The sequence below is a fragment of the Tinamus guttatus genome, unplaced genomic scaffold (assembly GCF_059628265.1).
Source record: "Tinamus guttatus ecotype Peru unplaced genomic scaffold, ASM5962826v1 Tinamus_guttatus_pri_ptg000048l, whole genome shotgun sequence".
Lineage (NCBI taxonomy): Eukaryota > Metazoa > Chordata > Aves > Tinamiformes > Tinamidae > Tinamus > Tinamus guttatus.
This window is the reverse complement of record NW_028288582.1, coordinates 13,049,753-13,176,656: the sequence shown is the minus strand read 5'-3', so window position 1 is coordinate 13,176,656 and position 126,904 is coordinate 13,049,753. Positions and strand designations below refer to the sequence as shown.

Here is a 126,904-nt window from a genome sequence, read left to right as displayed (position 1 = left end):
AATGAGGATAACTATGCAGAGTTTCCATGTAAAAGGTAGGGTACACTGCTTGTCTCCTTCAGGTTAGTAGTTTATTTATATATTTAGTCCGTTTCTAGGAAATAGACTGCAGGAAATGCTGCAGACGTTTTAGGGCATCAGCCTTTCTTCTGGGCAAGTGAATTTAACATTTTTGCCCTTGTGTAAGAGATGCATTAACTTTTAGAGACATGTGAACATGTGCACCTACATGCTCAGCAGCCTACTGACGTTACACCAACAGCATCCTATTTATAGAGGATTCTTTCTGAATATTAACTTTGGACAAGAGAACTTAATCCAGTAAGCTTATACTGTCTTTTTTCCAAAACACAGTTTTTAACAGATTTGGTTAAGAAAAATAAAACGTAATAATTTATTTTTCTCTTTCTCTGATGAGTGTTTTTCAATCCCTTCTCCTGTTCCATGCCAAGCTCCTGATTAATCTGACAGCAATGTGCAGCACATCTCTGGCCACAAACGTCCAACCTCTGCTCGACTTGCTTCACAAAATGAAAAGTTCTGAGAGCTGCACTCCTTACATGGCAGCTGGTTCTGCAGACTAATCCTAGCAGTTCCTATGTAGGAAGAATCAATGAAATATTGACTTCAGGTTTAGACAAGCGAAGCCCAAATCCTTCCCTTTCTGGTTAATAGGTTCAATGCTGAGAATTGTAGCAAAATGCTGCACTTTATTACACGTTTCCCTCTTTCAAACTGCTGCAGCTGAGCTAAAGTTGAAACCAGAAATACACCAACTCAGAGAAGTCTTAATCTGTCAGATAACAATTTGATTGCAGTATGGCATGCTCTGCCTTCCAGCTGTCTAATCTAAACAATGTGGATAACAGTAAAAAAGTAAAACACAAACAAGACAACAAATATTTCATCTTAGAACAAACCCTGTGTGTTTCTTACAGCATGTCAGGTCACAGAGCCGAGTAGTTGAAGATGTGGCTCCCTGGGCCAACACAACACGCGAGCCCTGGCATTATGGACCCCTGGCACGGAAAGGCAGAAGAGACTAGGAGAAGGATTAGGAGAAGGGAAAGCTAAGCAGCACTGACAGTCAGAAGAAAAATGCATGTGCAAGGTAATTAATTCAGCATGGTGAGTGGTCTAAGTATAAAGAAATGCATAAAAGAATTAAACAAACCAAATGTTAATCTAAGCAAATCTAATCCCCTCTTGGGAGTGAGGACACGAATCCTTTCTTCAAAAAGAGGGGAGGAGAGGATCTGTAGTTTCTTAAAAGGAATCTGTGGGCCAAAGCCAGAAGAGAGTTACATCAAACACAGGCTGAATAAATATAGGAAGAATGTAATAAAGGCATTATTTATTAAACACACCCCTAATTATATCTAACATTGCACTCTCAAGGGGGCCTCCAGAAAACGCTTAGGACATACGGGCTTTTAAGAATATACTGCCTGATAAACAAGGTTGCAAGGACATCTTTGAGATACCAGATGCAGGTCTGCCTGGAAAACCTCCTGGAAAAAAAGCACCACTATACTGCTGCATGTTATCAATTCTGGGTTGCAGAGAGAGAGAGAGAGGTGTTTCAGGAAGGTCTGAAGGCAGAGAAGAAACAAAATGACAAGGCAATATACAGGAGAGAGGAGGAGAAAGCATGAAGATCAGATGACAAGAAATGGACAGGTTTCTTTAGTTTAATAAACAGAAGTCAGAAACTAGAGAAAGGGCGCTAGCAGAAGCAAGAGGATAGACCTCAATTCCCAGATCTTTAATTGTCATTATCTCTAGTTATTCCTGTATTTTGTTTCTCTTTTCCAAACTAGAAAATACATAGAGCATCCATACATCCATCAACATATTTTTGATACCATATTTACTGAAAAATGACCAGACCCTAAACTATAATAACTATCTGTGTTATCCGTATATATGTATAATTCTATATTCATAGATATATATATAAATCTGAATATACATCCATGAATATGGAATTTAAACTGAATCCATTTAACAGGTTCACTGGGAATGCACTTTTAATTAATTGCTTGCACAGTTTGTGCTGCACAAGATGTATTTGCCAGGACATAATCTCAAATTTTAGCAAGATTTAAAAGAATTCAGATTAAATTTAATTTTGAACACAGTGACTCAAAAAATTGTATGGGTTAAAGGCACCTCAGGAACTACCAACCTCCTGTTCTTTTTGGAGTCCACGGACTGAATGATTTTTTTCTCTGTCAGAGCCTGTTCTTGATAACCTGACCCTCTTGAAGTCAATAGGAGCCTTATGACGAGGTTCAACAGTGTGAGATTTGATCAGCAGTCAACAGCCCAAAGGTCTCAGTGGACAGTGAGGTTCTTGTGCATGCTCTTTCAGGACATCTCGCATTATCCGACTGCTTGTTTTAGCAGGTGGGCTCTGGAAAGGTCTCTGCAGGACTTGAAACAGGCTTGAGGAGGAATATTTTGGAGAGTTACAGAAAAAATGCACAAATGTGATTTTTTTCTTTTAAAAATACTTACGAGGACTTTTTATTTGTTCTGTCTCCAACCTTTTCAACAGATAATGACTGCTTTGAGATTTCTTTTTTCTCTAGCTGTGACAGGCACAAAAAAATAGCAGTTAAAGAGTGTTTCACAGTGCCCCACCGTGATTTATTTCAGTCAAAGTGGTCATGGCCAAAAGTTGAGTGTCAGGAGTACAGTTTCTGAGTTGCGCCATACTGGCAGTAGACAGTGATTGGAACTGAACTCTTAATTTATATTTTCTTCACTATAGTCAAGGCCCAAGCCCCTCCAGGAACTATCTCACTATACTGCATAGCTAATAAGCCTTTGGGAGGTAAAATAGTTGTAATATATGGATAAATCAGGTGTATACACAACACAGTCATACGTGAAGATTTTGGATGAGTATATTTTTGATGAATACTATAGGCTGCCTAAGTTAAGTGTAGAGGAGCCCTTTATTTCAGCAGTATTATGTGATCTTTGCAATAATGCTGGCTCTTGCTCATCTTGTGACTTGTTGGAGGGTTCTGGAGCATTCAGCTGGTAGCTTTCCTTACTTTCAGCCCTTAGGCAGCCTAAACATGTTAAACAGGAGTCTCGCATCTTGGCGAAGTTCTGGTAAGTGCTTTCACTGGAAAAGCAGTACAACATTGGGTCAGCAACACAGTTAAATGTAGTCAACAGGAGAGAGAAATGGTAAATGTTAAATATTTTCTCGGCAAATGAGCAGTCATTCTCAAACAAGCTGCGAACTACAAGTAGGATGTGATACGGTCCAAAGCAAACCAAAAAAATGAAAACGGTGCTGGAAACCAGTCGCTTAATTTGAATTTTCTTCTTCTTTTGAGTGCCATGACTCTTGTGGACAACACGTAAGATTCCGCAGTAAGAGAAGGCCAGCAGGAAGAAGGGGAACAGGAAGCCCGCCGAGAAGCGGTAGTAGTTGACGTTGTGCTCCCAGGCTTTGATGGGGTAATGCTCAAAGCACACCACGTGGCTGTCAGCGTCCATGCTGGTTACCCCATGTGTAAACACAAACCAACATGTCATGATTTCTTTGGCCCAGATAACAGTGCTTACGATCGCAGCAGCCTTCAGCGTCCGAAACTGATGGAACCGAAAAGGGTGCACGACAGCGAGATAGCGATCGATGGAGATGCAGCAGAGGAAGCCCACGCTGATGTAAATATTCTCATATAAAAGAGTGCCACAGATTTTGCACAGTAGTTCGTTATATGTCCAGTTGTCATGCTGCAAAACATACTGGAGCCAGAAAGGCAAAGAAAAAATGTACAAGAGGTCTGCTACAGTCAAGTTGCAAAGATAAATACCCAGTTCATTTTTAGCCTTGATCTGTAGATATCCATAGTACAGTGAGAGGCAGTTTGCTGGGAAACCCACTACAAACACAAAGATGTATACCACAGGGGCTAAAGTCTGGTGGATTTCATGATTAATAGTGCATCTTTCTGTTGCATTCTCTGAGAAATTCATCTTCCACCTCTCACCATCCATTTCTCATTAGGGTCCCAAATTGAGAGTTGTAAAGTTTCATTTCATTCAGTTTCATATATAATTTATTTCTTCCACAAAACCTTTATCTTGAGGTGATAACTTGCTGAAGGATGTTATTAACCTGAGGGTAAAACACATGAAAATCTTAAGGAGGAATACTGTTGTAAAATATTTAGTACAGTTTTCAGTAAGCTGCCTTTTCTTAGTCCTCAATTTTCTTTTGATCTTTCATGGAAGATAAAGCCTGTCGGGGAAGTCATAATTTGTGTCAGTAAGTCCTAGTACTGTACACACATAGTGTATCTTCTGTCAAAGTATTCCAAAGCAGTTTATAAGCATTTATCTATCTAGCTTTATGAGTATCTGCAAGGTGAAAAAAAAAAACCTATACAAATGAGGCACAAAATACACACACAAATGAGGCACAATACAAATGAGGCACAAAAGCAGTAATTTGATTTGTCCAAAATGATGATATTTCTCAGGCAAAATAGTCTATTCAGACGCCTTTAGAGAATGCTGTAGGGTGCACAAAACCAGCTGCTTTTTAATTTCCATTTTTAAAATTTCCCTTGAGATACAAAATACCATGGAACTTGCAGTTCAACCCATCAGGATTTTAAAAACAGCATATTTTAGCAGCATATTTTATACAGCTGGTTGTGTAAGCAGTTCCAAAACTAAGCTGTCTTTATCAGAAAAACTCCTGTAAACATTTGGTAAAATGTATCCATTGTCTCTGTCCTAGAGTATATCATGTTACAGATTCCTTATTTGCCATAGACTCTCCCAACTACCTATTTATTATTTGCTATTATCTATACCTTTGTAGCTTTTATTTTGTTTTATTTATATTACATTTGATTATAATTATGTTCATCTAAAGAATCTATAATCCAAATATCTAACCATATAAACATTGTCGGTGCTATATAATATTACTATTTAAAACACTTGCAAAGCAGTGGGACTGTATTTCTTTCAGTCTCTTCCCAGAAAAATGCTCCGTTGTGATGTGCACTGCTGCGAAGGTCAGCAATTTGTGTGCTCATCCTAGAGCTCCAGTTAATATGGATGATCAATGAAAAGGAGAGAGCATTGTCAGGGGAAAGAAAATGCCTTATTGCTTTTTCCTGTTTACTATCTTAAGTTGTATTTTTGTTTGTCATCTTCGGTCCTGTATAGGAACATACAAATTTTTCCAAGGCAATACTTACAAACACATGACCACATTTACTACGCACTATAACCAACACAGTAAAATTACTGTGAGCTGTAGCATTTAAGGATGTTACCGTAGACTAGTCACTTTTATATAAATGTCCTTTTTTAGATGGTAGTGGGTTTTATTTCTGTCAAAATTACAGAAGGAATTTGATCGCTTCCTTCAGGACAAAAGAGAATTGCCTGGCTGGCTGGAATAAATGACCAGTTCTGCAAAGACATACAGTTTTGTACTTCAATTAGTGTGAAACAGTCCTGGTGAAATCACAGCAAGGTTAGGACTGCACAAATATTTAAGAATTCTCTCCCTTTTTCATTTATTTCTCTTCTTTTTCTAACCAACAGACAGAATATCAGCCCTGATTTTGCAGTAGGTCTTCTTGTGGACCTCAGATAGCTTCAGTCATGAAACATCAGGCTAATGCAAGGTCACCTCTGTCAAAACTTCTAACTTCATTGTCCCAAACCACTTGCGTGAAAGATAGGCTGAGTTTAGCACAGTGCAAGCTCTGCTCTCCTGCAGTTATTTAATGGGATTAGCAGACTCACCTCGGCATCATGGATGGCACATAGTTATTACAGATAAATCAAGCACAACAGGAGAAATGCTGCTGAAGGAACCCAATCACAGACATCATTTCCGCTGGTGAATGGGATGGGCACCCTGGTTAAAAAAAAAAAGGGGGGGGGGGAACAGAGTTGCTGAATGCCTTCTTTGCTTCAGTGTTTACCAAGGGCAGCCCTTTAGAGTCCCAGGCCCTAGGGACAAGAGAAGAAGCCTGGAGAGAGGAGGACATGTGCTCCCTCAGCAATTTTGCTGATGATATCAAACTGGGAAGAGGATACCCCAGAGGGCTGCGCTGCCATCCAGAGGGACCTGGACAGACTGGACAACTGGGTGGTGAAAAACCTCATGAAATTCAACAAGCCAATTGCAAGGTCCTGCACCTGGGGAGGAGTAACCCCAGACACCAGTACAGGCTGGGGATCGACCTTCTGGAGAGCAGCTCTGCAGAGAAGTTGACCATGAGGCAGCAGTGTGCCCTCGTGGCCAAGCAGGCCAATGGGATCCTGGGGTGCATTAAGAAGAGCGTCTCCAGCAGGTCGACGGAGGTGATCCTGCCCCTCTACTCAGCCCTGGTGAGGCCACATCTGGAGTGTTGTGTCCAGTTCTGGGCTCCACAGTACAAGAGGGATGTGGAGCTGCTGGAGAGAGTCCAACGCAGGGCCACAAGGATGATCAGGGGCCTGGAACATCTGCCCTATGAGGAGAGGCTGAGGGAGCTGGGCCTGTTCAGCCTGGAGAAGAGAAGGCTGAGAGGGGATCTGATCAGTGTCTATAAGCACCTCAAGGGAGGGAATTAAGATGATGGGGCCAGCCTCTTTTCAGTGGTGGCCACTGACAGAACTAGAGGAAACGGCCACAAATTGAAAAAAGTTCCGCAGGAACTTAAGGAATAAATTATTAACAGTGAGGGTGACAGAGCACTGGAACAGGCTGCCCAGGGAGGTTGTGGAGTCTCCTTCTCTGGAGATCTTCAAAACCCGCTTGGATGCAGTCCTGTGCCACGTGCTCTAGGTGACCCTGCGTGTGCAGGGGGGTTGGACTAGATGATCTCTAGAGGTCCCTTCCAACCCTAAGCATTCTATGATTCTATGATCAATGGTCCAAGAGATTGCTTACCTAGGGAATAATTATGATAATGTTAGCAGCACAGAAGTGCACAGCAGGAATTAACCACTAAAGTTACAGGCAAATTTCCAGTGTGTTCTTCCTTAGGTGTCATGAGCTCCCTTTTATCATCATCAAGTGCACGAGTCTGGTCTCAGTGTTATGATAAACATTATGCAGTTTTTCTCTCAATAGTACATCTGCTTCACACCCAGAATCCTTCCTGAAAATGGTTCATTAACGTAGTTACCTTACCTTTTCTAATGTGGAGCTCCAAAGCAAATATAATTGCATTTAAATTTGCAATTCTAAATTAAATTTGCAATTTTAAAATGCAATTTCTGCACACAACTTTTCAGCACAGGATGTTTGTCTACACCAAATGATTGATATATCTAGGTGTAGTCTAATAAACCAAAAAATCTGGGATTTATCATCTGATCTACAATTCCCAAATAATAGAAAGAGGAAGAACATTCTACTAAAACTGTCCAGCGTCCAGCTTCTGTTGATGAGGCCAAATTATAGTATTTTAAAAGCTGTCAATAATTTCAAAGTCAGACCTGTCCTTGTATGTCTAGTATGGTTCAAGGGCTCTAAGTTTTGTTCAGTGTTACCAAGTGAACATGGATCACAGTATGAGAAAAAGTAGATGCACTCTACCACTGCACTGCTCTTTTGCAAAATTTGTCTTTTTCTCCATGAACTCAAAATGTTATTAAATTATGTTTATGTCATGGAGAACATGACTGTAAAAATGATATCTGTTTAGCTTTAAAAGTCCTGCCAGAATACAGAATATGAAGGACACAGCAAAAGTCTTATTGGTATGACATTGTTCTAATGCAATATCCACTTATGATTAGAGCAGTGTTTCCTGCTCCTGGAGGAAGTGCTGGCGTGTGCTGTTCCAGTGAGCTGGGAGAGAAGACTGGCTTTTATGAACCTCTGTGCCTTGTGGTAATAAAACCACCCTTATCCTTTCATTGTTTTACAATAGCTTTCAAAGATGGGAGTGAAAAACAAAAGCCCATATTCTTGTTTGCACAATGGCTGTTTTATATCACTCTTCTGGTCGGCAGCAGCAGCTGGCTTGGAAAATTCTTCCTTTGTTTCAGCCTCCTCAGTGTCTGGGCTCTAGGACGCCTCTGTGCTCTCTGGTCCCCTCTTGCCTGACCAAGTGCAGTCTCAGTAGCCAAATGTGACGTGGACAAGGGTGGTATAAAGGTTGTTTGCCTTTCCTTTCCTTCCACAACAGGTATGCTAAGGCATGAAACCTTGTGCTTTTTCAAATAAGACTGATATCAAAGTACTCTAATGACAGCTCTTCAACAGAGAGGTGCTTTTGAAGACCACCCTGTTAATAAGAACTTGATACATAACACCTTACAAGCTCTGTGGAGAAGCTGGAACTGAAGGAAATGTGACACAAAGGTAGGGGAGAGAAAATATGAATAGCTCCCCTGCTACATACTGCCCTAGCCTGGACAGTTGGAGTAAAAAATGAAAAACTTGCTCTGTGAAAACCATCTGGGGTGCAGATAATCAAAAAGCTGGAGCTAGTTAGGGATGGGAACACCCAGGCATTCCACTTAGCTTTAAAATGGCAATAGTGCAGCTGTGTGATTTTTCGGAGCATGCTTTGTGTAATACCTTTAGCATCACCTTCTGTATCTGCTTCATTGAGCAGACATTTCCAGGCAGGATTTTTTCTCTTATCTCACACATTTGCTTACAGCATTTAGATGATACCCTTCCAAGCCCACCTCTTGGAAACAAATTAGAAGGCTTCTGATATCCAGATGAGCTCCAAACATTCTTCTGGTTCCCAGATGAAAAATAAACCCAAGGATCTCTTAGTTTAAATCTCAAGTTTAAATAAATTTACTTAAAACACTTTCATTAGTTGCTGAATAGGTCACCTACAGGTTCTTTTCTTTCCAAATTTCTTGGTACACCAACTGATAGCAAAAACATTGTTCCCACCCTGCACTAGTTGTGCTAGAAGAAGTCTGTGAATTACGGAGCAGTTTATATGTGTTAAGCACTGTCTGCTCTGTGACAGTGCAGGAAATCACTCGGAGCCACTTACAGCAACAGCCTCTTCAGCTCAGCTTGAGTCACAGTGCAGAGCCTGAGCAGGTTTTTTCCAGTTTCAATGAACATTGCTACAATTTGCCTAAGAAATATGTCTGCAATTAGACCTACATGCTTGCAGCAGAACAAACAGAGACTCTGCCAAAGGACTTTTTTTGTATACACATAAGTAAAAGTTATGCACACAACTTGTCTCATCCACAAAACACTCATTTCCATGGATGGGGAGGATAACACAATGCTGTGCCTTTATGTGACAGTAACTTTCTTGCTGTCTTGCTAATCTGTCCCTGCACCTGCCATATATAAGAGAGACACCTGAGACACTTGGCTTTTATAGCATGGTTTGGATCATGCTGCGTATTTTGGAACCAAAAATCTGCAACTGTTTTAGCAGAAGATTTGCTTGGGATCGTTATCTACATAAACACCAGCCTTTAAATACTCACAGAACTTTCCACAGCGCTTGAGGCTTCATCAGCTTGGATTGATACTGTTTCACAAACCTGGGAAAAATAAAGTGGTGAGAAAACATTCAGCAGCACAGATTTGGGAGTGGTGGGATAATGTGAAATGGGCAGAGAATTGCTGGCCCAAACCTCAGAGGGGATCAGGAGCAAGGGAGAGCAGCTCTGACAGCTGCTTGAGGTGAGCAAAGACTTGAGAGCAGGTAAATGGCAGCTGGTTACTCAGTATTGCTGCTGCAATTATAATCATTTTGCTTTTTTTTATTAAGGTCTGGGTCGTTAAGAGTATGAAGTGTAAGTCACTACAACAGAAAGTGCACAGAAATACTGTTTTCTGTTGAACCTCTATGTGAAGACCAGCTGGCTGCAAGGATGTTTTTTTTTTGTTTTGTTTTCTGACATTTTTGTGGAGGTTTTCTTGGTTTTGTCTGTTTGTTTTTTATGAAGCAGAAAGGCCACCTCAGAGACTCTCCACTGTAGTTATCTTCCAGTTTTTATTTCAGCTTTCTTGGGTTAGAAGGGACAGGTCCATATGTCTTTTACAAGAGAATGTTACTAGCGGCATAAAGTGAAAACTAGACTGTATCTTTTTAAATCTCTGAAACCATCTTATAGAAAATGAAAGATATATATTAAAAAAAAAAACAACCCAAACCCAACTCATTCTCTCTTCTAAACTTAATTTAATACTCAACCCATTTAGCGTTTATTAACTTGCAAAGGGACCTGTCCAACGTGTAGCTCTGTGTAGTTGTTTCGGTGCGAGGAAACCATAGAAGTGTTCTGTAAATCACAAATCACAATATATTTGTCATTACTGTATGACTCCATTTATAAACCCATTGTCAAAGGAGGAAGCCAGCAACATTTTTTGGAGCCCGCATAAACAAAAGACTAATTAGTCATCAAACTCCAATTTTCCCTAGCACAGACATGCAATTATTCACAGTGTTGGCTTAATCGCTTCACTTAAACTTTGATATCCTGGGAATTCATCTCAAATTCTTAATTTCTCTTTTCCATCACATCTCTCCAAAGTTGGAGAAAAAGCTACTTCCCTTAAATATTTCATCCCTGGAATTTCAGATATCACCTGAACCACAAAGATGGGTGAATTCAGCATTTTATGCCCATAAATATGTCATTAAGAATCCATAATGCGGATCTGAGTAACAGATTCATGTTTAAATCTTTGAAACATTATTTTTCCTTTTCTATTTATTTTTTTAATAGCAAGATTATGAAGAATACCGGATTGGACATCAAATGTGTGTGAAAGGCATGTGGTATTAGACCATGGTAGCGGACCGCAATACTACAGTTCCAGGTGAGAACACCGAAATACTGGAACACATTAGCAAAGCTAAGAGTTTACTCCTTGTTCCTCCAGTAGTTAGTCCTACCCTCCTCTACCTCAGGCTCTGCCACAACCCACCTGCTTTCCAAGTACAGTGAGCCACATTTCAATGCCTTAATTTGCTGCCTGGCAGAAGGTCAGGTATGTGGTTAACTGTTCAGCTGCGCTACAAATATTTCCCCTGGTAACCCTCACTGAAAAAATTGACCTGTGCAGCCTAATGTAAGCAGTATAGGCTGCTGAATGCACTGCGGCTAGGAGCTAATGAAGATAGCCCACTTACATTAGAAAATGAATTAATTCCAATCAATGTCATGACCTCTAAATCTAGTTCTGATGTTCATTTCCCATCAGTAATGGAGCTTAACCTTCCACGTGCCCTGCCCCACACATCAGAAAGTTCCTTAAGAAATGGCTGATCATATAGGTAGACATGTTACATTCAGCTCACTTCATACAGCCAAGCAAATGAGCAAACAGACTTTCAATTAAGTCACCTAGAAAAAATAGTAATAAAAAAATAGGCAGCCAAGCAATTCTGAATAGCCTTAGGAGAAATAAGGTACTATATGCCAATAACTTACCATTACAATACAGTGTGCTGGCAGCTACATGGGGAGATGTCACCGGTGGGACTTTGTTTTCAAACAAGTCCTTACATTCCTGGAAAATGTCAATGTTTCAGAGAAAAATTGTCCAGAACATACCTAGAAATCATCATTCTAAGTTTTTTCAGTCAGTACACTGGGAACTCAACTTTTCTTATCCAATGTGCAGACTGTTAATATGACGTATTACATATCATACACCAAAAAAGTTAGTAATGAAGCACACTATATTTTACAGCAGAATGCAGTAGAAGGTGCGGGGGGTCGGCGCGGTCCCATTCGGAGCTCGAGTCCACAGTGCGGATTTGCGCGTCCCCCCACACCGCCCGCGTGGAGGTGCCAAAGGGACGGGGCGCAGCCGGACGCGCTGCCAAGGGGTCCAGCAAGGCCGACCGCCGCCACAGGGCTCGGGGCTGCTGAGGGTAACGCGACCAGACCGAGGGCAAAGCAGGCCACAGCTTTCAAACTGCTGAGGACCGCTGCAGAGCAAGAAGGGATAAATGGTTCTCTGTGCTGCTGTAAATGCCTGATCAAGAGCGGGGTCTGTCACCACAAAAAAACTTTCCACTTGCAAATGGAGCACTGGAATAGGTGATGCAGGGATGTCTTCACAGGAGGTTTCAAGAAAGTTTGACAGAACGTTGTGAGAATGATTCAGCTAACGCCACCTGGAAGCCCAGAGCAGTGTAGGAGCTCGCAGAACTCTGCTGCTCATTTTTTAGTTATTGCTTTTCATGTGACAGGACATCACTCGTCCCTCTCTGCCACGTGCAATAACAGGACAATCAACTGAATAAATCCAACAAAATCATTTCCAATTTAGAATTTAAAGAAATCACCATTTTCCAATGCCCCCCTTTTTAAAGGGTTAAACAACTACCTGAACACAGAGAAGTGCTGAAAGGAATGTACATTTTGGAAAATCCCTATTAACAGTAATAAGATGTTCATACCACATGTATTTTCAGGCAAGGAGTCCAACTGATACTCAGGGAGATGAATCACATAATGGGACTTAGTCACATGGCAGTTGCCTTAAGCAGTCGGCTCACAGTCCTTAAGGAGGACCTTCTTGTGCCCCCTCTCCCTGCTCCTAAGGACCAGGCAGGTGGAGCCTGACCATGTCCTGGGAGGAAATGCCATTCCCTTTCCTCTGCCCATGCGATGGCAGCTGGGACAGCTCAGACCTCCTGAGCTTCCCTGTTGAGGCTCCTGCCCCCAGGATACGTTTCCCTCAGGCTGCCTGGGTGACTTGCTTGCAAAGAGGAAAGCGAGTGGAGAAGAACTGTACAACCCACCACTTTCTGCAGAAATCTTAATTTCTGTATCGATGAGAGAATAATTCCTGACCTACCTTCCCCCACTGGGACCTTCTCCTCTCCCCCTCCACAGCACCAAAGCTAAAACACCATCCAGTGCCTGTTGTGCAGGAAGCAGGCAAATAGGTAAACAAACAGCTACAGATAATAAAACTGCTTATAATCCTGAACCTGTGCACAGACCCTCGTTCATAATGGCAATGGGAGAAAAGCCAAGTCTATGCAGGTCTCACTGATCATAAGCCAGGTATGCCATGAAAAACATGTAAAATTATCAGTAAGAAAAAGTGTTACAGAACAGAACAACTGTGCTGAAGGGATAGGATGGAGAAGCAGGAACTTCTCCCTCCTGCATTAAGTAGGTTCTGATTCATTTTACCATCTACAGTCCTGGAAAAACCATCTCCCGCTTCTGATTCACGTTTCCAAGCTCTGCCTTACTGCCTCTTCTGATACAGCAGCGTGCTCAAACACCAGAACTGTGCTCCATCCAAAGCAGAGACTAAATTCTCTTGCTGCCTGTGTCTTTCATAGCGACCCTGCCCCCAAAACAGAACAAGACATAAGTAAACCCAAACATCAGCACAACATGCCCTCCAAACAGGGTTTCTTCATTAACAGAAAGAAATTTGTAAATCTAATTACATTTTCAAAAGCCAACAGCCATACAATTATTTCTCTTCCTTCACTTTCAGCAGATAAAACTGATTTTCCAGTGCAACTGACAGAGTAACTTGCACCGGTAATAATCCATGTTTAACAAAGAGAAAAGGCTATTTGAGAGAAAAATTCTGGCTTGCCAGGTCTAACTAAAATGCAGTTGAAGCTCTGCTGTGCCTGAGGAGAGTGATCAGATCTCCTGTTCAAGGGGAATGGTAACGTTTTCATTGTTCCACAAATCAGAAAATAATGATACACTCGCAAAAGTCATCTCTCTATTAAATGCTAGTTTTTGCATATATGAATCAGTATATGATTCATTTTGTACAGTAAAATTTCTAAGAGATGGTAAAATGAAAAACTATATAGAATATTTGTTTTTTTTTTCTCTTTCCCTCCCCCCTCCATTTTTGACTTCTTTCTTATTTTTCTGTTTGGATTTAATTGTAGAAACAAAATTCATCACAGAATAGGATCCTATTCAACTCAAACACTTAATGTCATATGCGCTGTAGCCTTTTAAAAACTGAAATAATTCTTTTGTGCTTCTGCACCACGTTTGTGTCTCTGGCCCAGGTTGATTCCCCATTTTGTGCTACAAATCACGTTGTTACCGATTCTTTCTGCTGAAGTTCATGATCCATCCTGTATCTGCAGTGAGATCCGCGCTGGCCGCTGCAGCCCTGGCCGACAGCAGGACGCCCGTATGCAAACACCTTGCATCTGCTTTGCAGTGCATAGCAGCAGCATAGGCTCCAGTGTCCAGGCTCAGAACACTTGTCTATCTTGTCCATTATTATGTTTTTCACAGCTGGAAAAAGCAAAAAACAGGCTCCTTTCTCGTTTGCAAATGCAGTGCCAACAAATTCCAAAACACTGGGGCACAACCTCATCTTTCAAAGGGTCCCTTTGCTTGCAGGGCCCTCCTTGCGCTCTGTCAGCCCTGCCTGCTCCCTTTCAGACTTGGCTGAGTCTTCCCATGGTGTCTGGATTCCTTCCCCAGAGCGGAAGAGGGATGGAGAGAGGGAGGGGGGGTCTTCAAGGAGCCCCTCTACAGTCTACGAGATTTAACTTTTCTAGCTGTCCTTTTTCATTACCTTTTACTAAGCTTCCTCCTTTTTTTTTTTTTTTTTCCCTCCAGTTTCCCCTTTGGAAATTAAGCAAGTTTCCAGTGGATAAGTTTCCAGTCAAAGTCAGTATTCTTATTTAAGGCTTCTTCCCCAATGTTACTCCTCGGACTTCTCCCGTGGTTTTGGAGCAGCAGCATGCTGCAGAGCAGCTTTTCTCTGTGATCCCTGAGGAAAAGGCATTCTGTTCCCAGTGCTCCTTCCCTCATGGTTGCTCTCCTTCCCTAGCCAATTACTGAAAACTGGGTGCCATATATATATATATAATTTTTACTTGAGGATACAGGATTCCAAAGACATAGTCCCCAGTGGACATATCATTCTAAACAGTGCTGACATCTGTATCTGCAGGCTTCCTTACGTTTCATTTCCTGAATTTTCATTTCCTCATTTCCCTTAATTTTCATTTACAAGTTCTTTTAGTACTTTCATGATTTCAAGTGCTAATGTCTTGCTTTCATTAAGATGCAGACAAAGCGCAGTGTTCCTTTGCTCCAGAGCGTCCTCGTTTCCTGATGGATACGAGCCCTTCTTCCCTCCTCCGTGTTCTCAGCCGTACCTTGAAACTACCTCTCTGTACCTGGCCTTGCACGTGCTGCAAGAAGCCCTCTCAGCACCAGGCTGTTGAACTCCTGAACTTCAGCAACTTAAGAGCCTAAAAATGTTGTTCACACTTTCCGACATGCACCTGCCCTGAGAAAAGAGAATCAAATACTTTTATACAGATCAATCCTGATTTAGTTATTGGATCTGAGATGAAAAACCTGATAGCACAGTGAATATAAGATTCCAAAGTTTAGAGTTGTTTAGAAATCTGGTTCTAGTTTTGTTCTATTCTCTATATAGAGGTTTAAGATGATCTCTAAAATTTGGAGACAAGATCAAATTCCAATTAATAATGTTCTGATGTGAGAAGTTAAGGATCTTAAGTTTAAGTCACTTCCTAACTTAAAAGGTAATTCCTATTTTAAAAGGTATGTCTGATCATGCCTTAAAGGCAGAGCATAAAATAGATGCATCCTTGAACTAAATATGTGTACAGATGCTAAATAATTATTCGAAGAGTAAACATTCTGCTTCTGCCTTTAGCAGAGGGAGCACCAAATGTTTCCAAATTGCTGCCCTGATATAAAATCATCAAATCCTAATTGTTACTAAAACAATGAGTTATAAGAAAAGCCAAACCAAAAGAGATCTCTGCAGTGCTTTTCCATTCTCTCCTACCAATGTTGTCCGTCTTTGACAATTTATTCAGATGTCATTTAAAGTGACTTAAATTTGATAGTTAGCTTGTGGTTGTTTCTGTAATATATTCATAACTGATGCTTTCCTCTCTTTGCCCGTGGGCCAGCTCCAAGTCCATGCATCTCTCCAACAGACCCTTTTAGGGCTCTTATTTTGCCTTTTTTTTTCCCCAGACAGATTAGCTACAGGTTCCAGATGAGGTGGCTAAAAAGTTCAGCTTGTGCTACCAAGGAGATCTACAGAGGTCAGAGCATGGTTTCTAGTGGAGAAAATGGAATTACAGGGGATACATCCATCAGAGAGTGAACTGCAATGCTAATTCTTAGCTGCTGCTCATTGCTAATAGTGTTACTTAAAGTTATTGGCCAGTTGTTTTAAAACATTAAAGCTGTTCTGTATCTTTTCAAAACCAAGTGTCATCAACTGTCAGGGACAGCAGGTCTGCAAATGCTTCATCTGGCAGAATAATTCATAACAAGCATTAAAAGCCACTCAAAATAAGCTTTATAGGAAAAACAACCCCCTTGGAGGAAACATCCAGCTAATTGTAAGGTAATCAGCCTCACAAGGTCGCCAACTCTGGAGCTCTATTTTCCACTTAAAATTTTCTCCACTTAAAAATATTTAGCAAAGTTGTGTTAATATTAAGAGCTTATGAGTCCAAAACAACTTTTTGTTCAGTTATCATCACATGACACAAGAATGGTCAGCAGCAGCAAAGAGCCAGCTCGATGCAAACGTGCCCTCAGATTGGATCTAGAAAAGCTGGAAAGGAGAAGACTTTCTTCCCTAGGAACCGTTCAAGATGTTTTAAAACACAAGGAGCGCCTTGAAGGACGGATGAGAAGGAAACCTGCAGTTATGGCATCACCTGGGCGCTCTGAAGGACGAGATCCCACGGTCAGCGGAGCGAACCCTTCGCCTCTGCCTGGCCTTGGCACTGCGCTCAGCCCAGCGGGAGCAGTTGCTGGTCTGACCGCTGGAACAAGCCACCCCCCAGCTCACTGTGTTTCATGCCCTCGTGTATAATGACACCCATATACACCCAGCCCTGGCAGGAACAATTTTCTGACTTTTCCTTCTTTCACCTTTCTTTCTTTGGTCCCTATTTCCACTGTCCAGGATTCCTTACAGGCACAAAGTCCCAGAACAAAGACAGTCAATTTTTTTTTCTGTTTTCACTGCAAAGTGAGCTAAATAAGTCTCAGTACAGATGCCAAGTGAGGTGACTTTTTCGCTACTGAGATATTGGAACTGTAACTTTTTTCTTTTTTAAGAACTGTGATATTCATATCATAACGTTGTGATACGAACATGAGCACCATCAAGGTATGAGTGTCCCCCTATCACAGACTGATGCACTGGCCTGATCCTGTGAAACCAATGCTTTCTCACCACGTACACCCAGACCATGGAAAGTTTCCTAAAACTTGGTGGAGTTTTATCATCTTAGTTGCAACTTTAGCTCTAGACGTAAGATGAGCTGGAATCAGTTACCTTCTGCCTCTTCACTCACGTAGCAGAAAGAGCTTATAAACTGCATGTGTAGAAGCAGCAGCATCTGGGGAAGAGGGGAGAGAGACACAACAAAATACAGAAATAGGATGGGGAGGCAGGGAGGATGGGGTGACAGCAGTGAGGTTATGTGCTTCCGCACAGAGAGCAGGGCTGGTGTTGATTCACAGGGCTGATTCACTTACGGGCTTCTTGGGCAGAGCAAAGTTGAAAGCAGAAGTGGTGGGACGTCGTGCTGCCGGGCCCCTGCGAGCACAGGCTGCCCCAGTGGAAACCGCCGCGCACGGAGCTGATTAATGCGGTCAGCACAGCCGCAGCGCTCCGAATGACACCGGCCTGTCTTGTGAGCCTCTGTGCAGCTGCTCCTCCTCGCCTCACTCTTAAATTTCTGTACGTTTTTATTTGGATGTGCTTTGAGCAGAAAAGCACAGAACAAGGCTGAATATTCTTCTAAAATCTCTATTTCCCAAACCTCCCCAAGAACATGCAAAGTTTCTCTCTCAATGATATACTTTTCTTGTTTCTTTAAAGAGACCGTTAAAAACCCAGAAAAAAATATTTCTAACATAGGCAGCCTAAGGAACAAATGTTTGTAACCCTATAAAAGAAAAAAAAAAAAGGGAAAAAATAGATCAATTTGGGATAGAATAGGTCTCATTTCACTAAGCAAACCTTCACATTTCAAGTTTCCTAAGTAGCACTCAGCATAGCAGTGAGGAAAACTGTTTACTGTTTGGAAAATATGTTGAAGTTCAAAGCCAAATCTCCATCCCTGCACACAGAGCACCTACGCACGCCGGTGTGACGGTTTCCTGTTAGGCATAACTGGGGTTGCGAATCACCTATTAGTCATTCAGAATAGTTTATATCTAGTCTCGCCTTCCTACTAACTGCTCTAAAAATGACCAGAGAATGTATCTGCTGCGACTGCACTGCTTCCATCTGCAAAAACACAAAACAGCCCAGGTTTATTTTAGCAAGTCCATGTCACCAACACGACTCCAACGTCCGACTCTCCTTGTGCCTGAGCGCACCTTGAGACAGTCTAGGGGGAAGAACTTTGGCTCAGATTATTTCCCACTAGCGGGAACTATCCAAGAAACTTACCTTGAAGTGATGAATTTTTGGACACGCAGTTTTGGTTGAGTCTTTGCTGTTTCGCTTTGCCTCATTTTTAACAACTTCACCAGAGCCCAGTCCTGCCACCTTTCTAGAGGTAAAACCTTGGGTATCTGGGCTCACTGACAGAAACTTCACTTGCTTTTAAGAAAAAATAGATAAAAACTCACCTGTGAGGAGAGTTTGCACAGGAGGCTCTCCCTGCTGCGCCAACTTCGGCTGTCCCAGCGCCGGGGCTGCTCTGCTCCCCGCTGCCCGCGGCGGAGCAGCAACGCTGAGGAGGAGGAGGAGGAAAAGGAGGAGGAGGAGATTGCGTTGCAGCTCCTGTGCTCCTCACGGTACAACTGCAAGGGAGCAGCCAGCCCTCTCCTCCCTCACCCACTCATTCATAAACGAGGGAGATGCGTGTGCCAAAAGCCGATGCTAAACCCGGAGCGGCAGCGCCGCGCTCGCCCCTACGGCATGGCTGGGAGCCTGCGGAGGCACCGCGGCGCATGGAGCCGTGCAGGCGGCTGCTGCCCAGCCCGGGCCCTGCTCTGTGGCTCATCTGAAGGCGCACACGTTGGCTCGGGAGAGCGCCCTGCAGACTGTGCACACGGCTGGTCGCTGCCGCTGCTTGTATGGGGCTGTTCCTAGGGCTTGCTGCAGCCAGATCTTGGTTACCTGAAGCAACAGCTCCTCTTGGCACACGCTGTTTCAGCCCTGAGCGCGCCGAAGGCAGGGGTAGGGAGCTGGAGGTTTCCTTCCCCCGGCTCCTCCGGCTTTTCGGCATCCAGGAGAACCCAGGCACGGCAGATTCCAGGGCTGGCCAGGGTCAGTCAGGACAATGGCAGCAGACACTGACCTTCTGCTAACTCACACCGCTACTCAAATTCGCCCTGGACAGCAACCTGCCCCTTGGAGCAAGTAGTGAACTATCTCGCATTCAAACTGAAACGCACACACTCTTAAAATGATTAGAGATAAATGAATTATGCCGCTGAAGCCGAGGAGCCTGGTTTGGGTTCTGAGCCGGGGTAACTCACCTCGCGCAGGCCCCCGCGCAGCGCCGCCGCGCGCTGACTCCCGCTGCTCAGCACCGCGCTTGCAGGGGGAGCCCCCGTCTCCTGCTCACGGTAAGGGCAGGACCGCGCTCTGAAAGTGTCTGGGAAGAGCAGCCTTGTGCTGGGCACTCCGAGACACCGTCTCTGCTTCTGCCTTGGTGGGAAGTGCAGGCTAACATAAGCTGATAAACGATGAAAAAAGCTGAGGGGAGGATACAGTGACATCTACAAAGCCTGGAAATGCGCCAGGAGTACCCATGGGTAACATCAGAACCAGTGTCAAAAATAACTACTCTTTCCAAACACACGCAAAGGGCTCTTCAGGTATTACAGGCTACCAGATGGCAGAAACCTTCCTCTGCCAGGCCTTCTGGTAGACCACAGATCTATTATTTGCTGTGGGGTCAAGGACCTCCAAGCCCTCCAAGAGGAGGGCTACAGCAGAAAAAAAAAATGAAATCCTCACACATTGCGGGAAGAGGCTGCAAAAAGCCAAGAATGAGGCTCATGATGCTCTTTAAGGATGGCAGAGATGCAGACGACATACCTGGCTCAGATTGCGGAGTCCTGGAAGCACGGCCAGAAACTGAACGATCTGATCTTCTGCAGCGGGAAAGGAATATGGAGGGGCTGCATCAAATTTATCATCACTAGTCAGAAATTCCTTCCCCTGCATTAATATTAATTTTTTTTTTTAAAAAAAAAAGACTGGGAACTCACAAGGAAACAAAGTGAAACGGGAATTCCACTTCCTTTTAATCTGCAATTATATGCCCTTATGTGCTCTATAAAGCATGATACTAATAAAATTACTTCCTTGGCAATAGATAAGGCTACACAACTTTTCAATAAAGAGCAACAGAGTATTATATAGAAGCATTTGCCATTCCTGGGAGCCTGCCAAGGGAAGAGACAACTGTGGCAACAAGCTCTTGCTGGTGGGTGTAGGGGCAGCATTTCTACCTCCTGCAGGATCCCGGCTGAACATGCCCTGGCTGAAGCCCAGAGAAGACTCACTGACATCCTGGGGGCCACAGAAAGGGAAGAGCTGCTGTGGGCAGAGTCTCCTTCTGCGGTTCTGCCCCATTTCCCGGAATGCTGAACATGCTCAAAGGTAAGTATTGGGTATATGGGTGCTCAGAATATGCAGAGAGCAGAGCCCATAGACATTTCTTCTCCATTACAGTCTGCTAAAAAGGACAACTTTACCAACCTGGAAAGTAGATCAGGCCCTGGAGGTGAAGGGGAAACCCTCGCTCTGCCAACCTCCTCTTCCAAGAGTCACAGAGCAAAATAATCCCCAGGAAAATCCTTGTTTGCTTTTCTTTCATCCTACTGCTATATCCTGGTCTTCTTCAGTAAAGCAGCTTGTTGAAGTAAAGGGATTTGAGAGGTGCAGGAAGACCAGCTGGTTCCAGGGGGCAGGAGCAGTGTCTGCTGCAGCCTCTGTCACACACAGAGCCATCACATTCTGGGACCCATTTAGAACTCTGAAAACGAAAAGAAATGGCATTTCTTGTAACCTTTTATCTTTATGAATAATACAACAGCTCTTAAAGTTGACAAATAGCTATTGCTTGGTGCAATGTGGCTGAACAGTAACTCCAGACTTGCATGTGTCATGACCAGAAGTGGCGGCTTTCAGAGGGAATGGAACTGAACTGTTAGACGTGGTCATAAATACCCAGACACTGCAGAGATGCAAAGCTGGAAGGAGCAACTCTAGACCATCTTCTGCTCTGATGCCCAACAAATAGAGCTGGACTGTCCCCTCCAGAGCTTTCATTTGTCCTCCTCTTCAGTGGAGATAATTCAATATTTACCCTGTCAGTGTAGCCATTGTATGGTTAGGCTTATACTTGGAAAGGTCTCCCTACTATTAAAATCTTAATCTCCCATGATTTCAAATTCATTTAATTTCTCTTTCTCCTTCTATGTGTGGACATGGAAAAAAGCCTATTGCTGCCTTTTTCTATGTTCATCTTTTAGTGTGAGGATTGACCACGTCATCACTCCTAGATTTTACTTTTCTAGACTAAACAACTGCATTCTTTCAGTCTTCTCCAGGTCTCAGGGTCACTCACGTTGCTGTCATTTCCAGTCCTTCACTGTCCCTCTTTGACTGCAATCCAGGGAGGCCTCTCCATGTAACACTCGGCTCCAGTTAACTGATCAACACTTGTCTTTAAGGGTCAACTTTCCTCTGGAAGTTTGATTTAAAATCTTTCAAGCACCCAGTTCTGTGAGGAAAGGAAGAGAATAACTAACTGGTCTGTCTCTCTTGCTGTGATAATCCATGTGGATGTTCACCCATTTTGTGGAGCTGCGAAACGATGACTGGTCCTAGTCCTTCCTTTCTGTCTCGGTATCATCTCTAGAGGCCTTGAAGGGCCGGCCATGTGGCAAGCTTGACTTGCAGCAGCAGCCTGCCTGTCAGGCGAGAGCTGCCCTCCTCCCTCCGTGTCCAGCTTCCTGAGATGTCCCAGCTTCCCTCCCAAAGCTCACAGGGCTCCCATTCCTCCAAATTCAGTTCGGGCTTAGTTCTGATTTCCCAGTCAGCAGAAAAGCACCAAGCCTGTATCCCCCAGAAATAAAGGAAAGAGAAAAGGCCAAAATATTTGCTGAGCAGAGCAGTGCTCTGCTGGCAGCAAGAGAGGGTTTTGACAAAGCCAGCATCAATGAGAAGCCCTGTCCAGGAGAAGGGAGCTGGCGCCATGACAACAGGTCTGCCCTGCAGTCACCAGCAAGCACCATGTTGGTTGCCCTCCTGAGGCCTCTCATCCGCCATGCTGGCTACTTGAGGGCTTCTGTCTATCAAGTGTGAAAGCTGAAGACACACCAAAACTTTAAGTAATTTAAAGATTTTCATTTCTGCTAAAAATGTCTGTTGACCATTAAACTTGCAAACTGGGGACTCCTGCCTCCCTTTCCCCACAAGACTCTTTCATGCAGTTCGCTATCGTGCTCAGAGAAAAGACAAGGCAGGACACATAGAAGGCTCCTTTCACACCTTCTACTAGAGGCAGGCAGCACCTTTCGGCTGACCCTGCTCTTCTGAATTAGTGCCCCAGTTTTACCACACACGAGCAAGCCAGAGCACTCTGCCTGCCTCTGTTCACAGGACTGGGAAACACAAAGAAACTAACACAACAAAAGCTGAAAGTGCAAGAATTTCTATTGAAAGACTATTAAAATGATTAACAGGAGCAGATTTTGTCAAAGATGAGGTGTACTCAGAGTATTTGCAGTGATCAGAGCTGCTCCACAGTCCAGGCTGGAATATTTCTGTTCTGTGTGTAGAAAACTGGCCGAGTTCATCCTCTCACTCACTACTATGCCGCTAATGAGACACTGGGCTTCACACGTGGCCCTGCAGTTACTACCTGCATTAGAGACTCCAGAACCCACACGTGGTTGATGGTGCATGTGCTGGGAGCGACTAGCTGGACTCACCACAAATGTCCACGTGGGCTTCAATTTAGAGATGGAAAACAAGGCTGGTAACAGGTGAGTACTTAAAGAGGGAGAGACACGTGGACTTGAGTTCCTGTGCCCCTCTTCTTCCTCCTGTTGGTGTGGATCTGGGAATTTTAGATCGAAGAGAACTGTGGTCATAAGGTGGCCCATAGACCAGTGCCTCAATGCAGGGACAAGACAGGGCCTACTTCAAGGGCAAAAAAACTCTTGGTCTCCAGAAAATGCAGTAGGCAGCCAAAGTATAAACTGGGTGACTCTCCGGTTGCTGGCTTTTCCCTCTTTGGGAAACACTGCTACAAAGAGATGATGGTAAGAAAATAGACTGAGGTTACTGACTTAGCTTAACTTTTGCTTTTCTTCTCATTTTCAGGTTTAGATTCTCTTGTACAATATAGTTTCCCTTTCAAAATAAACATTGGCTCTTTAGAAGTTAAATATTCCATCTGTTAGGATTTAACGCATGAAAGGAGTATTTTTCTTGATTTTAGTTACAAAATCTAGCATGGGTCAAATTTCATCCAGGAAAATCTTGTTAGTATCTGTTAGCATTTATTTGCCTGATCACATAAACAAAGGAACAAACAGAAGTTCCCTGGAGCTCCACACATGGAGCAGGGCAGGAGATGGGAGGGAGTCAGGATCTGCCCAAGGGAGCTCTGTTGCCGCTGATATGGCCGCTGTGTAAACAAGGAAGCAGAGTCGTGCTCATGGGAGCCAAATGTGAATAGGGCCGGGCTTCAGGAACACAAGGTTTTCTCAATTAAAGAGGCCAAAATAAGCAAGGAAGGAAATTCTAAAACAAAGAAAATGATGCAGAGGGTCATATTGTTAAAAACACTTAAGACTAAATAGAAGAAATTTGTCTCGATATACAAAAATTGATACCAATATATGGAAAACGATACGGTGTTTCCATCGCCTTATTGTCATTTTCAAGGACTAACAGTTTCTCGCAGAACTTGAGCCAAGGTAAAATATCTAATGAATTGGCTTAAAAATTATGAGATCTTGCATTAATATCCTTCTTCAGTAAGTAGGACTTGTATATTCATTTTGAAAAAGAAATTTTTGAAATATATAAATCTCTGTAAGGATGAATAAAAATGTTTTGAACTCTGAAAATTTAAAAATGGATTTAGATGCCATGCAAGCCTGTACTTTCTGCACCACAAATACCTACAGTGGTTTATAGCACCGGGTATGTTTCCTGCCTCAGCGTCAGCTGTCAGTCATCAGAGATGGCAAAACAGAGCAATTCAGATGAGCTAAAGAGGATATGGGCAAGAGATATGATGATAAGACGGCGACTGTAGTGCACAGCAGGGAGAGGTGTGAGGGAGGAAAGGCCTCTCAAACAGCTGAAACTGCAAATATTGGAGTATCACGGGCTGTTAGAGAAAGCAAGGGAGTTGGGGAAATGTTTGACACAACAGTGGATAGAGAAAGAACTAAGGAAGCCTCGAGAAGCCCTAAGAGCAGATAGTGATAACAGGACTACGTAGTAGGATACCTACCAATATTGAGACTTGAACGTGATTGTGCAAGAAAGATATTGCCTGTCTGTCAAGAAGACAACAGTGAGGAAAGGTGGCAAAAAGATGAGATGATTACATCCTTCAGCAAGAAAGGCAAGCTTGGAAAAGGTAGAGAAAGCCGGAACGAGACCTAGAAGGAAATGGGATATAGAAATTAATTAAGAACAGAACAAAGATAAAGGTAGCAGTCTGGGTTGAATAATATAAAGGTCTGTAGGACTGGAGATAATCATGAAAGTTGCTGGAGACTTGGTGAGCTTGGCAGACTGTGGTGCTGGTTTGTACTACCTCAGCTGTAGGACAGGGCCTAGCAAGAGGCCTCTACTGTTGGCACGTTTCAGTTTCCTGCTAACTCGAATGTGGCTGTTGCTGCTATATGCTGTTAAGACCACATCTACCAACATTGAAAATATACTTTTCCCCATCAAATATACATCTCCTACCTCTTTTAAGCTCTACTATCCAGGAACAACAGAATATTACATGAAAACACAAGCAATAGAAGTATATAGAGAAGTAAATAGAGATCATCTCTTCAAGCCATTGGAGTTACCAAGGCCTCATTCTGGAGTGCTGTACATTACTCCCTCCATCAAATACTGATTGAACTCTTTTATGTGCAAATTGATGTAAAACTACTTGATTTGAGGGAGGGACTCTCTATTACCAACGTTAGCTTAATTTTAGCTCAATCCCAACTAAGCTGATACAAGGTCTATTCTACAGAGTCCATGCCCACCTGCTTTTCTCCATCTGCCTTTCGCATTGCTGTGAGCAAAGCTCTTGCCCACAAAGAACTGCAGTTCTAACAATGTTCAAAGATCTTCTCTTCACAGCAGTTTCCCTGACTCTCAGTCCTTCTTTCACTCACAAATAGCCAAAAGGGTCATGCACAAACACTCTTAAGCTAATTGAGAACTTTTCTTTTGCTGCAGAGTGCTGAGGAGCTGCAGGAAAATGTCCCTGGGTAACCAGTGGCCCTGAAATATATACAACTATGAATTGTTTTATGGGTTCGCAGCGCACACACATGTGTGAATTCCAAGTTTTGGTTAACTAGAGAAAAAGGTCTCTTTCAAAAAGTGCAGGGGGATTTTTTTTATGGGTTTAGCAAGAACTGAATCGTCTTGGTCAGAGATATTTAAAGTAGCAAGGAAACAACCCTCCGAGTTCCACAACCTTCAAAACACTCTGAAGAATGGTAAAATAATCAGCCCAGAAACACTACAAAATGCTCACTCAGTCCTTTGCAGACATTCCTTCCTACTTACTTCTTGCAGAAAACTCCCTCTTCCCTCCAATGCAAGTCTCTGGAGATGCCCAAGCAGTTCACTTGGGAGTTGTGGTTCTCCAGCTGCAATAACCTCCTCAAACTCTCACGTTCCTCCATAGCAAGTGCAATTTTTTTTTTTCCACATAGACTGGCATGCCAACCGCTGAAAAAGCGAGTTAAGTGACCTTTGACTCTCCAAGATTTCAGGGATTGTCACCAGGAGAAGGCTCCTGGACACACAGCCTTGCATTGCACCATCCTGAGGGTGGAGGTGGCCGATGCCTCATATGGATGTGAGCAGAAGCCCTTCAGAATTTACCTAATGATGGGTTTTGAAGCAGAAGATGTTAAGTTCTCCCTACGAACTATGAAGCATGGAACAAAAAAAAAAAAAAAATCAAAGCTCTACGATATTACACCCCTCTCCTTGAGGGGGTCTAGTCAGACCAGAAACACTATTTGAGTCCCTGACTGCCCACAGCACTAAGTCCCACCAAGAGCTTCCCCCCTCCTTCCCAAACACTGCACTTTGGCATATTCACGTCACTACAGGATGTGACTTCACTGAAGAAGGAATTAGAGTCTTCCTGTCTTCCCTTACCTGCTTTTCACCAGCTAATATCAATGCTCAAGTCTGTTATCCCTTCTCATTCTGGCATGTAAAAACACACATTGCTTGCTTTGGCATAGCCTCGGTATCAGAGCCAGGCTTGGTTATGATGAACCTTTGTTAAAATGTGCACGTATTTTAACTGGAGCTCATCAGAACCACATCTAGGAAAGATACAGAGAGCTGATCTTAGTTTCCATGGTATTCTGTGCTTTGTTTTGTATACATTTAATGTTCCTAGTTTCTGTGGAATAATCGCATTCTCATTGTCTTGTCCTCAGTAAAACTCAATTTCCTTTTAATTAATTAAAATAATAATAAAAAAATCAATAAACCAATAAACTGTTCCTTCTAGTGACTCAACGGGGACATGTCCAGGTAGTCTACCATGGTGTTCCTCATTTATCCAAGTTATTGCTTAGCAGGATCCTTAATCCTCCAAATCTGGATTAACTAGAAGCGTATGTCACACTTATCTTACCTTGCACAATTCTTAGGACCCAAATCAGACGTTACAGATTTTCCCTTTCGCACAGAATTTGAACAGCAGCTCTCTATTGTCCAGTTGTTCTATTTATACTTCTGGAGAATTCCTTGCCCCTGTAAAAAACACACTCGTTTTGCACAACTTGCTAGAACTTCACTCACAGTCACTTTAAAGCTACTTCCAGCACTTTCATCAACAGGTGAGAATTTTTACCACCTTTCTCCAGCTGACACCACGCTCTCTTGCAACAGCCTCTAGGATGAGCTTTAACAGCAGGCCTGTAAGACACAGCCCCTCTCTCCAGTCTAACGACTCCTCATAATGATAAATTGATGTCTTATTTTTAGTTACAGAATTATTTCACTCTGCACCATCAGCTCAGGTTAATTCTGCCTAGTTCTGGTGATCTGTGACACAATTTTCAAGTTTTCCACCTTGTCTTGAACATCTCTTTTGCTGGCAGGACCAGATTCCACAACTCCAACCAGCAGAGAGAGACAACTGCAGGATAAAACTTCTTCATGAAGATTACCCACTGCTGACAAGTTTGTTATTTTTCTTTTATGGTTTCATTTACAAATGCAAAACCACAATTCAAATCCTTTAAGTCCAGCTATGTCATTTTTTTCTTTATTTAAAGTTGTGTTAATCTATTGTCCTCTTCATATTCACTGTAATCCAGGGGGTAGATCATTTCATATGAACTATTTCAACAGCATGTTTTCAATGCCTTGTCTTACAGTCATTTACCTTCAACTGAACTTTCAGTATGTCCCCAGGCAACTGGGTGATCAGAAATAATTTCCAAGGGGACCATGTACATTGATGTGTCATTATGCTAAACTAAGTACTTCTCATCTATTTTTACGAAAGACTCATACTTCCAACTTCCCTTATTAAAAATAGCTTCCATTTTTTTCCTCTTTTGGAGATTTTACATTCAATTAGCTGAAAGCAGAAGAGATCTGTTCACTTCATTGCCAGCTCCCCAGTTTGAGGAAGAGCAGGAGAATATCTAATAGGAAGGTTTTTCATGACAAGATTTCTCTGCCAAGGATCTGGGTTTCAGATGTCTTGATAAGGAGATGTTCCCCCACTGCAGAACACGTGTGTCCTTAGAAGTAGCTGACACAGCAGCTGCTTCTTTCTTCTTCTTCTAGAGAATCCCCTGCTGATGTAAAGCATGCAACTTGGAGCAACTCTCTTCTGCATATTTCAGAGTTTGAACATACAGCAGAGAACAGGTATTTACATCAGCACAAACACTTGGCTTCTTAAGAAACCTGTTAGCCTGCGTAATTATCTACTTGGGATAGGATCCCCTTCTAAAATGCAAATATTTGTACTCAGTACAAATGTAAATATTTAATAGAAAAGTCAACCTAAAGATGATAATGAGCCATGTCTGTAAGTTGAGATACTATTACTGAACATGATGGATATCAACTCAAATTACTACATTCAAAGCCACTCACAGCACTGTAGCACACCAACAACCCAGTTGCTAGAGAGCAGGCACTTCCCTCTGCCTCAAAATACCAGCATCCCAGAGGCCATGGCCATGCAAAGGGCGAGGAAAACCTGGTGAAATCCTTGGGCTCCCTCCTTTAGAAAGAGACCCCTTGCCCAAGGCTCAGCTCATGTCAGAGCTACAGCTGAAGGTGCATCATGTTGCTACCGTTTTCTGCCACTTCCACGGCTGGGGCTCAAAGCTTGATCAGACAAGGCTCTATGTTGTGACACGCTGTAGGTTCTAAATTGCACAGATTCAAACAGCTTCACTGCACTTCCCTTTTATTCTTGTAAGGAAGTAGGAAGCCTGAAGCGGTCAGGACACTCCACTGCTTCCACTCTTCCCTCCCAGAAAACCATCTCTCATTAGCTTCCCCCACCTCATGTTACCTGGTGTCCCACAGCACCTTCCTCCCCCAGCTCCGCTCACACGGACTGCACAGTTTGCTTACCACACACTCTCTATAAGGGCAGCTGATTTCCCTCCCAGGCCCAGAAACACCCATTTATCCCGCTGATGGCTGCCATGGGCCCCCCAGCAAGGCAAAGACCAGGAACACTTCCCAACAGGCAGCCCCCCCTCCTCCTCCCTGCCACTGCATCCCTCACCTGGTCACACAGGGCAGGCCCTCCACTCCAAAGCTCTGCCAGCCAACAACTCTATCAAGGAACAGGTGAAAACAACTAATTAATTGAGCAGAACATCTGAATCTGCCCTATAGCAGCAGAGCTTGCAAAACTTTCCTTAAATTCTCACTAAGGCCTTAGTGATCTGCTTCTACAGTGACCTGGAAGCTATTTCATTTGCTTGATTAATCCTCCTGTAGTCCTCAATAAGGAGGTTACAATAAAAATGAAAGATTTCTGATAAAGCTTCTGTGGTTACATTACAAACCAAATGCAACTATGCCAGACAGGAAAATCAATGAGTATTAAAAGCGAGGCTGACGTGAAGTTACTACTGACTCTTTCCAATACCATCAATCTGTTTTGCCCCTTTCCGCCCCAGGGAAAAAAAAAAAAAGTAAAACATTAGTTTATTTCAATCTTTATTATAAACAATTTTGTAGTTTCCAGAATGTGATTTCTACATACTAGATAACAAAAACATCCTTAGTTGAATCAGTTTTATCTTTTACTAGATTAAATCAGAACCAGCAAACCAGAAATATTTATCATCTTTTAGATATTTAGTCTATTGTAAGAAAAAACAAAAAACAAGAACAAAAAAATTTACAAACAAAGAATTAGAGATACACATTTTATCCTATATACATAAGCAGCTGTTGAAACTCTGGACAACAGTTACAAGGAACTTCTTTGCACATAAATAGATTTTTAAAAGTATATTTCTTTCATGTGTATACAAAATTATTTTGCTTTCAATACTGAGTCAAGTTCTCAGAGACATAAACAGGGATTTTCTAAGAGATGGATTCCCACGTATCACTTACAGTGTGGGCAGTCATGCACCAAAAGATGTATTAATAGAATTTACACAGCATTCCTATACAATACTTGGTCTCTTTACATACATACTTACAAGTCACTTTTGTACATGAGATGCCATCTCCGTAATGGAAACGGCATCTCCCCTGAAAAGGCTGCATTAGTTCCAGTGCTTGTATAAAACAAAATAAAGATTCAAAAGGCAGCACCACTTGGCTTTGAGAGTCAGGGATCAGCAGAGCTGCCACTCCAAGGAGGGCAGCTCCACGGGCCCCTGGGCTTGGACAGTCCCAGCAGGGAAAGCTGAAACATGACCCTTGGATACCATGAACTCTAGAGCAGTGCCATGGCATGAGGAGAAGCTGCGTTAGCACATCTGTGATGAAGGCCATGCACTTTTGCTCTTCAGGTTTCTCTTCAAGCTACTGCAGGTGTCTTCTGGGGAGAAGTTTGGCTTTTACATGACCTTTCAGTATGGTTCAAGTTATTTATTGGGGTAGGGAGGGTTGCTGGGGGCAAGACATGACACACATGACCTGTGAAACTCTTCCTTAATGCAGGTAGGAGGGTGTGGAGTGCTGTGATGACAAGGCAGGCCTAATCTTCAGAAGAGCTTGCAGGTGCCTCCTGGAGCAGGGGAAGCTCAGAACATCTGAGAAGCAGGCACAAAGCTGACTGCAGGGTTAGGTCAGGCTTCCACTTTGTTTTAGGCACTGTAGTGTCAAAGGAAGAGCCAGGGTTTTGCTTCTTATTTCTTTAAAACATAGCTTCTTATTTATTTAAAACATAGAAATGACTCTGCTCAGGCAGTAGGAGAACACGGAGATGAGTGTGCGGGTGTCCCCTTCAGGCTCTGGCGTGATGTGGAACGCAAGGCAGGCTGTGCCAAACACACGGAGCGCTGGCTGCCCTGTGCCTCACACGCACCCGTACTCATACCACACCGTCTGCTGCTCCCCCTGAGGCTCCACAGCGTCGGGAGCACCGGCGGAGCCGCTTCCTCTCAGGGGCTCCTCCATTGCCCCAGTGCTGCACTCAGGCAGCTTGCCTGGGCACTTGGCATGCAGGGCATCCCCCTGGCCTTGTCCCAGGGAAGCGCTCCCCTCAGCACTGCTGGGGCTGGCTCTGGCAGGGGTCGCAGCGCCCACCTCCCCAGAACGAGGGGTCGACCTGGGCTTGACTTTAGAAGGAGTGTGCGGAGCAGATGAGTAGTGTGGCCCAGGGTTTGCTCGCTCCTGCTGCTGCGCATTCAGATTGCTGATGGATGCAGTGGGTGAGATGGAGAACTGATGGAAGGAGAGTGGCCGCTCGTCCTTGGGCGGCGCTAGCGACAGGCGCCTCGCATCGAGCTGCCGACAGCGAGAATCAACAGCCTGCACAGAGCCTGCCATGTTCGCAGACTGCGGCCTCTCCCTCAGGGCACCCTGGGAGCTGGCTGGCACAGGAGCCCGGCAGGCCTGGCTGACCGCGTCCCTAGCTCCACGCAGCTCTGCTGCTGGCCTCGGGGGGCTCTCCTGCCTGTAGGCGTCTGGGCCGGTGGCTCGGAGCAGGTCTGCGGAGGCCAAGCTGAACGCCCTGCTCAGGGAGGTGCTCTGGCGGCTCGTGCTTCCAGGCTGTTGGGGCTGGGCCGTCTGCCGCATCCCACTCCCTCCGGAGGGCTGCTGCTGCTGCGACGCGTGGGGAGACCTGAGGGAGCCCTGGGAGCCCGTGGGAGGCTCAGGTTCTGCCTGCCTGGGGTTTGGCTTCCCGTAACTCCCAGCCTTCGGCATTCTTCCTTCCTCACTGGCGGGGGCCATCTTGACGGTTGGAGCAACGTGACTAGTGGGCATCCTAGCAGCCTCCTTTCTGGATGAGGCAACCAGCAGGTTTCCAGTAGCTGAATGCTCATTTGGCTTCCTAAAATAATCACTCAGCAAATCATCCTGGCTACAGGAGGTGTCCTGGTGTGAGAAAATATGCAAATGAAATTAATGACAATTTTGTGTAAAGAAACCCACAGAGCTTAGTGGTCAAACAATTTTTTCTTCCACTCATTTACCCTAAAAAGACCCAAATACAACCATGGATTTTATATCTAGGAGTTGGAAACAGCAGATAAAAAACACTTAAAATGGATATATATCCAAATCAAAGAGTTATATGCTCATCATAATTAGTTTGTGACAGGCTTGTTTGCCTGATTAATTGTCATAAACTAAAAGAACTCATCTCAGTAGCAACCTGGACAGCAGCTCTTTTGCTTCCCTTGACATCTGCCATTGTCACCATGGCACCGATGTCATATTAATGACACTAGTCATTAATATCAGCAAGTATCAATGATGGCCTGTCATTTTCAAGGATGCAGTTCCTCTGGATAACACACTACTGTGGCATCAGGGATGTAACAGAACACCCCTTAATGTGCTAGTACTGCAAGAAAGATTAATTGACTCTCTGTTCCTTCCTCCCACTGCCAACATACTACATCTATTAAAGGCTGCATGTACAATACACCGAAATACACAAAAAGTAATTACAAAAAATGGGAGAAATAATTGCTTGACCAGAATTAACTTGAAAATTTCCAAGTCAGATGGTTATCCTGGCTGTGAAAGAAACATACAGTGAAAGTATCATGGGGATGGTCCATGCAACTCATCAGCTGTCACTATTAGTATGTTCATGCTGGGTACTGTTAAAGGGCATGCTGTCTGTATGAACAATGTGCTGAAACAAGCTCATGAGGTTTATTTCTCTCCTATTCTCTAGGCAGCATGCTAAGGCTTAAAATATTAATTTCACTGAAGTTCCAAAAGTTTATTCCAGTTACAAAACTCAATTCCCTAGAAGTGGACACTATCAGTGGCAACAGCGGTTAAAGCACAGCTAGAAGATTTCTATGCTCATCTAAACGTTAAAGGGTTAGGGTTATATTTAAACTGTTGTTGTGCCCATTAGCATTACAGAATTACTAAACCTCAAAAAAAATATTATGTTTCTGAATGAGCACTGCAAACTATAAGCAATTAATGCAAGTGATCTGGCAGCATTAATTTTTCGAGTAACAGCCAAGAGCTGCAACACACTTTTGATAGGTATTAATTATGCTAAAAAAAGCTGTGGTAAGTTGGGAGCTGTTGCCTTTGTAGCAAGAAGGACGGATACCCTGGGGATATACAGTGAAGTAGATCTCCTGTTTCCCCTGCCTGTTCTGTGCCTCACGCTGTCAGGACATGAATGACTGAGGATTGATTCCAGTGACTGTGAAGCCTCCTGATGGAAGGAAGGACATAGGGAGTGGCAAAAGGGAAACAGCGCATCAGCTTCTAACAGAAATTGGTGCAATGAAATCATTTCAGTCTCATTTAAAGTGCGTCGACACTGAAAAGGAACAAGGATGACAGAAAGAGTGAAAATGAAGACATGGTCACGTAGTTACAGACAAGAAAACAGAAAACTCAAATATTTAACGTACGTAAAAGCTAAAAAATGTACTTTGCAAGAGAATAGGAGATATTTTAATATTGGTCTGAAACCACAAGGACCAGAATTCAAGATCATACTATACTGCTGTTCATTTCAATACTGCTACTGAAGCATTCAGGAAACAGGAACATCTGCTCGCTTACACTGTCAGTGGGCTGGCCTTAAGACAGTAACATGACTAATACTGCACCACTTCACTACTAAACAGCACGTCTAAGTAGTAAGTGACAAATGCCATCTAGAAAACAAACAGTTCATTTCTGACAACGTGCTGCAGAGCATGGCATGTTCTTGGAGTCACTGAGCCAACAGAACAGAACCAACCAGCACACAAACATGCAGGATGGAGAAAGCACTGCAAAAGTTCTGCAGGAAGGAAAATACAACCCAAACACAGTAACAGTATTTTCTCATTAGGACAGGTTTTTAAAAACTGCATTTTTACTTCAACTCAAAGTTACTGTTAGTTTTAACTTCTAATTACAGATCTAGCTGCTGAGAACTGCAGCTGAGAGTTCTTAATCTAATTCTATGGAAAAGCATGTATATAGTTTACCAGTTCACAGATTAATATATCTGGAGCTCAGAACTGCTGACATAATAGCAGAGCTTAATTACAAAGTAGTCTTCATTTCCAAAAGCCCCAGCAGTCCAATATATATTAACTGTAATCAAATTACCTGACCTGCTATAGGCAATACAACAAAATAAGTATGCTGTGTAAAAGGTAAACTTAATTCTTGCATCTGCTTCATTCACTGAACTATTGATTTGCAAAACTTGATCGTTCTCTGCGAGTTCCACAAGCATTCCCCACTTTGTGGATGCCCTCACATCCCAAAACCAGCTCTGAACAGTTTTGCAGGATGAGATGGGTTACTAGTCCTGTTTACTTACACTTGGTGGGGACAGCCTATTGCTCTCTTCCAGGAACTCTTCCAAAGTTACCATCTCACTGCCAGGTGAGGCAGAGCGCTGCCTACCCACGTAGGACGGGGTTGCCGTGCTCTTCTGAGGCCAATCATAAGAGCTTGAGCCACTCCTGTGGAAGGAAAGCTCACGCCTACTGCTAGGGCCTAAGATGGTCGAAACAGAGTGAAAGGAATAGCTGTCTCGGAGCAAGGCTGGTGCCTCTCTGCTTGTCACCATATCTTCACTGCTGAGGCTCTCGGTTCTACCATGGATATGGTCTGAGGAACCTGAGGAGAAACATAAATGTCATTAAAAACGCTGCTTTCCCCTCATTTTGGCAAACTTCTCACTGAGAGATGAGCTCTATGATACAGGGTCATTTCCACACACAGTAGATGAAGAAATTTTTTTATTATTTTCTTCTTCCACAAAACTCGACTCAAGGATAACTTTGAACAAATAGTGAGTATCTTACAACACAAAGAATAGCACTAACCAGGTAAGGAATTTTATCTCTATGGCTAAGTCTTCAAACGTAACTGAGAAACAGAAAGGAGTAGAAAGTAGCTTTGCTTTTTTTCTGCCCTATGAGCAAGGTCAGTTATGAAGTGTGAACAGCTGCTCCTCCAAGGTATGTGGCTGTTGGTGGCCCTTGGTAAGCGAAACAGCAAGAAGGAACTGACACAATGAGAAGTGCTCCAGTAGGACCCCTTTACTACCTCTGTGTCTGGAGAAGTTCTCCCAGCCTTGGCTGGGTGAATCTGCCAGTGGTAAAGCAGGAACTGTATTCTGCCACAGAAACAAACCTGGTTTAGCCTTTAAAGACACAGAGTTTTAACACATCTACAGAGCACGCTGATTATCTACACAAAGCTGTGTAGAAAGAACAGCAGAGATGTGTTTTTAGAAAACAGGAGTTTGAGTGGCCTGCTACTTCCCACAGGGTGATGCCAAACTGAAGCAAAGGTAGATTTTGCCTCTAAATTCACCCCTTGCCAGAATCAATCTTGGATAAATGTTTCTTAACAGTAGTGTTTTGATTCCTCAGATAGTCAGGTCCAGATTACATAATCATTGCAATCTCAAAACAACAGTTTTCAAATTTCTTTGAAAGAAAAAAGAGCATTTTGCATACAATTCATTGTAATTTCACCCCCTGCCTGTCAGTACTCAGCAATAAAAGCTCTAAAAGCTTTACCTTTCAAGTTGAGGGGTGAGCTACTGCTGGATGCGTTTCTACTGCTCTCTGAACTGTTTGGTCTGGACACTGAAAAACAAAACAGATATTTAACAAGCACAGCTTGAGTTTCTTTAAATTTTCTGAAAGACTTGGCATTGACCAACTTACTGAAAATAGGATCTAAGTCACTTTGGAAATATCAACAACATAATATGCACAGAATGACAAGTGTAATATATACCAGATAGCAGTGATTGGACACAAAGGAAAACATTCTCATTTTTTAAAGGCGGGTGTTCAGAAACATCTCATTTTCTCCCTCATTTTTTCACGAAGAAAAAAGTTCTGCATTTTGCTTCTAAATCAGCTATACACAGAATGGTACTGCTGTGCCACTGTTTGTGCCTTCTGTCCCTTCCCCCTGCCAAATCTTTTACTGCTGATTCACTCCCTTCGGGAAGAAATTAACCTTTGTTTGGAAAAACAAGCATCAAATCTGTAGGGCATGCATTAAAGCTACTTTTGCTGTGCAAGTCAATTTGTTTCAGTATTAGCAGTATTTTTGAAAATTTATTTTGGGTAAACATCCATTTGAAGGTTCTCAGGAGAAAAATAAACTATTTAGGTTCACATTCCCAACATGCCTTTGTGTTACTGCACCTCATTCTGTTTGTTTAACTAAAACGCTCCAGGACAACTCACATGGATGCAAATAAAACAAGTCTTAATGTAAAGAGCTAGAGCATTCTTAATGCTTCAAACTTACCATGCTGCCTGGTGCTTGAAAACTCTACCTCAGGGGACTGCTCACATAGATTATCTTCTGAATTATAGCCTAGAAAGGACATGATACTTAAATAGGCAATATTAAACACAGGAAAGGCAATCCTGCATGACAGTCTCCACAAATTCTTGCAATGTAAATGACTGAGGTGATTGAGAGGGTTTATAGAGCCAGGATTGAGCCAGCCACCCTCTAACCACTGCTATGAATCACTGGGCAGGGATCAGGGGAGAAGTGACTCATACACTCTCACAAGGTCTCTCGAGCATTACCAGAGTAAGGGAGCCTGTATCTGATCAATTAAATCACTGAGCAGATAAAGCAGGAGCCGAAACACTCCTGAGCTCTGTCTTTCGCACTTGCTTTCCACTAAGAGCCACGTTTCCCCCAGGCGGGAGCTACCAGGAGCTCCGACACTCCGTCACGGCGCGGAGGGCCGGCGCACGCACCTCGCGCTCTGCTCGGCAGCCTGCCCACGGGGGTGGAGGTGCGCACGTGGGCGGCTGGGGCCGGCCTGGCGCCCGGCTCCGCACAGCAGGGCTTCGCTGCGCACTCTGCTGCCCCTTCAGCGTTGTCACTGCTGTCTCCATGAGGGGAATTCCTCTTCTGCTTTAGGTCCGTTAGCACTGAGGGAAGAGAGGTACATGAGCCAATGCCAAGCAGCCTAAGGAGACTTGTAGTTATCCACCCATATAAACACGACAAGCAGGCACAAAAAAACTGCACGACAGAGGCGCTACTTTTGCAAGCTTTTCCATCAACAGTTCAGTACTGGGTAGGAAATATCTGCCACCAGTTTTTCAATCGTGTGCTCTTGGTAAGGTGTGGGAGTGACAAAGGCTGCTTAGTGCCAGTGGGAAGGTTGATATTATACATGCAACAGCTACCATGAAAGGAGGAAGAAAAAGGAACAGAGATGTGAATGCAGAAAACATAATTGAGGAGTGAAATTTCTTTAACATTGTTCCTTGCAGGCACATTTTATAAGCACTTTAGGGATTAAATAGAATAAGGAAACCGTAACAAGAGTCATACTCTTACTCAAAGAGAAATAGTCCTGATTTGAAAATTATCTAACATGATTGACATACTAAGCAAATTGCTTTCCACTTTACATCTTTGCTGTGATAAGAACTCATTCTCTACAGGGTTAAAACTCTGCTGCTCTTATGATGTTTTTTTCCTAGTGATGAGGCAGATTAAATTTTCTTCTATTTTGTGTGTGTCTTCAAATGTTAGATACCAGCTGAAGAAATTAAAGAATTTACTATAGAAAACAGCCTTAATGAGATGCAAGATACTAGTTTCCTATAATTTTTTGACAAACATGGGTAACAAATATTAATTAAATGCTGAAAACAAGCAGAGCACAGTGGTCAAGACAGACTTGCAGAAACAAAAGACAACCAGTTAGTTTGAAGCACAGCGCAGCAACAAAGCTGTATTAGAGAAAATGGACCAAGTTACTGCCGACCTAGATGACTTTTGGAAACTTTTTCAGGAACAACAACTGCTCCTGCAGTCTGAGAGCCCATAGCACAGGGTCTGCTCTAAAATCCTATTTCTAAATCTCTAAAAATCCCCAGATGGGTGCCTGCATCCTCAGAGGTGCCTTGGAGGCAGCACACAGCAGAGTAAGAGGGGACCGGAGCTTCTCTACCACCCAGGGGACTGAGATGCACTTTTTTCGTTTTTCCACACAAAATCCTCTCAAAATCAGAACAACAAAAACTGAAGCCTGATGCTCAATTCAAGATGAATTTTCATAGTTGGAATTGTAAGGTCTCTCTAAATACCAGCTTAGAACTTGAGTATCAAAATAGCTTGTGGAGAAGATTTTTTTCAAGTAGCTTCCACTCTATATTCATAGCTAGACTGTTTGAAAGCCAACAAGGATGTTAAAAAACGGTATTTTTACACTTAGCTGCAGAGAATATTGGAGGCTTCTCCAATATTTGAAATTGCTTTTGTTAGGTTTGAACGTCAGCAGGGCTAGAACGTTGTAAAAAGCACAGCAAGAGCCAGTTCAACATTTAAGTAGACACGATGCAAATAGTGATTGCAAGAAAATACTGAAGCAGTAGCAATTGCACTTACTTATAACATGCACCACAGCCAATATACATACGCAAACTGTATGCCATGAGGTCCCCTAAGTGTGCTGCATTGAAGAAATGATCCACAGTGTGCCATAAGGATTCATCTTCTACAGGAAAACTTAAGTCCATGTTCACTAATCTGTGCTTTTATTTAGAGTATTGCAAAGACATGCTGAGTGTTTCCTATTAGGTGTGTGTTGTTTTAAGGTACGTGGGTTTTTTTTATTTAAAATATTTGTTAGAAATAAAGATAAATGCTAAAGAAAGTGTTAGAAATCTCCCAGTTCTGAGAAAGAAAGAGGTTCATTAGGAGAGGATGGGATGTCGGAAGAAGACCAGAACCGGAGCCGATTAGAGAGAGACTGATGATTCGATGGAGACTTAGGAGACTTTTCTTTATCCTTGATTTTGCTTCTCAAAAAGGCAATCTTTTTGCGTGGAGCAGCTAAATTGTTATCACCCAGGCATCACAAAAAGAAGAAAAAAAAAGGGACAAAATGTAAATAAAATGTAAATGTTTAAAACAGATAAAGAGAACATAACTAGTGAAAAATGAAAAAGGCTAAACAAAGACTAACACACAACTTGAGACTCACGTTAACATTCAGTACAATAAGTATAAACAACTCCATTATGAACTAACTGTAAAATCTCCAGAAATATATTTATATTAAAAAAGCTATGCTATGCTACTTAGCGTAGCTTTCAATATATTGAAATAAATTTCAAAATATTGAAATTTCCTTGATATCCTCTAGGCTTTAACACTGATACTCAGCACCTCAACATAAGCAACTTCCACATTACATCAAAAATGATGACGCCCTCAGAGAGATCTCTGCTATCTCTGGTGCTCGCTGAGGGCCTGGTTCTGGGGAAACACAGTCCCAAATTGCCAGGTGGGAACTCTGCATGCATGCTGAACACATTTAACATCTCCCGTAACTGTATGGATGATTTAAGACATGCATTTGAAGTGAAGAAATAGAATGCAGAAAGGGGAATAAAAACAAAACAAAACAAAAAAAAACCCTAAAAAAAAAACACCTAATCCACAATGAAGCAAACCCAACTCTAAACGAAGTGTACGCTTGAGGGTGACAGCAGTTCTATCCTCCTCTCCTGTCCCCACCACTTCCCAGGGAGAAATAGACATTTTAATAAGGACTAAGCTCAAAACTGCTTGCTTAAATATAATCCTAGAGGACAAAAAGTTGTAGAGAGATTGATAGATTACTCTCTATTGAGAGTCACAGTAACAGAGTAAGGTGAAACTTGGTCTATTTTTTTATTATCCAAAAAGTTCACATCTTGTTTATTTATATTTTAACATAAATTCTTCCTTCTGCTCTTCCTATAGCATCCCAAAAATCATTTCTGCATTTCACATTAAGAAACTCTTAATTCAACTCCAGTGAGAACACTGTATCAACCAACGAAATAATCAAAAGATTTTCATAAATTAGCATTTTCAGTTATTTCTTTTCTGTGCGCGCCACCTCCTGGCAGTCGTTGTTAAGACCAGCTATTATCCATTTAAAGAGTAGATGTTAATGAGCTGTAGTATTACCTGGACCAGCTTTAAGTTGCTTTGTTACAAAGCCTCTGTAAATGAAATACTCCCAATGTATTTATTCAGCAACTTGCAATAAATTCAAATAAACCACGAAACAATGTACAGAAGCTGAAGGATCATAAAATAGATAAAATGGAACACCTCCCCACAACTAATTACTAAAAAATAACATGATTGAGTACCAACATATTCTATATATTATCCTTTACAAAAAATAATCTCTTCCTGTGAATCTGAGTATCTCTTACCTTTGTTTGAAGAAGCCCCAGGGTTCGTTCTCTCTTCCATGGAGTTGGACCCTTGAGAGGTGTTATCCGGACCATCTTGTTGATGTTTCAGTTTTTGGGAGGCAGATGGGGAGGCTACTGTTTCTGGGGATTCAGGATGCCAGGCAGAACTCTCTGCTGATGATTTCAACCGCTCCCTTGTAGCCTCTTTCTTTGGCTTGATTAATTTGACTAAGGCTCTGGCTCCAATCCAGTGGTTTTTCCTGACAAAGCAGGTTTTGTGAATGGCATCATTAAATACTTAAAAAATATTCTTCGAAGTTTGCAACTGTACTAAAACCACTCTACACTGATTTTTAATTCTATCATGAATTGTTTGGAAAGATGCAGTACAAATTTCACAGAGTTTGTAATTCGTTTCTCTCCCCCAATGTCAAAATTATTTTACAGAAATATTAACTTCAGCAAGCAAAATGTGAGAAAGAAAACTGTCCCTACCACTGCTATAAATCAGAACTATGGACCTACACAAGACATTTTAATAGTGTGAAAACTCTACTACCTGAACAGACTAAGAAGCGAAAATATTGAAGTTGCTTTAGAGACGAATAAACAGCAGCTCTCCAAGCTCTGTTCCTGCTTAGTGTCTCACCATTGCTTGGGGATGCTAGCCTAGCATGCTGGTGATATGTCTTTTGTTTTTTCACCTAGAATGGTCAAACTATCCCTGGTGTGGGTAGGATGAAACATGGGCACTTATTGCTCAGCAAGCTCTCACAGCTACTCTCCTCCATTAATTCAGAGAGCAAGAGGCAGCAACTGACCGACCATATATATGCTGAGGCTCTAGTGAGAATGCTTAACAGTTGCTAGCAGACCATTATTTTGGCAGGTAGCAGTTTCATATAATGGCCAGTCTGGTTATTGTAACTAACCAGTGAGGTAATGGTAATTATGATGACCAATTGGCTCTATTCTAATTAACACTGTTAATTCTAATACAAAAACACATCAATGTGTGGACTACTCTACATCAGTGCAGCCTAAAGCATGGGTCTCCAGAATGACAGTGAAGACAGAAGCGGAGATATCACCAATTTGTCCTGATTTCAGATAGAATTTCAATTCCCTCTAGGTATGTGGAGTCCTTTCTCACCCTCACAAATTCGTACATCGACAGCATACAGGAACCCGAAGAGAACTTACTTTTTTGGAGTAGGATCATAAAACTTATACTGGTCCATTATCTTCTCTTCAAGCTTTTCCTTGTGTCTCCTTAAGGCATTTAATTTATCACTGTGAAAGAGAAAAGCGTGTTCTGAACAACTCACAAAATTGAGCATGATCAAAACCCTGAAAGCCAGATGTCACAAGGAAAAAAAAAAAAAAAAGAATTATCTTCCTATTATAAGGCCATACGTACACCTCAATCCCACTGAGCCCATTCACTATCTGTTTAGAGAGGGCCAATGTAAAACCTCTCAAACCTGCTGATGAGTGACATCTTGTTCAGCCAGCATAAAACGGTGTAATAAAAATAGATTTATGCTAGATTAGTTGCAAATATTCCCCCCACACAGACTTTTTTTTTGACTAACAGATGTCAGGGATAATCTTGTGTTGTTTTTTAAATTTGCTTGCTGATTCTTCACCCTCATTTCCAGATCACTGGCAAATATCTTGGCTGTTCAGATTCTTACTTGCTCAGTTTGAACTTTTTTTCTCTGTGATAACTGATTTTTTACTCCTGCTCCACTTACTTGGTTGTAACTAAGGAAATTAATAACATTTTGTCTTTTAAAAACTACTCTGGTCTCCTGCGAACAATGTCAAAGCACTTTCAGAAGTGGCGTTTACACTTACTGATTCTTATTCATTGATTTATTAACATCACAGAGGATGACAGCAATCCCATAAGCAAGAAGCTTTTTTCAGCCAAGGAGCAGAGCTAGTGTGTTGTCAACACAGAACTATCAAACACCTGCATGAACTTATTTGGAGTATGCTTAAGCCATAATCAGTTGCTTTCAGCAAACAATTTGTAACACTTTGTCTGTGTTATCCAATACTGAAATAAAACCTTGTCAGTAATTTCCATACCATTCTGAGGCGCTTGGACTAAAACTCTTAGGAATACACTTCTTTCTCTGTAGTAATAAGGGAAATTCACTGTAGTGAAAACAGGATTCTTTGCAAATATATGATAGGTTTGAAAAAGAGCATATTACATGTGCCACCTTCTGATTCAGGGACAGGCAGATATATGTTGAAATCTAAATCCTTGAGAACTTCACAGGAAACACCAACGACCCAAACTAAGAGAGTTTTATTGCTTGTACTTCTCCAGTAATGTAATATATAAAATGACTCTAGCAAGTGGTTTTAGCATTCCATTTCTTATAGTTAAATTTTCCACATCGGCTCATCTGTATTACTTGAAAAGAGCTGTGAATGAGGAGTGCTGTTCAGGTGTCTCTCCTGAACATCCTCTGGAATAAGCAGTGCAAAGAAATTAACCTAGCTTCTGCCCTGTACATACATCTCCTAAACATCCCCTCTTCCAGCCAGGCGTCAAGTAAACCTACCAGTCTCCAGCCTGTCCTCCTACTCCTCATAAATTACTAATTTTGTATATTTATCTATAAGGTTTCCTTAGATTTCACAAGCTAAATCTATTGTCTTACATGTACTGTTTCTGCTCCTCATGATACTGCTCCTTGTTCTCCATGTTCTGCTCCAGCAACATCTGATTCTGCTGGCTCAGCATCTGGATCTGACTCAGGAGATGATGGTTCTCTTCTTCCAGATTTCCCTTCAGACGCGAGAGCAGCTGTTAAACACAAAGACAGATGAATCTCCTCTCTGCAGCTGAGTTCCCAGGAAACGTATAATAATTAAGCTAACACAGTAACAGAAGAACCTGGGACAGCAACTGCTAAATTTTTATGTAAATGGAGGTGCCATTACAACCATATACCTTGAACTGCTATTTACAACGTGCCAAAAACTTGACACCCTAACAGGAACCTAGCAGCACACGTGCTTAGAGCGACTCACCTCACAGTGGTTATCCAGCTTTGTCAGCGAGATGTCCATGGACTGGTGCTGTTCTTTCAGCTCATCGTAGCGAGCCTGCCAACGATTCAGCTCTAGCTGAGAGTTGTTCAAGGAAGTTTTCAGCTCCTTAGTGTGTGAATGCAGCCCTTCATACTCTGCCTTTAATTGGCTGTGCAAGAAATTCACCCTGAACACGAAGGACACTTGCTTAGGAAGAATAGCTCATAGGAAGGACCTCGCATTCAAAAGGTCACACCATCAGTGTGCAGCCATCACAGAATCTAAAAATTCCTTGTCATTTGAATTTATTCCCGAGCAGAAAATAAAAATGCTACAGAGAAGTGATAACAGCATTATAAAATATACCGGGTGATAACAGCATTATAAAATATACCGGATCTACAACAGAATTCAAAGGAAAATATACGGAATGTGCTAGATACTTCCTCAACATGTAGGACATCACATATTTCCGAGGCACAGAGCACAGTTACATAAAGCCAGCTCTATTCTGCATAAAAAATATTCAGCAAATTATTTTTCTAATGCATTAAATACAAGTGGGTCCTGTACTGTAAGATATTGTAAAGTTACAAGATGATAGAGCAGAATTCTGTTAAAGCTTTTGGTAAATTAAAAACAGCTACTATTCCTGAAGACATAAAATTAAATTAACATATAAACAGACAAAAGTAAACTGTTATCTGCTGACAGATCAGCTAAGCCTTCTCCTCTTCCAGCACTGCAACAACTTTCCCTGACACTATTAGAAAAATAAAGACCCCAGCTGAAAAAAGCAAGCAGGTAGGCAAAGCTGCAGTGCTCTGCAGTACCTTACAATAAGAAAGCATAAGAAACTTAACAGGTAATTTTTAAACGTGACTCAATCTGACATTGTCTGTACTGGTCATGACCTTGCACCTTATTTGTTCCAAAGTTTTTCTTGAAGCATCTTTGTAGTACTGAACTGGTCAAAAGGCCGAGTGGCCCAGCAGGGACATGGGCCAGGGTGTTAGGTTTTGCTCTTTTCTGAGCAAGCATAACAGAAGGGTTTTAGCAGGAATAAACCCAATGATCATATGAATCACCAAGTTCAGTATATTTTAAGTATTAAAAAATGACAGCTTTCTCTGGACACAATTTCTACAGTAGAAAATAAACAGCAACATTAATTAGAAGAATTAGAGGATATTGTGAAGGAAAAAAACAAATACCACACACACACACCCCCCCATAATAGAGCTTTTCTTGAGAGGAGGAAAACCGAGTAGGAATCATTTCACAGAGCCTGAGATTTTGGGAAGCCTTGGGTATTTGTAGTTGCATTTAAAGACAGCTCTTGCAAAGACATGATTGCAGGAACACAGAACTTGCAAATTGAACAAGTGACAGTTTATCTTGAATGAACAAAAGCACCAGAATCAGTACGTGCACAAAGCACTGAGTAACAACTTTTGTTGACAGTTTCCATGAAGCTGATTATCTACAATGAGTTAAACAAAACAAATTAATGAAACAGATGTTAGGAGAAATGGACAGAAGTCCTGGAGCTGTAGTAACACAACAGAGCAAAACACCTGTGTATTTTAAGTAACTGAGCTTTTAAGAAGAATGTGGCAATTTCAGAAGAATTTGAAAGAATTTGGCAAGGATGCCATACCTGTCGAGTTCCTCCCTCAACTTCTGATTTTCCCCAGTGGTTATTGCATTTGTTCTCCTTTCTTGTTGCAGAACTTCTCTCTCAGTTTTTAAAACTACTTCCAGCTCTTCCAGTTCTGCCTTATGCTTCATTAAGCTGTTGTATCTACAAGAGAAGGGTGATCACACACTTAAGTTTTCATTCACACATTTTTCTTCTTCTAACTGAAGATCATTTTAACAGATGGCATTACAACCATCAAAAATGAGTTTATTTTCTGCGCATTTAGTTTTGTATGGATTTGTGTGGTTGAAAGTCCACTAAGACAGAAGACACAGCAGCGCTTGGCAAAGTTACATTGCTTACACCGGCCTCACCAGCCACTGTCGGGTGTTTTAGCAGAGATGACTGCAGAGCAGAGACAGCCTCTCCGCAGCCAATGAAACCTCAAAACAAAAGGAAAAGCAAAGATGGCATCAAGTACGTTGGCTCCTGCCAACTTGTTTTTCTTTCAGGCTACCAATCTCTTCACCTCAGAGTCATTTTACAGCCTTTCCCAAATTCCAGTCCATTGAATGGCCACACAGGAAAGTACCTGTATCCCAGACAAAAACTGCCTTTTACTATTCATGCCCACTGGTAGCAATGGGATTTAATTAACATTTTTAATTTGTTTTCTTCCCTCATTCAGCTCCAGGACATTTCAAATTCAACGTCTACACAATGAATGGAACAACCTAAAGAGGAGGAAGGTTTCAAATCCAGCTCCCAAAAGGATACTCAAGCAAGACTTTGTGCCAATCCAGAGTTGGGAAAGACAAACTCCACAGTCAATACCTTGGCAGATATTACCCTGGCCTTCTCTACAGAAACTCTGTTGCTGATTCTTTCATCACTTCCCTTTGATAGAACTCCTCTCCATTTTTACCCAACACAAGCCTTCTGTTATTTTATTTTAAGTGAGAACTACTGCTTCTAGTTTCATAGCTGCTCCCTTCCACACTGGGGGATGGAAACAAAACTGGAGATAGCCTGCAGGAATGCTGATGCTCCTGTACTGCTGCAGCCCCAGTGAAATCCCTAAGCAGTTAGGAGTTTACCAGTTGACCAGGATTTACACAACCTGACAAGCACAAACATACCCTGCAGTGAGAGGCTTTGCCACTGGGCAAGGTTACCCAGCCCATGGGCTATTCAACATTCATGCTCACTCCATTTCTCTAGAGGGAAATGAAAAGAAGATTATAAACATTTCCTTATAGACGCAAATAAAACAAATTTTGGCTCTGATTCAATTCATTCCTGGACTTGAAAAGCCATGTTTCTCTACTCCTGTTCCAACTGTGTTTTTTGGCTTTCACCCTTTCTGCTCCTCTGTTTGGAGAGAGAGTGCGGGTGGATATTTGTGGCTGAGAAAATTTTAAAAATATTCAACTACGATAGGAAGCATGTGGCAGGAGTCGTCCATAAATATGATTCTCTGGCAGCACTGCAAATATCATAATGCAAGTCCCTGCAAAACATAACCCTGAACAGCAGGGATTCTCTTTTTCCAGGAGGATGAGTTCTTTCCATGTTTGTGCAGGATTACAGACTTACTCAGAGCAAGTCTAAGAACTGCCCAAGGCTCTGCCACTCAGCCATAGCTAGCAAGTTATTTCCCCTTAGTAACTTGCAACATTTAAAGCAATTTAAAATGCAGGCAGAAAAGGCCAGCTCTCCTCTGCTAACTGGGGCACCCAACTAAACACCGCAAGGACAGTGCTATTAACAGTAAATGGCTCCAACATACTAGCTTGCTCCTTCTTGCTAAGACAAACCCACATGTGTGTGGTTTGCTGAGCTATGACAGGCCATTTCACTACAGCTGCACACAGCTATTATTAAATCCCTATTAAGTATTAAGACAATGCTGATACAGCTGAGGGAGGTTTAGTGAAGTTCCCTAGGATGCAGAAAACACCCTGTGGTATGACAGGCATCACCGGGGGCAGCACAAGCCTGGCTGTACACACCACGAGCAGGCCACAAGCTAACTCAAGTTGTTGGGGATTTTTCTACGCGAGCTGCAGTCACAGGCTCCTGCAGGGGTGCAGTCCTGGCGTAAGCAACAGAACTGTGACTGAACACGCTGTCACCAACCTGGAAATACAGGTTTCTCTGGAGCTGGGACAAGCAAAGCCCATCTTGCTCAGGTTCTGCACAGCAGCTGCTCAGGTGTTCTGGGAACATTTACAGGGCAGTGGATTCTAGCTGAAGGTGAGATTGCAGCTTATGACCTGAATGCTACCGAGTGGCAGATGAAAATGAACAGTTCTCTTCCAGCTGCTTTTCAAGCTTACTCCCCTCTGCCCTTCTCAGCCAGCTGAACACGGCACACCAGGAGGAGTGGGGTGAAGTAATTTCTCTCCTTTTTTATGGCAAGCAAATGGAGATACAAGCTGTCCTTGGATAAATCACCATGACAAGCATCTTCCAGACTGATCTGCTGAGGAGGACACTTCACTCTTGGAACCCCCAAAAATCAGCCTGCTCAGAGCATACAAAAGATCACCATCTGCTCCCCTGCAACATTTCCCACTGGCAGTCACACCTCAGTAAGAGAGAATCCACATCATTAATGTTCACAGGAGTGGTCTGAGCAATTACCACTACAGAGAGTCTATTTTTCAGAAAATCACTGCTTTTTTATGCTGCAACTGTTTAATAAGCAGCACTCATCAAGAAAAGAAGGAATCCGGCAAACTGCACCTACATACCACAGTGCGATAGTCTGAAGCAAAGTCTGCATCAATGACAACCATTAATCAGTCTGAGTCTACTTGTTAAGCACAGTGTCTGTGTATTCACTTACGAGCTCATTATTTAGTTGACAGCCAAGCAGCTGTCCTGACAAGCAGCCTCAGTGGGTATTTTCGTCACAGCAGGTTTAGTTCTGTATTTTGTCAGAAGCTACTGCACACTGTACTGCCAGTTCCTTTGCGCTTGGGAAAGTCTTGTGTGGACTTGTTCTTGACCATTGACGCAACTTTTGGGGGAAAAAAAAACTATTTTTTTTTTAAAAAAAGGAAAAAAGGTTCTCTGATGGATGGGTGACCTTTACATAGTAATGTATCATTGATACTGTTACATTCAAGCACAATTGTCAGAAAGTGACACGGACTAGAAACTAAATAATAAATTGATTAATTTGATTAACCCAATTTCATAGTTTGATTGAAAGTTCTGCTTGAAACAAAAGATTTAGATTGTGAGAACTAGAAGGGAATAAACAATACGCCACTCTTTTACCACTGGCCCAATGTCACATCTGGCTTAACTATTTCACATCTGGCCCAAAACCCTGTTTCCTCAATATCATCAGGAACCACCTGTGGTCTGCCACCTTCACAAGTTAGAAACATAAAGGCTTTCAAGTATTTTCATCTAATCTAAGTAGATTAGTATAGTATAATCATCTAGTATAATCATCTAGTATAATAATCTAATCAACAAAAATGAGAAGACACTTCGACATTCTGTCAAGATAACAGCTTACTACAATGAAATTGTATTTTTTTGTTTATAACCAGAGATCAATGTTTCAGTAACACATTTTGGTTATGCAACTTCCCTGGGCACTGAACAATGAGCATACCTCTCACCCAGACCTTTATGCTCCAGATCCAGGTTTTTGTGTAATGTTTTCAAGCAGCTGTGCTGGTTTATTAGCATTTCATACTCTGTGGACTGACGCTCGTGCAGTGAAGCAAGGTGTTCATGATCCTGAAGCAATGATTCATATTCAGCTTTTAACTGTTCCTTCTGTTTCAGTAGATTTTCATTTTCATTCTCCTTGGCTGTCTGCTGATTTTGGAGCAAAGCATTCTGGGCCATCAGTGAAGCACTCTGGGAGCTGAGGGTTGAATTTTCTACCTAAAGTTTCTCAAAAAAAAAATAGAGTATATTTGTTTACACTTTCTCATACAGGTAACAATCATGTAATAACAGTTTATATCTGCATACAATTAAACAAGGATACATCTATTGCTTTGTTGACTGAGAACATTCATGGACACTAGGGCATCACCTCAGCACAGTAATACGCACAACACAGTCACCCTAGCAAGGGGCTGGAATCCATCTGGCTGATCTCCAGACTGTAACGACACTCACACCAGCACATACGCTTCAGCCTGAAGACTGGGCAGGAATACTTGTAATCCAACTATAGTTGGATGCTTGTGTATAACTGAAAGAAGACTTAAATTCAACTAAACACAAGAGAATGAACCACTGTGTGCCGCAGCAGCATTCCTAATAAGTTTGATTTTCTGTAGATACACAGTGGATACACTTTAATTATCTTCTTCATAAAGATAAACCAAGACAATAGCTGAAGAGCCATTTTCTCTCCAAGACTGGAAAAACTCAGATCTCAATCTAAGCTCCACTTCACAGCCCTTTATGACCTCCACTTTATCAGTCACAGTTTTTTTGCCAGCCATCACTCTCCACACTACTATAATGAAATCCAGTGTGTCCTATTGTCACAAAGGTGCAGAGTTGTTCTGACCTGGAGTTTGGCTGTCTGTGTCTGCAGGGAAGTGTTATGCTCCTGGAGGAAGACATTTTGCTTCTGTAGTGTCAGGATCTGACTGTTGAAGGAGACATTTTGCATTTCCAAGTGTTTCAGCTGTTCTTTAAGCAGCTGCTTCTCAGTATGCAGGGCAGCATTCTAAGAGAGATGGGATTGGAGAGAGGTAACAGGAAAAGAAAAAAAAAAAAAAAAAGAAAAGAAAAAGCCGCTCTGATGAGTTGGAGCACTACCAAAGATGAGAACCAATTAGCAATGATCCTTCTGCAACAAATGTGCAAGAGGAATTTCTTCCCCGCATTAAAGGAAGGTAGGACAGAAACTAACCCCAGGGCTCACCCCCACTGAGATGCTCTGCAAGACAGACAGTTAAAGTCTTGTGTGGCCCTAGGAAATGTCTGAAGAACTTCGTAGACTTGAGAGCTCAGAAAGCCCACAAGATTCCTATAGTCTTGAAAAAAAAGGTCCTAGCAGTCCACTCATGGCCACACAAGGGATGTGTGAGGAATAACAGGTAACTAAAGGCATCTTACATTCCTTTCCAATTCTATCGCCCTGTCTTTCAGTTTCAGAAGCTCCATGGTAGCTTCTCGGTGTCCCATTTCCAATTTCTCTTTTACTTGGTGATTGGGAATGCGTTTCTCCGCCGAATATTTCAGTGACTTCTGAGCACACTGCCCATCCTGTTGGGTCTGCTTGAGTGCATCAAAGTCCTTTTTTACCTGTAAAACCCAAAACAAAAACTTTACAACTGATTCAACACTGGGATTTTATATTAATAATGAGATAATATGCATTTCCTCTTTTGCACTGTAAGTATTTAAAGGAATTCAAGAACTATTACTCCTGCTTCACAAATTGGGAAGCTGAGGCCCAGAGGGGTGAAGGAATTCATGTCACCTGGCCTGCCTTCAAGCACCCCGTGACTCAAACTCAACCAAAAAGGCTATCCCTGGTGAAAAGCTTCAGTTGCAATTTGCCTCAGCCTACACTCTCATTGAAGAAAGTAGAAAAAAAAATACCATGGCCGTGAAAAGAACATGGAGACACAGAGACTGCACATGCTGTTTACTCAGAAATACCCTCCCTGCCCTGGACCACAACTCAAAAGTTTTGCCAAGGTCAGTGCTATTATATACAATTGGACAGGAGAGAGTAGTCGAATCAAACAGTCTTAGAGGGTGCTTGTTTGTGGCGAGGAAAGAAATGCATAAAATTTGCTCCTGTTGAACAAAAAAGATGTGAACGTACAACACCATATTGAGAATATTTAATATGCAGTTCACCTCTTACCAAATTTAGCTCATTTTGTAACTGTTGGTTCAAGTTCAGAGAGTCTTTCACTTGAGCTTCCAACACTGCGATCTTTTCCTCTTTAACAGCTACTGCTGTTTTTAGTGCCGATTCAGTTTTGCTTTCCAGAATCTTATATTTTCTGAAAAACAGAGGGAAAAAAAAAAGATTCCAACATCTACCACTAGGTTATGAGGCACCACCCAGTTAGCAGACCTTACCTTCACTCAAAACCTGCTTGGACGCAGTCCTGTGCCACGTGCTCTAGGTGACCCTGCGTGTGCAGGGGGGTTGGACTAGATGACCTCCAGAGGTCCCTTCCAACCTTAAGCATTCTATGATTCTACGATTATAAATCTCATCACATGTTACATTATGGGTGTTTACTTCTTCAGTAACAGAAATTCCAATCAATTTTGGTAGGAGTAACACCATGGTTCTACAGAAATATTTAAAGCTACATAATTTAAAAGCAAGTTTTTCTACTCTGACCTTAATTACACTATAGATATTTCTTCTCATGTCTGCTCTGTATATTCCTTATGGGGAGAAAAAAAAATACAGTAAGCCCCATTTTTTTCCCCAGAAAGTGTATGTTTATCTAACTGGGTCTTACCCAAGAGGTCTATACATATGGGGTTTGTTGGGCTTTCTTTGTTATTGACTATGAGATTTGCTATCAGGAATGTCTTGGGTAACATCCATGCCTACATTAACAGCTGGCTGGATCATCATCATCTGAAGGACAGCAGTCAGGCACTGTTTTTCTCGCTTATAAAGAGAATAGCAGGAGGAACATGCACAGTGGATCACTGCAGTGAGCTACCCAGCAGCTCTACAGGGAATTGTGATAATACTACCTAGTATGCAGAGAGACAGAATGTCATTTTTTCCTACTTTCAATCTTTCCTAGAAAAGATTTTTCTAATCTTGCAGGACATTGCCAGGCCTGCTACAAAAAATTGGTTGTGTGTTCAAAATTGGTAAAGGTAACTGGAGTTAGACAGGGGAGGACAGGAGAAAGAAAAGGTGTTTTTTTTTAAGCTAGAGGTTTGAATTAGGATGCCTGAGAGCCTGCAGAGTCACAAGCATGAGTTGGGGAGCTCTGTTTCCTCACTTGTCATCGTTGCCATTGTCATCCTGTAGCAGCAGCTCTTTGTTCAGTCCTATCTTCTCCAGCTCCTGGCTCAGTTTGTCCAGCTCACTAGACAACTGTTGACTCTTCAGCTTCTCCAGGACCAAATCCTGTAACAGCACCAAGATGATTAGTTGCCATAAAAATGACAGCGCTAATTTTCTAACACTGGTGATTTTTAAATTGAAGAGCATAAAAAAGAAAGACAGTGAATAAAATTGTAGTCCCAAGAAGGTCAGTGAAAATTGTTCAGTGTCAGCTCAGTGCAGAATTAAACTGACTCTCTATTTATAGTTCACCCAACGGGAACCCAAAGAATGCTTCTTTTGGCCGATGTCTTGTTTACTGGACTGCATTTCTTGTGCCACGCTGCCATCCCACTCCCCTGCCAGGGGAAGGGCTGTGCAGGCTGGGGCACCAGCAGTACCAGGAGGGAGTTTCCCCCACTTTCAGCAACCACCAAAAAGCACAGCCTGCCTTTTACATTGTTTATTAAAATGTAACACATCAGGCTGTGCATGTGCACACACAGCACATGCACGGGGTGACAGGGCTTCCCTATGCAAGTTTGAGATAATGTGCTTTGATTTGCTGCTGAGGGACTTGAACATTTTCCTGATTCACTCAGTTTTTGACAGAGGGAAATTACTGGCATAATTGAACAAGCCTAATTACACTGCTGCAGTGTAATTGGATAAATCGTGGTATACTTTAATTTTGGGGCGGTGCGCACTCAAAGGCAGCACTATCCTGTGATGCCTGTTAAGACTGTGAAGATCTAATTCATAAATCAAAGTCATGAAACACAAAGCTTTTTGCTACTTAGCAGAGTAGAAAAATATAACACAGTAATGAAAATAGTAATAGCATTTCGCTTACCTCTCTCAGTGTAGCTAGTGTTCTTTTATCAATTGTAACTTGCTTTATGAGATCTTTATTGTCCTTTTCAAATTCTTTCAGCTTATTAGATGAATCTCTGAATCGAGCAATTTCCTTTTCTAGTGTCTTGTTTTCCTTCTCAGCAACTGCCAACTTTACCGTACTATCATCCAAAATAGCATCTTTAAGTTCCACTTGCTGCCAAAGCCGTTTTGTTTCTTTCTCCAGCATTTTTTTGTCTTTCTCCAACTGAGACATTTCTTGCTCCAGGTCTTTGTTCTCTTTCTCTAACCTCTCTAGCCGTTTGGTAGAAATCTTTAGTTCCTCCATGTTTCTCTGGAGGACCTGGTTTTCACTCTCCATTTCTTGCACTTCTTTCTCTAGCTCCTGGATCTTTTTGCTGCTGTTCTCCAGCATTTGCTGAAGTCTCTGGTTTTCGGAGTTAACACTTTGATAGCTTAGCTCCAGTCTTTCTGATTTCTTGCTCAGCACTTTTAACATTTCTACATTCTTCCTTAGGTCCTCTTTCTCCCTCTCCAAATCTTTATTTTCTGCTTCTATTTGTGCCATTTTTGTGCTGGTAAATCTCATGGTCTCTACCACTCTTCTGAGCTCCAGATTTTCTTCATCCAACTGCTTGTTATCTCTTTCCAGATCACCAAGACGGATGGAAATATTCTGCAATGTGTCCAGGGATTTTCTTAATTTCCTGTTTTCCACTTCCAAATCCCCATTTTCCTGCTCAAGAACTTCAACTTTTTCTGTCACTATTTTCATGGCTGCTGCCTTCTTTGTGAGCTGTTCATTTTCCCTCTCCAGCCGATGTAGTTCTTTCTCCATTTCTTCCACTCGTTCCACTTTCTCTTTAACCTGCTCAAAATCCTTTTGTAACTGCTTCCTCTCAAATTCCAGCTTATTCAGTTTGCTACTAGTTTCTGTAACTGTTTCATGAAGGATCTTGTTTTCTTTTTCAATATCTTTTACTCTGGCTTCACTGCTTACTTGAGATCTTTGTCTCAAGGACAAGACCACTTGATTAAGGTGATCATTTTCTTGTTTAAGATCCTTTATCTACACAAATGAACAAAAAAAGTCATGCAAATGCTGCTCATCTACTTACAATACAATTTAGATGAGTGTTAAAAAAAACTCAATCCGATATAATTTCTTTAACAGTTATCCCTGACTAAAACCAATAACCTTAACATGCACACACACAAAAATAACTTGGGACTCTAGTGTATTACAAGTGGTGCTGCGTTCCTTCTAACAGCTAAGAACACATAGGCAGAGCAAGAGAATAGACAGATGCCCTCACAGAACACCTTGGAGTAACTGCTTTGTTAGGGATTACTCCTCACTAATGATATCTTTCCATCTACATTTACAAACATAAACACTAAGGAGAGAACTAAGACACAAGAGAACTAAGGACAACAATTCTTTCTCATAAGACTTCAGAACCCGCCAGCCTTAAATACTGGTAGTAGCTATACGTCATATTAAGGATATACTTTCTGCAAAAGCAAAGCATTAACCTCACTGGTCAAACTCCAGCTGAGGCAACTGCAATTTAGACTGGGATTTGCATTCGATTCTTAACTACTTAAGATCTACAGAAATCAAACAGTACTTTGGCCTGAACAAATCAAAACCTGGCTTTTTCCATTAACTGAAGATACTTTTGTTTTTACTTACTGCCCTAAATGTGAAGCATTCACTAATTCTTATCACAGAGAATCCATGTTTTTAAAGGGAACGGTATGATTTCAATGGTAAACTGCAAATTCCCAGATAGAGGTTTCTGTAAGAATCTTTCAAGGAGAAAAACACTACGTAAACAAGATATTTTGCTGTTTCATCTTTGTCCTACAAGTCATGGATAAATTTTACTACATACTAAAAGTAGGCAGCCCATCTTCCAACAACCCATGTATAATTTTCTTAATCGTTATTAATAGGAATAATTTCATTAATCAAATTAATGCAGGTGGCACTGTTATGTGAACTGACAGTACAGAGATTTTGAACTGCAGCACAGTAATAAAAGCTGAAGGGTATTTAAAGTCTAAGAAGGGCTTTTATTTGCTACCCCAAACCTGACCACGGCTGGCCAGTAACTGTTCAGTAACCCTGGGCTTCTTGCCTGAAAAAGAGGGCAGATCTGCATCTACAAATAGCATGCAGATCTCTTATTATGCCGGGTCTTTTCGCTCGGAGACCTTTTATCTGCATTTGAATGAGAACTTCCTGCAGAGAAGAGCTCTGAGCTTGTCCCATCTCTCCCTTACAGAAATAGACAGCTTCTAAATGGCATTAGTAAATCATCACTACTGAGCATTTGCTTTTGGATTACATTTATGAAGTTTGTACCTGTCTGTCTTTGTCGGCTTTCAAATTCTCCATGATGACTTGTAGCTGCTCTTTCTCTTTTATCAGCTCCTCACTTAAGGTCTCCAGATCTTGATTACTTTGCTTCTCTTTTTCAATTTGATTTTGCAGCTTTTCAATCTGTGTGGAGAGAACAACCCAGAACACATCAGACAGCCTAACACAATGATTGGTCACATTTAAAGGTTCTTTGAAGAGCACAGAGCAAGGAGACAGGAAGTATTGCTGAGATGCAATTCTTCCTTTCTGCAGCTACCAGGTGTGGGAGAGGAGCAAGAACATTTTCTCATAGTGCCAAAAATCTCCTTCTTACTTATTAAGATGACACCATAAAAAGGAATGCTTCAAACTGCCTGAGGGCCATTTCTTGCTTCTGTCAAGAACTGAAGTTTCTGGTACTCACCATTCTGACAGATTGTGTCTCCTGCTAGCCTCTCTGCCACTGATGCCCTTAGTCCATCAGCTGATGAGAAGGTTATTAAGACAACTCAGTAAACAAAAGAATTAAAAATCCAGAAGAGAGAAAAAGCACTGGAATTCTGAGGTTTACATTCCCTCTCCCTGAGCCTTGTTAGCCCGGTTTCCTCAGTATGTCTCCACACTGTTTTTGAATGATTTATGAAGGACCTAGTCATACAATAAGCACCATCTTTTTACTACTTATATTTGAAAGCTGCTCTTAAAAATGTATTGAGCACTGTTAAGGAGTTTTTTTTTTTTAGAAGCAAGAGGTTCGAAGATTTAACTACCCAAGGCAGGAAGCATTCCTTTTTATGCTTGAAAAATTCCGTAAACACCAACAGCTCTGCAGAAGTATCAGTTCTTTTTTTCTTTCTTTTTTTTTTTGTGTGTTGATATACGAACTTCGCCAACAGTGAAAATGCCAATGAAAAGGGTATTAACAATAATTGTTACAAGTGGGAAATGGCTGGAGGCTGGGCTCTGCCTATGTCAACACAGGCCTCATTACAGGAAGTGTTTAAACAAGCAGGGACTGCCTAGATTGGAGATAAGAAGGGCTTAGATTTAGAAATGCAATCACAATAAGGTTCATTGGTCCCAAAAGAGCTGTACAGAGAAGGCGAGAACATGAAGCCAGTAATTCAGCAATAGCTAGTCTTCATTAGTACTGGGGGCAAGTAAGAAATGACTGCTTGTTTCAGTCCAAGGATGCAGAAAAAAAAATAGCTAGACTGCTGTTTCTAAGGAGAGTTTTCTACTGTTAAACCATCTTGAAACTTTTCAAGGCGTGTGTGTGTGTGGGGGGGAAGTCTGTCCTTTCCTTAGTACCTTCACTTGTACTGCCCTGAATAATCCCGTCCACTCCTGCTGCTCAAGCCTTCCAAGCACCACTAGACTAGCAATCAGATAACAAGCTTTACGAGTCTTGGGCACTGAGTGAAATCTGACTCTAATTGGCTTTAGGAGAGCAGGTTCTTACTTTTAAGTGTCGCAGGTAAGTTACCAGACTTGATTCTGTCGTTATTTCAGTCCCAGCTCTTTCTTTTTCCCTACTATCCTTTTGCCCTAAACGTCCCCTTCTGTGTACATTAATATGTACTAAGAAAATTAATTAAGTTCTGATAAATTACTAATTATATATGTGTGAACAATAAAAAGCATGTGAGAGGAAATAAGATTTAAAAAGCCAAACCAAAGTTATTATTAGATTATTATATACTCGGTCTCTGTATAATGTGTACATCTCACACACACTATATAATACTGTCTACTACCTTTATTTCCATCTCTGATGAGGTGATGAAGTCAGTCAGCAACCTGACTGATCCGTGGCACTCAGTCACGTACAGACTATGCTATATTCTGTGCCACTCAAGAACTCGTTTTATTCTTTCACACATTTCAACCGCTCTTCATTTTTAACACATAGCCTTTTTTTCCCTCATTGGTCTGATTCACTGAGCAGCCTCTTTCCTCCACACAGCCATTCTCCACTAGTCGCCTTTTTTCTTAAATTACCAGACCTGTAGGTGACCCCAGCACATCAATTTGTCTGTTGTCATTGAAAACATCCAACTAATCTTCAAATCACAACTGTTGACACTAAGACAGTGTCATAACTGGAAGTGCCCACAGAAACGTGCCTGGGGCAAAGCCCAAGGTTGACCACAGTTGTTTAAATGACTGTGCACCACAGGTATCTGCTGAGTGCTTTGTATCTCTTGATCTTATATTTTAGGCATGTAAATTACAGCTGCAGCGAATTACTCATACACAATCGTTCATAAATCAAAGTGGTGAAAGAGTACTGTGAACTGGATTTTTGCAAACAATTTTGCAGCAGAGTTGTTTTCTTAACTTGGCAGGAGACTCTCTCCAGAAGCAGTAATGGATTCTTGTTTGCCTTGGCAGAGAAGTCAACATTCTGTACTAATTACAATCTAGTAGTTCACGACTAGCATTTCATATCCAGATTCTTTCTTCCCTTGTCCTTTAAAGCATTCAGTTTGCCAATAAGCGACAAGAGAGGGCTGAAATTCCTGTATCACTGTAGCACACACAGCTCATAGCAGCAATAGGGAAAGGAGAAATGGGCCTTACAGTCTGTGTAATTGAGCATAGGTAGAAACACAGAAGTGGTGAACACGGACATTTCTCATATTGACCGACTGACAAGCAACCTCTTTCCCCAGTGGCACTTGCCTGAAGTACTCAGAGTTCAGAATGCCAGTTTCTAGCCAGGCAAAAGTGGAGTTGGGGATTGTATGTGAACTGGACTACATTTCCAAGACAGGGCAGAACTGACAGTTGATCCAAGAGAAATAACACTTGCTAATGGCATGTAACGAGTGTGCATGTGCACACACACACACAAAATTAAGCAGTGATGACCTATACAATTGTTACCAGGGACAAAAGAAACCCAGAGCTTTAGAGACAGTAGAGAACTTGCAATAGCCAAAAGGATGGAGTAAAAATGATCCAGAACAATGATCAGTGAAGACAGTTATTTAGAAATACAGTAAGCTGAGTTTATCTGAGTGGTTTATTTGACTTTCACAGAAATAATACTAAAACTTTCAAACAAGAAAAAAAGTTAAATGTGTCCACAGCTTGCTCACAGAGCAAGCAGTAGTGATTGTCACAAGAAGACAGAACAAGAGAAAGAATAGCACCATATGCTGGGGCAAATGAGCACCGAAGGACAGAGTCTATGGAATGGGAACAGACACTTTCACTTGCAGGGATGTATCTGTGTAGGCAGTGGGTAGAAAGCAACGGAACACACTGATGCGAAAAGAGGCCTCCTCATATTACATAGAAGGGCCTGAAAACGCTCCCAGTCTCCTGGAGAATATTGGTGAACTCCCGTGATCCCTCCCTCTTCAGGAACATTGTAAAGCTCTGCACACACCGTGCTCAAAAACCAAACAGCTCGCTCTGTTCTGTGAGTGAGAATTACCTTTTTGCTTAACTGCTGATTTTCTTTTTCCAGTTCCACAAACTTCAGGTTGCTCTCCCTGGAGGCCAAGGAGGCATCTCTCAGCTCCTGGATCGTGTTCTGCAAGCTCTGATTGTCCTTCTCCAGCTTCAGTATGCGACTCGACGCACACTCGTTCAGCTCAAACACAAAGGACTTTCTAGCTGTTGAAACACAAGAATCAGAAGGTGGCACTAACCAATTCAGAAATATCCCCCTTTCTAGGTCTGTAAGGCTTGCTTTATGAAAATCATTGCAGCCAGGTCCTTATCATTTCAGCTTCACTAAGCTAACGCTCTCAAAAAATAGAACATATTTCCACAGGAAAAAAAAAACAAGATCTTTAATTAAAAAAGGAAATATCTAAGGAGATAAATATCTTAAAAACTACATACTAACATACTACAAAGTTACATTTCCTAACATACTCTCTTAAAGTTATTTTAACCAGCAATGGTTAGTGCTTTGACATACCCTTTTACGCTTCCTTCAAAGGAAGTAACTGACGCACTCCCAAAAGCCAATGAAAACCTCAGGAATCTGACCCTATTAGAAATGGTACACGCTTATAAAAGCAAATTCAAGTGCTTAGCCTCACAGCTCCTTCACTGATAGGCTAAACCCAAGAAGGTATTTTATTACCCGCTGCACAAGCCCAGGACATCCTTCAGAACACTGATCACAGAAAACTCTTAAGTTGAAATCTTAAGACTAACAACATTTACACAAGTTTTACAACAGAGACATTACTTTAAAAGCTTAGACTAAGTCTCACTAACACTTACCATCCATTTCCAGTACCAAAGCCTCTACAGTTCAGTTCCGTTCTCTACTCAGTGTCACAGTAATTAGGAAAGCAATCACAAAATAATCGCTATCCATAAGCTCACATTTGGAAAATCACATTTGGAAACAATGTTAAAGTCACTTTCCTATTTGGTCTCAGAAAACTACTCACTCAAGCTAAAATAATCATCACTATTACATCCACCAAACAGAACAATTCAGAACTAGCTGATTTCTGAAACCGTTAAACTATTTTCTAAGACTATCACCCAGAGAGGCTTGGTTAAGAGTAAAACAGTTTGGATGAGAGTCAAAGAGTAACATTAACAAAATTTTCTCATTCAATTCTGTTCTGAAGCAAAGCCTATCTAAATCTTGTTGCATCCAAGCTTAGCTTTTTAATAATTGAATAAAATGTTCCCATCTAACTGAAAACTTTTTTATACCAGCCAATTTTGTACAAGACTGTTGTATTTGGAAGAGAAAGGACCACCGATGTGGGACTTCTTAAACATAATTATTTCTGAAACAGAAGCAAAGGTAAAATATTTTTAGAAAGATTGTGTTAAGCGATACTTCTTTGATATTTATTTTTTTCTACTGAATACACAAGCTAACTGATGTTCTCAGTTCTTCTCTCTTTTCTTTTGGTGGGGGGGGGCAGAGCGAGGGGTGGGCAGGGTTTGTTTGTTTACTTGGAAACAGTTCTGGAGCTCCAGTGATAGAAAAGTTAAAATTACAACAAAGGAATTAAAGGAAAATGCTACTCACTGTCCGCAAGATCTGTGCTTTTTGACAGTTGTTCTAGTTCCCAGCCTAGGTGTGCAGACTCATTCATGCTCTGTTTCTGTGCAATCTCCAACACCATATTCTCTTCCAGCAGTTCTTCAATTCTCTTCTTGTCTGTGTCCCGATCCTATGCAAGTGTGCAAATGAATACAGAGCTTAACTCCAAGAAGGTTCTGTCAAGGTGAACTGTTAAAAGCAGCACACACTTCGAGGGTAGAAAAGTCTCTGTAAGCAACTTAATATGTCTTAATATTAAGATATACGCACAGCATCAATCATTTGTAGGGCTACCACATGAATTCTAAATGCTGTGCAGACCCCCAGCTGACCCTGTTTGAAGTAAGCTCAAATCCATAATATACTTGGAGAAAAGCAGGTGAGGATGAAGACATGCCTGGTGATGCTGCGGCCAGACCAACAAGGCTGGCTGAATTCAAGCTCTGCCCTTAAAAAAGCTCTTTGTAAAAGTGTAGCACGATGCAGGGAGACCCTAAAGACTCTGCATATATGACCTTGAATTGTAGGGGGCTTCTTCAATCTGTCATATCTAATCTGGATCAAGTCATGTGCATAATCAAGAACATACCTATAATTATCCAAAAAATTGATCCAAATAATAAGGCTATCACTGCTTATAGCAATGATTTGGGCCACTTATATTTGTGGGAGTTGACACGGCGCCTTGAAGAGTCCCAGTTTCCAGCAAGCGTTGTCCAAAAACTCACCAAGTCACCCAGAAAAACTGCATTCAAAACCACCACCCATTTCTGAAAAGCTGGAGCATCATGGTGCCCTGAATCAAGTCATTAAACATAACTCCATACAGAATCCTCTTTTGTTTCTAACATACTATTTTTCAAAAGCTTAAATCCACAAGAAGTCAAAAGCAAGAGGGACAACAGGAAGAATGTTAAGTTAAATACAGGAGATGAAGACAATTCTTATATGTTTGGACTGAAAAAAAAATCCCATGTCAGCATTCTGTTTGCAGATGATGAATTGCCACTTCTTGCATCTTTTGTCTGTGTGGTAATAAGCACACATGGTAATAGGCCATGACTCTGATTTATGTTGTAACCAATTTTGAATTTGTGTCTTCTATAGAAGTGATGGGTTCCTATAGCGATCATAACAGCTGGTGGTTTTGTTTGCAACAAAAAAGCTGTTTACTACCGTAGTTTACATATTCAATATTTAAAATTTCTGACAGATTTTAAAATCTTTTATAAATAAAAAGGAAGCCATTCTGTATTTTTAAATTGTGATCTACGTTCTTGCATAAAATGTATTTCAAACTGTTCCACACAGCAGCACTTGCTAATATTCACACATTGAATGCTATAGCATTTTAAGAACACATATGCACCAAGTTCAAACTAAAGACATTTTAAGAAGCATGACTGACTTATTATCTTCTCCTCACTGGTTTCCACAACAAATTCATGTGACCTAGCAGGAAAACAGAATCGAAAAATGAGTGTAACAAAAGAAAGGTGCATACCAGCTCTACATCATGAAGCTTGGATTTCAACTGCAAATTTTCCTTCTCTAATTCATGCAATTTATCACCACGAGCTCTTGCCACTGTTAACTGTTCTTCTAGCATGGCCTTTGTTTCAATTAATATGATGTTGTCTTCTCTTAATTCCTGTGGAGCAAAAAGTAGCAGTATATACTGTTAATCTCTTTACATATATGTTTTTTAAAGACAAAGCAACTTTCATATATTGACATTATAAAATGTAAAAAAAAAAGTTTGACTTGTTTCCTTTATTAAAAAAACAAAAACAGATAGTTTAATAGGAAATAGTAGTTTAACGGAGTTTCTTTTACTGTAATGAAGACTTGATCAGGAGGCACCACAATGACTCAAAACCCCGAAGAATTCTTCATTTCTAACTCTATTATCATAATGCCATTTGCTCATCTAACTCACTGCAGCCCTCTGACTCTGCTTCCCCAACTATAAAATAGATTACATTTATTAAAGGGATATTATATTATGTTCAAGGCATAATATATTTCTTGCAGAACAACAAAAAAACATTTCATGCATTCACATAACCTACTTCCCGAAACAGGAAATGTCTAAAGCATAAAATCTGGCTGTGTGTTTTTGGTCATGTTTTAAATTTACTGAATTATTTCAGGTTAACACATTTGACTGCTAACTTTCACTCTTTCTGATCCTCAAACAAATCCAAGTCATACATCCAATTTTCCATGGCAGGAAAACATCAGCTTTCAAAAGATTTATTTAGGAAGGATTTTTTTTATCCCCAGAAGAGTTGCAGTGCAGAAAGTCATTTATCTGTCCCTCTAAAGAACTGTTCTTTTGTCATCTTTCCCTCCCTTTCCCCTGCTCCAGTGAAAAGACACCAGAACAAGTAAGTGCACATCAGCTAGATGAAGTGCTTATGGCTTGACAACTTTATTCCTGGACAACAGCCTTTGAAATGTGAAGTCTCTTAACATCAGTGACATCAGTGTCTGTTTGCTCAGACCACAAACATTCAAACCAAGTAGACTCCTGAAAGTTCACTGGGCATGCATAAATCTCTAACTGCTTAGCCAGCAACTACTTTCTCATTTTAGGGAGGGTGGAATCAGCCACAGAGAGCCTCATGTGATCCAGTCATTAAAACAATATCCAAAATCAAAAACCAACACCCACACTCAAAGACAGCTGCAAAGCACAAGATAGGTTGTCAGATGACACCGACAGCCGTAATTCAATATAAAGCAGTTAGTTGTTTGCTGCATCTTGAATGTAGATGTCATAGTACAGGAGGCCACTTCATGCTCTGCAGTATCGTCCTTGATCTCTTCATGGGTCACCTATCATCTTGCAAAAAGGAAGAGGGAGAATTTCCCTACTACAAAAGCATTGAAAGGATAAGTATATGAGAGTTTGTGAAATGATTCAGCTACTGCAAATAAAATGTCTGAGTGTACAAGTGAAAAAACAACTCTCCCCTCAATTTATAAAACTAACATTCCAGGCTAAGTCTGGTCTAACATTGTCACCTTTAGGGTGAACAAACTAAAGTTGCTGACACCGAACGATGACAGACCAGAGGAAGCAGAGGAACAGGAAATGTTCTGGGGGGTCACGTAAGCTGCAGGAAAACCCATACTGGAATAGCAACACGATCAGGGTTTGCTTTGCTGGCTCATCAAACTCAATCTGGACCACAGCCCTAAGAACTAAGGTGGTATCTGACCTCAAAAACGCAGCCTCAGAACTATTCCCCAAAACTGTCTATCAGGCAGAAACCAGTTATTTTAGTGTCTCATGAAGAATTAAGCTATGTGCCAAGCACATGTACACATTCAGGCTCTGGTACAAGCTGCACATCACTGGGAGCTGCAGTGCACAGAAAACTGAAGGCATATTTCCAGCAAGCACCCAAGAGGGGTGAACATGTCCGTTCAAAACACTTCTGATGAAATCTTAAATTAATAGCCCAATGGAAATGCCTCCTATGCGTAGGTCAACATTGCTCGCTAGTACATCCATGATCCAAGGCTGTCTTAATATTGAAAAGTTCATTTAATTTAAATAATTGCTCCATGGAAGCTTTTTCAAGTTAGATCGTAAAGCCTGGAAGGTAAAACCGTTCTACCTAAAACATGTCAGCACTAACATCTCACAAAGCTCTGGCATAACATAACTGGGCTGAAAATGTGCCTAGCTACAAATCATTTGGATTAGAGAAGCTGCAGGTAGAAGTAGGGTGAGGGTATTTTCACTGGAATTAATTTTTAACCTTTTTTTTTTTTAATTAATAACAAAAAAACCTACAAACTTGATTCTGTAGCTATTAGTTTCTTTTCAAACCAGCAGCAAAAATTGCTGACTGTAGATTTTTTTTTCCTGAAAACATACTAAATTACTGGTAAGAGATTCAAAAATCTGTGCTTTATATTGCTTTTACCTTAAACTGTGATGGCTTAATACCCACTATATACAATCCTGCCTTTGTAATCATGTTTCTAAAATAAATTATATACTTTGCTCTAATCCCAAGCTCTGTCTTGAGTTAGCTTTAAGAACATGCATTGTATATTCATATGGGTTGCAATTAACTCTGAAGATAAGTGCTTCTACAAGCAGGGTGCTTTACTTCTCAGAAACATTTTCAGATACTAAAAGAGAAAACAGATTATATAAATCAAACCAGAGAAGTTGCACACACATTTAGACCTAGTTATTAGATGGAGCCCAAACCTTTCCCTTCTGGCAATTTGGAAGCTGCCCCCACTGAGCCATGAGACTGTTAATAAATGTCTTGCGACAGTCAAGCATTGCCTGGGTCGGCTATATGAACATACAGAAGAGGTACTTTTTCTTTTTTTCATGTCCACAGATATTCCTCCTGTCATCCTCTGTGGAAGCGTGATGCAGTGGGAAGGGGTAAGAATGGGCAAGGCAGACCCCCTGGCCTAGGGAAAGCATCTCCTCGAGCAGAGAGGAATCATAGAAGGGTTGAGGTTGAAAGGGACCTCTAGAGATCACCTAGTCCAACGCTGCTGGAGGCTGCAGGGGCTTTACCCTGGAGAGAAGTACCTTCTTGGAGGAAGCCCTGCACTGAGCCTGCTCCTCCACGTTGGCCGTTGCGACCTCATTAAGCCACTCCTGCAGGAAGGTCTCCAAACCACAGTCATCTACACGGTCTTCCAACAACAGTCAAATTAAAGTATAATTTCAGAGTATATTCTTGTCAAAAAATGCAGAGAACGTAAACAACATGCATGCTCAAATGTGCTAAGTTCACTTACAGAAAGACTTGCTCTGTTTGTACTTCTTGCATACTCCTTAAACTCCTCCCTGCTGCCACTGTTGGTGTCTATTATGTGCCCAGAACCCATTGATCAGCTTGCTCACAACTCTCAGGCTGTCACCATGTGCTATGCAGAGCACCTTCCATACATCTTGTTCAGGCTACTGAATGTGCATGACAACTACAAGAATGAAAATATCTTCAAGTGCCCATTTAATAGCTTTCTTCATTGATGCACTAAGTTAAAATCACTTTTTCTTCTCACTTACTGATTCTGCAAGGCCTGTTAATGATACTGCCAAAGCTTATGAGCCTTAAGGTATCACACTGCCACACTGCTGTGCTTTATGCACCTCTGCTTGTAATTGCTGTGGCTATGAGGGGTTTGTTCAGGTCCTAAGCACCCTCAGCTCAGTATGCAAACTGCACTAGTTAATGCCATTAGATGAAGAGGAACAGCACAGTCTAGTGGCATAAATCTCTATCATATTAAATCCTTGCACAAACCTTACAACTTGAAATTGTAAGCCTAGCTGTTTCTAAAGGAGTGGGAGGAATCCGAGCAGGCACTGAACTGCTCTCCAGCTATTGCTCCTGTTTCAGAAGGGCAGGGGACTCAAGTCAGTAGAAAACAGAGGGACATGGAGAGTTGGATCCTGGGTGCAGGACGATGAAGCTAGTACAGTGTCCCATGGAATCACCTGTATGTATCAGCATGGAACTGATGGCATTTTCCTGATGATGCCCATGTACAAAGCTGCCAGTCCCCAACTGTGCCATGGGTGGATCAATGAGAGCAGAGGGAGTGGTGAGCATGTGAAACACACTGGCTATTTTGGACTAAAGCGTAGCCCACAGACAGCTGTGCAATCTTGCCACATACTAGAAAAACCTCAGCCCTTGAAGCAGCAACAGCTCATGCTCGAGGCCACACTATTGCCCCAAAACAGAGAAGTGCCATGTTCATGGGAGTATTTTTCATCTCATCCATTGCTGTATCTGAGGGAGGTATCTCTGAAGGGCCAGTTTTCAACAATTTCACCAAAAGCTGGCAGGGTAGGAGTGAGGGAAGATCGAACAAAACAGAAGCAGAGGCCTCCTTACTGAATGGTGTGTGAAGCAGGATCAGCATGCAGACAGAACAGGAGACTGCTGGACGAGGACAAACGAAAGGTCTGAAAACCAGGAGCACCAGCAGCTGCTCCCCTGCCTTCACACCAAGGTAAGACTAAGCACTGCCCTCCTCTCGCCACGCTCTGGGAGCAGCGGGCAGAGGCAAAGCAACTCCAGTACACAGCCAAAAGTGAAATACCAGCACGTCACGCTGCTAGCCAGTACGCCAGGTAAGTGCCCTGCTGGTTTGCCAGCTTTAGCAAGGAAGAAACAGACAGATGGAGCCCCAAACTCTCTGAAGTAAAACGGAAATTACAGAGAGAATAGACAGGCTTTGCTAGGATATTGCTAAATTTAATAATCAGCCATATTATTGAATCTATTCGAAAGAAGCAGCATCTAGCGGATGTCCTAGGTCAGAGAGGAAAAGAATTGCCTACAAAGCAAGGTTTATAAAGCAGAAATAAGGCATATGTTCTTAGCCAGAGGCCTGATGAACATTCATTTCACAATTACGCTTCTCCCAGACCTAGGATTTTACACAATTATAGCAAGTGGGTAAACTACAGAACCTCAACATGGGTATCCAAGACTGGATATCCATCTGACTTTGGTTGAGATAGCACTTAAGTGAGGTTATTGAGAATTTAGATGAGGACCTCAATGTACAGAAAAGTTGCAGTAGAGCACCCTGATCTAACTTAAAAATTAGCCACACTTTGAGCATGAGATTTTATGAGATGCCTCCAAAGTTTTTTCTAACCTAAATTAGTCTATGATTCCAAATGGGCGCACCTGCAGGTGACTAACCTGATAAGGAGCATTACTGTGAGAACAAAAGCATAGGTTTCTCACTGAAGTCCTCTGCTCAGGGCACCAGGGAAGACCTCTCTCCTTACAAGCAACGGTTGCAAAAAGGGGTGCCTAGAATTTGTCATCCGAGGTCATTCTCAAGAATGCCCAGTCACTTGAACAACAGCTGCAACGGCTGCAGATACCCATTCATTTAGTTTACTTATATACAGCAATTAAAGTGCTGGTCAAAGGATTAACTTTGGACATCAAACATTTTACTTGCAGTCACTCTTCAAGGCTAGACTTAGATCCTTTAGAAGGAACCTCCAAAAAAAGTCTGTCCTCCTCAGCCACATAATGCTGAACCAAGCAGAGTTTACTAAAAATAATGGGTACTTTTTGCATACACCAAGTCTACTAAAAGAATGTTTTTGCTATTGACAGAATTTTTGATGCTGCTAAACCAACACCTATGAACATTATGAATTTTCCACTTGCTCTGATCTGCTACATTCAGCTCGATGATAAATGAGACATGAGCTGGTTACACAGCAAAAGCCAAGCATTAAGCATTACTCATCAAGTCCTCCTCCCGATCTCCACTTGCCTCCATGCGAGCTTTGTAAAAATCCACATCGTGAAGTTTCTCTTTGCATCGGACAAGTTCCATCTCCAGCCTCTCCACACGGTTTGCCCTCTCTCTCAGGGAGTCCAGCTCATCTCTGTATGCTCGGGCAGAGCGAGCATCCGAGGCCAAGTGGATATTCTGAGAGAAAAGAGAGGTTAAAAAGAATTAATATTTGAAAGAGTATTCTTTAAACTATTTTTTTCCTAGGAGCAGTCATGAACAGGGATTGAATAATTTTCTGTTGGCACATTAATGAGAGAATTTTCCTATTAGCCAGTCAGTTCTTTACAAGACTAAGAGGTTCCTCAGTCTGATGGGACTCAGCCATATTCAATTCCTGATGTTGCATGTGCTCCAGGCATTACTGGATTATTTGCAAGCTAAACAGATGAGACTGCTCTCACCATTTAAGCAGAAAGTGTAGCACTGCTATTCCACAGTCATACTAGTCAAGCAGCTTGCTGGAATAACTTGATCCTTCATTAAAGAAAGTGTGGAGCAGAATTTTTATCCTCACAGTGAAAGAGATGTTTTTAAATTAGGAAGTCTGACACAAACAAGGCCACCTTACCTCTTGTTTTATTTTTTGAAGCTCTAGGATGAGCTCTTCAACTTCATGTTTAGAGTCCACAAGCTGCTCAGACTTCTCCTCCCTGAAAAGGATTAGAAAAAAACAAGTAGATTCTCTTTTTTCCCCTGGAGCACTACCAAGTATGTTTTCTAAGAAACTAGAAGGAAAGACAGAAGTCATCAGGTATATTCAGAACATGGAATTTTTTGATGGCATGCCACCTTCATAAGACTAGGAGGTATTCTCCCGTGATACCACATATCATAGACTTGAGACTGCAGCTGTTTTTAAGTATCTCTATTTAAATCTCACTAGATCCTATTGCTGTCATAACCAACTGTACTATCCTCTGAACTTCCACTTATTAAGCAGTGCTGCTAGTAGATGGTGCTTTGAATAGCAGAAGGGAGGGATGAGAGACAAGAAGAAACACAAAAGTAGCCCTTATTAAGACCATGTAAGAAAAAAGAAGAAATAGAGCACCCACACTAGCTTCCTAATGCTATGAATAGAGGAAGGTGAAAGACATCATTCTGAGAGCTCCCATGGAGATCAGTGCAGGGGAACTGACAGGCAACTGTATTTTCAGTATTGACACAGTCTTAACACAGAAGTGTCTCTAGCAGCATAAAATGCTGGTGACTCACAGTTCCTGTCGGACTCTTCGCAGTTTAGCCTTTGTGTCTGCCAGCTCAACTGCAAGGTGCTGTTTGTCTTCATTGGAACGATGGTTGGCTGGGTTTGGTGATGAATCTGGGCTTGGTGGTTTCAGAGGACTTGGTGGTTGCTGAGACTGTAGATAATCTCTCTCTTGAGTGAGATCTACAATCACCTGGAAGTATGCAATATTGAGAACAAAAGCAATAATACTTACACATTGTGTTTTTCAAGCATGTAAAATGATTAATAAACATGGAAAATTATTATCCTGTCATTCAGAATTCAAGTGATTCTCTCATCGGAAGGTTACACAGATGAGGAAAGAAATCTCTAACATGCTTTCATGACTAGATCAATATTAACAGTCTAATTTGTTTGGATAATCCATACAAGCTCTTAAAAACCAAGCTTTTAACTAACACAATCAGAAAGTCACATGCACAACAGAAAAGTCAGGTTAATGAAAGGAAGACATCAACTGCAAAGATCTGAAGAGAAAGGAGCTCACAAGTCAGCATGAGATAGGGCTGGTGTTACACAAAAAAAAACTGAAGATGACAGTGGAAGCAAAAGTGGTAGGTGTTTCACTGGCGAGAGAGTCAAGCAATCACTGTAATGTGAATGACTGGACAAACAGGCAGAGACAAAATTCTAAAGATAATCAGAGCTTGAAATGCTTTGGTCTCCACTGCATGCACTCCTCCTACCAATAATTGCACCACATCTGAAGTGCTTATATAAGAATCAATTGAAAAGTCAAAATATTTCCACCGATTTTCAGTGGTGTAAGAGAAAAGCTCATAATAGACACCAAAGGCACAAACAAGACAACAGAAGGAACAGAACATGTATCAACTGCTCCACAGGAGCTCCATATGACAGAGGTGTCATCGTACTTCTGTGCACTCATCTCTTTCATCAATGAGTCTTTTGAGGTGGAAAACCATATTCCTGGAGAGAGACTCCAGTTCTTCAGGAGCCATGTCTGGCAGCTCCAGCCACTGCAAATCAAAGACATTCTCCTGGTTGTGAGTCACCTGAGAAGAGGAACAACAACAAAAAAGTTCTCATTAGTAGATTTAAAATTTTGTTTGCTACATAAGCTGCACCGCCCAGACCCATCTAGTGGTCACTTCAAAAAGACAAAGACACCACATTTCACCAAAAGCAGGCTGCGAAGTACACACACGTGACTACCTACCTCAACTTTAACACAGGCCAGTGGTTTCTAGTATCTGGGTTTTTGATAATTATTAAGATTGAATTTTAAAGTGATCAAGTACACATTATGGTCAAAAGGACATATGTTTGCACAGTACAAGTTATGCACTAAGCTGTCTTAGTTCAGGCACTGGGGTGGTCACTACCTGAACAAGAAGGGAGTAGGTCCCACACTGAGCAAGGAGGCTGGTGCCTCACTGTGAAGCAGCCCCGTTTCCAAGGGCTTTGCAGCCTGCAGGTGCTACAGACAGGGGGATCTCACTCAGGTGGAATTGTCTTTCACTGCTGCTAGCAGAGTTTGTTTTAGCTGCCATCCTGCACAGCTTGTTCCCTCTGAATCATTTGGCAGAACTGTCACTCAGCAGAAAGGCGCTCTTGAGCTCAGTTAAAAAATGTTTTGCTACAACCATATTCTTTGTTACGGCCTATTTCAAACAAGTTTTCAAGCCCCTTCTGAAAAGCCTTTTCTGGAAAGCAGATTTTTTGAGTGTTAGTAAATTTTTGCCTTAGACTCCCATTATTTGTTCTCTAAATTGTAGTTTATTAGGGTTTTGCACCTGCTCTCCAAAACACAGAGCTCACAAACACTGCTGCCTACCCAGCAGAGGGCGTTTTCACAAACACTCCTGCCTACCCAGCAGAGGGCGTTTTCATGTGGCTTTTCTTTGCCTCTCCAAAGCAAGCTAAGCTGGCTCGAGCGCCTAAACAGATTTCTTCCTTTTACCAAAATCATAGAAGTCCAAGAATATTTGTCACTGGATCAGACTTCTGTTTAAAACAAAACACGTGCCTCATGTCAGCTGCAGAGTACTATTTTCAAGACTACCTGAGTTCAGAAAACACTGTTTGAAGCAACCAAGACTCTGGGGAGCCTTCATCTTACCTACCATGGGACTTAGGGGTTAAATCCCTAAACTGCTGCTACAAACAGGACTTTGTGTCCTAAACTGTACACTCCTTTTGAAAGTATTTCATACCTTCTACATTATAAATGTATCTTCTATATGAGCCTATAACTGGCAAGCAAGACATTTATCACCGCAACTTTTTGAAAAAGCACTGAGCCAAGTAACATTCCAAACAGCTGCCATATCTTCTAATTTGATTGCAAAACTACTTTCACGGCATAATCATTTTACTCTGTGAAGCTGATAAAACCATTATGAAACTTCAAGCATTAACTTTTAGATAACAAAAAATGATACGTTGAGACATGTAAGCATGAAAACAAAGTGAAGATAGATGTTGCCAAGTCCTACCTCCTGAATGTGGGCCACGATGGCAGCTTGTGTTTCAATATCCAATTGTTTTATTCTTTCAATAAATTCTTCTTTTCTTTCACACTGTTAAAAAAAAAACACTCCCTGAAATGATGGCACAAAACTGAAGACTTTCTGTAACATTTCCTCATTTAAAATAGAAAATCTTGTGCTGTTAATGACAACATGTTCAAGATCTACAATTTGGCACCCTCTACGAGGTAACACTTTGTTGCACAAATGGAACATGAACTGAATTATGCATTGAACTCCTGAAACTTTTTACAGCCAGCACAACTAAGGCTAAGTTAAAATGGTTGGTTTTGCTCTTTAAGAATAAGTCCAATGCACAATGAGATCAAGGGATGGGGTGACAGCCAGGGGAAATCACCACAGTTTCTTTAATGAGGTGCACACATGTAAACCGGGTGAGTACAAGCCCTACATTTATACTGCATCACTTATCCTGCCTGCTTAGAGCTGTTCACATTTTCCTTGGTTTTGGCAATGAAAAGAAGTGCATCGCTTTAGACTGTGCTCACATCAAGCCTGCATTTTGCTTCTTGGGAATTAAATCAACATGTGCTTTAGATAGAAAATAGGACTGAGGAACTTTCTGGACAAAAATCAGTTACATTTCAAACAGATATGGGCAGGTCTTCTACTGATGATTTTAAAAGAATCAAACATGTCCCACTCTCTACATCTGCAATTGTATATTAATACCATTGCAGGGCAGAGTTGTTATTAGAAGGCAAAACAGAAGTTAAATATTTGAAGTGAAACTACTTTTCTACCATCTACAGGGGCCCTTTTGGGTATGATTCTGAGTCTCATCCTTCAATTTACTAGGAAGAGGGCAAGAACTGTAAATATGGGCTGAAGATGAAAATAAATAAATAAAAAAGCTTGCCAAATCAGACCCTTATGCTGCAACGTAAGAGCGGGATAAGTTCAGGGCAGCCATAGGAAGACAGCATTACCGTGACATAATCAACTTGACATAGCTGAGCAGGGTAAGTGTCCTATGGCTCGACAAAAACACCAGCCCAACCAGCAAACAAGGTCAGCGAGAAGCAAAGGCCGCCGAGGCCCCATTGTTCCCCAGCCGAGGGCTGCTGGGCAGAACACACATTTCTTTATCTGAGCACTGTGGGTGCCACTGCGGAGCTTCCCATCTATGTGGTCTGTCCATTTATTTTAATAAACACTGCATAAAATTCTCCACATGAATATACAGAGTATCTATTCATTTAGGATTTTCTACCTATGCACTATTCAAAGAAACGCAAAGAGGATTCATTAAACAAATGTGCTGAGACTGTTAGCTTATTTATTTGCCTTGCACTAGCACATACTATTACACTCATATATTTTAAAATAGCATGAAAATAAACCAAAAAAATCTTTAGAACAACACTATTCAAAAGTTTATATTTTTGTATTCTACTGTTAAAGTGGACTACTTAGTTTCAAAATTACACATGCCGTGATTGATTCCAGTATTGGCAATAAACTGGGACTACTGCTGCAATTTCATTCATCTACTGCATCTTTTCCCAGTTTCAGTCCACGTGCTATCTTCAGCTGGAGACCTGCTCATACAGCACTGACCTTTGGCCAGATTTTCCCTGACCCAGAAAAACAACAGATTAAAAAAGAAGAAAAAAAAAATTCTCTAATCTTTAATGAACCTTTACCTGTACGGCACAACCAAGAACCAACAGCAGCAGCTTCTTAATTTCATCCATACTTTTACCTGGAGATAGGCAGAAGAAGGGGAGGAGAGAAAAAAAAAGAAAAAAAAAGAAAAATAATTATGTGCAATATAAACTACACTTGCAAGTTGCCATCTCCAAAGGTAATACCCTCCTGAAAAGGGGATAACACCTCTTTTGAACAAGTACCTCAGTAATATATACAAGCCTGTTTTAATGGTACTGTATTTCCCATGTAACAATACAGTTTGTATGGATTAATTTGAAATCCTAAATTCAGCATGAGTCTTTTCTACAACATGCTACCATCAACTGCATTTTCTGAGGCTTTCCTTATTGATGGGGTTTTTTTCCTTTAAAAGACTTATACACATGCCTAATGCTTGATCCTTATTTTATGATTAACAGAGAAAAAAATGTGTAGCAGCACGTAAGGAATATTATTCTTACGCAAAGAACTTGTTCTAACTTTGAGTGATAGCTACTTCATAATTACAAATCTTTCCTAAACTGCAGGAAGTCACTCTGCACACCTAAATTCTCCTTAACAGGTATGTTTTAGAACCTAATTCTGCTGTCTCTGTTCTGCAGCAAGGCATGTTCACACTTTGAAGCAAAAACCCCATGTGCTAAAAGGGATACAAGTGATGTAGAAGGGAGAATTTGCAGCTAACCATATGCTCTTGGAACCATGGCAAGGAAAGAGGCACAAGCAAGGAATCCTGCTGCAACCACAGCCCTGCATGATTCCTCCTAAGGCTAAGAGGAGAAGACTGCATGGGGAAACTGGCATGGCCTTGAGCCAACTTCACATCTTTCAACAAAATTAAAGCATGGATTGTTGGGGAGCAAAAATATATATATATATCAAAGAGCTACAACAAGAGACTAAAGGCAAAGGGCTTCACAAAGATGGAAATTCACTGTGCCAGCTAATAAGAACCACCAAGATTTGAAATTAGACATTCAGAAAAAGTCTGACCCTCACCTACACTAGGTAAACAAGAGGAAAGAAACAGGCTATGCAGTTTTCTCCCATCCCTGCATACATTTGTTTTTAAGTGTAGGATGAACATTCTCCTTTTATAACCTGCTTTCCTTGAGTGTTCAATTACTCATATATATGTATATATATGTAAAAAAAATTCTGAATTTCAAGTTGGAAGCACAGGCAGGACCCCAGAGCGAGGAGTGGAGTCACCCTGCTTCATATGTTGCAAAAGGGCACGGAGAGCCCAAGTGCCAGGCAAGATCCTCACGAGCCCCGCTGCCATATGCAGAGAGCGCTTAGGGAATGTTACACTTGCTGGTTGCCTTTTAACACACATACACCCTAAACAGCCTTTGAACATATCTTACTTGTTAAGCAGATTTTTCAACAGCTTTCATAAAAGCTGATTTTAAAAATCTTTACAGAGTCGTCTACAGAAAGTACTAGTATAGCCTATGGACCTGCACTAGCATCCTCAATTCCCAACTGCCACATTATTTACTCTTAAGACAGCAGGTGAAATTCTCTTCAACAGTGAAGATTTTTCAAAGCTGCTTGTTTCCACTCTAGCCTGTGAATACACTGCTGGCCCTTTCTTTGCAGGGTATGTAAAAACTGCTTTTGAAGGACATGATCTTTCTTGTTCTCCTATTCCTTCTATACAACTACAATTTAGCATAAAAATATCATCTCAGTCTGTGATCATTTGTGATTCTAAATCACATAACCTTAAATGTAGTCAGTGTCATAAAAAAGGCTACTTCATGAACGGTGTTTTACTTTCCCTGCAATAACAGATGCGCACGAGTGACACTGCATGACACTGCAAGGTGCACTACCCTTAGTTATTACCTAGGTTAACTCAACAAGGTCAACCTTGCTCTCCACCCAGCAACTGCCCTCACCTAGAGACCCCCAGAGACCTTGTCTCAACCAGGATCTGTGACAACATCAGCAAGAAATGGCAAACCCTGTGGCAAGGAAAGCCAATGCAGAGTTTATGGAAAGCAACGAGAAATTAAGAGGCCTGAAGCAATCATGAGACAGTTACTTTGCTACGATTTTAAAACTAGCCTTTGGCTCTCCACAACAGCAGCTCGCTCTCTCTCAAAAAAAAAAAAAACCCTGTCATATTTTTCGCAAAATGTATTTTAATAACATTTTTATGCTTGTAGACATGCTACACACATGTAACAAAATAAGGCTATGGTACTCACTAGAGACTTTTAAGATTAAAAAGTCTAGTTAACACATCTACTCTGTAGAGCAGACATAACTGTTTTAAAAGAAGTTGTGCATGTGCCTTGAGCAATGCTTCCCTCCATAATTATAAATTCAAATAATTATAATTAGGATTATATTAAAATTATTCAATAAAGTACAATTTGGGTATTTTCTATAATCCCAAAATGACAGATTGATAAATTAAGGGAAGTATTTAAGACAGTTGAGCTGTGAAAAGTTCAAGGATCTGAGCATAAGAAAGGCTTGGCATTTCTTTCAGACATACGGAACAGTGAAATATATTTGGGTAGAAATGGTACAATAACTTTAAAGCACTTGCATATCATTTATACTCAGGATAGGTTTCAAGCCTTAGAGTAACATTATTTAGGAGAGATATCTAGAAGAAATAGAGTACAAGTATAAATCAACTCTTCACCCCTTTTAAGAGCTTTACAGAGATTTTTCCAAGTGAATCCCAGAACAACTCAGGAAGGGCTTGATTACGTCTCTCCCATTTCCCACACACGAGCTGAGGTACCCAAAACCAGCGCCCAAGGTTACCCAGTAACTCTGAAGCACATTGAGAACCATGACGCAGTGCAGGAACTAGGATTCATGCTCAGGACTGTGTTCATGCTGTAATGAACACCGAACAAAAGCAAGTGATCTTTAGCCCTAACGCAATTATGCCCCTCGTACAGTAATTCATTCTGGGATGTTTTTCAAAAGGCTTGGCTTGTGTTGATGTAAGGAGGTGGTAAAGCCCCCCTGTACAGCGTAAGCAGAAATACGCAGGTCCCCTTACGCCAGCTCAACAGGACAACACAAGGCCTTCCTAGTTGGCCAGGAAGAATTGTCCGGGTCCACCCAAACCTGTCTTAGCTGACCTTACCAGGAGAGTTTGAGGTTTTAAGTGTTTTTTTTGTTTGTTTCTTTTCGTGTTTGTCTTGCTTGAGATGGACCTCTTTCAAAGCTCTCACAGCTGCTCTCAGATTTCATATTTGCACCTGCAAGGGAACCAGCAAACCCAGGAGATGTGCAGAGAGCCCATCTGCTCCCAGCAGCAAGATGTCAGGTGGGAACCCAACCACCACCTAGGCACTCTGCAATTGTTTGTGCACTGCAGAGCCAAGAGATGCCCCTGCTGTTAGAGAGGACCAAGTGAGAAGCAGATGGCAGCATCCAGGGAGGAGGCAGGCAAGGAGATTAAGAGACACCATCATCACCACCACAGCTGAGGATCATGGTATAGAGACAGTAGAGAAGAATGTGGAAAAACAAGAGGGAGTAGGAAAGGAAGGAAAGATAGGAGGGAAATGGGCAAAGAATGGAAAGGGAGCCCAAGCAGGTGACACGTGGGGTTTGTGCAGCTTCTTTGTGCATGTTTCAATGTGATTTTCCTCCAAGGGATCTGAGGGAAGGTCCCTGACGTGTATGGTGCCTGCAGGCAGCGGCCAGGGGACCTGTGTAGCAGGTGGGAAGTGGTGAAGCACACAAGCACTATTTTCCCCAACTATAGCAAAATCCTGAAAAAAAAGGCAGCTTGAATTCTAGATTTGTACTATTGAGGCAGTGTTTTGTTATTAACTCTATATTTTAATGAGCCTTTGTGCCTCGGCAGGCTTTTGAAACAAAATAAGGAAGGAAACCAAGCATGAAAAAACACCCCAGTGGGAGACTACATCTTTTATGATTTTAATGGAAAACTGTTCCTGTGGACTTTTATTAGCAGGAATTTAGGCGTCAGTTGTACACAAACTTAACTTGTAATTTGAAAAAGGTATCAAAAAGGTTAAAAGTCTTGGGGAGGGGAGGGCGGGGGAGGGGGGAACTATGACTGTTTCAAAGATTAACTGCCATCACTTTCCAAGTGCACTCACCAACCGAGTTAACCTAGCATGCCTGGAAACTGAGAAACTAAACTACACAGTGCCTCTAAACAGAGGTTCAGGACTGCTGCTGTTTATTGATAATGCTTGCAGAGGCATGCAAATGAACCTGGCCATTTAAAGCATACTGAAAAGCAGAACAAATTAAAGAAGATTTCAAAGAAATGCACTCATGATCAGTATGCTGATGATTCTCACACTGAACATGGCCATATTTGTGGTCTCCTGCAGAAGTTTCCTAAATCCTTTAATTAAACTTCGAGGTTTTTCTTCAGCTCCCTACATTCTACTTCATCTTCTCATCAATTATCTTTATAGCTTTTATGCTCATGGACAAAGGAACCGTAGCCAAAACTGCCCCAGCCTAAAACAAAACAATTTGAAGGACAGGAGAGCAGGTAAAGCTCCTGAATCAACAGACATGTACCATCTCTTGTGCAAAAGCCCAACTGCCATAGCACGTTTAATAGTGGCAGCTCTGTTTTTGCAATGGTCTCACATTCAAAGTACAGCCATAGAAGCCCTCGGTAGTCCTGAACGCCAAGTGACAAGTGGGGGCTAAATAACAAGAACAGCATTCTCAGCTTTAGAGCTATTCAGTTTATGATTTAGTACACATAACGTCACTTTTGGCAGTGTTTCAGAAGGACAAAATAAAATTTGCAGATTGAACTGGCAAACAGACCACTCTGAAGCACCATGAAACTAGGAATAAGTCAACCGGATGCACTGTATAACGATTTCATTGAGTGATCTAATAACCCTCTGATCTGGGTTGTGTGGAATAAATACAGAAGCTGAGCCTTCCCAGTTCAAACAGTACCAACCAATACTCTATTTGTTCCAGAAATGTGACCATAGGATGATTTTTTTCCTCCTCGCTCTGCCAAGAGGAGACTTTCATTCAGATAAATTACCTAGGGAAGGCAAAACGTTAGAATCTCTGTTTCTCAGATCGATGCCAGCCACTCAGACCACCTGCACCTCATCCTCTCCAGAATCTATTGCTGCCCAGGTTCCTTTATCCATCACTGCATCTGCAGCTACCTCTTCCAAGACCTATTTCTTTCCTTCTCAATTTCTGTCCTGGACCAATGACAGAGAAGGCTTCTCTACCCTTCCTGCCAATTTTAAATACCTACTTGTTAAGTAATTAATATCTGTCTCATTCCTCATATTGCTGTTATCCTAACACTCTCACTCTCCATGAGCTTTCCCTAGGTTCCTCTATATTTACATCAAAAAGCATCACTTTCCACGTTGATGACTGCTTTATCCTCACATCTCTATTCAGCTTTCAGTCCTCCTCTACCTCTCACCACATCTTTCATTTCACTTTTTCCTCAAACCACCCCAGGTGCTGCTGCCTTCCTCCCATTCTTTTCTGTAAGGCATTCAGTATTAAAAAAACAACTCATAAATCTGACAATTATCTGGTCATCACTCACCAGACACACAACTTCCCCCTTATTTTCTTCTTTGTGAATTCCTTTCTACCCATTTGTTTAATTTCTCAGTTCTCTTCTCCCTGTACTCTCTTTCCAGGCTTTATCGCCTATCAGCCAGGCTCCTCTTCCTGAAACCTCTGCTAGTTCTCTACTTCTCTAACAATTTATTCTGCACATTTTAGTGACGTGTTTACCCAAGGTGAGGGCTTCTCTTGAAGCCCTGTGCTGAGATACTCTCCTCCTCGAGTATGCTCTCGGAAGCAAGTAGTCTTTCCTCTGTCTCTGTACACTACCTTCCTCTGCAGTGTACAAGCTGAGACTTGTTCTCCAAAGCATTGCATAATACACCCAAGTGAGAACTTCACTTTTTCTTATGCACACATATCCCATTATTTTCAGTCATCCACCTATTCCATTTTTGTATTATTTAACATTTTCAACATGTTCTGTTGAATCATGCCATCAATATTAAGAACAGCTAAAAAAGTGAAAACATTACATTTCAAAAGACGACAATAAAATGACACAGAAGTTTGTTTTTAATCAGAGGAGTTAGGCATAAGAACACATGGGTGATAATATCCTTCCTACAAGGAACATGTTGACGGTGCTTTATTGAAAGAAAGAGTGAAAGTGGATTAATGTGCTGTCAGGAAGCAGCAGGTCACAGGGCTCTCTAAAGTTAGTGTTTTAGTGGAAGTTGCACAGAAACGCAGGGCAGCTTTTAAGGGTGCCTACTCCCCAGGAAGCAATGCTGTGGCTACTGCATTACAAGCCTCCTGCCTGCTGTAATTCAGAAATGGCAAGGACAAAAATCTAAACAGCCTTCCCCAGTGCCACGAGCCAGTCACCTTATTGCCCCAGATATTGCTATCCACTAGGATTATTCCTAGTGCGAGCAGTCCAGGCTCTGCCCATTCCTCTCTCCCCGCCCACATGCCTAAGATGGGCAATAGCTCAAATCCCCTTCAGGGCCCTCCCCAATTCCAGCAGCCTGTGCTGCAGAATTCAGGCTGGCAGCACAGACTTCGTTCTGCTTCTTGAGTAAGTAAACACCTTGCCCTCAGCTTGATTTTACTGCAAAGGTATCTGCAAGTTTATGACTCTCAGTGATCCAACATCTTTAGGTTTATCTCCTTTTCTGATATAAACCCTTCTGCTATAAACCTACAGATTTCATTGCTGCTAAGAACAGCAAAAGGAACTCTTCTGCCAAAGCCTCTGTCACTTGCTTATTCTGGACATGCTGGTTACCATGTCATCTTCTATCACTGCTGATTCAGTTCACCCAGTTTTCTTTCACTTGTAAAAAAATGTACTGCCCTAGGCACTGGCATGGGAACAGAGATGGAACAGGCATGCAGAAATAAAAATCTCAACCCCAAACAAACTCTTCATTTTCAAAGTGAGGTTCCAAAGAGAAGTCAGCTTCATTTTTCTGTTAATGAGCATTCATTTTGTCCCACGAAAGATATGGAAAATTGGCAAGAGGAAGTACACAGATAAGGGCCACCCTTCCAAGACAGCGACTGAGGAATGTACAAACAGAAACTGAGGCACAAAGTTCCTAGATGTGCTGCACACTTCCTCTGAGCTAATACACATAGCACATGCACTCTCACCTTCATATACTAGATATTGTATTTGCTTATGTAAGTATGTACATTAAGTATTTAACTGAGACTCAGGAAAAGTATTAGTATGCAACTACAAATATGCAGAGTTTGGTTACAAGTACTTTTTTATTAAAGAAAATAAGTACAAATTTACTTAGCATTTAAGAGCAGGGGCAGGAACTCAAGTTACTCACCAGAAAGTGGATCTTTGCCAATCATTAAAACATTTGGTAAATTCATTACAATCAGCTGCTGGAGGACCTCCTAAACAAAAGAGAACATGAGGCAGAGTTGAGCATGAAGGAATCCCAATCAATCACATCACAGCATGCAGGGCTCCATCGATCCCCAAGCCTTTAAAGTGCTGGCAGCCAGAGGTCACAAGAGGAAACCCTACTTCAGAGAGAAATCTCTGTTTGAAGATGGCATCAGGTTGCAGAGCTAACATGTACCCATTGCTTCCTTTAACAGCAGTCAGTGTAGAGGGTACAGGGTCCCACGGTGCTCATCAAAATACACCGACCGCCATGCCAGGGTACACCCATCAGTCACGCCTCTTCCCCAGACATGACCTATTTTCACTCGATGTTTAACACACAGCTGTTGTCATGTCTCAGGGCTCACAAACATAGCGGGTTCATCAAAGGTACCTAAGCCTGTCTGTGAAGTCTGAGTATTCCAAATAATAGGTCTAATTATTTCATGGTATGAAATTTTAAAGATGGGCAGGATAACACACAGGATGGGAAGAAGAGGAGCTAGTGAACAGATACCTAACTGGCTTGGAAAAACTGGGCCTAAAGTTTCAGATTTGCTTTTGTTTTTAAAGGGGAAGAAAGCAGAGGTTTAAGTTGCATCATAAGCCTCATTCAAATGTTGTCTTATTTACAGAAGGAGGCAAAGGAAACCTCGCATTGCTCAGTCATGTTTAACACACACACACCAGCTGCCTGCAGCTTCACCAAAATGTCTGAAATGATCTTATGAGACAGAGAAGTCTACAAGCTGTGGGCAAGCAAATGCTCATAGGTAGACAAATAAACACATTGCAAAGGGGGCTTTGTGTAGCAATATGCTCAGCCACAAACCCAAATCATTTTCTGTAATATTTAGAACCCAGAAATATGCTACTAGCTTTAACCAGCAGTTACTAGCACTCATCTGAGATGATCTGAATAAAACATTAGGCAGGCAAGTATTTTATTTCACAAACAAAGGCTTAGGAGGAAAATGATTATGTGACTAAAGTCTTGTGCAAATTCCACACAGAGCTACCAAATGTTTGGCAGGTGCCTGGCCCCTGCTTGTCTGCGTTTCCCAGGCCATCTCCAGGCCATCAGGAGGGCACACGCACTAACACTTGCATGGAATTCAGAGCCAAGGAAAAAATACTGAATATAGGAGCACATTTCCTGAAACAGTCATCTATTCACTGAAATGCTTCCTTTCTGAGTTACCAGATTGTTATTTCTCTACTTTCAAAGTTACCACAGAAGAAAAATTAAATCTGATGGAAAGAGGAAATATTTCTGCCCACCTGCAACATTTGATAAGTAATCAGAGTGGATGTTTAAAATCTGTTATGGATGTAGCACACTTTCCTCCAATTCATATGTGCATCAGTCTAATCAGCAGTAATTTTCTGGATGAAGTAGAAATATTTCAATGTCACAGCTGGAGTTTTTTTGGTACTACTAAAAGCAAAGATCTCCATGAAAGGTCAAGTTTGACTAGTCAGGACTAGTCACTCAGTAAGTCACCAGCCAAATGCATTTATGGTTTGCACACTGAAGCTCTGTGAAGAAAGTCTATTTGACACTGCTCCCCACCAGGTACAGCACAGATGGCGTCTCGCAGCACACAACTACACTGCAGCGTTCACTCACACATTTTCAGCACCTGCATCCACCCAAACTCTCCAGCTTTAACTAGTGACATCCATAGCAAAAAAAAAAAAAAAAAAAGAGTTATCCACCCCCCCGCACACGGCGTGGCACTGAGGCAGGAATGCAGAAAGAATCCTTGTTTGTCTTTGTGTAATCATCAGATCTGTGGCTCTCTGGCTGGTAGACAGACACGGTCCCTCAACCTTTATGCTGCGAGCATTCCCATGAGCTCCCTCTGCAAAATCGAGTGCACCATCCCATAGGGCCGTGACTGAACGCCCCTGTAGCTCTTGGAGCTTATTCCTAGCATTTATTGTCTGGCAGGATTCTCATAGTCACTGAATATGAGCAGAAACAGGCCTGGATCAGTGAAGAGCTATCCCTTAATTCAGATGAAAAGATTCAAACTGTTGCAATTCTCATCTGTTTATTTTTTAAATTATTTATTCAGATAAGTATCTTTATTGCTCCAAATGCCTTCACCTCAGATTATTCTGATAGGAATACCTAGACATTATGCAGTACAGTTCAACGGGTGATCTTGAAGTCCTTTATAAGAGGTCAATATCGTTACACCATTATTTTCCAAGATTAAGCAAGTGTCTCAGAAGTTGCTTCAGCTAAAAACACACAACTTGCCAACTGAGCTGTACCAAGACGGCCAACAAACCATTCAACCACCCTGCTACAAACATGAGGTGAATTGCATTAGCTGAAAGCGCACTGACAGCCAAGCAAATGAGTTTTACTTCAGCTTTTATACAGGTTAAACAGAGTCAAGTTAAGATGGCCAAGGTGACAAGGTGACACACTGACTTGATAGCTAGGACAGTGCGACTGAACCTCAGAGTAACCACTCAAGCTCCCACATCTGGGTTTACAACCCGAGTCCCTTCCCCTCTAAGGCAACCCAGGGATTCTGCAGCTTCTATCCACCCATCAATATTTCCTCATTTTTCTCAGTTGAAAAACCAGTACCAAACCATTTTAAACCATGCACAAAAAATAGGATCTGGAACAGTTCCGATTTAACCACAGCTCTGGAACAATGCTCCCAATGGCAATACTGGATGACAGGTTACCTGCAACACTGTAACTTCCAGATGTCAACTAGGATGCTGTGCTTCAGTCCAGCCTCTCTGCCCCCCTCACATTTCCCAGCATGGCTGGGAAAGTACAGGCACGCAGGGCAAAGCATGACCTGCAAACGCCTTCAGCAGCAGCCCACAGCCCCCCACCGCACTCCAGAGAAGCTATACAAGCAAAGATGCTGACTTCTACAGGAAACCTTTAAATCATGTTTATAGTGCTACTAAAACTTGATTGAAGCAGTAAAGATTACAGCAACAACATATGGTAAAAGTTTGCCCACCTAACAAAACAATTAGGGTTTGATCAGCCAGCTTTACACCTAGGCCAATAATGAACTAAGTGGCCAGAACTGCAAGCCAGGAACCACCTCACACGGACAACCAATTACCATGTTTCACTGCTCCTTAGGAGATTCCCATGAGAAAAGCATTTTGATACCAGAGAATTCTTTAAGAGATCCAGTTCAGAATTGCTCCCTGGCAGGCTTTAGTGCAGCCTATAGAGGTGCCTGAAATTCTCCTTAAGATTGGAGTATTTTAAGGTTGCACACATGGACAAAAATCTCAGCTCTTCTGTCAGCAGCGATGGACAGAGCAGATGCTTCTAGGCAGCAGATCATCACTAAATGCAAATATGAGGGACCAAATCTTACACTACCCAGACTAGAAGCAAGCTCTGTGCATGGAGGCTGCAAAGCTTGTACACACAGAAGTCTGTGCCCCATTTCTAGAGGGAGGGCTTTCCAAGTACAGGTCAAATGGAGCACTTGGCCCCTGCTTCCCCCTGTGCTGTGCCTGCCAGAGGGGACAGCTGCCAGAGAGCAGCTGGTGAGGCCACATGTGGAGTCCTGTGCCCAGTTCTGGGCTCCCCAGTACAAGAGGGACATGGAACTACTTGAGAGAGTCCAGCACAGGGCTATGAGGATAACTGGAGGCCTTGACCATCTGCCCTATGAGAAAAGACAGAGAGAGCTGGGCCTGTTCAGCCTGGAGAAGGGGAGGCTCAGAGGGGACCTGATCAGTGTATACAAACACTGCAAGGGAGGGCGTGAAGAGGATGGGGCTAGCCTCTTTTCAGTGGTGGCCACCAACAGAACCTGAGGCCACAAACTGAAAAAAAGTACAGTTCAGGAACCAAAAGTTCCACAGGAACGTAAGGAAAAAATTCTTGACAGTGAGGATGACAGAGCACTGGTTACCCAGAGAGTTTGTAGAATCTCCTTCTCTGGAAATATTGCTTGGTTGCAATCCTGTGCCACATGCTCTAGGTGACCCTGCATGTACAGGGGGGTTGGACTAGATGATCTCTAGAGGTCTAGAGGATCTCCAACCTTAACAATTCTGTGATTCCATGGCAGGAGCAACAGGGAGACCACGTAAGCCCGAGATAAAAGCTTGCTGAAAATGGCTAGGCATTACAGGACCGGCACCCCAAAGATTCAAAAATCTAATCAAGTTACTATATTTAACCTTGTGATTTCTAGGTAAGTGTTTAGTAACCTTCTGGCGTCTAAGCTTTTGGAGTGCATTAATTCACATTTGCAAGCTCTCTGCAATCACTTGCTAAGAAAGGAGCTTAAAAAAAAAATCCCTCCACATGGATTTCATCAGGGAAGGCCTTGGGGAAAGAAAAGAAAAAAGAAAGAAAGAAAAAAGACACGCACACAAGATTCAGGATATAATTCTGAGCACTGAGTTAAGCACTTAGTTTATTAAGAGCTGAAGTAAACATAACTGCTTCCCTTAGCTGAAGGATTTCTAGGAAAAATGTTAATTCAGAATACATTTTACATAGCATTTTTAATCCTTCCAAAATCACACACAGAGGATATTCAGTGTCTATCTTGGGTAATCGTAACAGATGCAGTGGTACTTCCCACTCTTAAGTCACCACTGTCATATATCAATATGTTATTCTCTAAGAGGGTAATGGGTCCCTTTGAGTGTATAGGAAAGTCTCCCAGGACCACACTAACCTTTACTATAGAATTGCTTCTTAAAAATACCTGTGCAACAGCATGGAAGAAAATGGTCTCAGGTAGTTAGCCTGGGCTGCATTTTTAACAGTAAGCGTGTCAATGGCTCCAGCAAAGCCTGCGTTGCTAGCAAAGGAGTAGGTAAGGAAAATCACCCTTTCCACAGCTGAGAGACCAGATAAATGTATGTGTTACTCTAAATCTTTCCCCTGCATCACTGTACAAGACAGTGTTGACAAAGTAGCTGCTAGCTTCTCCTGTGGAATTAAATTAACCTCCTCCTGAATCCTAAACAAGACTGTAGATGTTAAATAAATTATGTCAGGAGAATGGCAGCCTCCTGGCCATTGTAATTCAGCTGCTCAGGCCAAGCCACTCCATTTAAGCCTATTGCTTGGCTATAAAATGCTAATTGCCCAGCTGACTGGAAGCCAAATGGTGCTTTCCCAATTACAATGGCCACAAGGGAAAGCCATCACTAACTGTATTTATACAATAAAGAGCAAACACTACCCACCCAGAGAATCTGGCTTAAATTTCAGCAGCAACTCAGACCAAGGGACGCAAGAGATCACCAGTCCTATCTGTGCACCACAGTCAACATTTCTCCAATAATCTTGACACAGACCTGATCCCACAAAAATGGCTTGGAGAGGGAAGTATTTGCTGAAGAACACACTGTACGTTTGGACAAATTCAGTGCTTAGCAGCTCTACTGAGGCCGTAGCCCTGGCCATCTGCACCAGCTCAGATGCCCCAGCAGCAATCCGGACCGCAGCTTTGTCCTCAGATTGTCTTTAGACACTAATACAGCCATAGGATGGGACTTGCATTTACCAGGCAGGATGCTCTCCAAGCCAGAGACAGCAAGAACTGAATTCAAGGTTTTTCTGAAATCAAAATTCTCTAAATAAGAGGGAAAGACTGATGTGCAGTTTTTAAAATCTCCGTTTTTCTTTTACATACCAAGAGAAGACTCTACATGCTGCAAAAAGGTGGGGATTATGTTTAAAATGAAGTTGCCTTCCAAAGTATATTCATATTTTTAAGAGATTTTTTTATTTCATTAGCATTATCTCACTGTTACTAAAGGTATCAGGGAAACAGTAACATCCTACATTCAGTAAAACAGGGTCCCATAGAAGATCAGACAAGTTGATGCACGCTGATGTGAAGGAAGTGAAACAAACAGATCACTCACTGATGTGTTTTCCATGTCCATTGCAGCATGCAAGCACACCTGATGGCACTACTCACATATGACTCAGCGCCTGTTTCCTAGCCAAAACATTATATACATGACAAAATTTGATTAAGAGTTTTGCTCATCTCACCAATAGTATTTGTTATGTGATGGACTAGAGGACAGACTGGAGGATTAACCCTCTTAGTTTTTTTTTTTTTTAAATTTTTATTTCCTCTCTTTTTTAAAGCAAATTTACAAGTGCACTTCTAAAGACCCTTCAAGTGGAAAACCAAAGGCCACTAAAGTAATTGTTGCCCCATCTGCTGAAAATAATCAGTTCTGACACTCATGGGCAGGAATCTCAGTGGGAGGAGACACAAAGGAACTGCATCTGGCCTTTCCCATCTTCGGCATGCGTGGGGTCCACATAACTAACCAAATGATGGAATTGTCAAATGGAAAGGTAGGATCTTTTTATTTTAAAAAATATTTTGACAGCACATAATAGGATAACATAAAAACAAAAACAAACAAACAAAAAAACAAACAAGGACAGACATGATCATACACTAATCCTTAGATGGAGTATTATCATGGGTCAGGTTTTGGTATTTACATCAGAGCAGTGCAGAGATCCGAGGCAGGAGCAAAACCTCATTTGTTGCAAGTCACACACACACATAGACAGGCAGCGCTGGCACAGCACTCATCTCACACACACAAGGCATCAGTGGGCGAATGAGAAAACAGGCAATCAAGAAAGGAAATGAAAATACGATCCAATGCTTATAATGGGCACTGTGCACTCTTGCATGGTTTTATAAACTGGTTAAATCAACTGATCTGAACTGACAGAAATCACTCCAGATATAAGAGTGAGCAAAGCGGGTCCTGAGGTGGGCATTAGCTTTAAGATCCAAGTTGTTTACATCTCGCAACAAAAAGCTCTCTATACCCAAGGTGTGCATACATACACACACAAGCAGATATGCATTTTAGGACACTGTTTTATTTTAAGCGTAATAGAACAGATTACATATAAGTCCCCCCACGACTGCATAGGAAGTAATGTTTTTTATTTAAGCTGAATACAGAAGTGTACATTCACTTCTGAAATACAACATGATACAATAGCTACATAGCAACAGAGTTCTTTGCCTCACTGCCTCCAAGGTGAATCATTTCTTTTAATGCAGCACATTTCTGCAGTTGTGTCTAGTGGCAACATTGATTTGACCCAGAAAGGAGAAAATCCAATTGTGGAACACTGCAGCCTCCAGTTTTTATTGCCAGCAGCATCTTCTACTAATTTTACCTCCTCATTGAAAATAAGTCAAAAAAAGACACTATTGATTTATCCTCAACTTCCCTCTAAATCAGATGCAAGTGGCTTCACATGTTTGTAATAGCATTCAGACAAAATTACCCTCAGCTTGCACTTACTTCCATCCTACAATGTTTACACAGTAACAGAAAATAAGAAGTATGTTAAAGCCTGTCACTTAAAATTAGACATATAGCCAGCTAAAATGCAATCCATCTGTTCAACATGCTTCCAGCTAATCTATGGAGGTCTCTAAGGACCATAACAATTTAGCATAACACATTAAGAAGAAACACCACAGATCAGAACAAATAGGAAGAGTTTCCAAAAGTCCCAGCAATTCAGCACCAAGCATAGTCATTTACTTTAGAAAAAAATTAAAAAAAAAAATTTCCAATTCACAATTTGAGTATATTTTGTTGGGAAAACAAATCCGAAGTTCACAAACACTTAAAAGCTGCTTTCTCAGTTTGCAACTCTCAAGCCTGATAACAAGTTATACCAGACCATACACAAAGCCTCCAGGTATAATGAAACAACTAGGAATTAAAATAGAACTTGCCCATCCAGAAACTAACATCAAATCCATAAATGAATTTCTATGAAGATGACACCTAAATCTGTTTGCTATCATTTTTCTTAATACAATTGTTTTTTTAAACTTGGTATTTTCAAGGTATTCATAGGGATCACCAAACACTTGATTGGTCACCAGATATTGGCTCATAAAAATGCTCTGAATCTGGTAGAAAATTTTTATACAGCCTGAAAAAAAAAAGGGGGGGGAAGGGGAAAGAGCACTTGGGGCAAACATCCCAGCAATTTGCGGAGCCGATTTAAATGCCCAGAGTTAGAGATCTGTACAGCAACCTCAACACTGTAATCTGAGCCTCCTGGCCCAGGAAAAGTGCCAAGGGTTCTACAGAAGCAACTCACATGGGAAAGATGAACATAAGGCAACACCTGGAAAAATGAGGAGCCTAAAGTACAAGGCTGGAAAGGAGATGGAGACAGGAAGAAATAGAGATGAGGTATGACAGCAACACTGCTTTCCCAAAGATGAAGAATAAGCAGAAGCTGTGCAGTAAAAACATACATGTACTTTGCACTTGTTAGTCCCATCAAGTTATCCATATAAGCACTACTTAAAAGAGAACAATACATTTGGCAGAAAAGTCTGGAAAACGAGCTTTTAATGTCTAAAAGACACAGGCATTTGTAACAAGAACCAGTTCTAAATTTTCTAGTACCAATATTGACAAGTCAAAATAATTTAAGCAGATGGGTTTCTAACCAGAAGCTGAGAACAGGAATACAGCAAGTTTGTTTCTGGATTTCTAATGAATTGCATGCTATGAATAACAGTTTAGTAAGAAAGGATAAGAGCAGATGTGATCAAGCTTAGTGTGAATGTACAAGCGAAATTTCAACAGTGACTAAGTGTTCCGGAAGCCAAACACAGCCAAATTGGTTGTTACTGATCTGATACTCGCCCCATTTTGAAACAGAAATTCACTTGTCATTTTTAAAAGTCTACTCTTAGTCGCTCCAAAACTAAGTTGCTTTACTTTCTTTGGATGCAGAGTATCATCCTACTGCCTCCGCAGCCGCCTTTGCTATTGTGGGGTGAACTCCGAGATGCCTCTTTTTTAGGAGAAGGTGCCAGGTCTAGTCTTCAGGACATCCGAACACCTGCACAGCTGCTCAGCTGCAAGTTAAACACTCAAACACCAGCACAGAAGTGCCTCTTTCAGAAAGCAGGTGAACAGCACCCAGCCAGAGCTGTCTGCCCAGCTCCAGCACAGGGCAGCAGCAGGGGCAAGGGGAGGGCTGTGGGAGAATTTGCTGACCACGGAGTCAAGGCTGGGTTTGTACAACAGTTTTCAGCTAGCCCGAGAGGGCATGGGGACAAGCTAGTGCAAGTTGTATGCCTAACCACACGCAGAGATGGCACAAGACAAATTAGAAAAGGCAGGGAGGGAAAGAAAGGCCTTGTCAATAGCATCTGCAGACTGAAAACAGCAACAATAAGTTCACACACACTGTCATCTGACTGAATCTGTTTGCTTCCTTATCCTCTCCTACACCACTACCACCACCTCAGCACCACGCACTCTCCCTGCAGGCAACTCTGGTTACGAAGTGGTTTCCAGGAGCCCTGAAAGAGCAAATACCAGTAACAGTAACACAGCAGCAAAGGAGCCTTCCCTCAGCTCAGGGACGCTCTTGCCAAACACCCCCAAATGCTGCAGGTTAATGCTACAAACCTTCCACTTACTTTAAATTACAAAAAATATATATTTAATATCGATATAACTCAATTTCCAGTATTATCTAATTTATTGCATATTGGCAACTCCTACAAACACCCAGACAGCACTTAGGCCAGGAGATTCTCCACTGTAGCAAATCTACAATTTTTTTTTCTTAAGGTGGGCATAAGCAGGAATTACGAGTCAGAGACCACTTGGCTCTTCTGTGCCCAGTGTACAATGGTCTTTCTTTTAATAGCAACCAAATTGCCACATGCTGGTAACAAGAAAGGGATGTCAGAGGCTTCCAGTGTTTTTTTGTTTGTTTGTTTTTGTCTTGTACAAGTGTAAAAGAAAGTAAATTTCATATGCATCTGGCCCCAAAATTCTGTGAACGGGAGTGCTAAGTTCCTGATTAATTGCCTGTTTTACCTTTAGGACTGTAAGAGACAGGGGGAGGGAGGTAAATCACAGACACTAGCAGCAGCAAAACTAATACTGAATAAAACAGAATAAGATAGTGTAAGGACATGGATGCAATACTCTTGGGGAAAATCTTTGGCTCTCGCCACTCCTCGTCTGGATTTTCTGTGCTCATTTGTTTTCAAGAGCGAAACAACTTTTTGTTTGCAGTCACTGTGCACCCTTTGGCAGAGGGAGCACTCACCTACAGGCAGCAAACGCAGTCACATACAATTGACACTTGGCTATTCACAGTTTACAGCCAATAATTTGAGTTTCCACGGAGTCAGTCACTGCCCACAAGCAGTGAGCAGGTTAGACTGCCAAGAGAACAGATTCCTGTTTTCCTAACTTGTTGCCACCAAGGCAGCTGCAAGACAAGCCTCCCCCGCTTGGACCCACTCCAAGGAGACCTTTCCCTGGCATTTGGTCACTTTGTTCACTGTCAGCCTCAAGTTACCATGACAAACAGAGATGGTGCTTCGCCATGAATAGCGCTTAGCAGCTACTAAATGCAGCAGGGTCCAACTGGACGTTTTGGGCCATGCAGAATCAGCCCCAGGCCTGTGCTAAGAGCTACCAGTTCTAGTTCACTGGCTGCCTTCCCCTTTTGGGAAATTATATATAGTAAAAACTATTGTGCTTTAGAAGTAAGGGAAGACGTGCAGAAGCCAGTGTTGTTCTAGGAAAGTAGACTGTGTCTATTTTCAAAACCAAATGCAGTGCGAGTGTTTAGAAAACAGAAGTGACACAAGTCTATTTCTCCCCCAAAAGCTTAGGGAAATAATAGGCAATATATGAAGTATATTAGGGTTAGTCTATATCACACAAATATAAAGAAAAAAACATGAGAGTTAATGATGACAAGGGTAATGTGCTAGCAATAACTTTTTCTAATTTTTTCTAATTTTCTTTCTCCTGCTAAGCAGCATCACAGACTGCACAGGCAGCTTGCAGCCAACTCAATTAACTGTAGATGGCAAAGAGGGAAATCCTTGAGACAAAAAAACAGGAGGAAGTGCAGACAAGGAGTAGAAGAGTAATTTCTTTTGCATTTCTTTTGGTTTAACCCACATTAAAAATATTTTTAAAAACTGCCTCTTCTACTCTTTTCCGTCTTGCCAGTCCCTAACAGCATCCCTTTAAATACCTGAAACAAGTGATCAGCCTCGCTTAATACAATCTGTGTAATCTACTGTAAATCTTGCAAATAACTCATAACTGCTAACATTAATCAGAGCTTTACCCTTTTTGCTCCCCACCGCCTCATACCACAGACCTCTACTTAAGTGGTCTCTCACAACAGCACCAGCAGACAGCTTAGGTGCAGTTAAGCACCAGCCGTGCTCCTGGTGCACAAAATGCCTAAGTAATGCATGCACATTTTTAAAGGAGACTTGCTCTCCCCACTTTTTATTTCTTTTTATCAATCCATGCTGGTAGTTACAACATGCTAAATAGATACAATATTTGGGACTAACCATGATACTGCAAGGAATGTGAAGAGTACAATTCCATCCTAGACGATCCTTTCTTTGCACCATCTGTCATGGAGACAGAGGGAAGCTGGAACACTATGTAATTAACAACATCCATGAGATTAACTATCTAATATTCCTACTAGGCCAGTTCTAAGAATTGGAATTTTCCGATCAGTCAGTGTCAGTAAAACAAAATGTTTTCTTCCATTGTGATGTTATTCCTGAAAGTGAAGCTTGAACATTAGGCACTCATGTGTCAACCACAACTATTATTGAAATTTTGACATGAGATTTGATAACTTTATAGTTATCGAGGAAAACCTTAGAAAGTCCAAAGCTTCAAAAAAACAACAGGAACCTCCAAACACAGCACTAAACAAAAGGAGCTCCTCTAGCTACAGGCAGAAAAAACGCAGAAAAGAGAAAGATACATAACTTTATGCATACTACTGAAAGCTTTCTGCATTACAAGTGTTATTTTTCAGTAATACTACTTAATCTTCACGGTCTCTTATAGTGGCTCAGATGTGGCAGGAATATAGTTCCTTGGCAATTTCCAAACAGGCTCACGCGTGGACCCTATCTCTTACCTACAACACCAGAGCTCAATTTTACTGCTTAAGCAACACGATCATTGGAAACAGAATATGACATATCAAGTGACTTGTGCTCTCTGTCAAGCAGATCACAGGACAACAAAAGCACAACTGCGATAGGGTGACCCCTCGGCTAGTTCAGAGAAGAGAAGGAAGGGTTAATCCCCAGGGAGAATGTTTCAGGCAGGAGGGATTCGAGCCTCGGTCTGTGGAGGGTAGAACCATCTCCTCAGTGCTCAATGCTGGACGATTTCAAACACACAAACTGCAATGCTGTGCGACTGCAATGAGAATCAAAATGTTTTCACACAGATCCCTTGCATTAAACTAGAAAAATTATACAGGTGCTTTCCGAGATATGCAGCACCTGAAGCCTTATCAGAAACACAGATCGTTTGGTATCGAGGACATGCAAAGAATTGCTTGGGTGCCTAATCCTGGTTACAAAGACTTAAACTTTACACACAAACCAGCACATTTAGACTCTAATTCTTTGTAAAACTAAAGATTCCTAGAATTTAAAGAAAGAAAAGCAGATTATGTGGAAGTTTGCACTGTTGCCATAACTACCGAGCTTCTAAGCATTTAAGGCTACAGCATTCAGGGCACACAGAACCTTCTCCCTCCTCCGTGTTTTGGAGGAAGTTGGACTCCTAGAGGCAGCCTCGGACCAAGTTTTCAGGGGCACTGCAACCAGAGAAACAGGGCAGGAGCAACAAAGAGAGCTTTGACACCCTTCCTCTCAGTGAAGCATAAAAGATCCAACCCTACAGCAGGGTAACAAGAGCAACGCTAAACCCACTAGCAACTCCCACACGCTGACAACGTTAAGTGGGGGAGAATTGCTTTGTTTCGATTTACAAACAGCTTCTCGCATAACTTTAAGCTGCTCTGCAGCACTGTTCAAATATCCTCTGGTGGAGGTGTCGAGTTACTTTGTCAAACCTGTTTCTTGCCCAGAGCATCCTGAATCGGTTGACTGATGAATGGCTGATCAGAAACTGGAGCTCTATGGGAATTAGCTCAGTCATTCATCCGAAGCAATATCCCACTAAAATAACCTGTGTATTCTTCAAACCAACAGTATGAGGTGACATTTTTGAACACATATACTTGAAGTCAGGCATCTGAACCAACAGCCTTACTTTTCAGTGCTCAGGACACATCCAACTAATTCTAAAAGGGAGAAGCAGATGTTCATCTGGATGAAATAACCAAAGAAAATAAAAATCAGGAGCTACCATGTGGTACCTAAATGTGAATCTAGATGCCAACACCTCAGGAGCATTAGCTGAAGTTCACAATGCCTCTAATTCAGCTGAGGCTGTAGATTTTTGGCATCCCAACAGCATGAATGCTTCTAATCCAGCTGTAAATTCTCCTAAAAACCAGGAATTTAAGTTTAAATTTTTAATCCCAGAGCTACGCAGTTTTTACTGATGGTGTATATATGTGGGAAATCTGCAAGTCCTCCAAAATTCACTACTGAAAGTTACTTGAAAACACTAAAAAACAGAACTTCTCTTAACTGCTGCACAGTCACAGATGCCCATTTCTAAACCCTCCCACAGGAACAGGCACGATGAAAGGTGAAAGAGTCTCATTTCCTGCATTCCGCTAGTAGACACATGGTTCCCTGGGAGTTTTGACAGAAAGTCGCTCTCATGAGGCAGCAGGAACAGCCCTTTGAAACGGGCCCAGCACAAGGCAGGCAGCAACTAAGCAAACTTCAACAGCTCTGCCAACACAACTTGGGCACGAGCTGCAGAACTCTGGCTGCCTCCAAAAGGGAATCTGCCCATTCCTCATGGCTGTCATGGGCAGGTCCGAGACACACAGAGGGCAGGAGAGTGAGACAAACCTCACAGGTCAAGTTACATCAGGTTTGACAGTGGCCTGAAAAGAAAGTGACCTATTCATGCTCTGCCCTGACCCTCAATAAGCCAGAAGGTAACCTGCATTATACTGTACGTGAATTCCATGCCATGTCCAAGCTCTGTGCACAACACTATGGGCAGACAGCACAAGGCAACCATTTCACCTCTAATGCAGGGGAAGCAGCACATCAGAGAAGGGCTGTGCTGAAAGCCACAGCTCTGGCACACCTAATCTCTTTGTTCCCCCTTTTACTTCTGTATCAGAGAGCACATGGAGTAGTCAGCAGGCGCCATGAGAGCAACTAAAGGCATTTTTTGCACTAACACAGCCCCCTCAAGTAACACCCTCACCTTTATGAGAAAAGCAGCACAACAGGCCAGTAGCTAATGCTCCAGTAGCACAGGAAGCTATACGGGTATTGACCTTGCTTTAAGGGCACTATTCAAACAAAGGCCCCATCTTGCAAGCTGTGGTTTTAAATTAGCCTGTTCTTCTAAAATGGCTCTTGAGGTATTAAAGCTCTTCCCCATCCATTCAATTGCAACCCTAGGGTAAAAAGCATCAGATGCAAAGAATTGGTGCAAATTTAGTGTGAGACAGACTGAGGACAGTTCTGCCAGTAAGAGAAAAAACTAAGGCTGCTGTAGGAAGCAGGACAACAGCCACCTGCTCCAGGCTCACCCTGGCACATGCTTGTCTCAGGTGAGACACAGGAGAAAGCAGGGTTACTTTTATGCATGGGAGGGAAAAATGACATGGGGCTGCAGAAAACCAGGCCTAGTTAGTTCCCCTGTTCCCCTAAATATGTTTTTATTTACTGCTTTAAATAAAGAGGCTTTTGCTAACAACTCATGTATCCCCCAAGCCTTGCTGTACCCTTGCAGAATCACAGATGTGAGCTTGCTAATTGCATCTTTGGTGTGTAAAAGCTATAAAATCATCATGAAAAGATGGCATGAAAGCCTTTGGTCATAAATATGGAAGAGCCTTTCCTCAGGGAATGGCTAGTAAAGAAAGTGCATGTTCACACAATGTATTTCTGCCCATATGGTTCAAAGCAAAGAATAATAAATACACTTTGAAAACAAGCAGCAAGAAAGACCCAACCCCAGTGCAGACCCTGCCTGTGTACTGACACATCATACAAAATAAATAACAGGTGGTGACCAGAAATGCATTTTTAATGACAGCCTCTTGCTTTATGAAGGCCCCAATGCAAAATGGTTTCCAGTGTTAAAACTCTCTGCTACAGATTCCAAGTGTAGAACTGGATATGTAAACTATTCACTTCTACAAGGACATTTTGGAAACTTATTTTGGAGGAAAAAAATGTATTTGACAGTAAACAACAAACTTGAAGTTCTGAAAGAACATTTAGGTTCTCTAATTAAAGTTAACATTTAATTAGATTTAATTAATGCTAAAACACATACTTTGATGTGTTTAATGCTTCTGTCTTCTAATGCATCATCAAAATTGCTACTCTGTACATGCACACAATTAACTGAGAAGGAAGTGCAGTGGTTAAGGCAGAAGACAGTGTTGGGGTTCTTGGGCTAGGACAGGCATGAAACAGACTCAGAACAGTTCTTCAAAGTGAATTACAGTTGCTCCCAACTTCTTCCCAAACTTGCCTGCATAAAGTCTCTGGCCAAGAATAAGACACTGCGTGGTAACAGGACATACTCCCCTAGCCCAGGTTATTAAAGCTCTAACAACTGTTTTATCAGAATTACCTGCCCATTAGTCCAGCTGAGAGAAAGCTCAGGTGGGAGAAAGATGCTAGAGAACAGTTAGTTTAAGCTATGCAGAAAGCAAGACTGCTCTTCTGGGCAAAGCATCAGGCAGTTAATGTAGCCAAAATGCGACATGGCTGTATCTGAGCTAATAGCTTAATTAGAGTATGTTAGACAAAACCTATACCATGTGCTGTCTCAGCAGAAGAGTTATACTATCTCAGAGGACTGAGAGAGCAAATCAAACAGCCATTCAAATTGGAATCTTTTTGCATGAAGGTCAATGCAAGAGAACATGAAATAAATGTTTTTCTCCTCTCCCCAGTGCTGGAAGATTTTCTCATTAAATCACAATGATGACATTCCTCATATTTCAGTCACCACTTTAAAGTCCAATTTGCAGAGCAAGTCTTAGAAGCACACAGCAGGTTATTACTTTAGCAGGTTGCTTATTTCTACTACATATAATACTCCTAATAATTCGTAACTCTCTCCCTTGAGGGCATATAGCATATGTTTTGAGAACCGGAACAGACTTGCTCTGAATCTCAAAGGAAAACTACGGAGTTGTTTTTAAAAAGGTGAGAGGTAGTGGTTAAACTCTACCCTCTCCTATCTGGTCCTTACAAGGATGGTAATTAAAGAAGTATTTTCCTCTGCTTAATTGTCGAGATGATACTTTGGAAAAGATGGTTTGTCTCTGGCAGAGGTGATTTTGGGCTGCTGTGTATTTAGTTCTCTACTGCATTAGTCAGCCTGGTGGTCTTTTTAAGTCAGTGCATTATTACAAACTCTTTATGGCTTCCAAGTGCTAGGAAACCAGTTCACTCCATTCATAATTTCTCTTGTGTGTGCCAGAGATGTGGGATGCAAAAGGGCCTGTATCACATGAGGTGCAGGATGACTGAACAAAATGGAAGTTTAAACACACACAAAAAACCCACAAGCCACACACACCTCCCATCAAAAAAATACAAGCTGCTCCCTCTCTCCCCATCTCAGTTAACATTTAAGAGACAAATTCTGCCTGCCCTAAAGCCTTTATATTTGCTTCAGCAATTGCAAAAACATTCTTCATCCTTTCCAGAACTAAGGCTAGCAGAAGGCACTTTGAATACCTATTTAATAGGCCTTTCAGAGCACACAGCAAAAAGCATTGCACTAATTCCAGCAGGACTTCTGACCATGCATACAGAATAATTAAGTAACAGACATTTGCTAGCAATGTAGCATAAGACACAAGTATGAGTTTCAGAGTTTATGTCTAGAGGAGTTGCCTTGCTGAAGCAGCTGGCCACAACTGCAGTTCCTAGCAGTCGCATTCAGGAAAAAACAGCTTCCTTCTGGATGGCACAGTTGATAGCAGAAAATCAAGGGGTTAAGCACAAGAGGGAAGACTACTCAAGGAGTTTCCTTTTGTGTTGCAAAACAGCAGGAAAAGAGTACTGATAGTAAACACCCAACCTCAAAGCTCTGCTCTCCAGAGTCAGTATGAGCACAAGCATGCATGTGGGAAGGCCTTCCAAGGGAGTTGTCTCTGATGCAGGTCACTTCTTGTCAAGGCTGATTTTTTGTGGCCCATGTCCCCTGCAGGATGATCCTGTTAGAGACACTTTATACCCACCATGCACTTAATGAGGTTACTGCACATCTGACAGATGAAGAGACCTTCAGAACTCAGAGCATAGATACTCCAGTTAGGAGATTCACTTGGGAAGAGTGGGATATTATGGCATTAGGATGCTCAGTCTTTCCCTTGGAGAATTGCTCTGTTTCATTTATTCTGCATCTGCTTCACCTAAGATATACATGATCTGTACATCTGTTTCTGTAAAAACTGCCCAAACAGTGACTGGGAGACATGCAAGGCAACAAGATATGTCTCTGTCCAAAACAGAGGTTAAATTCATTAAAGACTTTCAACTCCAGTAAGAAGCAGAGAACTCCACTGCAACACAGGGCACATCTGATGAATAGAAGAAACTTGTGAGAGCTCAGATGCCCTCTTGCCAGAGGGAATTAAACCACAGATTCTCATGAAACAGGCAAGTGCTCTCAGATACATCACTAAAGGGTAAAAGTTCCTCTTCTTTTTCTTGTTTCCAAAGAGTAGCTTGTTTCCTCTGCTCTTCTTACAAGCATCCCAAACATTTCAGGCCAGTTTAAACATTTTGTCTAGAGTCTGAGAAAGTAGGACAAGGCAAATCACAGCCCCATTTGAAAATGGAATTAGACAAGTGTTACATTAGTAGAATTGCCATGCAGGAAGTCTCACAGAACTTTCTTCCCATCACAGTATGTGAAAAGGGGTAATAAAAAACATTATTTATATCTTTTTTTTTTTCCCCCCTGTAGAATCATGAACAGGTCTCAAGCATTAAACAATTGTTGCACTCAACACTCAAATGTCTTCTCATCTGAGCTGACCTTCATGAAATATTTTACTTCTGTACTGGTAACTCTCAGACTAACTCAAAAAAAGTTCAAACTACCTCCAGACTGGCATGTGTGCCCACTTTACAATTTGTTGGTATTGCATAGGCCTGAAACCATTCTTTATCATTGCATGGAAAGAAAACCCATGGTCATATATACCACAGAGAGTATTATTGTTGTCAACCACACCCCATCTCTGGCACCAAGGGACAAAGACAACAAACAAGGAAGCAACTGTAAGGTCACAGCATGGAGTTGCAGAGTGTATTGATGCCTACATGAACAAAATACCCCCCAGCACAATGATTTTGCTTACTTCTTGGCCTTAACTTCACCGTAGTATGTTTCAGGAATTTTTACCTCTCTGCCAGTTATACCACACCAAACCACAATCTGCCAGAAGGGCAAGACTGGAAAAGGGACCCTACTAACAAAATGGCTCCCTTGACCTAAACATTGTGCCAATCCGATAACCTGCTTTGGCACGCTGGTCAGAACTGCATCCAGTTTTGACTGCGCAAAACCGATGCAATTGGTAAGCTACAGCCTCTGGTTTGGTGGTACTGCAGCATATTAAAAGCTGTCATATAATAAAAACCTTACTTACATCAGAAAAAGCATATTTAATTTTATCTGCTTGTTGTCCTTTAGAGCTGTATATTAAATATAGTTGGCAGCAGCAAACTGGCTTACGCTGAGAGCATTAATTCAGAATCATGTGCAAGCTGTTCCTAAAAAAACAAATTTGGAACTTGTTTGTGTTTTGAGCATCATTTTGCAGAATTTGGCAAAATGAAAGTGAACTCTTCACTCTTTCTAAAATTACAGTGAACTTAGAGAAATTTAGATTAATGCAGCCCGAGGAAAAAGGCTCACATATGACTATCAGTAAGATCAAGGTTTTCTCTTTTAATGAATTTGATACTGAAGATAAACTTGAAACTCATAGGGATAAAGTCTCTGGTCAGAAATTTATTTCTACTTGCTTACAAGCATGCTGGAAAAAGTTCCAGTGATGTACCTTTCTAAGTGGGTGTCAGAGAACAAGCCTGACTGTAAAGTCTGTGAGCTTGGAAAGAACAGGTCAGATTTTAAATACAACAACATTCTGGCTTGCCCATTCATCTCTCCTCCAAGCTACCTCTCCTGCCAGCACATTGGGCAGGGAGTTCAGACTCTTCAATACCAGATACCCTGCTGGGCTCAACCCAGGAAAGCAAGTTAGGATGGTTCTGCTACAGGTATTCAAATGGTTGCTACAAACACTGAAAAAACTCCACGTTCTGATAAAGTGCGATAAATACCTTGACACTGGCAAAGGCTACAGTACACTGTCAAGAAGAGCCAAAACAAACCATGACCTGGCAGTCAGCTCTAGTTTCACAATATTTAAAGATGTCAAAGCAAAATTGTTTAAAGGCCTTGCCATGCAATAGGCTCAGCATCTCAAACTCAATCAAATCAGTCTGAGAAAGTCAGTATCACTTCTAATCAGGCCCTACACTGGGAAAAAAAGTGCAATTGCAAGTTGAGACACTTCAAGAACACTGCACTGCTAATGCATCTTATATAGGTTAGTCTGCAAGAAATAACAAGATCCAATAAGTTTTTTTTTTTTAAAAAAAAAGTGAAGTGAAAAGGCGAGGTAAAAAATCACCTTTCAGACCAAAATTTTGAATTAGATTACAAATGAAATATTTACTCAAAGAAATGCAATGCAGCTCATAGTTTGAGAGCTTAAACAGAGCACTCTAGTTTTGCTTTTTCTGCATGACTGGAATCTGGGAACTAAATTAAATGCCAAAGCATTGAAGTGTAAGAAAGGCTTCTAATAATGGGAGCGTCTGTGGTCTTCTACTATCAACTCACACTTTCTGCATGTAAAACCATAAAGACACATCCACATGTGTTCAGATAACAGCCACCAATCTTGAAGACAGAGACAAAAGCACGCTGTACTGACACATAGCTCTTCCACATTCAGGAAAATCCAAAGCAGTGTTTTGTTTCCATTCTTCTGAAAGCTCAAAATCTAAAAAGTGACCTAAAGACACACACTAAATTAAAGGGCAACTTTTTGTACTTGCATTTTAATTTTCCTTTGAAGCATGGCTAGACAGTTTTAAGAGACTCGGGGATTTTTATTTCTCTTATCCATTCCAAACTTACTGCCTCCGCAATCTTTTTCACTACACTCTGCAAACCCCATGTAGCACCCAGAAGTTAACTTGTTTGCTTTCTGCCTTGGATTTCAACACTATAATAAAGGGGATAAGGTATTCTCTCTCTAATTTCAAACATAGCTACATTTCAGAATTGATCCTGTTCTTTTGCAATCTATTTTGAGAAACTGTCCTCTACAAATATGTAGTAATACTGCATTTAATACTGAAATTTAAGAAGAAACTTACCTTCTTCCACTTTCTACTCATAATGCTTATGCTCCACCAGTACTACAGCCACTTAGTTTTACCATAACACAGCTGTTTCAAAATAAACTAGTCATTAACCCCAGTAAGACCCTATCCTTCTCTTCTAACACACTGCACATGAAGGGAATCAAAGGAACAGATCATTCTGTGACAGAGGCTTGCTGCTAGACTCCCTTACAAATGCCTTTCAACTAAGAGGTGTGTATTATACATGCAATCACTATTTTTTTTCCAAGCACCCTTAAAGGTGACAGAGAACTACGTTCTTTTGCTTTTAGGCCTCACGGCAAGTAATTTAGATATCTTTGAAATTAGTTCAAGTCAGGTACTTAAAGGCAACATTTAGGAAGGAAAAACAATACCTACCATAGGTTAAAGGTTTTAAAAGATACCAGTATATTGTCAATTTCACAAGATAGAAGATATTGAAATGGAATCTATATATGATCTTACTTGCATAAGGACCAGCAGTCTTTTCCCCAAGCCTTCCAAAGGAAGGCATGTACTTCATACTTACTCTGATCACCTAATGGGCTCTACCAATGTCACTCTAAGTCTAAATGAATAAATAAATACCTAGAGACTTTTAATAAATAGCAATTATGAAAGAGAACTGACAGTGACAGCTCCACAGGGAGCCATTCAGTCTGAGTGGATTTTATTTAGGCACTTTTACTGGCCACATGAGGACTCAGCAGAATTTAAAAGCACTTAAGCACTCTCTTGATCATGATGTGAAACAGCAGAGGTACCACCTCAGACAGAACTTCTTCAAACAACCCATCTAAATAGCTGCACAATCTCCCTGTGCTTGCTTTAAAGCAGGAAATCATGTGTGTACTTATTTGCTCTTTAGAAAAAGAGCCCATTTAAAAAACCCTTCCTTAAAAAGACATACTTACAAAATCAACCTACTTGCAAATGCAAGATGTATGCGTACATCAGCAAGTGACAACATTTCAGTGTCAGTACTTTTACTTATCTTCCCAATTTGTGCTGGTGCAAAGGACATGCGGCATATTGTTAAAAAAAAAAAAAAAAAAAAAAAAACAACACACACACACACAAAACAAACCAACCACCCCACCACACACCTTTTCCTGTGATTTGTCTTTGGCAAAGAAATAACCACACTGAAGATTCCTCACGGAGCCAATTCTGTGCCCTTATCACTTCTAGAGCCATGCCCTGAAGGGTAAATCCAATCTTTCTTAGCCAGAATGGGCAAGTGTGCAATATACACACCTATTTCTTTCCCTAAGAGCATTCATACTTGCCTAAAGTATTGGGGAGTTGCAATAAAGCTCTACCACCCAGTCACAGTGCAAACTGCATTTTGTTTTCAGGAGTAAATGCAACTTTGCATCTGGATGTGATGCTTCATCTGAAATCTCACATACAACTCAAGCTGATAATCACTCCTTTAAAAGGACTGAAATTACTCCTTTTAAAAGGACAACCCAAATATCTGCCTCAGATGAAAGTCTGGTAAAGTTTTTTTAATGTTTTATAAAACATTAAAAATCTATGATAAAGTGAGAGTTCTGTTATGAGCCTTTATAAGGAAGGCTATTCACAACACTATTAGAAAGTCTAGGCCTGCTGCATTAGATGCTGAGAGACACCTTTGCTCACACAGTGCACAGCTCTGTCACACCTGTCTCTGGGACTGGCAGAAACAAGCCATTACACCAAGCCTTAAATGAGAGGCAGAGATGCAGAAAAATAAGAATTTGGAAAGGAGCCAGTGTGCCCATATTCTCAAAGAAAGCTATCCTGGATTGTTGTTCTCCCCACCCCCTGCTCCCACAAGCAGAACATGCAAATAAAGTAAGAAAATAAGTCATCTTCATTTTTCATCTGACATTAAAAACAGAAATCCTTTCTTTAAGGAAGGGCTATGCAGTTGGAGGATTTATTTTATTAATAAAACTTATACACTTACAGAATTCATCTTACCCTCTTTTTAAATAATTTTTCATGAAGAGCAGTAAATTAAATGGAACACATTAAAGATTGTTTCACTGCTTATGGTTCTGTAACTTACATATGCTGTTACCTCTTAGCAAAAGAGAATCTCAAAGCTATTACGAGCTATAAGTGGTATGAAGACTATTTAAGCTTATTACTTAAGGCAAGGGAAAAAATGGGCAGGACACAGACCCACGCTTGCCAGTTTATTCTATCCTCTCCCATATTCCAGTGCCATGAAATTACAGGCTAAGGCCATTAAGAAGTTTAAAAGACAGCCTATTCTTTCCCGTCTGTTTAAGGTCACCATTTCATACGGTATTAAAATGCATGTTGAGCCTCAGGGGAGAGCACTATGACTCTTGAAGCTCCATCCTCCATTAAACTTGCAAACATAATTCAATACATCAGCTAAAATGTATCCTAGAATCACTGCCAGTAACCTCAGTGATGTGCTTGATGGCATGCTTATAACCACCTGAAATGGCAGCTCTCACCACACTGGCAACTCTTCAAATGAGCCTCCACAGAAACTTACCGTGTCCCACAGACAAATGGGTTTTTCTGTCTACTTTCCCTGGAAAGAAACTAGACATTTCTCACCAAAAAGGAACAGTGTGTCTCTAGTAGTGATAAGCCACCTGGCTCAGCCTCCTTCTTACTGAAAAGCTTTATAATGGAACCTACAATGGGACCACTATTTTCAGGGGAAGAACTAAATCAGTAACTCATAGAAAGTATGTGCCAAGGTAGCAATTCACTTATCCAGCACCTACCACCACACTATCTGAGTGTCCTCAGCATATTGGTTTTACATGCAATACTCCTGTTCATGATTATGCTACAGAAAATTTAACCAAAAATATTTTATAATCAAGCCTTGTTGAGCTAGGTACTGTATAAAACCATAAAAAGATGGTCTGTACCTTTAGCAGGTTCACACTACGTAAAAACTTAGGTAAAGAACAGGAATATAAATATGGGATTAATACTGCATGATCTATAGTATGGCCTTAAGTCAATGACAGAACAGCAGTATCTCCTAAATTCTAGTCCCATCTTGCTGAAACACACCACACACCTGCAATATGGTCTTAGTACTAACACTATCATAGAGTGGGTTTTTTTTTTTTTTTTTTAAGCCTGGATTCAGAAATTGGCAGCTGCTGCTCACTGTTGTTTCAAAATGCAGCTGCAACGCGAGGCCACAGAAACCTGTATGCTACCTCTGGCAGGTGCAATGACAGAACTGCAACTGCTGAAACAAGTGACTATGAGCATATAGTCCACTCAACTGCACAGGAAAGAGAAAACACTCAACAGCACATGAAACCAGCAAAATATTTGAATTGAGCAATTACCTGTTAAAAATCTGGTACCTTGTTCTTGATAAAGTAGACATTCTAGGTTAACCTATAGAATTTAAAGCTCAGAAGGAAGTAAGGTTCACCCTTACTCAAGTTCCTAAATTAGGATATGTAGGGAACAGAAATCAAAGGAAAACAGTCATTCTGGCATGCTGTAGTTTAACACATCAAATAGACAACACCAGCAGAAAGAAAAAGAAACCCAATGAAATATTGTATTTATTACCTAATTCAATAGAGCATTTTAGGCAAGATTTCTGGCTCTTAAAAGAGAGAGATGCCTTCAACCTCAGAGCATGCTTACGCATATTTCTTCAATTTTGGCATTTTCTCTGCTGAAGATTGGCTTGCTAATACACTAGAATTATCCTGCCTAGTAGGGAAAGATTTCAACTTGCAGAAGAGAACATTGCTACTTTCAGAACTTTATTTATAGCTTGAATACAGCTGCCAATTCGTAACTTGTGCCCAAATCTGGAGATTGGAGTTTGAATTCCTGCTCGCAATCTATTCAAGAACTAAGTCTGACTCAATGTTTCAGCTACAGAAGCAAGAGTGTTTATTGATCTGAAAGCTACTGGCATTCCAAGACCTCATCTACAAAGATTTAAATCCCTGCCTGAGCAATTGGAAAGACCAGTTTCTACCTGGGGCTGAAGACAAAACCGTTCTCCTTTCTCAGGTTGAAATCACAGCAGTTCTGGAGCCCCAGCACTTCATCACAACAGCCAGTTCATTGCACAAACTAAAACAGTCAGATCCTGTGCAATGCTATTTAAGGACCTGATATAAAATAAGTACAATCAACAGGGTTTTTTTTACAAATATAAAACAACCAAGAAAAAAACATAAGGACACAGGTCTACTGAAACATGTCTTAAAAAAAATAAGGCACCTCATCAACCTTTATCTCCATACCCTAAATGACTTTAGGGAGAGGTAGTAGAATTAGCAGTGATCCCTCTGAAATGCTTTTTTCCTGCCCTTTTAGTGAAGGCTTCCACATTCACATCCCTGCATCCCAATTTAATGGAAATGCTAAGGGTTACAAGTTTCTCGCCAAGCTTGCACAAGCCACACAACCATAACTGGTTTTAGAATCATTTCTCATTAGCATTTATTTTTCAAATGAAGAAATATTTCCAGCATATTTAAAAACATGAAGCCATCTGTTAAGTATTTAGTGGCCACAGCTATGGGAACTACAGGCAGCAAAAAAACACAGCCATGGCCATGCTTCCAGCAGCATTTCTCATCCACATGCTCCGGATGTGGCCTAAGTACACATTCAGAGGCTAGACAAGTGGTGATAACATTTGTTTTCTCCTCTTCTCCACCAGTCCCAAGATTTTATGCAAACAGTAGCAATTTTTTGCTAGAGTGCAAGATATGCAGTTTGAGTAATTACTGATATTTTTGAATATTAATAGTCTGACATCAATATGAATATCTTAATTTAGCTTTTTATTAATTAGAAGGTTTTTTGTGGTTGTTGTTTTGTTTTAAAAAAAGCACCTTAAAAGAGATCAAACCAAGTAATGACAGGAGCAGAGGAAGCACAAAGCCACTGCAAGCTTCCCCTGCCAACCTGCCTTAAAACTCTTCTAAAACTCTGCACAGCTGAACACACTGAACAGCTGAACAGGCACTGGGGCAGTTGCTCCAATACAGACATTTCAAAAGCACCCACAGGATTTAAACATCTCCCACAGCATGGCAAGTAGATAGGCCAACATTCCAGATTTTCTGGCTTTCTCCTTCCATTCCCAGGAGAAACAGCAGCAACAGCAACTTTTGCATGTTTCAGCTTTAACAAGACTCTGCCAGAAACAAGGCCACTGGGACATCACCACAGAGAGTTGCCAAAGCTGAGACTAATCAGCATCATATTTGAAAAAGCAGGGCCCAGGGCAATAAAGGTCAGACCAGCTCCCTGTGGACCAGGGTCAATCATTTTTATTTCAGTGACACTGAACATCACTTGGCCTTACCAACACTCACACCTCAACTGTTTTCAAGATAACTTAATTAGGGCAGTGCCAATAACTATTGAAAAGCACACGAGGATCATTTAAAGTGAAAGCAGAATTCAGGGTAGCAAGGTAACATTTTCTCTGTCACTGCGTGAGTTGACAGCATAAGGACCAACATTCCCAACTACATTATCAACAGGCAGGCACCAGCTTGAGATCAGTCAGCTCCAAACAGGCTGTTTAGCTGTAGCTGTTGGCAAAGACATCATACTTTGATGAGAACGCACAACATCTGCCCAGAGAGAAGTGAATGGGTTCTCTTTTTCTGATCCATTCACTTCTCTATAGATCCCTTCAACAGCCTTTCTCAGAGTTCACTACAGACCACAGCCAAATCTCCCTGCACTAAGTTAAACGTGCAAACTCAGAGCAAGAAAAAACATGAACTCACGCAATGAGCAATCGACACATTCTGCCTCACTCAGTACTTCACAAAGATGTAGTACCAACTTTTTTTTTTTTTTTTTTTTTTTTTGCAACCAGGCATTTCTACAGCTAACCAGTACTATAACAGTTAAATGCAATTAATGACAGATTCTCCTTAACATTCAAGAAATCCCACAGCAAAATGACGCATTCACCTGGTTTCAAAAGAGGAGCCTCTCAAGCCTCAAACAGAGGTGCTCTCTCCCTTTCTCTCCAGAAACCTGCAAAGGTGTGACTGCTCAAACAGTGGGAAATGCAAGATGTTACTGCTGCATGACTAACCTTTTTTATACGCATCATTAAAAAATAATAATAAAAAAGATCCTGCGGTAATTATTTTTGTCCCCTATTTTACTATAAAAGCCTCAATACCACTGGCTCTTTTAGCAGCCATCAGTAAGAACATTTTTGCAATTTTAAGATCTGCAAGAACTTAACTCTTTGGATATTGCTGAAACAGAGTGAGCAAATTTCTAAAAATGCAAGCAATTAAATCTGGCAAAAAGCTTCCTCACTACATTCACACTTACCAAGTTACACCTCCTGAATCAATGACAGGAAGTGAACTTCATGGCCTGACCCATGAAGCCAAAAATCTACCAACATGCAGGTTGGTTTACAGTCATACTCAGTGCAGACACTGAAGCCTGACAGATCAGAAGTTACCAAAGTTATGCAAAGTACCTAGACTCATGCCTCTAGATACCTGTTTTAAGTAAAATAGTCTGCATTAAGAATAATTGTTTTAAGAAAGAGATATGCTATACAGATACACTTATGCTAGACAAATATATTATTCAGAAACTAGATGACATTTCAGATATCAGATTTAATTTTAGTAGCCACTGAGGTCACGTACTTCAGACACAAGGATTACAGCAGCATGATCTCAAGTCACAGGCCAAGTTCAGACAGGCAAAAGTTTTTTCATAATGTCTATCAGTATCCCTCAATAAAGCATGAGGATATACCTCCCTTGATCTAGGAAACCCAGCCCACCAGACTCTGTGGGTAAACCATGAACTTGACTTGGATACATGCAGTGAAAGAAAAAGCAAATTTCAAGGCCAACACTTTGTTTCTGAAGCTTTTGTTTCTCTTGAGGAAGCTGCAAATTAATGTTGCTATTGTTTGTCAGAAATTTTCCCTTCCACTTCCAGTTTGCAGCTTAAACTGATAAGGTGTTTTCCATTAGAAAGACACTACCCTGGCTTCAAGTTAAGCTAGAGTATTAGTATTATACACAAGCCCAAAGCTTCAAGCCATTTAAAAAAAAAAATCTCCACAAATGTTTTGAATTCAAGAGAGACAGTCTAATATATTCCAAAACATTCACATTAAGGATAAGTTTATTTTAAAAGCTAAAATTACATATTTCAGATCTTAAATTACAAAAAAATCTCTATAAATATCTATGAGACACATACAGATATGATATTATTACTAAGCAATGAGGTACAGAACTCAGTTACAGCACAGATGACATGCTGTACTCCTCCCAGGCTGCCGAGTTAAAAAACATTGCACAGCTGCATATGAAAGGGGAGATTAAGATCTTCCATTTGCCATGAACACAGGGCTGTGGCAAGCATAACCAAATTCTTCATACATCATAAGGTGACTTTAAGCTTGGTCACATTGCACATTTTCAGGACCAAAATAAAAGAACAATCAATTCCCATAACCGCTCTGCTTATGTACAGCACATATAGTCAGATTGAGTACAGACATAAGCACACAGGTACAGAATATATAACAAGACTCACAGCAGTTTTGGGACTACAGTAAGAACATGACTTAAGCCCACTACTGCAAATCTCAACTATCATTTCCTAATGAAAACAGTCTCAATGTATTTCAGGTGTGCCTTTATGAGATTGGTTACAAAACCCAACAGTTAGTTCAACAAGAGACTAAACAAAAGTTATGATTCTAAACCACTTTTTCCCTGCTCTCCCCTTTTCAACCCCCACCCTGAATCTCATCTCTCTTCATATTTTGTTAGAAAAGGTTATGTAATAATCATCAAGATAAAGAAGCCTCAAGAAAAAAAAATTGCTTTCAACACCTGAAGGACAAGAGTCTTGCAGGAAGGATAGGAAATAACTAAGGCTCATCTCCTGCCCTTCCATAGGCCATTTTCCTTGCAGACTTCTCATATTTATTCTGTTCAGCAGGTAACAGACAACTCAAAAACAATTATGATCAAATTAAGTTTCTTCTAAGCATTATTAAGACTTGGGATTTCTATCAGCATCTCCAATCTCATCAGCAACTCCCATGCTCAACAACTGACACACCTGAGGTCAGCTGTGTTTAGATAAACTCTTGCACATACTCTCAAAGCTAAGATATGACTGACAGCTACAAACTGCAGTCATCAATTCCATGTGACTTTCAGAAATCTCAGACTTCCCTGAGCAAATCCAGAAACAGAAGCAATAGTGGCAGTAACACCAGCAGTATGCAGCACTAAGACAACAAATGACAGAGACACTACTGCAGTTGCACCTCTTATGCATTCTTACATCTCCACTGCATTTTGAAGGCAAAAACAACACAAAATCTCTTCTATGTATGTAGGAGATGAAGTTCCCAGGATGAGCACAGACCATTTACATCAACTACCACACTTAAATTTTCTTGACCACATGTTTAACAGACATATATACAGAATCATTTCAGACAAGTGTTTGAAGCCCAGTTTATACCACACAGCATTTAAATTTGGCAAAAGTTGTGTAAAAGGAAACAAAAGAACAACTATCCCTTTCAATAAAGGGTACAAATATACACCAGGGTGTTTACACAGAAATTTTAAGTAACTGAGTCACTCCCCATGGTTTTTCAGCAGAACCCAACATGCATGTGAGCCTATGAAAGTGTTCAGCTGTCACGTCAGGGGAGCTACTACAACCCTGTGACACAAGGTGGGGGGGGGGGAGGGGGGCACAAGGGTCAGTTCAAGGACATTACTTAAGAGCACTATTTTCCAGGCTCCGAAGATATTACCATACTTCAGTGTTATAAAGGAAGACAATTAAAACAACTGTAACACCAAAAAGAGGTGCCTTGAAGATATGAACTAATTCATTTTTTTCTTAATTAATACTACTTTGGTTTGTAATTGGTTTGATAACACTAAAAACATTTATTTATAATTTTCTGCAGGCAGCCCCCTTTGAGGAAGGATTACTTAAACAAGTTCTATACCCACAAAAGACTATTCTAATTTCAGTAACCCTAGAGGGGTTGAGATGCACAGCCTTTTTGCTACACAAATCTTCATCTGTTATCACTGCCTTCAAAGACCATTTCCTCCTTTTTTCTAAAAGGGAAAAATCAGCCTCTAGTCATGATGGATAGAAAAGGTAGCATTATTGTTTCATAAAGAAAGCATGGCTGAAAGTGCTTTTATACAGACACAACTGCCTTTCCATTTCCTGTGGCAAGTTTCTTTAACAAGTCACCAGCTTCTGCACTAGATGGAACAATGTAACACTCACCATAAACCAATTACTAGAGAGCAGAAATCTCACCTGATAATAAGTCTTAATGCTTCTGACCAAGATGGTCAAGTTTTGAACCCGAAGATAAATGTCATTATTTACATGCTTGTTAACACGTTGGTTGGTTGGCCGAGGATCTCTACAAAAAATAAAAAAGGAAAAAAATTTTTTTGGTTCCCCTGGTAGTAAGAGTTAATATCTTGACAATGCACCATTAGGAAGACTTTTAACCATTTATGTGTTAAATGCACTGACATAATTACCCATAATGCACATTAATTCAAAATCCAACAAGCACAATACCTTTATATCTATGTACAACTTGAAAATCTTTCCTGTGTACCACTAGACAACTATTTCAGGTTAACCCACACAGTAAAACTTGGCAGCTTCCCTCCTTATTTCCTTGAACCAGGAAGTATATTTAGTTTGTGTGCATTAGACCAAGGCAGTCTCTGATAACAAAGATTTTATCTTATTCGAATAAACGGAAGCCTAGGAAAGACTACCAAATACTGGCTTTAAGGAGAGCTTATCACTTATCAGTGCCCATTATTCAAAGAGCAAAAGACAGATATACTCTGTACTTAAGTGGTGAAGGGAAAGGAAGACTGCACTTTTCATCATGCTTATATCATGTGGTCACACAACTCTCATGCCCAGTATGCAGTGAAGAACAGCTCTCACTAAAAAGAGGATATAAGCATTGGTGCACATACACCCATTAAAAATAAAGTGCAAAGATTAGGGAGAGGAAAGGCAACTAAACTTTATTTAAAAAGAAACAAAGCAAATCAAAATTGTACTCGAATAAACTTTATTTCCTGGATAGGGACAGGGTAGAAGTCAAAAAGCTGTAAATGATTATTACAAACATGTACATATGCACCATAACATGTTGCAAAAGTAGTAGTCTAAAAACCTTTATCTGCTAGAACTATAGATCAAAGCCATGCAATTCCTCTATAATAAACTCTTATCAACAGACTCCTACGCAATCCAAACACCTGCCTCCCAGAGCTCTACTATGTCTGTTAATTAAGCCATTCACACCTATTTCAGGGCCAAATGCTCAATTTGGGTGTTGACAAGGAAATAAGAGGAAATAATCCAGTATATCATTTAAAAATATATCTGGCAATGTTTACAGAAGTATGTCATTTTTTTTTTAATGCAGGATCATCCCAAAGCATCTAATGAAAGCAATGCTATGTACACAAATATGACAGCATATGTAGATATTCCACAGAGACAGTGAGAGAAGTGGTCAGAAAATAACATGAGACTTTCTATGCAATAGGGGTTCAAGCAAATAGAAGCACAAACAATCAAAGCTCCCCCACCATAAGTCAGCATGACTCTACATGGCTTTAGAGCAGCAATGGATTTTGTACCCTGCTTATCACATACTGATACACATCCTGAAAAAGGAGAGCCAATTGCAACAAGCTTTTAGAGTATAGATACTAACAGGTACGTAAAGTTTCTCATATCCGCCTTTCCATTAACAATTCTGTCTTACTGATGCACAGATACACAGTGTGGAAGCCACGCATACAGATGCAGTTTGATGACGTGGCTCTACAGCAACACAGCAAAGAGAAGCATAAAGGGCACCTGAGCTTCAACATGAGATCATCTTTCCTGGAGTATCCTCCATGCAGATTATGATAGGCTTGAGTGTTGCAGCAAAAACATATCTTAGCCTTTGTAGGCAAAGTCATGCCCATGAACTGGGAAGCTAAGAGGGAAGGAACTTGCAATAAAAAGAAGCTGACTGAACAGAAAGGGCAACTTAAAACTCCTCTTTACACACAAATGAGCTCCTGCATGCCAGAAGCTGCCATACCACTATCAGGCACCGACCCAGCTCTAGAATGGGGAGAAAAGGCTTCAGCTGCTTGGCAGTGGCCATCTTAAGTGATGAGGGACATATATATATTACTGTATTTCCACACATACAATCTGTACATTGCCTGTTAAAAAAAAATAAAATGCTGTCATGTAGCAGCAGTTTAACTTATTCCCATACTGCAGGCACTAGGAGGAGTTTAACTCAGAATCCACTCTCCCCAGCAGCTCCCCTGCCTCCTGACCCTTTCCAGCTTACTTGCTTTTCCCCAGAAGCTTTCCTGCCTTTGAAACCCATCCCTCCTACGTATTCTCAGCCTCCAAATCTCCTTGCCTTTGCCTCTACTCCCTCTGAGTAGAGGGTGAGGCTGCGCACACAAAGCCCTTCCGCTGGCCATGGGGCCACCACGACCACCATTTAAGCCCTGAGCTGTACCAAAAGCAGGACTGGGAAAATGAGGCAGGACTGGGAAACCTGCCAAGTTCCCAATTCCCCAAGAACTTGTTTAACAACCAACACACCACAACCCTCCCCCAAGCTCACACAAAACAGAGCACAAACGCACAAAGTACACCCTGGCCAAAGCAAAGGGGAGGCAGCTTCTTCAATACTTCTATACAGCATAACCATAGGCCTTGGATGAGGATTTTCAAATATGTAGGACATGGAGCAAGTCTTGTCTTACAAGAAGGATTTTTCTCATTTGCTCCTTAGGTTACCTTCAGAGAAGACCGTTTGCAACAGTGAGCAGGTAATCTACCACAATCTCTGCCTGAATTCAACTAACAATCTCTGAACACAACCTTACTGTGATTTCTTTTTTTGTCTATTGATTGCTCATCTTTCCCTTAAAAAAATCAATTCTTATATGTTTCAATTTATTAAGAAAGCACTTGCCTCTTCTGATCAAAAAATTTATCTAAATAGGAGAAGGTGTAACTGAGGGCACTCCTGCACAAAGAAGTGAAAAATAGCCAGGTCAAATGGTCAGGAAGAATATCTCAAACCTTACTATACATAGTCATTTTAAAGAGTAACCCGATTTCTATGCCGTCTTTATGGGCTTGGGGGTTGAGGGCAGGGCAAAGAAAAGTGTGTTTAATAAATAAAGGTGAGTCACAAGTTTAGGATGCATAAGGCAGGCGACAAAACTGCTGGCATCAATAAAATAAAAATAACAAAAATACAGAAAAAAATTGTTTTCTAAATTCAAAATGACAATCTATTTAAACAATTTCAGACAACTAATGTAGGCAAGCAATAGAGTAGCCCTCCAAGTGGCATAAGAATGACTGTCAGAATAAATCAGTTTTACCAGGTGTTTCTAACACTCCATGGCCCTCAGCTACCACCTGTCCTCTGTGCTGCAGGTAACTCACTAACTGAAAACACACCACTGAAGAGACCTTGATTACTCTAATTGCCTTATCATTCAACTTCCTCCTCTCCTATTAAAGGGACTGAAACCATTTAAAGTGGATTTAAGCTGGACTTTAAGCTGCCTGAAAAATGGTAAAAGTGTATACTTAAATGCAGTTTTAAGCAACACTATATTTAAATGGTTACACATATTTAATTTTCCATTATTCATGATATTTCCTGCAACCCAGAAGCAGGAGATATGTACAGCTCAGCTAATCCTGCCAAATGCTCTACATCAAAGATGAGAGACTAAAAACACCAACCTATGATAACTGTATTCAAAATTGAAAAACCTTTATTTGCGAATTCTTATTATGTGGCTTCGGTGCAAGAGGCTTTGTCATTCCTGCTATACATTTGTGTTTGCTTAATTTTTTATAGAAATAAATATTATACCCCAGATGCAATTGTTACACTGAAAGCAGTCAAGCATCACCATGTGTGAATTTCATACCAGGAAGTGACACAGAACCATCTAAAGAAAAACTTCTTCAAAGTTTTCCCATAGAAAAGCACATAATTCCCCCAAAAAAAGACACAGAAGCTCAGGACACAACAGTTGCACTGTGAAGATGACTGAACATTGTTGCACACAGAACATCAAGACATAACTGCAAATTTGTAAGTGGCATCAGGTTAAGGTGCCTGCAGAACATAGGAAAAGAAAACCACTCATTTACAGCAAAACAAGTTGAAGAGAGTTGTAAATTTTGTTTAAAATGAGTAGCAATCTAACCCTGTTGTCTGCCTCTTCCTATTGGACTTAACTAGCCAAGTACCACAATGCAGAGCCAAATAATCCCTAAACATCTTAAAAACACCAGTTTCTTAGGTACCACCTAAACAGCAAATCCCAGCAGCTAGTTATCTGCTGACCAGACCACGGCATTTCCTTCCTGCGCCCTTGCACAGCAGCCATATTTGTTGTGCCCAAGCAACACACATTTTGTTCAATGTTATAGCTCCTACAAGCATTTCTTCACTACAGGGAACAGAGAAGAGACAGGACTCCCTCCCTCCCTCCCCCTCCTTTCACACAGCCTACAGGGACCCAACACCCTGCAGAAGTGACACACACTACATGTATCTCAGTAGGACAGCATTTTGCTTCCATCAACACAGCTGTCTAAAACATTCACATTATTGAGCAATAGAGAACTTCTGCACCCGTTCTAATTTGTCAGAGAGTGCTGAACAAAATCCAATCTATTACTACAGAAACTAGAGACTGACTCAAGTAAGTAAAACCCATTCAGCATCTCAAACAGTTAAAGACTTACTTTTATCCAGCAATCTCAACATAGGTCTATCTGGATTTCTTCAGAGAGGTTCCTTTATAGCCATGTCCTGAACTTAAACTCTCTAAATTACTTGAAAAGTGTTTTATGTTTAGCAATGGCATTTTATGCCCATGTTACTTGTTTTTTAAAATCTTCATCAAGAGAAAACTGTTCATCTCAAGCCAAGTATTGCATCACATGGTAGCACAAAAGATTCGCAAAAATCTGACCTGCTGTTTCAGCGTAAAGTCACATATCTGGCTATTTGTGCTCAAATAGGCAGGCAAACACATTATTATATCCCTTTTAGCTTTTCAGGTTAAATAAGGCAGCTATCCACAAAGGGGATCCAACTACTTTACTCTGTTACCCCTACTCACTGCCTGTGTGAGTGCATGCACATGTGCAGCTTTCAGCCATCTCCTTTCCTGCAGTGTGGCACATCAAATTCTATAGAGTTGCCAAAAGCCTTCGTTAATAAGACTTCAAGAGGAAAAGATCTTAAGACAAGCATTGAAAGCTAGCTTTAAGGACTTGATCTGATGAGCACGTATTTTTAAAACATTTATTTTTCCTTCTGGAAAGTTTTGTTGGGCAGAAATACCCTTTGAGAGGCTTTCCCGATTTACATGCACACAGTAATTGCACTGCAAGTTCTAAAGGTTGACTCAGGAAAACTGAAGGTTCTAGACAGCACCTCTCCCAAGCACCCTGCTGACTTGGAATACAGAAATACAACTATGATCTTTAACAGTTTCAAGCTCCTAAGACACCATCAGAAGCACTACCAAAGCTGCCCAAAAAAGAAAAAAGCCCCATCTGATTACTTATAATGGGGCAGTTTCTGACTTCACTATACTTGTGCTTCCCCCACCTACGCTTTCTGTGACTTTTTTTTAAAAAGAAAAAAAAATGCATTTAAAGCACTTAATGTTAAGTTCAAGTAATCACCAGTGAAATTTCAAATAGTTCAATGAAAAGAGAGTGCACTGCCATAATTGAGTATTTTTTAAGATCGTCTCCATAGCAAACCAAGACTCTCCGTGTTAACTATCAGATGCATTTCGAGTTCTTAAAAGCAAATACAGAGATGATGCAAAGTCAGAAACAGTATGCAGCAGAGCAGTAACAGGAAAGGATGTGGTTAAACATGTTAGAACTAAAATACTTTGTTGTCAAAACTTCTACAAGAAAAAATACTTTCAATCCTTGTTCTTTTAACCTGCTCTAGAAATTTAGATGCATCTCTACAGTGTTTTCTGAAGCATACACCAGTGAAGTTCTCTTTTTACCAACTTACGTCTTCAGTACCAAAGTTCACAAGTAAATGGAGACACGCGCCAGTTGCAAATCCTCACTAAAGCTTTGTATGATAAAGTACTTTCATTTCCTTATTTACACTGCAACGTATCTTCCCCCGAGAGGCATATGACAAGAAAAAAAAAAAAAAAAAAGTAACCGTCGGGGGGAGGGAGGTGTTCCCCCCAGCGACCGCGGCGGTGCCCCCTTCCTTCCCGCCACGGCCACTTACATTTGCAGCATGATCTTGTTGAGGAAGACGCCGTCCACCAGCTCCATGTACACACCGAGCCGGTCCTCGCTCTCGCTGCCCAGGGGCCCAAACGTTTTCACCTGCCGGCAGAGGAGCAGTGAGAGGCGCCTCTCGAGGCCGGCCCCCACCCCTGGTCTCCCGCGGACGGAGGCGCCTCGTGCGTTAACGGCCGTTAACGGCCGCCAACGGCCCGCGCAGGTGCCGCGGCGCGGCCAGGCGCCCCCGGCGCGGCTCTCAGCCCCCGGGGGCAGCTCGGGCCGCTCTCCGCCGCTGCCTCCGTTGCGGCCGCGGGCTCTCCCGACGGCTTTTCCTCAAACACCAGCCGGGGCCGGCGATGGTGCCAGCCCCCCCCGGTGCGGGCGGCCCAGGTGCGGCCCCCTCCCTGCCCACCGCGCTGGACTCACCCAGGTCACGAGGGGGCTCTGCAGGAAGAGCTCCAGCAGCTCCGAGATGGTCACGTCCATGCTGGCTGCCAAGGCGGCGGGGCACGCAGGGCTCGCTCACTCGGGAGACAAAGGCGCGGGGCCCATGGCCCGCGGCGCCGGTGCCCAGGGCAGCTGCCTACCAGGGAAACAATGCCCGGCGCATGGCGCCCTCCTCCCCCCCGCACCCGCGGGCAGGGGCTGCGCGCCCGCCGCCGCCTCCTGCTGCTTTCCTGAGCCTTCCCGCAGCAGCAACAGGCCGCGCTGCCCCCGCCTGCTGCAGCTGCTGCGGGACAGCGCGTCCCACGCCCGGTGGCAGCGCCGCTACCTGTAGCGAGGAGCGCCCGCGCCGCGGCACTTAGAGCGCGGCCGCGGACGCCGCGTGACGGGCACCGCCCGCCGCAAATAGGAGGCGGGCAGGGGGGCAGCGCTGGCCAATGGGCGCAGCGGGGGCGGGGCCTCCGCGGAGCCCTCGAGGAGACGCCCGAAGCGGGTGGCGGCTCCGCGGGGCTGCCCGGGGCTGAGGCGGCGCCCGCGGCGGAAAGTTCGAGAGGGCGTCGGGCCGCGGCGCGAGCCGGAGCCTGAGCCGGGCCGAGCCGGGCCGCGCGTCCCGCTGCCGCTCCTCCGCTCGCGGCGGCGGGGAAACGCGCGGCTAGAAAACGTGTGAATGGCCAGCACGGGAATCCCCGCAACGCGCTCCAGGGGGCAACGCTCCAGAACAGGCAGTAAAAAACAGTTGTTACAGCCTGAAAACGCAAAGAGGAAAAAGCGAGCGAAAAGATGTATGGGCTTCTTAAACTTTTTAAATGTTTAAAAAGATACATGCACTTTTTAAACGAAATGCACCAAGTGCAGTTCTTTCGGGGCTACACCTGCCCATGGCCCCAGTTAAACAGTTGTGCCATGAAGGATGTGAATTGTTTCCCTTCGGGCAGAATTAATCCTATATTCCAATAAAATGAAAAATATTCCAGGGACACTGATGCATTCTGCGATTTTTCCTGGACTCTTGCTGTTTCTTAAATGTGTCTGGGTGCTGCCTGCACCCGCTTGCAGATGCTCGTGCACCATAATTCCGTGATGAGGCTGAGCCTGTACGGTGTCACACATGCAGGTTGTGTGTTCCTGGGTTTGTGTTTTGTGGTTTGCCCTGTTTTTCATGCCTGCATGTCTTTAAACTCAGTCTTGCCATCAGCCACTTGCCAGTCTTTAAATTTTCAGTCTTGGCATCAGCCACTTCTTAATTCATTTTGCCTATACCTTGTTCAGTCACACCAAACTCATAAAATGTATTTTGGGTAAGTTAGGCCTGCCATATCTGAAATTCTGCTTTATTATTAACCACTAATCTTGCACACGTATTTTTGAAGAGGATGTATATGGGTGTATGTGTATGTCAGCTTATATTGGTTGAGAAAGAAGGACGTCTCTTTTTTGGCTGTTACAAGAGTTTGCAGGCGACCTATTACTAGGTGGTAGTTACTGTTGTTAATTGCTGTGGCCGTTTGTCCCACTGAACCCGGATTTAATGATAAACTTCCTGCCGTATTCCAGGCAGCTTCTCTCCAGGACCCCATGCTCTGGTAGCAATAGTCCCCTCGATACCTTAGCAGGCAGGAGGTTAGACCTCACATTTGCAGCTGACGGACTCTTTTCTAGTAGAAGAAAAATGAAAATGCTCCCCACATTAGAGAGTGCCGAGATAACTGGGAATTGATTGGCCTTCCTTACCAGGCATTTCAAGGCTAGGGCAACAAGGTGGAGGATAAGTCCCTGTTTGCATGACCCTTGCTCCGTGTCTCCTTCATTCCGTCAGCCCCCGAGGGAAAACATGCATGGAGGCAAACGTCTATGTTCTTATTAAAAACCAAGACAGCCCAAGCTTCAGTCTGTGTTTGGATCATTTCATTATTACGCAGAAATAGTCCTAAATTACGCAGTGAGCCGGTCGCAAAGGCTCCGAGGGGGTTTAATGTTGCTCCTTGCTGTAACTCCGGGGTGCTAGATGGACCTGCCGCTCGTCTGCGACCCAGTGCGGCTGTTTCCCTGGGCTGCTGGAGAGGAATGTGCCAGCAGGCTAGGAGGAGTTAAACCGCACTTCGCTGTGTGAATGCTTGGAGTCGGGCATTACTGAACCCGAGGAGACAGAAGCTGCTGGAGTTGGAGGGAGAATCACGTATTCCTTGTGCCATAACAACTCCTGCTCAGGAATGGAGAGAAAATTAACAACAGTTAATAATTTCCCAAACCTTCGGCAACATGGACTACCGTCGTGTTGCCTACTGAAACCTTGCAAACTCCTGTTTTGTGGACAAATGTGTTCATTAAATAAAATTTTAAAGCAGTTACTGCAGTGCTTACAATAGAAGATGAATGTGTGGAGAGCTACTCACATCTAGTGGTTAATGAATAAAAACAAAAGAAACCTTAATAATATTTTACAAATATACTGCTCTTTAGAGAAGACAATATGCTGGAAGACAAATGCAAGAATATTTTTCCTAGTTCTCTGAAATTGAATGTAACTCCTCTGTAGGAGTATGTTGTTACAAAATGACTCCTGAAATAAAGCAATATTTGAATAGTCAGATTTTGTTGTTACCGCTTGTGAGACAAATGAAAGAGAGGATGCACTATAGTTCAGAATTATAAAGAAACAAACTTCTTACCCATTCAGGTCAAACTTACCTTCTTTCTTTCTTTCTGGCCAACCTGAAAACAAATGTCGGATTGCTCTTAGGTGCAAAATTCTGCCAGCTCACATTTTATTTAAGGGTATCGCATATATTACAGAAAATATTTGGCCTCTTGCAGTAGCATACTCTGTAGATGAAATTCAAGCTTACTTGGTCAATAACTAAGCTCAAATGTAGATGAAATGAAATTCAAGCTTACTTGGTTAATAACTAAGCTCAAGTTAAATGGGGTCAGGATTTCACCTCTTTTTTTTCTGCCTCCATGGTTTGGAGATGGGCTCCATCTCCTGGAAACCACAGGTAGCGCAAACAGCGTTGTCAACCACCTGCACGTTCTTAACCCGGCAGCAGGATAAAAGCGAGTAAAGCAAAGGGAACATATTTTGAAAAATATTTTCATTCTGAAGTGTGATACTAAAAGGAAGATCATTCTGGAAAACGTTTTCCTCGCTTTCTTCACCTCGCCTTAAAAAACAGTACCACTATGTATATATATATGATATATGAAATGTTGAACACACGTGGCAAGGGAGAACTGAATCGCCACAAGAGTTTACAGTTCTCAGCTGGAAAGTAAAGAGCTAACGGATTGTCAGACATGCTTAGAAATTCTGAACCTTTTTCAAGTTCCCAACTCTTAACTGCTCCCTAGAGCTGCTCTCCTAGGGGTGCCGAGTGGCAACCGGTTTCGGCTCCTCTTGGGGTCCAGGTAGAAGACCCCACTGCCCTCAGGAGGCACTAGACCAAGCACAGCCCCAGAGAACTGGAAAATTCAATGGAATAAAACACCCCCTCGCCACTAGACCCCAAATCCCAACATGTTCCGTGTCATATCTGTCATCCGCACCTGTGGCTGTAACTGCTTTCATCCGTGTTTTCTGCATCCTGTGACTCTGCATTTATAGGATAAACGCTTTTTTACTTACCTTATGTTTCACTGAAAAACTTTTAATACTTTAGTTAGGTATTACGTACAGTGAAGGTTATCTCTGGTAGTAGATGGAGCTGCTGCCTTCAGAAAAGAAATGAAGGAAATGCGTTTGAATATATTAGAGAAAGTTCAGATCCAGATATGTGTAGCTGTATTTGTGAACTACTTCTTACAGTAACGAAAGGAGGAAAATATTCTGTACATTGTATTATTTCTTTTTTAAGTGATTTGTGACAACTACTATGCATCCCTTGCCATTTGCACACAGTCAGCTTTTAATTACAAACGAAATTATCATAGAAGTGAGAAGCATCAGAGCAAAATTTTAAAGCGCCTGTAAGAGAACAAACGAACAAACCCATGAACGTTCCGAACGCCCCTGTTGGTCGCAGGAGTTTCTGGAGCGCCCCGCACGGCCCCAACGCCGCGCGCTCCCGAGCGCCGGCGGCAGACGGAGCCCCGGGAGGCCGCGCGCTCCCGAGCGCCCCCGCGGCGCGGCCTGGCCTGGCCCTCCGCCCGCACCCGCTCCTGGCAACCAGCCGAGCTCCGCGTTCAGGGGCCTCTGGAGCGCGAGCGGCCCCCAGCGGGGCGTCACGGCGCTTATGGGCTACAACGCGAGTTGAACTCATGGGGGTCAGAGAAGGGCTTTTGTCTCCCTTTGCTTGGGACTGTCATTAAGTCGCTTCCTTGCAACTCTGACTCTGCTGTTCATCAAGCAACCTCTCAGCTACGATGCAGGTTTACTTTCAGTGGGCACCGGGTGCCAGGGGAAGAAAGGGGCTGGTCAGAGGAGAGCTTTGCTCCTTACAGTATCTGATCCTGAAATGCTATTTTGAGTATTTTTCATTTTGTTTGGTAAAGAAGACATAAGAGAAATTTGAATAGGAAGCAGCGGAGCAATATGAGTTATCAGCATGTATAGAAACATAAAAGTGTAGATATAGTTGTCTCTGTGCCTTAGAACAATCTTCATCAGAGCGAGGGGTTAACTGAGTCTCTGAAAAGGAGTGTGACTGTGATCGGTATCTGGAAGAAAAACATTCAGAAACGCTCCCAGAAAGCTTAGCATTAACCTTTGATACAGGATGTCAAGCAAAGCCTCCTCTTCATTCAGTGCTGAAACTTAGGCAAGCTGCATAGCCTTCCTACAGGATTAACATAATACAGAATCAAAAATACTAGAAGAAAGACTTTAGGAAGAAGCTCTCATAAACATCCTAGCCACAAGAAAATAGAGACAAATATAAAAGGCAAGCATGCCAAATATAAAAGGCAACTATGTAAAAACAGTACCAAGCAAAAGATAAGGGAGAAGATTAACATAGTAATTTCTACCCCTTTGCAAGTCCTTGAGAGCAGCAGAGGAGTACTCGCACCCAAGGCAAAGATAAGGATGAGGGCTTCACCTCCCCGAGCAGAGGAGCCCAAACGGTGCTAGGAAGAGAGGCTGGTACTGCTGAGCTGAGCCAGCGTGCTGGGGTGTGTGAACCAAACATCCAGCCGACTGTGAAAGGTGACATTCGTGGCAGTAGCAAAGGGGGAGAACGGGTTTTAAATGCATAACGTTTGTATGTTTTAAATGCGTAACATTTGAGACACATTGAGAAGGTGATTACTAAAGAGGTGAGGACCAGATTAATGGCTTGGGGGTGTTATTCAAAAGCTATGGTCCTCATCAAAGCACCGATGGGTGTCATATCAATCACCTGTCCTTACATGTGCTTAAAACATCCTTACAAAAACCGAACACAGCTCAAATGCTTTAGGGAAATGGTCACCCTTTTAGACTGCTGTTTTGGTATGTCAGTTATTGATGAAGGCAACAGTATCTGTATTGACAGCATTGCTGTGATCTAGGTAAAAATGACAGGCAAGCTGTTGAGAGAGGTTTTATAAGCAGCTTTGGAAAGTAGCTGGCTAGACTTGAACCAAAGCATGAATCCTTGTACGAGGAATAAACTACGAGACATTAACAAGCCCAGGTAGGTAGGTGCCCAATAGTAGGGCTAGCACCACTATCCTTGTATTTAACAAGCAATGAACAATGTGGGGAAATTTACGTCTGCACTAGCTGCTCACCTTGAATTAAATACTGTGTGGAAGAGCCAGGGAGACAGGGGAAGCAATATTTAAGAATCTGAGAAACTTAGGAAATTAAGGATCCAAAGTTTGAAATGTTTTAACAGAAGTCATAAGACTGAGGTTGTCTGAGGATAACATCAAAGAAGGGGTTATGCATAGGCCTTTTACAAAAATATGATAAACAGTGGTTTATGTATCATTTGCAGTGATTTAATAGGCTGAATCACAGTGGCTTTGATCCTCATTGAGGTGTAAATTTTATTATTTTTTAAAAGTCAGTGTGAACAGAAATTGACTTTAAATCACGTAAGTCTGACAAACACCCTTTAGATATGAGATTATTTTTCAATCTCGGGTGTGTGAAAGAATCATTACCTACATGACACCACCTGCATTTCGGAGATCTTGTAGTCACTCTAAAAGTCACTGTAGAGCATGTGGGTACCCCGGTTCGGTGAGACTGCTGTTCAAAGGCCGTTCCTCAGAGCCACATGCAAGGCCTGCAGGCAGGTTAGCAGGCAGCATCCCTCCATTTCCTCACAGTTCCTTGATGTTGTGGTAGCTGAAGCATCCGGAAAGCACAGACAGACCAGACAAGGTATGTGCAATCATTACAACTTCTAAAATAGATCTCAACAGCTTCATCCTTGGTATGTTAGAAGGATGGACTTACCTGACACTTAAATCCATGTAAACTGATACAGGTAGGACATGAGCCTACAAGCAGGCTGATGTTGTTTATCGAGTAGATGTATTACACACAGGTGTATTTTAGAATGAACTCATTGTCAGAAATACCAGTTTTCAGACACTGCCACCCTCCTAACATGGATGTGATTTTTGGTGATGGTTGCCTGAAAAGAGCCATCTTATGTATACTGTAAAAACGATCTTCTAGAAATAGTCCATATTGCTTTGAATATCTTACCTTAGTGTAAAGTGAAGCTTCCTTGGGAGACCAGGTACTTTGTACGTGAAGACCATTCAGGAAACTAATCTTAACGGAAGCATTTGATACAACAGGCCTGGACAGCGGAGGAAACTGAAGCAGAAGACCTCTGTGACTGACCATGGATAGGTCTCATCATCACTGTACAGAAAAACCAAAACTAGGTGGCATCTCCCCAGAAACACACACCACAGCCATGTCTGCAAGCAATGAACTTCACTAACCAGTATCCCATATTGATACGTGTGGCCACAAATCCCCAAAGCAGTGGTAATTTTGGCAGGATGGCTTCCAAGATCTCATTTCATTATCTAGAGGCAATCCTGCAGGATATGCAGGATACGTGTGTGGGCAGGGAGAATCCTGGATTACACTAGTGAAGTTCAGTCTCTGGAGTCACGGAGAACTTTCAGAACTCCAGAAGAACCAAGGCACTGTGAGCTCAGCAGCAACCACAGTTCATCTGAGCAGCTGTCCAATTAAGTAATCAGCAGGAACTAGTTTGTCCAAACTGAGCCAAAGGATAACCATCATTTCTATTACATTTAGTAGCCACTGCTGAAATCTCAGAGAAACAGCATGTAACTGAAAGCCCAAACAGGGATCCTGAGGTGAGGATTCCCTTCAATGATGAACGGGAGGCATTTTGAGCAGACACTTATTGGCAGTGTGGAAACAATGTCTGGAAGGTCAAGAAACATGAATCACAGCCTCCCAAGTGGAGGAGTCTCTCTCCTCATGGTAGCGTTGCTATCATGAACTCAAAAGCTGAGTAAATTGATATACTCCCAAGGCTGGAAATAGCTGCCGTTCTCTTCGTTGCTACGAAAAACCTGTTATAAAACAAATAATAGCTACCATTTTGTAGTCAGCAAATAGCAGTTTCCTTCCAAATCACTTCGGGGACGATTCCTGCAAAGGAACAGGATACAGTGGCCAAGAGGAGGCTTGGCTCATATGGACAGCACATCAGTGCTTCAGTTTATGCAGCAGTCTCCTGTCTGCAGTGGTCTGAGTATCAGTGTTGGTTTAGAGCAAAACAGGCTTATACTCCTTGCCTGAACTGGTTAGGGAAAAGCATTGCTATGGAGAAAATGTTGGAAGTTTTCAGAAGTGGATGAACAAATGGGTACAGAGGTGGGAATACACATTTAGATTTGTGGAAGCATCCATCATTCTGATGCTTGATCCTGAAAAAAAGAGCAGAGCAGCAGCTGTGACCACTGGTCCCACTTCCCCCTGAAATGCACACCCCGAATCCGGGAGGGACTGGTGCAAAGACAGGGAAGGTTGACATCCTCCCCAGTTAGGAAGCACATTTGTCCTCACATCTAAAATCATCTAGACTATTCATAAATGGTATGGACAGCCACTTCAGTGAGGATACTCAGTATTTTTGTTCTCCAAAAGAAACAAGTTTAGGGTTGCTGAATGCACTATAACCCATTTGTGTGTTTGGATTTGTATATGTATTTGTATACGTATTTGCATGATATCATTCACAAATTTATTGGGGAATTTCAACAGATTGGGCAAAGCTCCTTACTAGACAGAGGAAGTCATTTCTTATTTAGGTAGCGGGCTCCGAGCAGGTAGTGCGGTTTCACCCATGGATGTTTCCAGTAGGGAACGGAAGGAGCTGGAAAACCTCACGGTAGGAACATAATCACTGATTTAGATCAGAGAAAAAGGGCAAAGCCTTTGAGCTTACAATGCAGAAAATTCTTTTGTTCTGGTATTCCTGAGAAAATCTAGGCTCGAAGCTAGGAAGTGAAAATCACAGTAACTGCCATCAAGTCTTTCAGCCACTGCAGGAATACAGGGATGTGTATGGATGATTCAGGCACCTTCTGTATCTTGCAACAAGCAGCTTTCCATCCATGGAACTTAAGCATACCTTTTTTTACTCTCAACACAGAACATTTCCAAACAGGAACAACAAACTATGCAGAGAGGATAAGTCTGCTTTGTCTTCAGCACCGGACAGCTAAGGAAAGATCGTAACATCACAGGGGAGCCACTGCCGTGTTTATCCTCAATGAGACACAAGAGAAGGTGAGGTGCAAACCCACCCCTGCAGGCACTTTGGAGCAGGTCTTCAGGATCAAATACTGTGTCACAAGTGCATTTGCAATGTAGATATATTTGTGTATGTGCTTGAAGGAAAAGTTATTTTCCATTCTTCTATCCTTCAGGAACACACACACACACATTCTCCAAAATATCAAATACACTTCACTTTCTAGGTATCTCACAAAAAAAAAAAAAAAAAGAAAAAAAAGCAGTTTCAGTTACTTCTGTTATTTCAGACAATACTAATTGAATGACTATTAAATATACCATGTTACCTTCCTCTGAATGTCACCTGTGTTCATCCAAAATACCTACTGGCTTATCCCATAAAACAGTTTGGGAGATACTTGAGGAGTTTGCCCTGTAAGCTGTATTTAAGTTAAAATCTGACTGACCAAATAGGATTGAGTTTTGCTTAATACAATATATAAACAGTTCTCTTGGGAATGTGAGCAAATTGTATTGAAACTAAGAATAAAAAATCCTGAAGAGAGATTAAGAATATTGACTGTTAACATTATCTTTGAACACCTGTTACTTAATACCCACTGTTTTATATACCAATCACTTGTCAAGATCCCACTATTTTTTCAAAGAAGTATTTCAAGTGTGTCACACATATCAAAATGAAAATCACTGGGCAAGACCATGCTCCCTGCCAATCACCTACTTTTTAACCACTCCCAACTGAATGCAAGTGTAGATGTGTCTGGTCAGGCCACAAGTGTTAGAGAGACAAGGTGAGTCATTAACAGAGTGCAGGTTAGTATTTTACCAGTCCTTCAGAGCTTTATAAAAAATGAAAATATTTCTTCATTTAGACAAAATCTGATGGTTTAAGGATGATATTTCCTCTGTTAAGAGAAACAATGAAAGATCCCTACAAACGTTAATTACGCAAGTACCTGAAGTAACAGGCTGAAGTATCAGTAATTACCAGATGAAGCACCAGAAAGCTAAAGGAACACGCTCACACTGTGTAGTCAAATAGTAATAAAAAAAAGCATTCTATCAAATACTACTCAGCAGAACTGCATGTGATATCAATTAAAAATCATGAAGAAAACTGCAGGAACAAAATTTTGGGGCTTTATGCTCAAGTCTGACAGAAGGGAAGGATTTAAATTCAAGCTAGTTAAAGAAAACCTGTACAATTATACCTTTCCTTATCATGACTACTACTCTGACACCACAGTTGCAAAAATCAAGTTTCATGCAGGTCACTCGGACAGCACGGGGGCAGCTTACACTGCAGCAGAAGGCTGCACCTAGTATTTCCCTTACCAGTTGCCAGTTGCTCAACTCTTAACATTTCTTGCTTGGAAATACCCTGTCACAGACACTCCCAATACACTGCAAAAACGTAACCTTAAAAAGCCATTTCACATCAACTTTTTAAGGAAAAAATGGGTGATTATTTTTCCCCAAATAAATATGGAATATATTCCATTAAATATGGAATTATTCATGTATGTATTATTAATAAAGTTTGATCACAAGGCTTTGACATCTGTAGTTACCATAAAATCTGCCTCGGGAAACACCAACTTCACAAACAAAATGTTTATGCTTGTGTGTGGTCACCTATGACCCAGTTCTGGGTTCTCACTTATCTTATTTCTGTTCTCACT

General features: G+C 41.7%; 2 protein-coding genes across 2 annotated transcripts; both read right to left on the bottom strand.

The window, feature by feature from the left end:
- Nucleotides 1-2,928: 2,928 nt before the first annotated feature.
- On the bottom strand, nucleotides 2,929-4,074 carry GPR68 (G protein-coupled receptor 68). Its single transcript, XM_010215737.2, has one exon. The coding sequence runs from the start codon at nucleotides 4,021-4,023 to the stop codon at nucleotides 2,929-2,931; it is 1,095 nt and encodes a 364-aa protein (XP_010214039.2). The 5' UTR covers nucleotides 4,024-4,074.
- Nucleotides 4,075-30,736: 26,662 nt separating this feature from the next.
- CCDC88C (coiled-coil and HOOK domain protein 88C) lies at nucleotides 30,737-116,678 on the bottom strand. The gene is made up of 31 exons (XM_088539726.1): nucleotides 116,525-116,678; nucleotides 116,100-116,200; nucleotides 110,045-110,153; nucleotides 80,167-80,236; nucleotides 72,784-72,842; nucleotides 71,084-71,167; nucleotides 69,500-69,640; nucleotides 68,591-68,775; nucleotides 67,944-68,025; nucleotides 67,352-67,510; nucleotides 61,554-61,700; nucleotides 60,035-60,179; nucleotides 58,460-58,641; nucleotides 55,018-55,155; nucleotides 52,645-53,715; nucleotides 51,748-51,875; nucleotides 50,631-50,772; nucleotides 49,871-50,059; nucleotides 49,317-49,478; nucleotides 48,399-48,676; nucleotides 44,783-44,926; nucleotides 43,123-43,309; nucleotides 42,750-42,895; nucleotides 41,272-41,361; nucleotides 40,087-40,328; nucleotides 36,613-36,789; nucleotides 36,146-36,214; nucleotides 35,398-35,466; nucleotides 34,185-34,486; nucleotides 32,967-33,182; nucleotides 30,737-31,759 (listed from the first exon to the last, which is right to left on the bottom strand). The coding sequence occupies exons 1-31, from the start codon at nucleotides 116,582-116,584 to the stop codon at nucleotides 30,737-30,739; spliced, it is 6,297 nt and encodes a 2,098-aa protein (XP_088395852.1). The 5' UTR covers nucleotides 116,585-116,678.
- Nucleotides 116,679-126,904: the final 10,226 nt, after the last annotated feature.

Bases quoted from the DNA above. Each gene is read 5' to 3' on its own strand.
- CCDC88C (XM_088539726.1), bottom strand. From the start codon at position 116,584: ATGGACGTGACCATCTCGGAGCTGCTGGAGCTCTTCCTGCAGAGCCCC. The intron at 68,026-68,590 runs GTGAGTCACCAG...AATCCTTTTCAG, and splicing joins CGAAGAGTCCGACAGGAACT to GGAGGAGAAGTCTGAGCAGC. The intron at 44,927-48,398 runs GTATGCTCATTG...CTTCTCTTGTAG, and splicing joins CATAAAGGTCTGGGTGAGAG to ATACAACAGCTTAATGAAGC.
- GPR68 (XM_010215737.2), bottom strand. From the start codon at position 4,023: ATGGATGGTGAGAGGTGGAAGATGAATTTCTCAGAGAATGCAACAGAA.